Consider the following 144,179-nt stretch of genomic DNA (forward strand, 5'->3'; position numbering starts at 1 on the left):
CCTCCCGGGTCAAATTGACCCAGTCTGTTTTGACTGTTCCTTCTTTCCTTCCTCCCTCCTTTCCTTTCCTCTCTTTCTTCCTTACTTCCTCCTTTCCTTTCATTTCCTTTCCTCCCTCCCTTCTTTCCTCTGTCCTTCTTTCTTTCCATCTCTCCCTCCCTCCTTCCCTCATACCTTCCTTCCTTCCTTCCCTCCTTTCTTAGTCCTTTCCTTCCTTCTTCCTCCCGTCCTTCCTTAACTCGAGGACAGCAGGAGGGTTAAGAGTATTATAGATAGTATAATAGAACTAAAAGTTAATGAACGGGCTACCTACCTTTGTGGCAAATTCTAGGTAATCAAAAAAGTCAGACAGGACTAAGACAGAGAGAAGGTAAAAACAAAAAGGAATAAATAAAAAGCAACATAGAGGGCTGACAAATATTTGGGAAAGTGGCTGCTATACACTGGAGGGAACCATTGACAGGTGCTGCAGGGAGGAGCAGGGTCAGGTGATTGGTTAGGGGTCTGGTCGACAGGTTGGGAATAAAAAGGTGTGTAAAGATGCAGAGGCTAGTTGCAGTGGCTGGAGGGAATGTCTCAGCCTCTGCGTAGGCGACAGTCTCCGATGGTTCAAACACAAATGCCGAGTGAAGTCTGTGTTCTGCTATTCACTGGAGGTGAGGAAGTTAAAAGCATATTAGAAAAGCTCATCCTTGAAGTCTTTCTTCTGGTAAAACTGAGACACACAGTGTGATAACATTCCTGCTGGAGAGTTATTCTCCCCTTAGTGTGAGTTGTTAAAGTAAGTTTTCATGTGCGCTACCTTCTGTGCTTAATTCTGATCCACTAAGCTGGACTCAGTGCTGCCCCCTGTGGCCAAAGAGAAGAAAACATCCATTGGTCATCTATGGGTGGCGAGACTTTTCCGCTTTTTTTTTCTTTGGTTTTATGAGTGAAAGGACTACAGGGACGAGGAATAATGCAAGTCTCACTAACTTTACCGACTTTGATAAGCTTTTAATTTCTACTGGAAGCATCTCAGCTACTACCTTTGAAACATTTTCATATAGGGCTAGTCGACAAGAAACATTGTGAGGCTGAAGGAGAAGAAGAGGAGAGACACCTGGACACAGTCATTGTGTTTGTGTTTGGTTTTTTTTACGACTATGCTATTTTTCTGTACTTTTCCTATAGATTATCTGTCAGTCACTGAGTGTCACAGGCTTTAAAGCTGATGAGGATTGATTTCCTTTAGGTGGTGCTCTTTTTGGAGCCCATCTATCAATTTGTCATCTGTTGATTCATGGGGCCTTAAGGCAAGGCATATTTGTAGCTGTCAAACACACAGAGGTAACAGAAAAAGCTCACAGAAGTAGTAAAGTAAATTTATTTTAAGTATAAAATCACAAGTGTTACACTCCTGTTTTGAACAAAGTGCTTGTCGGATCATTTAACAGCAGCTTAAACACACACATTTCAAATGTCGGTAATGGGATGGTGCAATATATATCTTTTTGAAAAAGGTCAATTGCTGAGATCAGCCAGGTTTGTAGAGTAATGAAATAGAGCAGGGCTTGAAATTCACTGTCGAGCTCTTTTGTCATTCTTCATATAAGTGATTTTGTCACTGTTTTAATGTAAATACCCTGAATGGTTTCAAGGACAGACTGTACAAAAGTGAGCGCTCTTACCTAGATTTTTATGATCCACATAGAGTTCTTGGTGAGAGGTGATGATAAAGTTTGTCCATTCAGAGAAGTTACAAACATTTTTGCGTTAACAGTGGTTGGATGATTTGTTATATGAGCCAGTTATTCTATCAGGCAAACTAAAACCCCTTGATAATCCTTCTTTAATCATTTCTTCCTCTTTTGATTAAAAAAAAACTGCTATTGCTGCTATTTGAAACATTTCTTACTATCCAGCAGTGGAGTTTTCAAAGGGCTACGAGACAGCGGATGGTTAGAATATCAAATGAAAAAGCCTCCTTTAACTAGTTTGCATGTTCAGTCATAATTTCCATGTGTCTGTTTTCTATAACCATTTAGACTCATTAGAGCTGGAGCCTATTCAGCATGCAGTGGGTGAGAGGCAGCGTACTCTGACCAGAGCTGCAATCATTAATTATCAAGAGAATAACTAAATGTAGTGATGATGTCACAGTCATGCAATGGGGGGTTTTTGGAGAGGAGGTGTAGCAGCCAAAGGATAATGTCTTTCTTGACACACCACCAACTCCTCTGCCGGCTAGCGGGAGGCGCTCGTAGCATTTTCCTCTACTTGGATCGAGCTCAAAATGACCAGTGTTTCCACTTAGTGACCTCTTGCAAGCATGTGACTGTCCTCTCTCAGAGTCAAAGGCAGAAATCTCAGGAAGGAAAAGGAAAACAAATAGCAGGTAGGTTACATCGTAGTCTCTCTCTCCTGTGCTTCGCTGTGCTGTCTGCGTAACATGGATGTATAAATAGCTGTAGGACTCTATGTGTAGCCAAACTGACCTTTAGCTGAGTAATCAGCGCAGCCATCCAAGGACTGGGAGACCCCAGTTTGACACCTAATGCAGGGAACTCCTTCACAAAATAGCTTATTGATTAAACTAATTTTAACACTTTTATATCCTAAACTTCATAAACATAAAAACATTATTGTTACGCTTATTTTCACAAGTATTCAAATACAAATACAAATACACATGCCTCAATAAATACAGATATAAATACTTGGCTCTCTGCATATCCTAGCTAGTTTTAGTTGCCTAAACTTTGCACGGTTGCTATAGTTACCTGGAGTTTAATATACAGTTAAGTATCTTCTCAGCTTTTTAAGACAGATCCTGGAGTTTAATACTACTTTACTGTGAGCAGTGATGTAAAAACAACCATGCACACCATTTATTATATGTGATACTTACACGTATTGTGCATGTTTCTAAAGATAATATATATTGTAAGTAGGATCAATTACTCAAATACAAATACAAATAATCTGCCTCAATAAATACAGATATAAATATAAATACTTGGATCCCTGCATATCCTAGCTAGTTTTAATTGCCTAAACTTTGCACAGTTGCTATAGATACCTGGAGTTTAATACTACTTTACTGTGAGCAGTGATGTAGAACAACCATGCAAGTTTGTACATGCAGGGAACTCCTTCACAAAATAGCTTATTGATTAAACTTATTTTAACACTTTTTTTATCCTAAACTTCATAAATATGATTTTTACGCTTATTTCCACAAGTATTCAAATACACATGCCTCAATAAATACAGATATAAATACTTGGCTCTCTGCATATCCTAGCTAGTTTTAGTTGCCTAAACTTTGCACAGTTGCTATAGTTACCTGGAGACATAAAAACATGACTTTTATGCTTATTTCCTCTAGTATTCAAATACAAATACAAATAATCTGCCTCAATAAATACAGATATAAATACATATACTTGGCTCTCTGCAGCTAGTTTTAGTTGCCTAAACTTTGCACCGTTACTATAGTTACCTGGAGTTTAATATACAGTGAGCAGTGATGTAAAAACAACCATGCACACCATTTATTATTTGTGATACTCACAAGTATTGTGCATGTTTCTAAAGATAATATATATATATATATATATATATATATATATACATTAGTAGGATCAATTCATTGTAGGTTTGGTGCTTTGCATGAGATTTAAAAATTCCAGACATTTGTTAAGTTGATCTTACAGTCACATAAAAAAAGACAAACTTTTATATGAATTAGTTGCAGTTTGCACCTGTTTTGAAGTAAATAGACGAGTGCACAAATACATAAAGTGTGCAGAAGAGCAGGATTAAAAATAAAAAAAGAAACTTTCCTACACTTTGTATCTATGCAGTCTCCACGGTTTTACTGTGAGGAGTGGAAAGCAGCGATGCGTAGCGAACATAGTGACAGAAAAAAAATAAAAAGGACAAGAATGACACCTTTGAAAGTGGACTTCAACAGCAATGCACACATCAGCAGCTGTGGGGGAATTGAGACTGTGACCTCACACGTTGCCTACACACAGCATTGGCACCCCTCGAATGATCTATTTGGCGCCTTTGCACCTCTCCTGCTGGTTCGGGTTGCGTTGGAAACCAGGTGGGACTTTGGATTGGCTCCTCCGTCAGACTCAGACTAGCAGGCAGGCAGGCAGGTCGGTAACTGTGCCAAAGAGGAAAAGCTCCACCTGCACACTAGTAAGAGGAGATTATGGAGTTGATCGCATTTCTGTGAAAAATTGAAATAGTGATTTCTTTCCTCCTCTTTGCTCTCAAAAGGTCAGCTTAGCATCATTTCCTCTTAACCCCTTGTTCCACACGACTTAAAAAAATCTATTTGAATGGTTCTTGGAAAAATGTGGAGTAGAGTAGCTAAGGACATTTAGACAGTTTTTTTTTTGTTTTTTTTTTACTTGAGTATAGTTTTACTAAAGCATCTCAATTTTTTCTTTTCTCTGTATCTTTATTTTCACACCTTTATTCCTCCCATTCCCTCCCAAATCTTCTCATTTCTTTCCCTCTTTTTTTCATCTAATTGCCTTTTCCCTCTTACTGCTTTCTTTCCCTCCTTTTACACTTTCTTGCCTTTTCCTCCTTCTTTTTTTTCTTTTCATCATCTTTTCCCCCGCTGCTTGTCATTATTGCTTTCTTTCCCTCCATTTTCCCATTTTCCCTCCTATTCTCCTTCATTACCTCACCCTGTTTTCCTCCTATTGCTTTCTGTTTCTTTCAATGATCTGAAAAATGAACTCAAGTCTTTCTTTCTTTCACCGTTTACTTCCACTTAGGTTATCATATTTACTTAGGGATAAATAAATGTGTGTCTACTTATTCTACAGTGGGGACTAGGGGGCTTTTCAGATTTCATCAAAGACTTCTTCTCTAATAGAAACACAAGGTTGCGTGTTTGCCAGTCGTCAACAGCCGTCAAAACAGCAACAGTCTGTCGTCCCAGATTTTATAAGGGCTTGATTGCAGTTGAAGTCTACAGTCTTGTGTTGCCCTCAATTAGTTTGATCAGTATTTGACATGTGACCTCCTCCAGGTTAAGAGCCTTCTGTCTCCCATCAGTCAGCCCCCCTTTGATGCGTGACCTCCCTTCATCCCTCTGATGTACGTCGCTGGATCCGACACATCACTGCTGTTAGCTGAGACGACCTAATTTGTCACATCGCATAGGCACTGCACTGAGACTAATTCCCTTCCCTCATTTATTTGTGCTATTATTAATATTGCAGACGGTGCACTTTGTGTGAGTCTTAACTCTCTCCCCCCTCGTCAGATTGAGGAATTACAGCGTAGTGCTTTACCCAACACGCAGTCTGGAAAAGAGTGGATCTGTCACTGTGACCCACTTCCACCACACATTACATGCATGTAAATACTCAAACACACCCATTCTTAATGCAGCTGTCCCTCTCGATCTGTCTTCATCTTACAACCACCATTACTTTTTCACACTTTCAAAGAACGTAAGAGCAATATTTTTAAATTAACAATGGATCACATGGTTGCTTTTATATGAAAGGGGTCGCTTGTAGTCATAAATAAAAAAGGTAATATTCATCCAGCTCTGCAGTTTCTATCAGTTCCACAAACCTTTATAGAGACTTTAAGCTCATTATTTGGGATTTTGCAACTTAATTCTTTTGGTTCACTGTTATTAAAATCATGAAACATTAGGCACATGGTGAACCAGACACTGATCTAATGATATTATGAAGATAACAAACACACAGCTATCATAATATATCTGGGATGTGAATTTGCAGAACAAGAAAAAAGGGCAAATAAATAAAAAGGGAAAGGAGATTGAAAAAATAAAATGAAAACAAAAAAGCATTCACTCTCCAAAAGAAATTGAAAAATGCTGCATCCACACACACACACACACACACACAGTAAATTATTATAAATTTACCACAACAACAAAAAAGCTCAGGTCATCAGGCAGTTTGCTGTGGAGAGCAAAAGCTATGCCAATTCAAAATAGACTGAATAACCAACAACCATTCCCTATAAACACTCAGATGAAATAAATCTGTCTCAATGTGTAGGCACGGAAGCAAACAATTAATATAAACCTATTTGTCACAGGCACAAGCTTGCAGTCACACTGTCACACTTTTCTTTATCTCAACCCCACATGCCAATTTTCAAATATACATCCAGGCAAACACACCCTCCTTCCTTGGTGACATTAGTATTCATGCATCTGCAGTCTCTTCTCACAGCTATTTTCAATTATAATTATATTAGAAATATCTCGCTTGACCTCTAAACATGTAGTCCGTAACATGTTTTGCAAGATTATGTAAACATGCATTATGTAAAGATTACATTCCTCCGCCACACACTGGATTATGTCATAACAGCAGATGCTCAATTTACACATGTCCAATATTGTTCTGCTCACTGAGTCGAGGAAACAATATAATTAAGATAAAGTTATTGTGCAGGTATTACAATTCAGTAGCGTGCTCATCTTGGCGGAAAAAAAGATCTTGCAATGTTATTTTAATGAATACAGAAAGAAGAAACTCTCAGCAATTTTCCATCCATTCATGCTTTTTCTGACTCTTATCTGGGACCGGGTCGCAGTGGTATTAGACTGTGTGAGGAAGCCCAGGCATCAGTGCCCTCCGGCTCCTCCTGGGGGATCCCAAGGCCTTCCCAAGCCAGGAGAGATATATAATGCTGGGTCTGCCCCGTGGTTTCCTACCAGTTGCCTAGAAGGAGGCCTCCAGGGGGCGCTCTAACCAGGTGTCTAATCCACCTCAGCTGGCTCCTGTCAAAGTGAAGGAGCAGCAGCGGCTCTTCTCCAGATGTCGGAGCTCCTCATACTCAGCTCAGAGTCTCTCTCAGAAGGAAACTCATTTTGGCTGCTTGTATTTGCCATCTCATTCTTTCAGTCACTACCTAAAGCTTGTGACCAAAGGCGAGGTGGCCATCAGGAGAGACGGGACAATTCTCAGTAGGCCGTCCGGTCAGTATTTAGTCATGCAATGTACTTATATGTTAGTTCCAGGCGGGGAGTTCTGGTCCTCTGAAATGAGGCCAACGCGGAAGTAACTGAGAAGTGCATTCTAGCAAAAGGCCACCAGGGGGCGACCGTTTTGGTGTCAAAAGGACTTCCGTCTCAATACAAGTCAATGGAGAATTCACCAACTTCTCACTTGATTTCTAACCTCAGTAAAGGTTTTCAAAATGTGTTTATGGTATCAATCGCTAGTTTAAAGCCTTCTTCAATGCAGTATGATGTTCATTTGGGACATTTTGGCCTCCCTGATTTTTTATTTGACGATAAAGCAGGGTATGCATTAGGGCGTGGCTACGTCCTGATTGACAGGTTGATTGCCCAATGTCCTCGAGATCTAGCCCTCGCAACCATAGCAACCTCCCCGCTCCGCCCATGGCCCCGCCTCATGCCCATATAAGTAGAATCCGTGTTTTTATTTTTCCCAGCATGCACCTGAAATTTTCAAGATGGCACTGCCCAGATTAGAAACTATTGGCTTCCGAGCAGCAGTCCACAAACCAATGGGTGATGTCACGGATGTTACGTCCATTTCTTTTATACAGTCTATGGTTAGTTCTGTGTAATTCATGGTGTATTTATACCACTTTCTTGCTGTGCATTTCTCAGTCATGGTCACTCTTGTGGTCCAGTTATTTCTTATCACTTCCAATTTTGCAACTTAAATCAACTAACCCAACAGCTGGAGCTGTTCGGTAAGGAAACCAGTTATTGGAAGTTGGGATATAACACCGGAGCCAGGGCTGGTGAAAAAATTCCTGGTCGATTTCAAGGCCTCACACCGCCGCTGCTTGTGACCACATAGTAGGTGAGGGTTGGAATATAGGTTGACTGGTAAATTGAGATTGAGAGCTTCACATTCTGGCTCAGCTCTTTCTTCACCCCAACAGTCTATTACAATGTCTGCATTACTGCTGATGCTGCACCGATCCGCGCTATCAACCTATTGCATCATCTAACCCTCACTCATGAATAAGAGCCTGAGATATTTCAACTCCTTCACTCCCAAGCCAGAGGGAGCAGTCCACCTTTTGCCAGCAGAGCACCATGGCCTCAGATTTGGAGGTGGTGACTCTCATCATGACTGCTTCACATTCAGGTGCCAACAGAACCACATCGAAGTAACAAACAGAATCGGTGACAAGGTACAATCCTGCCGGAGCCCAACATCCATCCACTGAGAATCATTCTAACGTACTGCCAAAAATAGGAACACAGCTCTTATAGCCGTTATATAAGTACTGAACGGCTCATGGCAACAGTTCCTCTACCTCATAATCCCGCAGCACAGGCCACAAGAAGCCCCGATGGACAAAGCACATGTAGACTGAATGTGCGAACTCCCATGACCCCTTAAGTATGCTTGCAAGGGTGAAGAGCTAGTCCACTGTTTGATGGCTGGGACAGAATCCATATTGTTCCTCCTGAATCCGGGGTTTGATAATCAACCGGAGACGCTTTTCCAGCACATACGCTTTAAATTAAACTACATAAATAACATTAATAGCTACATGTTTACTATTCATTTGAAAAAACTGAATAAAACAGTTTTTGGATATACTTATGGGCGTTTCCATGGCGTCATTTGACTGACAACTGAAAGCTGTTGCTAGGCCTTTCACTACTGGGCCTACTGTATAGCGTAAAAGTCGATGTACCATTAGTTAAAGCATTAGCTATTGTAGCTATTTTGAATATGGGAGGGCATTGAACGGTTTGTTTGGATTTATAACTTGTTTTACGACTTAACTTGGGTTGTTACTGTCTCCTATTGAGATGACTATTTTTCCTTTGACTCCTTTTGTCTGGGCTAAAGTTATTCTCCCTTGCATTTAGAACATTTTGTTTATTTAACATTGATATGACTCACAACATGATCTTGTTTACAAGTTCTTTCCCTGACAAACACAAAGGGGTAGGACCAGGGGACTTTTGTTTTCCAGCCATGCACCCAACAGCTGCTCTGCCAGCAAACCTTTTAATATTTTCTGCTTGCATACTGTAGGTCTCAAGGGCCGTCACACTGCAGCAGGTGCCAGAAGCCCGTAAAAGAGAAAACACACTCCAACTCCACCACCACCACCAGCACCACCACCACACATTCAAGCATACTTTCAACAACTGGAGCACACACTCACACTGAAAAATACACACAAAAGTGCAAAGACACGAGCTCACGCTCTGTGATCCCTGCACTGTTGTTCTGTTCCAGCCGCTTTAATTGGGGATTTGAGCCAGGCTCTTGTCTTTCTCACTGTGACGAGCTAAAAATAGCTCTTTGACAAGTGTCAGAAAACCCAGCTTGGCTCAGACTGTGCATTCTCTGTCAGATGGGCTGCTTGGCAGAGAGATTCGTGCTCAGGGGCCGAACACAGAAGGAAACAAAGGCAGTCACCCTGCAGTTTGTAGTGACGTTAAGCTTCTGTTTCATTCACCTGTTGCAAAGGAAGTTTTCACCTTAAGTCGCCGTCCCAATAATTGCATACTGTCTATCACAGTTTTTCACATTTGCTGCAGGTCTCTAAGTAACAGACAGAGATTGAGTGTTGGAGAAAAGCAGATAAGGTAAAACTTAAAAGAGCTAAGCTCTGAAAGACGGTCCTCTCAAAGCCAATGAATCCATAATGCAGGCGAGGAGAAGAATTCAAGTTAATTGAGAGTCATTACCCCCTTTTTGCTTCTGGCTGTGTTACAGCAAGATAATGATATGAGTCACTGTTCACTGTCGCATTTTGTTGAATATGATCTCCAGCAGAAGAGCTCATGTTTGCAATTTGGTCAATGAGAGGAACACCAAATATGTTTCATTGGAGCTGAGTTGCTGAATTTCTTTGATGAGCATCATAAGCAAACAAATACCACACATGTAGATAAAACTTCCATATATCTCCATCACATTCACAAGTTCTTTGGTGGAAATGTTATTTTTATGCTGTAGATCACATCAGGGAAACATAAAGCAACTCAGGAGTGTAAGGTAATGAGTATGCAGCTCTGTGCAGTCTGTGAAGAAAGTCCTAATTTTAACACGGGGTGGCAACTGTCCACAGATTGATGTAAGACGATAAGGGCTGAGAAGCTGAGGGACTTGATGAGTTTTGTCTGATCACAGAGTAGAGAGGGCAAACTGAGTACAGTCAGTTGAATTATCTCAAAGAATTAAGCCATGGACTTTACCCAAAAGGCTTACTCTGCTCTGGGAGGTTACATCCTATTGGCTTGACGTTATTTGTGTTTTGGTATTTGATGCTTTATTAGGTAAGAGCTTTCCCCTGCTTAGCTTTAGGGGAGTGGATTTTTTTTTTTTTTGGAGTTATGCAAAAAAGTTATGCAAAAAAAGTTGCAGGGTCATCAAATGGTAGCTTCATATTGGCCTGTAAGGTTTTATCTGGCCAGACTCAGGCAGAGAAAGCAAATCCAAGAAACAAACAGATGGAGAGACTTCCCTTATTTACCAGACTTAGACTTAGACAAGACAACATTATTATAACAAATAATGCTCAGAAAGAATTGCATGGACAGGAAAAGCAGATATGATTGATATTATACATAAAAACCAACAAAATTTGTATTTTACAGGATGTAAATAAGACATATTTGCCTTACAGTAATTCATTCTCTGCTCATTTGCAGTATAAAGATTATAAGAATAGTACAAAGAATTCATCTATCATGGAAAGAAAGTTGTGTTACCTGGTGATGGTTTATATTCCTAAAAACAACAACAACGTTTTTAAAAATACATTGTCTATATATTTGACTTAAAGCAGTTCTGTATCATATTTCTGAAGGCGTCACAAGTTTGAGGTGTTATATGTTCATCCACATTCACAAACTCTTTTCACTCTAATTTGAAACCGCATCATAGAAACGACAAGTGGCCATGCCTTAATTACCACGGTAACACAACACTCATGTGACTACGCTCCACACAGGGCGAGAAATAGATGTTGAAATTACAAATGCATTTATTCCCCTCACTTTCTAATTTAAGGGACGGGGTCAGTCCTAGTCGTGACTCGAGGGTCGGGACCTTTGGCTGCGCTGTAGCTTTATGATGTGTGTAGAGAGCCAGGAGAGATGAGTGACGCTGATCCCTGATTGGTTAGAAAGACACAGAAAGTGACAGCCCCCACTTGCCTGAGATATCACACACCTGCCAGTCTCTGTCTCTCACAAGTTCAGGGCTCTGAGGGGTGGGGGGATCAACACATTTAAATTATGAGCCCCTCCCATGTATTACACATAGCAGACGAAGTAGGCTTAAATAGGTTATTGAAGGTTAAAAGCCAACATTTATCGCCAATATTTTATTTGAGAGAGGCTGAAATAGCATTAGGACAATACTGTATCATGTTATATACCCAAATGTACTATGTCAGGCACTTAAATACACAACTTTAAAAAAACAAGTTAGGTTAAATAATGTCAAAATGTAATATTAGGTTTTGCAGAAGAACCCTCATCTGATCAATCATGTCTGGCCAAAGTCCAACATTTATTAAAAGGCCAGTATCGGTGTGTCTGATATATCGGTCTAACATGAGTCCTGAGAGTCTAAGTGCACAAGTGTTGGGTTGTGAGTCAGCGCTCCCAGCCAGTATAAGAGCTGTTTGCATGAAGAGCAGGGATGAGACAAAGATTGTGCAGCTCTGGGACTGTCGACAACTCCGCCACTCAGAGGAGAAGCTGCAGCAGCAAAGGGCGAGTCCACACTCTGAAAACAGTCTGATGGTGGAGAGTGAGAAGCTGCAGCTGCTGCAGGTTAGACTCACTTTGACATTTGGTATATTTAACAATCTGCTGTAGCTGCATTTAAAAAATAAATATAATAAATATATCTACTAACTTTTCTCATGAGCGCCCGCTTCTGTTTTTGGCTTTGAGTTGTCTGTGCAGCTGTGGTTAGTCATCTTTGTTGTACTGTAGAAGGTCTCTGGTGTATTTCAAAAGAGGAAATACATAATTTAACTCACATACTTTCCTAGCACCTGTTTATTCAACTTGCAAGGCCAGACACTGGTAGAATAATGTAATTAAGTAATATTTCAGAGTGTAGTGTTTTATATTAGTGGGACTCGGACTTGGACTACAGGTTGATTACTCAGTATTAGCATGAAGGTTGTCATTGTAGCACATTTTGAATATCTAAAACACTTCATTATTATCATGTTTTTTTAAACCTGAATTGTGAAAAGTGAATGTTTAAAAATCACCATACTTATAAACCTATGATTTAAGTATTTCCCTCCTTAAATCCCTACATATGAGAAAAATGTTCCTACTGTAGATCAAATGCATTAATCAGTCTTTCAAACGCTGGCCAGTCCTAACTTCAGATGAGTGATTTCCTTATTCAGAATGCTCTCCATTATTGCAATAATTAGATCCGACTAGCCATCATGTTGTGAAATGTTGGATATAAGTTACCTCATTTTGGAACAAAGTTCTTCTGTAAAAATATCACAGCTATCAATTAAAACACGAGTTATTTTAGAAGTTTTGGGAACAGAATACATATATTTAACTAAACTGAAAAAAAAAGTTGTGCTTTTAGAGTATTCTAAAACACTATAAATAAAGATAAAACAGATGTACCCCTAGAGTAAAGTTATAAATAAAGCCAAGTTTACTGATGTTGCCAGAAATCATAAATTTGTGTTGCAATAATTACAGCATAAAACGCCTTCAGTAAGAATCCCAAGAAAAAAATGTTTGCAGGTTAAAAAAAAGACGAGATCTCAGAAAGAACAAAAGCCCCTATTCCAGGACAAACACACATTGTTTTCACTACACTTACTCTTCAATATTTTACTTCATTGCTTTTTTTTTTTTCTGTATCGCTCTCACCCTGTTGCTAGGCTTGTCTGCAGGCGGCATGCCTAAATCCAGATGCCCGCCCAAGGGGGCAATCGTCTCTCCCACTGAGGCCTCATCTGCCGTGTCTGGGGCAGTGCACATGAGACTGAGCTCTCTAATACTTTTTTTTTAAAAGGGGTGGGGGGCAGATCATATGTGAACACTTCCACTGGCGTTAAGTGCAGTTAATGGTACTTTTCCAGTCTTTGGTAGGATAAAATGTCCCGAGTCAAAAGTGCGATGTATTCTTTGATAATCAGTTAAGTAGGGATTTTGTCTGTGGCACAGAGATGTAGGTCGGTTTTACCAGCTGCTAACATCTGCTTCACACTCAGACTCTGTGTGCACCAAAATGTGCAGTTTTTGTTGTGGTCTTCTGCATATCAAATGACAAATAAAAGAAAAGCAACGTTAAATAAATTATGGGACATATTCATGGTCAGGTTGTTTTTCCGAGCTGTCATCGTGCAACTGAAGACTTTGGGGTTAGATCACTTTGTCTCAGTTTTGGCATCGACTGCTACAAACCTGAATCAACAAATAGGGAAGCGGAAAAGGCTAGAAAAATGTTCTTTTCATTTGAGATCCATTGGTACTCTGGTCACTCCTCTTCAAGAGACAGCTGCTACAAAATGAATCATTTAAAACCCAGAGCAGGACAGCCTGCCTGGGTTTTAAATGAAACTTGTATTTGTGCTGATTTTTAATCCATGTTGTTAAAACACAGTTAACAGTCTTTTTACTAGAAGCTGGGTCTTGACACTAAACAGATAGACTAATGGTATATTTATTTTCCTATTATGTGGTGGATAGGGGTAAATACAAACTTAAGTGGAGTCGTTTAGAGAGGACTAAGTGTTTGGGAATGCTGTCTTTTGTTTGGATGTTGAGTTAAATGTTGCCTTGAAGTCAATGTTTCTTTCATTTTGTTAAGACTTGTTTTTTTCTGTCTCTCTGCTTTGTCTAGGCCACTCTTAAGGGCATGCTATTGACTGAATCACATCAATACAGAGGACTTAACTCAAGTCTGATTCCAACTTGACTGCCACTGGTTATGAGAATCTGTACTCTGAGATTGAAACGGTATGTCTTGACTAAATAAGTCTTTTTAAATAAATCCAATACAAACATAACTGGGAATTAACACTTGTTCTGCAATTGTATTCTGATACATCTGCATAAATTCATCATAACTTATGTCTGTGTCTCTTCTCAGGCTGGGGGTAAGATGTTCGTGGAGTTTGTCGTTCGATGGGGGGCATGGAGCGTCCTTCTCCAGTTTGGATTGGGTGTCTCTGCAGGAGGCTGTCCTCCATCCTGTGTGTGTCGACCTGAAGCTAAAGAAGTGATCTGCACTGCCAAACATTTGAACTCAGTGCCAGAGGGCTTTCCCAATGATGCCAGGCGTTTGGATTTATCCTACAATAAGATTAAGACCGTGGGTCGCCGCCAGTTCTCTGGCCTCCTGCAACTTCAAGAGTTGGACCTTAGTGATAATGTAATCTCCATGATTGAGGTGGAGGCTTTCCAGGGGCTACAGAATCTCAGGACGCTTCGGATTAAGAATAATCGACTCAAGATCATCCCAGTTGGGGTGTTTTCCGGTCTGTCTGGTCTGCGCTTTCTGGATTTGAGCCAGAATGAGATTCTGGTCTTTCTGGACTACACCTTTAAAGAAATGTCGAACCTGCAAATGCTGGAAGCTGGGGAGAATGATTTAGTGTTCATCTCCCAGCGGGCTTTTTTTGGTCTGCAGAATTTACAAGAGCTTAACTTAGACCGCAGCAATCTGACATCCATTCCCACAGAGGCGTTGTCTCAGCTCCAGAGTCTGACACGACTTTGCATGCTTCGTCTCACCATTTCTACCCTTCCCAACAACGCTTTCCGCCGGCTTCACCGTCTACGCACCCTTGTGATTGCAAACTGGCCAGCATTAGACACTATGGCTAGCAACAGCCTGATTGGTCTCAATTTGACCTCGCTTGTTATCAGCAACTGCAACCTAAGCGTGGTTCCTTACTCAGCGCTTCGTCACCTGGTATACCTGCGCTTCCTTGACCTGTCCTACAACCCCATCACTGTTATCCAAGGTAACCTGCTCGGGGACCTTTTAAGACTCCAGGAGTTACACCTAGCAGGGGGGAGCCTGCTACGAATAGAGCCGGGGGCCTTCAGGGGTCTGGCCTACTTTCGTATGCTCAACGTGACATCCAATCAGCTCACTACTTTGGAGGAGAGCGCCTTCCACTCAGTGGGGAACCTTCAGGTGTTGAGGTTGGATGGGAATCCCCTGGCATGTGACTGCCGCCTCCTCTGGGTGGTCCGTCGCCGATTACGCTTGAACTTTGATGGACACCAGCCCACTTGCTCGTCTCCCGATGTGGTAAGACAGCGTGAATTCAGAGACTTCTCGGAGAAGGAGCTCCCGAGGCTGTTCACCTGTCGCCATGCACGGATCATGGACCGCAGGCCGCAGGAAGTGAGAGTAGAGGAGGGCACTACGGTTGTCTTCTCCTGTAAGGCTGACGGGGATCCATTGCCATCCATCACCTGGATCTCATCTCATAAGAATGTGGTTTCTCCAACAGGACGAATCCGAGTCTTGCCCAACGGTACTCTAGAAGTGCGTTTTGCCCAGGTTCAGGACAGTGGCACATATCAATGCCTGGCAGGCAACGCAGCTGGCAATGACAGCCTGACTGTCGGCCTGTACGTCAAGGGGCTTCCTCGCAATCGAACCATCCCCTTCTTCGCAGAGGAGGGCTGGGTTGAGCCTTCAAACGCCCAAGCTGTTAACTCCTCAGCTCAAATGGCCAAGCCGTACCCTTTTGACGCAAAGACACTGATCATTGCTACCACCATGGGTTTCCTGTCTTTCCTCAGCTCGGTGGCCATCTGCTTCGTCTTCATGTTCTTCTGGAGTCAGAGCAAAGGCCAGATCAAGCACACGGCAACCATTGACTTTGTTCCTCGGTCGTCCATGGGTGGAGGAGGAGGGGAAGGAGGTGATGGTGGCAGATTCACCATGAAACTTATTTAAAGCCAAGGAAGAGCTGAAAGGGGTCTACTGCACTATATGGACTCCTCAGTGAGACACCGACAGACAGAAAACTCTATTCAAAAGCTCCTTAAGAGGGCAAATCAGAACCAGTTTGTTGGCTTGTGCTTGTCCTCTTCTAATTTTAGTGCCCAAAGTTAAATTTTCAGCACCCACTTTGCTGTGTTATCGAACTAATGAATATCTCACGATCCTGGAATAGAAAGATACATAACTGTCCCATGATTACTGTGCATTTGATTTAAACAAGTTGTACTTTGAATAAGCAAATGCTCGCTCCCTTTAGCACAGGTCAATTTTTTTTTTTTTTTATGTAGCATGCAATTGTAAAATAGTTTGAGTTTTCACAGTTTTGTTGGGAGTAACACATAAAGACAGTTTTAGTTTTACACATTTATCAAAGGTTTTAGGGTTGTCACAACATATCAGGTGCTTGTATGCAACCCATGTTGTACAAGCGTTCTCAGCTTTATGTCTTCACTTGCCAATACAAGCCAAGTAAACATTTGCTCTTTTGACCCTCGGGTTGCTATTTCTGCTTACCCACAGAGGTTCACCTCAAAGACTGTCAATTCAGCATTGCTTGTAAGACTTCAACATGTGAATAATGTCACCATAAAGCTTTTGATACTTGCAATAAATAATATATGGAATAGACCAGACAAATGATTTCTGATTTTAAGTTGATGCTAACTTTATGTTTGCATTTTGGATATTTCTAGAGTGTTGCAGTGTGTTTCAGGTATGCAGCGTTGGAGACTTGCTTTGTGCTGGGTTACTGCATACTTTAAATGATCACATGACAGTGTAAAAGGACTTATAGCATACCATAATGTATATAGGAATGTACTCTATCCTTTACTATTTCATACTTTAGACACATTTGTCAGGTCCAGATTGAATCACTCTCTTTCTTTTATAACATATTACCTATCATGTAATAACATTAGATGACTCCTTGTTCCATCAGAAGAAGCGATTTCTCCTTTTTATATTCAAGAAAACAACTTTTTTTATTTTTTAACCCACACAACACACTGAAAAACATGTGCCTCAGTAACATTCTCACCATCGACAGAGAGAATGATCACGTGACCATCTTGTAAATATTTAGGTCAAGGACATTTGTGTGCGCTGGGTTTTGTTCTATCATTTTTTTTCTTCTTCTGTGGATTATTGTCACTCAAATACATCTTGTGTTTAAACTGTAGATGCACTACGCACAAACAAATGCTTCATTATGGCTGGAAAAAAGTTGTTCATAAGATATGTTCTTTTTTTTTCATTTTATGTTATTAAATGCCTACATTTGAGCCTGACTTGTACGTGTCGCTTTGAATCGTTTTATGTAAAATATCCTGGAATGATATCAAAAAAAAAAAAAAAAGCCAGATCCAATCATCTTAAAACCAATCTGTCTGTGGATCTTCATCTGAAATGATTCCATTGTTGGGAAATTGGCAAGAGAAGCACACACATCTTCTTGCATAACCAAAGCACTTAATCTCTGTGCTATGAGTCCATTGTGAGGACTTTGCATTTCAATTTGAGACAAAAAGTGGCCTCGTTGCCCTTTTGTAAGAAAACAAAGCTACAGCTGGCAGTTAGCCACACAAATGTACATTTTGGAGTGAAGACGGAGGATTATGTGTGCAGAGGAATATCTTGTTTTCCCTCAGAGCCACATTTTGAAATCTGAATCAATCTCTTTAGACATTTACTGCCATTTCCCCCCCCCCCCATCCCCCGCCCCCTTCCCTCTCTCTCTTTGCACGTCTAACACAGTTAAAAACAGAGTATTGCATTTCAGAGTGATAAGCCAAACTAAACCAATGACTTACCCTCACTTCACCTTAGCACAGTTTAGAGACTTGCAGTGCTCAGAGTGGATTCACAGTGGACAGCAAATCATTTTGTCTCTCTCATGCAGTTGCCCAGAATAACCCAGAAAAAAGAAAAAAAAACGGATAATCACGTGTATGAGCAGAGATTTAAACCCTTTTGGATTACCTCTGCATGTCTCAATCTGTTATATAGGTCTGTCTGGCGGGTGCTATCCTGCTGCCCAGCCTGACCTGTCATATTATCTATTTTAATACAACTATTTGCTCCCATTGGACAGTAAGCCAAAGGGTCAGATTAAAGTGGTGTTTATAAGCCACTCCTCCCCATGACTGGTACGCACACTGCATTATGGTCTTTTCAAATCTCTCTTTCTTTTTAGACTCTTCCTCTGTTTTAACCCTCCTGTTGTCCTCGAGTCAAGGAAGGAAGGAAGGAAGGAAGGAAGGGAGGAAGAAGGAAGGAAAGAAGGGAGGAAAGGAGGATAGAAGGGATGAAGAAGGAAGGAAAGGAGGAAGGAAGGATGGAAAGAAGGAAGGATGAAAGGGAGGAAGAAGGAAGGATGGGAGGATGAAGGAAGGAAAGAAGGGAGGAAAGGAGGAAGGAAGGATGAAAGGGAGGAAAGAAGGGAAGAAAGGAGGAAGGAAGGATGGAAGGGAGGGAGGAAGAAGGAAGGAAAGGAGGAAGGAAGGAAGGAAGGAAGGAAGGATGAAAGGGAGGAAGAAGGAAGGAAAGAAGGGAGGACAGAGGAAAGAAGGATGGAAGGACGGTAGCAGGGAGGAAGGAGAGGATGAAGAAAGAGGGAAGGAAGGGAGGAAAGGAAAGGAAAGGAAGGAAGGACAGAAGGACATAGGAAAGAAGGAAGGAAGGAAGGAAGGAAGGAAGGAAGGAAGAGTCAAAACAGACGGGGTCAATTTGACCCGGGAGGACGACAGGAAGGTTAAAGGAAAGAAAGGATCACTTTTCTTTACAATATGAGACAAATGTAACTGTTGTAGACATTTAGCTGACGCTGTTCTCCAGAATGACATGGGACTAGACATTTATGATATGATCATCTAAATTACAAGGAGCCAACAGCAAGGGCAGAAAATATGAATATTCCCATAGCTGCATACTGTAAGTGTTGGAAAAAGAGTAATAACTAAAGAGCATGATTGCATTTTTCTTCTAGAGCGACTGGACCTCTCAGTCTTTTGAAACAGGTCGAGACAAGTCAATTTAATCTGTATAATACAGTATCACAAATCACATTTCCTTATAGGGGACTTTTCAATCTGTAAAGCACATAAAATCCTCTATCCTTAGACCCCCATTTTGTATAATAAAAAACTCCCAAAAAAAGACAGATGGACATGTGTGCAGAATAGATCAAGACAACAAAATGATAGAAAAACAGAATGACTAAATTATAGATGGACTAATAACACATATATGAAGAATCAAGGAAGGAAGGAAGGAAAGGAGGGAAAGAAGGAAGGAAGGAAGGAAAGAAGGAGGGAAGGAAGGAAGGAAGGAAGGAAAGAAAGAAGGAGGGAAGGAAGGAAGGAAAGGAGTAAAGAGGGAGGGAGGGAGGGATGAGGAAGGGAGGAAAGAAGGAAGGAAGGAAAGAAGGAGGGAAGGAAGGAAGGAAGGAAGGAAGGAAAGGAGTAAGGAGGGAGGGAGGGAGGGAGGGAGGGAGCAAGGAAGGAAGGAAGGAAATGATTAAAGAAGAAGGAAGGAAGGAAGGAAGGAAAGGAAGGGGGAGGGAGGGAGGAAGAAAAGGAGGAAGCAAGCAAGGAAGGATGGAAGGAAATGAGGAAAGAAGTATGGAAGGAACGAAGAAAAAATTAAAGAAAGAGGGAGGAAGGAAGGAAAGGAGGGAGGAAGGAAGGAAGGGAGGAAGGAAGGAAGGGAGGAAGGAAGGAAGGAAGGAAGGAAGGAAGGAAGGAAGGAAGGAAGGAAGGAAGGAATATCAACTGTAATGAAAAGCCATCATGTATCTAGATCTCAATCCATCCTCATTGAATCACCGTTATCATTATTTTCACAATGACATTGAAGTATACACGGTTTGGATTTCTAGTATTTTGGTCTTTGAAATGACTCAATGAACACTGATAGCAGCCTTCAGTGTCTCAATCACAGTTTTATCTTGTTCTGGCTCAGCTGGAGTTTGACCCAGACTGGACGTAGGCGGTCAGTACAGCCCTTCACTGAGGATACGAGCACTGATAAGAGATCCTCGAAAAGGTGAGAGGAGAGTTTTCAAATTGAATTACTGTAACAAATGAAGCCATGGAGCTATATCGTTAACCCTTGTGTCGTCCTCCCGGGTCTGTTCCGTCCTTCCTTTCCTTCCTCCCTTCCTTCTGTCCTTCCTTCCCCCTCCTAACTTTCTCTCTTCCTTCTTTTCTTTCCTCCCTTCCTTCCTTCCTTCCTTCCTCCTTTCCTTTCATCTTCCTCCCTTCCATCCATACTTTCTTCTCCCTCCCTTCCATCCTTCCTTCCTCCTTTCCTTCTTTCTTCCTCCTTCCATTCTTCCTTCCTCCTTTCCTTCCTCCTGGCTTTCATCATTTCTTCTTCTTTACTCGTTTAGATAGAGTTTTGTCAATCTGGTTTTTATGTTGGCAGGTAAGTTTTTTGGGTTTTTTAGGTTTTTTTTTTAGAGGGAACTGTATTTCTACCTTCAAGGACAAAAAAAATAATTTGTGCCTCATAATTTGTGCCCTCCACAACTGGTTCTTGGTAACTAGTGAAGATGACTCAGATGACAAAAATGTATAAATGAACATTAAAGCTTAAGAGCCTCTTCAGTTTACTCTGTTCCCAAAGACGAAGAACGAACATCAATGAAAAGCAATATTAAGCTCTTCGGGGGAAAACTAAGGACTATATATCAAATTCATCCATCCAATCCATCCAGTGGTTTATTATATATTAGAGATAATTCAACAGGGACTCAAGTGTTGGATGGACTGAGTGTATCTAAAATAAGGTTTTGGTTATAGCTCCAGTCTGAAGAGAAGATAACTAAATTAAAAACAAGATGGATTTATTACATATTTCTAGTGTAACCCTGCTGTCCACATACTTACGCTGGTTTCAAAACCTCAAATTAAAGCTGCTTTTTCTTTGTGGGATTCATCACTTGTAGGAAGCACATACCAATTAGTATCAATTATCTCTAAGTGTTTTCTAACCAGATTGCAGTCAGTAATTATCATCTTGTGATGCCTTAGCTTGATTGGGTTTGGATAGAAAGCAGAGTGTGTGATTGGTTACAATTAGAAGTAGTGGCTGCCTTTATCTTCACATGCACACATAAACACATATGCACACACACACACTCCCACATACACAAACACACATGCAAACACACACACACAAACACAAACACATAAACACACATATATACACACACAAACAAACACACACTCCCACATACACAAATATACACATACACAAACACACACACACGCAAACACATACACACACACACACACACACACACACACACACACACACAAACACATATATATACACACACACAAACACATACACACACACACTCCAACACACATATATACACACACAAACAAACAATTTGATTTCTATCTTGAGTTGTTTTTGTCCTGTTTGTATTTTTTGCAGCTATATAATTAACTTATTGTGTCAGTTATGAGATGAGATGTATTATTATATTATATTATATTATTATCTACCTCAACTTTCTTTTCTAGGTTAGCGAGCACAAACAGATCTATTTTGTAAATGTGTTTATCACTATTTTATAATTTAGTTTAGCTTTATTGCTTATCTATCCCACAGACTGGACCTTTAAGAAGTATAACCAAATAAATGACAGGAAATAGGTGTTATCAGTTTTTTTGTCGTGCATGCTCAGAATTTAAAAGAAAATTGGTCTGACACATAAAATAAGCATTTTGTGATAACGGTGCTTGTCATGCTGTTGTGTCATCCATGCAATCCATTGCATCCAGACTTATTTTCTTGACAGCTTCTGGATGGAAAACATAATGATTGAGACTGAATGATTGCTGTGCTATCTCATTTAATGAAGTCATCTCCTTCTCCTGATATAACATTAAAAGGCAAAGCACAACCAGGAAAGAAGGGAGGAAAGGAGGATGGAAGGGAGGAAGAAGGAAGGAGGGAGGAAGGGAGGGAGGGAGGGAGGGAGGGAGGGAGGGAGGAAGGAAGGAAGGAAGGAAGGATGGAGGGAGGGAGCAAGGAAGGAAGGAAATGATTAAGGAGGAAAGGAAGGAAAGGAAGGAGGAGGGAGGAAGGAAGGAAGGAAAGGAGGAAGCAAACAGGGAAGGATGGAAGGAAATGAGGAAAGAAGTATGGAAGGAGGAGGGGGTAAAGAAAGAGGGAATGAGGGGAAGAACGAAGAAAAAATTAAAGAAAGAGGGAGGAACTAAGGAAAGGAGGGAGGGAGGGAGGGAGGAAGGAAGGAAGGAAAGGAAGGGGGAAGAAAGGAAGGGAGGAAATGATTAAGGAGGAAGGAAGGAAGGAAGGAAAGGAGGGGGAGGGAGGGAGGAAGGAAGGAAGGGAGGAAGGAAGGAAGGAAGGAAAGGAGGAAGCAAGCAAGGAAGGATGGAAGGAAATGAGGAAAGAAGTATGGAAGGAGGAGGGGGCAAAGAAAGAGGGAATGAAGGGAAGAACGAAGGAAAAATTAAAGAAAGAGGAAGGAAAGAAGGAAGTATGGAAGGAGGAGGGGGCAAAGAAAGAGGGAAGGAGGGGAAGAATGAAGGAAAAATTAAAGAAAGAGGGAGGAAGGAGGCTTTTCAGACTTATTTTCTTGACAGCTTCTGGATGGAAAACACATGGAATGATTGAAAGACTGAATGATTGCTGCGCTATCTCATTTAATGAAGTCATCTCCTTCTCCTTCTCCTTCTCCTTCTCCTTCTCCTTCTCCTTCTCCTGATATAACATTAAAAGACAAAGCACACACCAGGCGAGTTCCCTAATAAACCTTCTCCCACAGACAGCTAATCAGAGCCGTAAGCTGCTGGAGGAGACGGGAGAGAGAAACCCTGTCGCAGTGATTAAAGAGGCAGAATCATTATCTTTGAGTGGTGAAACTGAGATTGAAAATATTGCTTTTTGCTGCCATCTAGTGGTTGAATATTTGACAACCGATTTACTGCATAATACAAAACAGAACAAAGCAGACAGCGCTGTTAAATGATTAACAGACTTGAAACTATAAACCAGAGGTGTCAAACTCATTTTCATTCAAGGGCCACATACAGACCAATTTGATCTCATGTGGGCCGGATCATTAAAAAGATGGAAGGAAGGAAGGCAGGAAGGAAAGAAGGAAGGAAGGAAATAAGAAGGGAAGGAAGGAAAGACAGGCAAAAGGAAGGAGGGAAGAAAGGTAGGAAAGAGAGATAGTGAAGGACTGACAGACAGAAGGAAGGAAGGAAGAAAGGACAGATGGAAGGAAGGACAGAAGGAAGAATGGAAGGAAGGACAGATGGAAGGAAGGAAGGAAGGACAGATGGAAGGAAGAACAGAAGGAAGAAAGGAAGGAAGAACAGAAGGAAGAAAGGAAGGAAGGACAGAAGGAAGAAAGGGGATAAAGGAATGAAGAAAAGAAAAAAGGAAGGTAGGAAGGAAGAGAAGACATGAAGGACAGATGGAATGAAGGAAAAGAGCACTGGATGGCAAGTGGGCCGGATCGCATCCCTCAGCGGGCCTTATCTGGCCCGCAGGCCGCATGTTTGACACCCCTGCTATAAACCAACAGAGGTCAGGTTTAGTTCAGCTCTATCATCAGCATTTAGGATTAGCACTGATGTGAACTCAGTAATAGTAGCAAGTAGAAACAGAGGAAGACACCGTGCACACAATGCTGTAAAAACATTGCATGTGCTTAAAAACATTAAAAAAATGAAATACTCATCTAACTGACCGTCTACATTCAAATTAGCCTTACAAGTATTTATCCGTCATGATAAAACACTTAGCTGGCTGCCAACCACTGATTTAAGCCCCTGTGTCACACATGTGGTTAGGCATTTTAAGGACAAAAAATGACCCAGAAAACAAGGGGACTTAATCTCTTTTTAAAACCTTTATGCCGTTCATGATTCAGGTTAAATATGTGCAGTGGAATTAGTGAGTTTAATGAGTAAAATGACTCAATTTGAATGCTTTTACAGATGTGACTGAGAGGGGTTTAATCCTTGACTGGGATTCATAGGAGTTGATTTAACCCTCCTGTTGTCCTTGAGTCAAGGAAGGAAGGAAGGGAGGGAGGAAGAAGGAAGGATGGAAGGGAAGAAGGAAGGAAAAGAAGGAAAGGAGGGAGGGAGAATGGAAAAGAGGAAGGGAGGAAGGAAGAAAGGGAGGAAGGACAGAAGGAAGGAAGAAAGGGGTGGAGGAAGGAAAAAAGGAGGGAGAGAGGGAGGAAGGAAGGAAGGACAGAGGAAAGAAGGAAGGGAGGAAGGAAGGAAGGAAGGACAGAAGGAAAGAGGGAAGGGAGGAAGGAGGGAGGGAGGAAGGAAGGACAGAAGGAAGGAAGGAAGGAAGGAAGGAAGGAAGGAAGGAAGGAAGGAAGGAAGGAAGGAAGGAAGGAAGGAAGGAAGGAAGGAACAGTTAAAACAGACAGGGTCAATTTAACCCTGGAGGACGACAGGAAGGTTTTGGGCCTCATTAATAGACAGACTGAGTCTATGTGGAGCTTTGACACATCTCTGCCTACCAAGGGCCCTCCTGACCTGTGTATGTTGTGTTTTCTGAACGTAGGAAACACAGAAATACCTCTCCTCCATTCTCCAGAATTGCCTCATGCTAATTTTGCCCCGCTAGCAGCTTATACTCTTCCCAAATATCACATAGAAACCCCCGATGATGCTTCAGAGTGTGACTAACAGAAACAATTTCCTGAAAATGTAAGCCTCTGTTTAGCTGCTTCCACTAAAACACATTCACCATTTAGAGTGCTTCCATTTTTCACATTTGAGTCAATTAACTTCACAAAGCAGAGCAGAGCCAAACTGCTGATTCATTCCTATTCAGGCACTCAGACGCTATTGACACATATTGATTAGACATTACAGTAGCAGTAGCAGTTGCTGAGGCAATATCATTATTGGCTGTTGGTGTGAACGCTGTGTGCATAAACACAAAATGGACCTATATGCCATACAGGCTCTTATATCATCTTATATTTTCATTGAAATCTGAATTTTGTGTGAACCTGCAAATGCACAATGACACTTAATGGCTTAGAACAAGGGTGTCAAACATGCAGCCCGTGGGCCAGAAGCGGCCCACGGAGAGGTCCAATCCGGCCCAGTTTCCTTCTTCCTCTTTTCCTTCCTTCCTTTCCCTCTTCTTTTCCTTCCATCTGTCCTTCCTTCCTTCCTTCCATCTGTCCTTCCTTCCTTTCATCTGTCCTTCCTTTCTTCCTTCCTTTCATCCGTCTTCCCTTCCTTCCTTCCTTTCATCCTTCCTTCCTGTATTCTTTTCCTTCTCATCCTTCTTTCCTTCCATCTTTTTAATGATCCGGCCCACATGAGATCAAATTGGGCTGTATGTGGCCCTTGAATGAAAATGAGTTTGACACCTCTGGCTTAGAAAGTAATTTTTTTGTCTTACTCCAATAACAGTGTTAAAAAGACAAATATGAAATATTTTCAAAACCCTGGAACCTGAACTTGATTAAGTTGGTTGATCCTGATTGTAATAAATGGGTGTAAAATGAAAGCAGGATGAGTAAAAATAAATAAATGAGTTGGTTATATTCATTTTTTTGAAGGTGAAGTCAGATGCAAATTAAATGAAAATCATATTTCTTCATCAGCAACAGGTATGATGCGTAATCCTGCACCCCTGTTTTGTTTTTTTTGTGAACCAAAAAGTGATATATTTGCAGCCAATCTTTGCAATGCCACTTTTCATTCCCGGGCGCCCCCATGCTGAAAAGGCTACACTCCCCCCTTCGCCTTTTGTTTCCGAGGTGGAGCCTGATACCCCGACTTCTCCAAAGTGAACTGCCGGTGAAGCAGACGGAGAAGATAGGACTGGGATCAGCAGTCGGTGGCACAGATCTTGGGACGCAGTAGCTCGTGGAGGGACGATACAAGCGGCTGCAGGGAAGAAGAAGAAGAAGGATTTTTTGGGTGTTGTGTTTCGCTTCGGCTGATTCATTTTTTTTTACAAAGCGGCCACACACACGACAGATCCTCAAACAAGATGAATTCTTTCATCCTTCTGTCGCTTTTTGCCACGGTTGTCGCCGGAAAGTCACCTCGGCTGAAATTTGTCGTGCACGGTAGGCAGCGCTGTATTTTCTGGGTGTTTTTTGGGCAAATTATTACCTTGTTTTTATCCATCTAAGTATATATATATATGTCAAACGAATGAATGGATGAGTGAATGGCTGGATGGGTGGATGAATGAATGAAGACTTAAGGCATGAGGTGATATAGCCAGTTATTTTCCGGTTCTTTTTGTCTTATCCTCGGCGAAGTCCGTACAAACAATACCAATAAAAATCACATTGACTGAGCTACCTCTGGATTAATCTCTTAACCCCCCCCCCCCCCCCCCCAACAAACCCTCCTCCCTCCACAGAGTAGTAAATTACGCGCTTCACTATTCAAGGCCCGCACACATGCTCTTACAGGATGAGCATCTGGAGGAAAAGTAATTCTTCAATGTGAACAAGACATACTTGAGTTTGGTTTTTTTTTAGCGAACTTAATTGTTTTTTTTTTCTCCATGTCCATGTTGATATGTGTACACAGTCAATCAAAAGGCGCATGGTTTATCATTTGGATCTGATTTGTGCAACTCGTGGCTTTTTCTTTAAGTCTTTCTTTGACATCTTATATGTTGTGGTGTATATCCGTACAGTGCACAATAAGAAATTCGCTCGTTTCTGAAAAAAAAAGCGCCGTCGCTGGATGTCAACCAATTAGGACAGCAAAGCTTTAACTGGTGACCGTCACTCTGTCTGCTCACCTCCAGGCGCACCAAGCAGAATAAAAACCAGAAGCGCTTAAAAAAAAAAAAAAAAATCCCCCCCTTTGCCTTTTAGAGGAACATGGCGCCTGTTCGACCTAAACACGTTACTAGGTTGAACCGTATTAAGACCCGCCTGCCTCTGCCGAAAAACATCATTACAGTGAAATATGGCTCTTTGGAGGTTGACACAGTCTCTGTAGCTCCCGCGTCCTTGCAGAGCTGCAATGCGGGACATGGCAGCTGCTTCACACACTGCAGCAGAGGAATCCGGCACCGGGGAAGAGAGGATATAGCTTTAGGGTAGAAGCCGCAATAAATACACGTATATGTGTGTGTGTGTGTGTGTGTGTGTGTGTGTGTGTGTGTGTGTGTATAAGTCATACGTATATACACAGAAAAGGGGTGAGTGAGAAATGGGAGGGGGGGGGGGGGCAATGAATGGAAAATTCCAAGCCGGTTCGTACTGTAGTTATCTATTCCACTCACGCCTTTTACACCTCACACAGCCCTTTAATGTATTCAGCAATCAATAAAGATGTGGCTGTGTCAAGTTATCTGTATCTGTACCCCCCCTCCCCCATCCCCTCCCAGTAGATGAGCACAGTACAAAACGCACAAGATGACGGCCCCGGACGTGCATGTCATATCAATCATACTTGTTGTTATGCAATTGCAGGGTGCAGGGTTGTCACGCGCGCGCACAAACACAAACACACAGAGAGAGAGAGAGAGAGATACACACACACACACACACACACACACACAAAGGGAGAGAGAGAGAGAGAGAGAGAGAGAGAGAGAGAGAGAGAGAGAGAGAGAGAGCTCGATCAAGTGTGAAAGGTAATCCATCAGAGGCGCAGTTTGAGCCTGAAGTGCAAAGCGTCCACAAGAAGCTGGCGCCGTTTCAGCACCGTGGACAGCGCCGGGGTCCTGACATGTTTAAATATCCTCACTTTGCACGGTTTTTTTCTCTCCAAATGAAGACATATGGCAGGTTCTTTCTCCTTCAAACAACTGTGTGAAGACTATAATTATGGTTTTAGGAGATGTGAGTGTAAAATTAGACTTAAGCAGTAACGTTAAGGCATATGGTTATGTCAGCTTAATGTTATTGTTGAGGCTAGGGACTGCATTAGGCATTTTATTACATTCTACTGGCAGATCATTTAGTTCAAAGCTATTTCAATAAGTGCATTCAACCTCTGTAGAAGAGCTAGATGTCATCAAGGATTGTAAACAAAAAGCTAGAGTATACACTGACAGCTGATTCTACCTTCATCAAGGTTCAGTTTTTCAGTTTTTGTTGAGAGTTTAGAAGATATCATTGAGGTGGATACAACTAAAAAAACGTCTCTGGGTATAATGCAATAAAATTATATATTTAAAAACCAAAAAATATATTAATGAATAATATGATATTAGATCAGAATTAGTCACACACCACCCAAGAAATATATGTACCATATTGTTACCTTAACAAGATGATATGGGTAACATGTTAGCAAATGGTTGTCTATTTATAATCCAGCAGACAAAGAGCAGCATTAACATTTATTTTTCTGGCCAACTGATAGATGTCCAATATTTATTCTCCTTTTAGTTTTGACTTTCACCAGTTACAGAGAAATATAACTGGGTTACAGTGTCCATCAGCTAGAGTGGTGAGACTGAACCAAAACAGTTAAAAAGACCAGTATAAATCACTATGAGAGACACCTTCATAGACTATTTTTGTATTAAAGTATTGATTGGTAAAAATTTAATAATAATAATAATAATAAAACAATAGTAATGATAACATACATTAACATATGTGCAGGTGTGTGTTCAGGAATGAAAATATGACACTGGTCGGTAAAAGTGGGACATTTTGTGCTTCTCCTCACCTCTTCATGGGATTGCATCAGGATTTGGATTATAAGTACCGAATGACGTCTGAGAAAATGAAAGTCTGCATTTGCTTTGCACAATAATATGTTTACACACCTTCTTTTCAATTTGACTGCTCGAGAGACGGAAACCAAAAAGGCAAAAAAAGAGGCAAAGTAGGACACTCACATAACAAAGAGAGAGAGGACCTTGATCACAGACAGAAGGAGAAAGGAAGAGGAGAGGCATGGAGAGAAATGCAAATAAAAGAGAAAGAGAGAGTGAGAGTATGAGTGAAAGAGAGACAACAGCTCATCTCAAGGCTGATTTGAAGTGCACAGGTGCATCCCAAACATCCGAACATTTTGCTAAAGTTCAGCCATCGTTTGAGTTAACCTTCTCTCTCTCTCAGTCCATGGCCTGAACACATCAATACCAAACCCTATTGAACCACGAGCCTCATAGATTTTCTTGTCATGTTCATAATTGGAGACCTTGAGGTCCAACAACAAATCAACTTTGTAGTGAAAGATTCTTAATTAATGAAAATAGCAACGGTCACATAATTAACCAAAAGACTCCATTTGACTTTGCTGTTTTTACTCTGAAACACTTTGTTTGTGGAAGCTATTACCAGAAATAACATCTGTTACCATAGTTACTGCTGTAAAATACAAACATTTTCTAGTGCAATGAAGAATTTGTCACTCTCATTTCAAAATAAGTGAGTTAACCTTCCTGTCGTCCTCCCGGGTCAAATTGACCCAGTCTGTTTTTACTGTTCCTTCTTTCCTCCCTCCTTCTCTCTTTCTTTCCTTCCTCCCTCCTTTCCTTCTTTCTTCCTTCCTTCCTTCCTTCCTTCCTTCCTCCCTCCTTTCCTTCTCTCCTTCCTCCCTCCTTTCCTTCTTTCTCCCTTCCTTCTCTCCTTCCCTCTCTCCCTCCTTTCCTTCCTTCTCTCCTTCCTCCCTCCTTTCCTTCTTTCTCCCTTCCTTCTCTCCTTCCCTCTCTCCCTCCTTTCCTTCCTTCTTCCCTTCCTCCCTCCTTTCCTTCTTCCTCCCTTCATTCTCTCCTTCTTCCTCCTTTCCTTCCTCCCTCCCTCCTTTCTGTCCTCCTTCCTCCCTCCCTCCTTTCCTTTCTTCCTTCCTCCCTCCCTCCCTCCCTCCTTTCCTTCCTTCTTCCTCCCTTCCTTCCTTCCTCCCTCCCTCTTTTCCTTCCTTCTCCCTCCTTTCCTTCCTTGACTCGAGGACAACCTGTATTATTTACATCAGTTTTCACCTGTTAGCAGACTTCTTGTTGTTTCTTACTTTTTCTTGGTACATGATCACTCCATGTAGATCAGTGTATTAATATGAAACCATTGGTAAGAATTTAAATGCATGGATTACCTTATGAGTTTACCTGAGACCAAAAACAGTTAAATTAAAAAACCATTCATCCACATTGGTCTTAGAGGTAAAATAACTTTTAATGGGATGCTCTGCTGGCTGTGCTCTGATTACCATTGAACCCAGTCTTAACCCTTAAACAGGCATGAGTAGAAAATGAGATGTGAACGATTGTTTGTATAAGTTGTCTCTCTAAGGATACGTTGCCCTATTATTATAAAAATGCTCATTATGGTAAACAACTGAATGTTTTATTTGATGAAGTGAAAACTGATTCCCTGGTCATTAACATCACACATACTAGTCTCTAAACTGATTTTTTTATTATCATTTCTATCAAAGTAAAGGCTTAAGCTTCTACCAATCCAGTGTTTCAGCTAATTCTAAAAAAGAAAAGGCACATATGATTGAACAACCACCTTAACCAATTCAAGCCATTGATTGACTTCAAGCACTTCAAAAGGTAGCAGGCCTGTGCCTATCCCCCAAAATACTGAAGCTCAATATTCTGAAGAGCAAAACTTTCGCACGCAATGTCCCATCTGACCAACAAAAAGCACCTGAGGTTAGTAAAATACCAGACATGACTACCAAACAACCTGCCAATATCCTCATTGTACCACTCTGAACTTTTGGCCCAATGGAGACCTTCTTGTGTGCTTTGACTGCTTCCACTGCTGCAAACAAATATTGCCCACAGGTAGTTCCAGCTAGACTCCCAGTACTCCCAGTAAGTTGAAACTGCTGCCTATTCGTTACTATACTTCTACTGCTACACTGTCTGAGGAAACACAAAGAGGGAATTTGATGCTAAAAAGACTGTTGATGTGCCAGCTATCCTCTTGATATGACTAACTCAGACTGCTGAAGCCTCATATAAGCTTCAGATAAACCATTAAATGCATTTTGCAGAAAAATTACTGTGCAGACACACTGTGAATTTTGGCACTTGTATTGAAAGCACAGTTGAATGGTATCTTTTAATAGTCAGCATGAACACGAGGAATGATTACGAGGAAAACCCTTTTCAGTGTTCATATGGACACCAAGAAATATGTTAACCAACCGCCAGAAAAGATCAAGCCTTAGCAACTTTCTGTAGTCGTGTATTCAATTGCTTTTAACCCTCCTGTTTTCCTAGAGTCAAGGAAGGAAGGGAGGAAGAAGGGAAGGAAGGAAGAGAGGAAAGGAAAGATGGAAGGGACGAAAGAAAGGAAGGAAGGACTGAGGGAATAAGGAAGGAAGGAAGGGAGGGAGGGAGGGAGAAAGGAAAAGAGGAAGGGAGGAAGGAAGGAAAGAAGGACAGAGGAAAGCAGGACAGAGGAAAGAACGAAGGGAGGAAGGTAGAGGGGAGGAAAGAAGGAAGGAAAGGAAGGAAGAGAAGGAAGGAAGGAAGGAAGGAAGAAAGGAGGGAAGGAAGGAAAGAAGGAGGGAGGAAGGAAGGACAGAAGGAAGGAAGGAGGGAAGGAAGGTAGGAAGGAGGGAGGAAAGAAGGACAGAAGGAAGGAAGGAGGGAGGAAGGAAAGGAAGGAAGGAAGGAAGGAAGGAAGGAAGGAAGAAAAGGGGATAGAGGAAGGAAATAAGGAAGGGAGGAAAGAAAGAGAGAAGGAGGGAGGGAGGAAGGACAGAAGGAACAGTCAAAACAGATGGGGTCAATGGTTGATTAGGTGCTGATTAGGCATTTTATAGGTGAACACCAGCTACAGTAGTATTTTCTGTCCAACTCTAGTTTTTACTTCCTGTAGACCTCTGTGAGGTTAATTATAGGGCTGTCTGACAGAAAATGAACATATTCTGTGTGGTTGTGAAGCCAGACAGAATCAATAGAAATATACCTGGAAGCTCTAAAAGTCTGCTTGTCAAGTTACAAAAACAAATATTCATATTTATCTGTTGGTGTTCCTCTAAAAGACCACCACACAGAGAATCAATACATGCTCTCACCAAAGCCATCAACCACACTGGCCTTCCACATGGAAAGCTAATGTAGGAACGATAGCCTCATCAATTAGAATCCCTCCAATCAGAGAGGCCGCTGTTGCCATAGAAACTTAGTTGGTTGGCTAGCAACGTGTGTCAGTGATCAGCACCACTTCATCCTGGCTATGCTGTCAGACTGGGTGCCTTTTTTCTATCAGGGACAAGAGGAAAATCACTCATTCAAATCATCACAAATGCCATGAAACCATGACTGTATAACCACCTATTAGTTTTTATATCTATTATTATAAAAACATAATGAGTAAAAAATGCATGATTAGTTTGGATTTCAATTATTTTTTTGGTTTCAAACTGTTCTTTGAAGAATTTCCTGAAATGTTTCTGTACAAAATGAATGCATACGATGACATTTATTATAAAGACAAAGCAATTATCACATGTAGTGTATCGTGTTGTGCATCAGCTGCATCTTTTAAATCTTTGTGGGGATTTTAATCTATTTACAAATGCAGGCACAGTTGCAGTGTAGGTAAGTGTGAGTCTGATTGGATGGGTGATTCAGAGATGCCAAAATGTACCGTTGAGCCTTCTGGAGATGTCCGGAGTGTAATTCAACCAAGCATCTGTGATGGGATTTGCCCACATGATGATTATTTTAGTGATCTTTATTCACCTACCAAATTCCCTTTCCTCACAGCACACCCAAGCCAGGTTTCTGTAAAGGCTCCTTGTGTAATCTAAAACCATACAGAGCAGTAACGTCAGGTCAGATGGAGTGTTTTGGTAAATGAAACCGTCATGCTGCCTCCTTTATTGACGGCAGATTAAATGTAGATTGAAAAAGTAAAGGTTTGGCTCTTTGCCATCACAGCTTCTAGACTTTGATTTGACCACAGCCTGAGAAGCTTAGGCTGGCTAAATCTGGATCATCTTTTTAGATAACTTCCATAACACATCATTTTACTTTTTTTGTTATATTGCGCTTGACCTCTACTTAATGAATCCTTTTTGATTACAGTACTTTGATTTTTTTTTGCTTTTTCTGTTGATTTTTTTTTTTAATGTTTGGAAATTTCTTTTGGAAAATATTGCACTGTATATGTTCTCCCTTCTCCGTCTCATTACTCTCATTCTTAGTTATAAAAGTAAGAAGAATAGATAGTTCCTGTTGTTATTTCCTGTCTTGTTTTTATCCAGTCCAGTTCATTTAAATTAATTCAACTTTATTACCACAGGTCATATTTTCATTGCACATTTTCATTTTAACAATAACAATAAATAATGTACTCTATAGCAAAGCTGTTGTCTGGATCATCTTTTTAGATAACTTCCATAACACATCATTTTACTTTTTTTGTTATTGCGTTTGACCTCTACTTAATGAATCCTTTTTGATTACAGTACTTTGATTTTTTTTGCTTTTTCTGTTGATTTTTTTTATATTTGGATTTTTTTTTGGACTAACCCATAAAAATACTGCACTATATATGTTTTTCCTTCTCCTTCTCATTCCTCTCATTGTCTGAGTTATAAAAGTAAGAAGAATAGATAGTTGCTGTTGTTATTTCCTGTCTTGTTTTTATCCAGTCCAGTTCATTTAAATTAATTCAACTTTATTACCACAGGTCATATTTTCATTGCACAAACATTTTAACAATAACAATAAACAATGTAGCTGTTGTCTGGCAGCTCATCCATCTAATATAATTTGCTCTCACCCGCAGAACCCTCCAGGTTCCACTTCAGCAAGCCGGAGAACTACGTCAGCATGTACCACCAGGAAGGGAGTGACACACTGTACGTGGGCGGCCGGGCAATGGTCTACATATTGACATTCACCAACAAAGGAGTCCGCGACCTGCAGGTACAAGTGTACTCTTGACTTGTAGCTGATGCCTTGAATTACAGAAACATTATATAATATTAGCAGGGAAAGTTGTTGGAGAACTTATATGTGTGTGTAAAAGGAGATTTAGGGGATTGAATTGTTCAAAATGGAGAACCACTCAGCTGCCACGAAGAGTGAAGTAAAGAGTAAATGTAAAAGATCACTCGCCCAACCACCATGTTTAAATTCTGCCAAGTCTTTAAGTCAGTCCACTTCAAAAGCCACTTTGGCAGCCGGCCAGTGTTCGGAGTTAGCTGTTAGTTCTTCTATTGAAGTCAGGCTGGCTGGTAAAATGGACGATAGAGACTTTAAGGTTGAAGCAGTGGGCTGTTGACCAGAATTAAGTCATGTCAAGTCAACTTCACCAGCCAAGAATTGCACATTTTACTCTGAAAGTCAAGTTGCTTTTGTCAGAAGATTGGTGTGCTTGTTGGAGAAAGTGAATGAAATGTCTCGTTGAGGAAGGCAATTCTGGTTTAACTGCACAGCTATCAGCTCTCAGATGTGGATGTGACCACCAAACCTTCTTCTTGATGGGCAAAGCTTCTTGCAGAGAGTCATATCAAAATTCATAGAGGTGTTGGATGCTGAAAATTAGGCTACTTCTCCTTTTCCCCTGTTTCCAGTCTTTATGCGAAGCTACGCTAACGGCCCTTTAATGTTGCATTATGTCATGTCATGAGAGACTTATTTAACTCTCTTAAAGAAAGCAAATACAAATATCCAACTAGACTATAAATCTGAACTTATTGTTGTTGTTTTTTGTCACTTAACCTCCACGTCGTCCTCCCGAGTCAATTTGACCCTGTCTGTTTTGACTGTTCCCTCCCTCCTTCCTTCCTTCCTTCCTTCCTTCCTCTCTCCTTCCTTCCGTCCTTCCTTCCTTCTTTCCTCCCGTCCTTCCTACCTCTCTCCTTCCTCCCTTCCTTCCTTCTTTCTTTCCTTCCTTCCTTTCCTCTCTCCCTTCCTTCTTTCCTCCCTCCCTCCTTCTCTTTTTCTTACCTCCCCCTACCTTCTTCCCTCACTTCTTTCCTCTGTCCTTCTTTCTTTCCTTCCTTTCTTCCTTCCTTCCTTCCTCCCTCCTTTACTTTCCTCCTTTCCTTCCTTCCTCCCTCCCTTCCTTCTTCCTCCCTTCCTTCCTCCTTGACTCGAGGACAACATGAGGGTTAATTTGGAAGCAGTGGCAGCATATCCGAACTATACTGCAATTCATTAAGTCAACCTGCTGCTACTTGGAAAAGAAAATAGAACGACTTGCCCAGATTAAGAGAGTAACATGAAATTAAATGAACAACTTATCTATAATATCTTCCCCCCCCCCCCCCCCCCCACGCTGTTTGCCAGCTGGTTAACATTAAATATAGTTTCCCCTCCTGCTGCGGAGGGCGCCACAGTCAGCCAGAAGGAACAGGGAGACGAGACGGACGGCCTGCCGCTGACCCAGTTCAGCAGCTCATTTGCACTGACGGAAAGTTGGTGTCATGAATGCATTAATTAAGCTACACTTTTCACTGAGCTAATAATGTCAACATAGGCTCAAGATTGCACAGTGTGTGGGCTAAAGTGTCAGAAATGACTAGCCGAACAAATTGAAGAGACTGTAAACTCCCTGTTCCATCCCAAAATGACTATGTCCTGTTTTTTGGAATCATTATTGGTTTAATGTTAGGTCTTCTTCAGTGTGTTAGGCATTGGGGTAACTGACATTTTTTTAGGTTGAGTTGTTTCATGTGCAGGTTAATTTAGTGGAGCCTTACAGCAGAACAATGTATAAAATCCTCAAAAGCAACACAAATGAACAGAAACTATTGGAGCCAGTCACATAGCATTAAAAAGTGAGTGAGTTTCTTTTCTGAGATTCATTAATTGTGGATGAAACATTTATTAAACAGAAATTTCACCGCTGTACTGTAAATAGGATGATTTCTCAAAGCTGTCATCTCCTTTATAAAACTGGTGTCTATGATAAGAGCACACTGTAGAACAGCATACTGGAGTTAGTTATGTGAATCAAATGTACTGAGAGTTTGTACAGATGCCAGAATGCTGCCAGAGTTTTTGGCTGTGTTGTAACGTTGCTCTGGTGGTCACTTCCTCCTCCATACTTTGTTGTGTCTTCTTCCACAGCATGATATTTGGCCTCCTAACAGTCGTTTCTCCAAATTTACAATATTAAAGGCATCACTATAACAATTGAGGAAGGGTAGTATTTAATCCAAGACAGTCCAAGTCATCTGTTGGACTTTGATGATGAAGGATATTTGAATACGGACAAGACAAAATAATGTTTAATGTCATTCACATACAGGTACTTCCCACATGAGAACTATAGGAATCTACTTAAAGTGATGGTTCGGCGTAATTTCGACCTAGCATCATAGGCACCATGAGGTCTATCTAATATAAAATAGTGGAGTTAGAGCCATCATCTGAATGTCTTAGTACAGGCGCTAACGGGACCACCAGTGTATCTGCTAAATGACCCCACTAATAATGCCTGGATTGTTATCAAACTTCTACAGTAGTACAAATAGGGTCTTTACTCATAAATCAATGCATTGAAAAGTTTGTAAGTACACCAGGTGTTTATTAAAATAACACTTCTGATGGCTTTTACTCTGCTGCTACTGCTAAAGCTGTAAACATCGTCGAAATATCGCACGATCACTGAAATACCATGTGGTCTCGTGGTGGTCCTGTTAGCGCCTGGACTAAGCCATTCGGCTGATGACTCTAACTCCACTATTTTATATTAGATAGACCTCATGGTGCATATGACACTAGGTCGAAATTACGCCGAACCATCACTTTAAAATTGGTGAAATTGCCTCTAAGGTTGAGTTAACGCAGTCTTACACTTTGCAGCAGAAGAGAAACAAAGCTGGTTACCTTCTGACTAAAGGTCACAAAGCTCAGTTTTTTTCTCAGCAGGATAAATTCACTCTGCCTCTCTGCACCACTCTTTCTATTGCTCTCTCCACCTACGTGTGTACTGAGAGCCAGAAGTTCATGCCAATCTTGTGGGGGTTGTACAAAGGATTTCTAGGACATGTGAAGTACAGAAGGTAGATTAATGGAAAGCAGGGGTATAACAAAAAGCATATTTCAAAGACAAAATTAAGCCAGGAATGTAGTGAATATCAGAACAGTAGTGATGTGGCTAATGAGATGGAAGTTTTTTCTGTGTGGACTGTGTTTTAGCAGCTGCAGCAGGGTCACAGTTCTCCTGCTGAAAAAGAGCTGTGTGAAAGAACTTGGCACAAACTAAACAGTCCTTCCCTCCCACAGATCCCAGCGGCATCTGATCAGACTGCAATTGATACCTGCAAGGCAAAGGCTGCACCACTCGAGGTAGAAACTCATTCTTATAGTCTGTACCTTCTGCACGGCATTCACTCCTCCATCAGTGTATTATCATCGCTATCACCCTGTGTCTCATCACGACCGCCATCGTCATCATCATCATCACTGTCGACAGTCATACTACAATGAGGTTAGTGCTGCAATATTCGGTTTTAATTCATTTATTTAGATTAGATTCAGTAATCTCTTCCAAAATGATAGGACCAAAGAGACCAAACAGATTAAATAAACACTGTAAAATATATAATGACACAAAACAAATACGATGTGAAAATGCTAATTTATGCAGAGAATATAAAATTACACAGAGGACACACACCTCAAAGCTTTGCAAACAAATAATACACAGATGAGTGAGTTGTTGATAATTGCATTGTTTAACCAGATTCCACAGAGAGAGACTGAGAGATTATCGGGACTGTAATGTAATATTCAAACTGAAATGAGTCTAAGAATATTGGAAAGATTCAACCAATGCTCAAAGACTGATGAATGCTCTAAATAAATACAGGATACAGTTCCCAGATCATATAAAATAAAGAAAAAAGTGAGTCTGACAAAATAATTGCATATCTTGGAGGACACCTGTTGTCCTCAGGTCAAGGAAGGACTTAAGGTGGAAAAGAGGAAGGAAGTAAGGAGAAAAGGAAGGGAGGAAGGAAGGAAGGGAAGGAGTAAGGAGGGAGGGAGGAAGGGAGGAAAGACGGGAGGAAGGAAGGAAAGAAGGAAAGAAAGGAGTAAGGATGAAAAGAGGAAGGAATTTAGGAGAGAAGGAAGGGAGGAAGTAAAGGAGGATGGAAGCAAGGAAGGAAGGAAGGAAGGAAGGAAGCCAGGAAGGAAAGGATTAATGAGGAAAAGAGGAAGGAAGGAAGGAAGGAATGAAAGGATTAATGAGGAAAAGAGGAAGGAAGTAAGGAAGGAAGGAAGGAAGGGAGGGAGGGAGGGAGGGAGGATGGAAAGGAGGAAGGATGGAAGGAGGAGGGAGCAAAGAAAGAGGGGAGGAGGGGAAGAAGGAAGGAAAAATTAAAGGAGGACGACCCAAGTATCATGACCATTTCTACTATTTTACATGATTAAACAATCTCAACATTAATTTTCATGCTGTTCTATAATTACTGGCAATACAGGAAAGATTATTGAAATTAATTCTCAATTAACACTCACCACCAAAATCTGCATTTGCTCTATAGCAAAAAAAAAGATAATTAATTTTAAAGTGGATTTCAATCTACTTAGCCACATTTAGTTCTCAGCTTGACATAATACTATCCTCACTTCCTGCCGTGTTAACACTTACAGTAAGGACAACGTCTATGTATGTGGACCCATCTCTTAAATGTTGCTATTGCTCATGTCTGCAAGTCTCTATGTGAATATCTGCCCAAAAAACCAAGTGCTGTCCACATTTTGCCATCCTGATGAACATAACTGGCAATTTTTCATGTGATGCAAACTGGCCCACAAATACATCATTACAGCACTGGTTCCCAAACTTTCTCTGCTGGGTCGCCCTTTGGTTGATGAGAAAATGGGTTAGGGTTAGGGTTATTTTCAGAGTAAAGGCCCATTTATGCTCAACGTACATACAAAAATGTATCCGTCCTTTTCAAACGATGTTACCTTCACTGCTCACATACTTCCATGCATCCTTTACGTTGGCATGGATGTTAACCAATACATCCACCAGGGGGCAGCACAGAGTCAAAATTTTATGACAACAACAAACTCAAAAACAAACATGGCGACTGTGGAGGAGATATTGATAATGTTCCTCTTGCATAAAAGATAAAAACGATATGTTTAAAGTTTCTAACCAACTCGAACAACCTTTCCTCAAAAAGTTCTCCATTGTTATTTCTTCTTCGTATCTCACTAGAGCTACGTATCGAGTAGTGAGAGCGACACTGCCCCCCCATGGTTGCCGGTGGTACTCCGTTTGGTCCGAAGCACTGACAGAAGGCTCCGTCCCTATCTGTATCCGTATTTAACGTTGAGCATAAATGGGCCTTAATAGGTTTTTTTAAACTGTGTTAGTATTCAATACGTGGGAGCCCAGTCAAAAACTTGTCCATGTCTTGATAGCAGTGTCCAAGCATGACTCATTCATTTAGCCCTGTAGCTGTAGAATAAAACGGTCGGGAATGAATGGGACACATCTGGAGATAGGAAATTTTGGTAGATGATACTAGAAAATAAAACAGGATGTTGTTCTACAGCCGACCCCCATTGGGTTAGAGTATGAGTGCTGACAACCAAAGCTGATCCATTTGTTTTTATAGCATGAGCTGTGAAAACTAGATTTACTGCAGCTGCCTTATACCACAGGCTACACATCGCTGCAGCAGTTACTTTCAGACCTAGAGACTGCATGTTCAAAAATGAAGTTTATTTCCTATTTTAATGATGTGTTGTAAAGCTCTGTAAAGGCAAAATGTCAGCTGGGGTCTGTGGTGGTAACTATGAGCATTTTTATCACCAATATTTCATTGACAAAAACACTCCTTTCTCAGACTGGCTTAGCATTTTACCATCATAGTACTGCCACACATATCTAAGCTAAAACCCACCTCAGCTGTATGTACACATGAAAAAGTGTCATGCAAAGAGGGGACTTTTTCCCAAACAAGCAGAGCTAAATCTTCCAGAGAGTTTGGCAGTGACAGATGGTGGGAAATGAGAATGTCCTGAGTGACACAGTAAATCTTCTGCAATAAAGCCAGCAGCACTGGGAAGGAGGATCAAGGACAGGAGGCAACATCTTTCAGTGACAGACAGGCACTGGGGTTGGTGAACAAAATTACCCCTGGAGTGAAATGTTTGATAGGAGGTTAACCCTCCTGTTGTCTTCGAGTCAAGGAAGGGAGGAAGGAAGGAAAGGGAGGAAAAGAGGGAAGGAAGGAAAGGAGGGAGGAAGGAAGGACACAGGAAATAAGGTAGGAGGGTTTTTTTGAGGGAGAAAGGAAAAGATGAAGGGAGGAAGGAAGGAAAGAAGGACAGAGGAAAGAAGGAAGGAAGGTAGGAGGGAGGGAGGGAGGGAGGAAGGAAAAGATGAAGGGAGGAAAGAAGGAAAGAATGACAGGAAAGAATGACAGGAAAGAGAGGAAGGAAAGAAGGAGGGAGGGAGGAAGGAAGGAAGAAAGAGGGATGGAGGACAAAAAGAAGGAAGAGAGGAAAGAGAGAAGGAAGGACGGAAGGAAGGAAGGAAGGAAGGGAGGAAGGAAGGAAAGAAGGAAGGAAGGACAGAGGAAATAAGGAAGGAAGGAAGGTAGGAGGGAGGAGAGAGGGAGAAAGGAAAAGATGAAAGGAGGAAGGAAGGAACGAAAGAAAGAAGGAAGGATGGAAGGAGGGAGGGAGGAAGGGAGGGAGAAAGGAAAAGATAAAGGGAGGAAGGAAGGAAAAAATGACAGAGGAAATAAGGAAGGGAGGAAGGTAGGGGGAAGGAAGGAAAGAAGAAGGGAGGGAGAAAGGAAAAGATAAAGGGAGGAAGGAAGGAAGGAAGGAAAGAATGACAGAGGAAATAAGGAAGGGAGGAAGGTAGGGGGAAGGAAGGAAAGAAGAAGGGACGGAGGAAGGCAGGACAGAAGGAAGGAAGAAAGGGGGATGGAGGATGAAAAGAAGGAAGGGAGGAAAGAGAGAAGGAGGGATGAAGGAAGGAAGGTAGGAGGGAGGAGGGGAGGGAGAAAGGAAAAGATTAAGGGAGGAAAGAAGGAAAGAAGGACAGAGGAAAGAAGGAAGGAAGGCAGGAGGGAGGAAAGGAGAGAGAAAGGAAAAGTGGGAAGGAAGGAAGGTAGGGGGAAGGAAGGAAAGGAAGAAAAAGTGGGAAGGAAGGAAAGGAGGGGGAAAGAAGGAAGGAAGGACAGAGGAAATAAGGAAGGAAGGAAGGTAGGAGGGAGGAAGAAAGAAAGAAAGAAGGAAAGAAGGAAAGAAGGAAGGAACAGTCAAAACAGACAGGGTCAATTTGACCCGGGAGGACGACAGGAAGGTTAAAATTAGATAGAACTACTGCTTATTTGATTTTGGACTGTAGCTCAGCTTCAGTTGGTCCAGTTTCGAATGCTCAGCTCAACAAGTAACTGCAAATAAAGTCAAGCTTGAGCATAATAAGAACACTGTGTTAACTTTACTTAAAGCCAATCCTAAATCTTACTTAAACCCTTCCAAGTCCTCATCCTAAATGACCCAATTATCAAATCTCCGCTGGGGGGCTGCCAGGTTATTCCTAGAGTTACTGGGCTGGTGTTTTAATGAGTGCTGTTCATTAGCAGCATCAAACACACTGCAGTATAACAGTCTCCTAGTCTCTGTCCAGTCACATTCACATGACTGAAGGAGACATTGTTTGATGTCCATAACAATGCAGAGTTGTCTTTTGTCTCTGTCTTTAAGCCTTTAACCTTCCTGTCGTCCTCCCGGGTCAAATTGACCCCGTCTGTTTTGACTGTTCCTTCCGTCCTTCTTTCTTTTCCTCCCTTCCTTCTTTCCTCCCTCCTTCATTCCCTTCCTTCCCTTCTTTCTTTCTTCCTTTCCTTCCAGCCTTCCTTCCTTTCCTTCCTTATTTCCTTTTCTCCCTTCCTTCCTCCCTCCTTTTCTTCCTTCCTTCCTTCCCTTCCTTCCTCCCTTCCTCGTTCCTTCTTTCCTTTCCTGCCTTCCTTCCTCACTCCCTCCCTCCTTCCTCCCTTCCTTCTTTCCTCTGTCCTTTTTTCCTTCCTTCCTCGTTCCTTTCCTCCCTCCCTTCCTCCTACCTTCCCTCCCTCATTCCCCCTCCTTTCCTTCTTCCTTCCTTCCTTGACTTGAGGACAACAGGAGAGTTAAATGATATTTTTTATTTAATTTTTATGTTTGTATTATTCTTGACAAATTAAAAGTGCAGATCCAAATGCAAAAATGTATTTGCCTGAACCATCAAATAATTGCCAGAAAATTCTTTAAAAAATAAAATTCTTTAAAATAGAGTTTACTGGACCTTCTGACAAGTAAAGATTAATTAAATAACACTTTGCATTTATGAGTTTTGTTTTGTATCATATTTGATACACTGAGAATTTTTAGCAATTTATTTTTCATAGAATCTTTTTTTTTAAACACATGAAAACATATTGATTATAACGTTTTAAAGCACCATTTAAACCTTTTTATGCATGATAATAATATACAATGCATTGAATGAAATAAAATGAAAATGGACAGATTTACAGATAAATGACTTCTATACCTGCAGGAAGTTACCATAAAATATGCTACAAAATATTTAGTAATTCAACATAGCATTGGTTTATCTTTGTACTACATGTATCTGATCTTCAGGTTTTCGGGAATGGAATATGATTTAAAGGTCTCTAAAACTCATGTATCCAATATGATACATTTGATGATACAAGGTTAAACATTTATCTGAAGCTAATATGAAGCTTCAGCCCAAATGAGTCAAATCAAGTAGATATCTTTCAACGTTACAGTCTTTATGTTAATATACTTCCACCACAGCTCAACAGGGGGATACTGTGTGAGGAAACACAAAGAGAGAATTCAATGCTGTAAAGACTGTAAGTGCTGTAGATATCAACTTGATGTGATATGACTAAGTCAGGCTGCTGGAGCCTCATATAAGCTTCAGATAAATCTTTATATGCATTTTTGAACAAAACGATGGTGGATTCTGGCCCCCGTCATTTAGATTAAAAGGCACATTTGAAGGAGATCTTTTAATAGCCAGTTTGAACAGGAAGAATTATTACAGCGAGGAGCTTTCACTGTTCATATGAACACTTCCTGTTTTAAGACAGCCTTAAAGTATTGTGACCCACCCTGTCTTTTAACCTTCCTGTCGTCCTCCCGGGTCAAATTGACCCCGTCTGTTTTGATTGTTCTTTCTTTTCTCCCTTCCTTCCTCCCTCCTTTCCTTCCTTCCCTCCCTCTCTCTCTCCCTCCTCCCTTCCTCCCTCCCTTCCATCCTTCCATCCTTCCTTCCTTCCTTCCTTCCTTCCTTCCTCCCTCCCTTCCATCCTTCCCTCCTCCCTTCCTTCCTTCTTCGTCCCTCCTTTCCTTCCTTCCTTCCTTCCTCCCTCCTTTTCTTCCTTCCTTCCTCCCTTCCTTCCATCCCTCCTTCCATCCATCCTTCCTCCCTCCCTCCCTCCTTTCCTTCCTCCATCCCTTCCTTCCTTCCTTCCTTCCTTCCTCCCTCCCTCCTCCCTTCCTTGACTCGAGGACAACAGGAGGGTTAAACCTAACTCAACTGAATGGCCTTTATAGAAGTGTGGACAGCCTAAAAAGCCTTTGCGGTCATGTCAAAACTTTTTCATATACAAACAGAATTAAAGGAAAGTAACTTGCATAGAATCTTGCATAAAACATATAAAATAAAAATAAGCACAGAGATCTCAGCCAACCTACATGCCGCCTACTCATCCACCCACACACACTTAAACAAGCTGTGGCCCTGGGTTTTTTGGACGTAGCAATGTACTTCCTCTAAGTCCTCTTTTACCTAACATTATCAGATTTTGTCTTCTTTGTTTTTTGCATGAGGCACTTATTATATTTTAAGTTAAAGGTGCACTACAATAAACTTTAATATGAACACTGCAACAACCCAAAACAAGAATTTACCCCTGAATGTTGCACTTAGTGTTAAATTTCAAACTATATTCATAATTATCTTTGGGAACACTTTCTGTACTTAATAAATAAGTGATGCATATAGAGTGTTGCAGTGCTGTACTGCAGGGCTAAGCCTCCTGTGAGCCATCTGCCAAAAATGTTCAGAGCATGGAGCGCTTCCAATTTTTCTTAAATCTCTCTCTGAGCAATTCTCTTTTCGTCTTGTAATCTGTTTTTTTTTTGCTGTACTATTGCTTTGTTTTTCTATCCCTCTGTTCCAACCTCCCTCTCTTCCTCCTGTTTGTTTTTCTCAATCTCTTGGTCGTACTCTTGTTTTCCCTTTTCATTTGTGCTCTTTCTCTGGCGATATGTGAAAAAGCTCTCTGTCTCTTTAGCCTACTTTTCCCCCATGTTGTGCCTCTTGTCTCTTGTGCATTCATAATCTCTCTCCCAATTGGTGAGTTTTTGTTCTTTCCCCCTCTTATGCAGCTGCCTAATTTCTGTTTTCTTGTCTTACTCATGCTCTCTTTCTCTCACAGCTGGAATGTGATAATTTCATCACAGTCATTCAGAAAGTAAATGACACATTCATTATATGTGGGACCAACGCTGGAAGCCCCAGATGCTGGATGCTGGTAAGAGCTTCCTCAGAAAAAATCAGTTGAAAAGTTGTCATATATTCCTCTGCAGCCACGGCAAATGTCACTTTTTTTTATCATGTGCTGCTGTGGCTGCTGCTCCTCGAGACTGAGCAATCTCAACATCAATTGAAATTAGCATTTATTTATTTTCTCACATACTTCCAATGCTCTTTTGATGATGAGAGCTGGATATTATTCATTGACTCGGTAATGAATCAGTGATGCCAAACAGGTAGCAGATAACAAATTCTCTGCTGCTAATAAAAAGATAAGTGGATGTCAGGTATTTGGATAGAAAGATTTATAATGATGTAGTTCAAATGTCTTCTCCCTCTCCTGACAGGTAAATGAGACTGTGCTGACTGATGTTCAGGGAAATGGGCAGATCGCATCAGCCTCTGACATCTCACCCCCCTACCCTTCCCAGAGGTCCATCAGCTTGCCTACAGGTAACAAGAGATAACAAAAACCCTACAAAGAGAAAGCACAGCCAGCGAAGGAGAAACTTACAAAAACATAATCACAGATGCTTCATGATTCAATACCAACGCTATGCAATCGAGGAACTCTAGTTGGACTAATTGAGCAATGTGTTTAAAGACTGATCAGATACCAAAACGCTGCACAGTGGTTTATAAGACTCACAGACAGGATTTTACATCTCTGGAAAGTAATTACATTGGCAGCTATTTACAGTTCAGACGATCCTATTGTAAACTGTCCAAATACAGAGTTCATGTTACAGAGTAATCCACCACGAATGTCCACTTGCTAGCACGAAAATTGGCCAATTCAGTACCATGATGTCACGCTGTGGTAGATTTTCTCTTTCTCACTCAAAATGGATAAAAGGGCTGTGTTTATTTTCAGGACAGGGCTAATGTTTGTCTGAATGTGGCCTTAGACCAGGGGTGTCAAACATGCGGCCCGTGGGCCAGATCCAGCCCGCCAAGGGGTCTTATCCGGCCCACTTTCCTTTTTCCTCCCTTCCTTACATCTTCCCTTCCTTCCTTTCATGTCTTCTTTTTCTTCCTTCCTTCTTTCCTTCCTTCCTTCCATCTTTCATACCTGTCTACTCTTCCTTCTCCTCCTTCTTTCCCTTCCTTTCTTCCTTCTATATGTCCTTCCTCCCTTTCTTCCTTCCATCATTCCTTCCTTCATTCCTTTATTCCTTCCGTCTTTCATTCCTGTCTACTCTTCCTTCTCCTCCATCTTTTCCTTCCTTTCTTCCTTCTATTTGTCCTTCCTTCCCCATCTTTTTAATGATCCGGCCCATGTGAGATTAAATTGGGCAGTATGTGGCCCTTGAATGAAAATGAGTTTGACACCCATGCCTTAGACCCTCAATTCAAATAAGGAAAAAACCCTCCAAAAAAAAAAAAAAAAGGAACCAACACCAACAAACTCCCCTGAGTGCCAAAACACGCAGCCCTCAACCATCTGTCATTGAGCTGTTGCGCAACCGAATGCACTAAACAGATTCAGGAAGTTTTCAGGCTGATGTTTGTGTAGCTGTTGGAGGCTGAAGAGAAGTGATACTTTATGAAAGGGTCTTTATAGCCAGGAAAACGTTTTTTCTGAAAAAAACAAGCAATTTTTACAAACTGGTGATGCCTTCAGGCTTTTCTTTACCTCCATTACTCTTCAGTCTCAAGGTTTACACAACCATATAAATGTAAACTGAAGAGATGGTCACATTTTAAACTGTCTCCTATATCCAATGGTGCATCGTCAGTACCGGTGGCCATCAAGATACTCATTGTGTAATCTCATAAAGAAGCCATGCCCCTGGTATTTCTCCCGAAAATACCCTTAAAGCCAGGGGTGTCAAACTCATTTTCATTCAAGGGCCACATACTGCCCAATTTAATCTCACATGGGCCGGATCATTAAAAACAGAAAGGAAGGAAGGAGGGAAGGAAGAAAGGAAGGAAGGAAGGCAGGAAGGAAGGACAGATCGAAGGAAGGAAGGAAGGAAGGAAGGAAGGAAGGAAGGGAGGGAGGGAGGGAGGAAGGAATGAAAATAAGACAGGAAGGAAGGAAAGAAGGAAGAAAAAGAAGTAAGGAAGGATGGAAGGAACGAAGGAAGGAAGGAAAATAAGACAGGAAGGAAGGAAGGAAGGAAGGAATAAAAAGAAGACATGAAAGAAGGAAAGAAGAAAGTAAGGACAGATGGTAGGCAAGAAGGAAGGAAGAAAAAGAAGACAGAAAGGAAGGAAGGGAAAATGGAAGGAAGGAATAAGGAAAGTGGGCCGCACTGGACCCCTCTGCGGGCCGGATCTGGCCCACGGGCCGCATGTTTGACATCCCTGCCTTAATCTAACAAAATGTTATGTTTTGCAAATGCAGCTGTGTTAGATTCAACTGAAAGGTAAATGTCGGGGGTGTAACTGATCCTATTTCATGAGGTCGCCACAGAGAATTTCCATGTTTCCTTTCTCCTCTCTGCAGGGAACGTCTCTTCTAATTATGTGATTATTTAGCAGCGCCGAGCTAAATGAACTAAATAGAGATGTTCCGAATTAAAACGACCTTTCAGTTTAGTCACAGTGCACAATGAGGGATGGACAAATTGACGATCCGTCTGAATTAAATGCAGATAGATTGTTTGTTGAGACACTCGGGTCAGTGAGAGAAGGGTCTGTGCTGCAGGAATGCTCGTTCAGAAAGAGGATCAATCGTCGAAACAATGAGCTAGCTTGAGTTGAGCAGAATCTGAACAACGATCAGTCCTAATTAAGCTCTAAACGGGGGTTATAAGAATTTGGTGACTGCTCATTGGTTCAGGCAGCTATTCTGCCTTGATGTCTTCTTTGCTCTTGCTCTCCTTTTTCTCTTCTGCTCCCCTGTTTTTTATTCTGTCAGTGGCCTCCCGGGTCTCCTTTTTTTTCTATCTTCACTCTTCGCTTGTGTTTAATGTTTCGCTTTCTGTATTTTCCTGCCCTCCCGCTTCAGTCAATCCCCCCTCTGTGTCACTCCAATCTCTCTTCCTCTCTCTCTGAACCTTGTACCCATCCATCACGCTCACTGCCTGCCTTTTTCTTTTTTTACCCACTGTTCACCCTCTGTTCTCCTCTCCATCTCTTTTCCCTCGCTGTCTCAGATGGGAGTCTGTATTCGGCTATGTCGTCGGTGGGAGGTCAGACTGGCTCGATCCGCCGTACGTTTGGCTCCCAGAAACTCCTGAAGACGGAGAACATTTGGCTGCTGAGTGAGTAGGAGGAGTGTCGTGCAGAAACAGGTTTAAACCAATGAATATGGAGACCATAGGTAGTGGGTAGTGTAAATGATCTACTATCATTCCCATGGGAATAATTCCATGCAGGCAGTCATTGTGTTTATGGCTTCGGTTCATGTTATTAACAGCATTAGCAGCTCCTTGTTGTATTGAGTAGAAAATTGGATACGCACCATAAGAAAGATGATGCAATCAGATGCAATAAGACTTGCTATATTGTTTGACCTAAGACATGTCTTGAAGATAAATTGGAAACAAAGTAAAAATGTCTCATTGTTTAAATTTCATCACATAGATCCACAGTTTGCCGGTGCAGCTATAATACCATCTACGATCAAATACAAGGAGGAGATTTACTTCTTCTTCAGCGAGATCAACAAGACAGCCAGAGTGGACGAGGAGCCTTACAGAGCTCGCATCGGTCGCATCTGCACGGTAAAGAAAATCCAGTGTGGATAAATCCAGTTCTTTGCATGGGTTTAAAGACATGTTTCCAACCTTTTACTACTCCTGCAAGCACTCATCACATTGTATATGCAGTATCCATGAGATGCAAGAGATCCAATCTCTAATTTAGTTTGGGTAATTTTTAGAGGCCTGGACATTTTCATTTTAAAAGGTGAATTGCTAATATGCAGACTAAAAGGGTTAGGGTTAGGTAAATGCTTTGATCTGCTGCTTCAGTGCTCTTAACAGATCCCAGTGATGTCAAAGCAGGTGTTTCTCAGTCAGCTGTCAAAGACAAATCACCTGCTACCCCTTTGTGATTCATGACTTGGATTATCTCTCCAAGGCATTAGTGGAATTTCTTAGTTTGCTGATTATTGTCTCTTATAAATGAGAAAATGATATCCTATTTTTTTGTATTTCTGCATTAAGGGAATACATTAAAGCAAACAGGCTTATACGCTTTCTGACTGAGAGATAGATGAAAAGATTGATGCTCACAAACATGAGACTGATATCAATTTTCTCATCTAAGTCTAAAAAAAAATTGAAATTAGCAGCCTTATTATGATATTGTTGCCAAAGCCCTTTTTTAAAAATGCCGTCTGTTATTTCCAGGTGGATGAAGGAGGCATTAAAGCCCTGCTTGCGGACTCATGGACCACCTTCATGAAGGCTCGGGTGATGTGTGGAGCGGGCAACACTCAGCAGCAGTACAACAACATGAAGCAGGCGGTGGTGCTGACAGCTCAGGACAAGAGAGCTGGGGTCATGTATGGCCTGTTTTCCAATGCATGGTAAGCTGGAATATATCATAAATAGAAATGTCGCTTTAAAGTTATTGTTCTTCAGCATTCTTTGTTTTTAGGATTTCTGAATATAAAATATAAAAGAACAAGGACGCTTTGTTGTGTTGTGTTGTTGTTTCATGTTTCTGTTTGATGCAAAGTAATTTATTAACATAGACTTAACATGATTTATGGGTAATGAGGTCCTTCAGATTTTTATCTCACTTTGCTGCTTTTCCTTTTGAACTGCAGTTGTTCAAAGCAGTCTAATTATGGGTTTAGGGATGATGCAACAATCACAGTATATTAACATTTTGTTTATATGTGTTGGAAAAAATTAATCCCAACACATTTATTGAAATACTTGTACAAGAATTATTATTATTAGTTTAGTGTCAAAAGTAGTTTGGGAACTACAAAACTAATTTTTATATTCTTTGACGATTAATCATAGACTGTATAAAAGAAATGGACGTAACATCCGTGACGTCACCCATTGGTTTGTGGACTGCTGCTCGGAAGCCAATAGTTTCGAATCGAGGCAGCGCCATCTTGAAAATTTCAGGTGCATGCTGGGAAAAATAAAAACACGGATTCTACTTATATGGGCATGAGGCGGAGCCATGGGCAGGGCCATGGACGGAGCGGGGGGAGGTTGCTTTGGTTGCGAGGGCTGGATCTCGAGGACATTGGTCAATCAACCTGTCAATCAGGACGTAGCCACGCCCTAATGCATACCCTGCTTTATCGTCACATATAAAATCAGGGAGGCCAAAATGTCCCAAATGAACATCATACTGCATTGAAGAAGGCTTTAAACTAGCGATTGAGACCATAAACACATTTTGAAAATGTTTACTGAGGTTAGAAATCAAGTGAGAAGTTGGTGAATTCTCCATTGACTTGTATAGAGACGGAAGTCCTTTTGACACCAAAACGGTCGCCCCCTGGTGGCCTTTTGATAGAATGTAGTTCTAAGTTACTTCTGCGTTGGCCTCATTTCAGAGGACCAGAACCTGCCTGCAATTAATGTGTGACTACAGATGATTGGGACTATAACAATTTGTGTGTCGTCACATGTTTTGACAGAATATAGCGTAATAGCGGCGTCACCCAGACAAAACACACCCACTGACTGTGCACATTATATACAACATCAATTTTATCACAAAGCTTTAGATTAGAAGGCTATTGGCATAGGATAATATTAAAACTGTCAGGAGGAATGAGCAAACACTTGTTCTGAGTTTACAATGTGTCAAAAATTCACAGTATCATATTGTTTGTGCTCATTATATTATGCAAATGATATGAATTCATTTTCATGCAGAGTTTTTGTTGTGAATTTCTCTGAAAGATGAAATAACTATGAATAAATTGAGACAATAGCATGGAGCAGTTTGCAACTATAATTTATGCTATGGAAGAGAACAAAGATAATCCAAGGTTCAATATTGATTTCATAGTCACATTTAATATTTACTTTAAAAAAAAAAGGAAAAAAGAAAGAGAGAAATTCAGAAAATCAGCTCTGTCTTCAAGGTTCAGTAAAAACAGAACATGCAAATGCTCCAGTGGAACAAACAGACAAACACAATAAATGAGGGAAAAGTCAAGAATAAAACAGTAACTGACACTCATCCACCCACGAATGAGTACACAACACATATCAGCTGCTGCTTCTGACACACACAGACACACAATACACACACTAACACACACGCACACACACACACAGAGTCAGAGTTTCTTATTTGAATAGAAGCAGAAAGTGTTGCCCGTATTAGTTCCTATTTCATTATAAACCATGACAGAAGTTTTTTTCTGTGAGTATAAGAATCTGAAAGTAAAAGTGAGAAGTTCACAAAGTTTGCAAGTCATGCTCCAACAACATCAGCTGTCTGATTACAAAGAGTACAGAACTGATTGTGATGTTATTGTCTACAGGATGTTGCTAAAGTTACTGCGTTAGTGTCTTATTGTCTAGCAAAAGACTAGAATACTAATTACAACTTGTCCTGAAAAGCATTTTATATGTTTTCAAGTGCACAAGTACATTTATTTATAAGTATTATATTGCATGTATTATATTATGCAGCTGTGAGTTGTAAAGCAGATAAAGCCAGGATGACAGAACATTAATATCCCTGCAGACATTTTCAACTTCTAAGTGAAAAATGTGCAATTCTAAATATAATAAATTAAAATATGGACACAATAACGTAGGGTTAACCCTTGTGTCGTCCTCCCAGGTCAAATTGACCATATCTGTTTTGATTGTTCCTTCTTTCCTTCCTCCCTTCCTCCCTCCCTTCCTTCCTTCCTTCCTCCCTCCTTTCATCATTCTTCCTCCATTCCTTACTCCCTCCTTTTCTTCCTTCCTTTCCTACCTTCTTCCTTCCTTCCTTCCATCCATCCTTCCTTTCCATCCTCCCTCCCTCCTTTCATCCTTCTTCCTCCCTCCCTCTTTTCATCCTTCTTCCTCCCTCCCTTCCTTCCTTCCTTTCCATCCTTCTTCCTCCTCTCCTTCCTTCCTTCTTCCTCCCTCCCATCCTCCCTCCCTCCTCATCCTTCTTCCTCCCTCCCTCCTTTCATCCTTCTTCCTCCCTCCCTTCCTTCCTTCCTTTCCATCCTTCTTCCTCCTCTCCTTCCTTCCTTCTTCCTCCCTCCTTTCCTTCCTTCCTTCCTCCTTCCCTCCCTCCCTCCCTCCCTCCCTCCCTCCCTCCTTTCCTTCCTTGACTCGAGGACAACAGGAGGGTTAAAAATGTTTAAAAAATGAACACCAGTGCCAGTGTCACTCCAAAATAATGGGGGCAGTGGCCCTTAACCTCCGACGGACAGGACGGACCATCTCAAAAAACACAATCCTCTATGGGAGTAATTACTCTTCTCTCTGTCTTTGTTCAGGGGCAGAACTGTTATCTGTGCCTACTCCATCGAAGATATTGACCAGGCCTTCTCCACATCTAAACTAAAGGGCTACAGCAGTCCGTTCATTGGCAGTCGCCCTGGGACGGTAAGAAAACCCAACACGTCTTGTTTGTTCTTTTTGCTCAAACTAATCTTTGAAAAAAGACTACTATGAAATAAATGTGCAATTGCATGAATCAGCCCTTATTTCAGAGGCCAAACAATCGAAGTGCTCTATTTGAAAGATAATAAAAGGAGAAGCAATTTCGAGTTCTTGTGTCCAACAGCGTTTTTTTGTTTATTCAAGTGCTTTTCCTGGTCTGAATTTCTCTTCGCAGTGTGTCCGCAAAAACTCAACGGCAGGAGGTCACAATGACATCAAAAACTTGGGGGTGATCAGATACCACCCAGAAATTGAGGATGTTATCAGGCCTGTCGGCGTAGCTCCCCTCGACCTCCCAACAGATGACCAAATCACACACACTGTGGCGGACATCGTCCTGGCCGTCAACGACGAGCACTACAGCGTCCTGTACCTCGGAACAGGTGTGTGTGTGTTCATATATGATTGTGTGTTGAAGGTTTAGCCGCTAGCTGCAGCGGCTTGTTAAACCACAATTGTCTAATTTTTTATTCATGAACACAAAAAGATGCAGTGTGTGGATGTGGAGGATTATGAGTTGTGTAAAAGGAAACTTTGACTGAGCTGACACTGAGTAACAAAAGTAACGGGTAATGTAACATGTTACTTTTGTTAGCAATATGATTATTTTTACAATGTGTAACTTGCCCAACACTTCTCAAGTCAGATGTTGAACGGTCCATATTAAAGCTACATTTATACATTTTTTTGGTCGTCAGAGGGCAGAGAAAATCCAAAACAAGCTGACAGATGCATAGCCATGACATTATAGCTCCTTACAAAGTTCAAGCTGATGATTTTAAGTGCAATTTATTTTGTCTCCTTTGGTTTGGTTTCCACAAAAAAAAATAGTGTCCTAGAACTTCGGTTGACAAAAACATTTGACCTTTAGCTGCTGGATGCTTTATTATCATCTATAGTGTGTCGGGTTAAGGTTGCTGTTTGAGGTACAATGGATTTATCAGAGCTGCGTTTCGCTGTTAGAAACACTTGTTGAGAACACTGAAACTGAACCAAACAGCAAATATTCCATGAAACCAAAATAATATGAGCTAAATTCAGTTAAACACTCCGTAGAACTGCAAAAATGGTTTTAATTATGGGTTTGCCACTGTGAGCGACCCCTTTCACAATACACGTATTCATCTGATTCTTATTGAAGATAAAGACATATTGATTAATGCTGCTTTAAAAGAGAGCCCGTGTTTACAGCCTGTTGAAAGTAATAGTTATAATTGTTCTATACATTCATCTTGCTCATGTAGGTGGAAATAATAAAGATACTCAAAAATGTCTGGATACACAAAGCCCAAGAAGCAATACAACTCAAGGTTGTAAGTGTTTAAGTGCAACACTAGGGCAAGCAGGATTAAAAAGAAATAATAAAAACGTGCCAGGCATTTAATTAATACTCATAACAGAAGCGCTGAATAGTAGAAAGTGTGGGAAATTGACACAAGGTCAAAATCAGTTCTGCTCAAAATCTATTCAGATGTTTCCGGGGCTTGGCAAGACTGTTTTTTTATTTGATCAAAGCAGCAATGCTGAGGCGCTGCTGTTGCCCATAGCAGTTACTCCAAAAATTGCCTTGCGCCTCGGGGAGATTACTATGGCAACAATCACAAGTCATATGCTCCTGTCAGTGTGAGTGTCTCACCACTCTGTGGTTCATTGCAAGATAAGACAGTGTCATCTTTCCAAACGCAATGTCTGGCTGCTACGGGTGCAGTCGATACAGGCTTGTCAGTCATCGAGCATTTCTGGGTTGGTTCTAATAATAAACGCACAGAAAACAATGTGCTGTTGAAAAAGACATTATGGTGGCCTCTCGCTGTGGGCTTTACTAACTGTGTCAGTATGAAGAGTTAAAGGATGGAGAGCTATGAACAGCCACTGGTCTCTGTGGTGGCCTAAAAAGAAACTAGAGCAGATTGAGTGGCGTTGGTATCCGAGGCCAGAGGAACAGGTTGTAATGGAGATACTCAACAGCAGGCGTGAAAGAATATGTGTTGGCCGCCACTCTTGAAAATTTCTCCTCTTTTAACGTGTGAAAAGAAACATACAAGGCTGGTTTGATCACACTCCTTCTTCCTCCTGTTGAATATTGCATCACGTTCACTTCAGGGCCCCCCGCTATAAATATTCACAGGCTTGTAACAAGTCATGCTCTTCAATCTGCATAATTAATTTCAAACTGTTCTCCACAAATGATGAAGAGAATTTCCTTTCTTGAAATAATCCAATCTCAGACAGACGGTCAGCTCTTTCTGATGGATAGCTGCATTAGAGCAGTCTAAACCAATCAGATGAGTAGAAGTGGCGAGCAAGGCTTCACCTCGGGACTAGTGGCAGTGAAATCGAAGCAGATGCATTGTGGGTAGCCGGGGGACATCAGTCTTCCCCTGGTGAAGGAAATTCCAATAAATACCCTTCGCAAACATGAGCTCACGAATGCAAACTGCGCCGTTAATCTTTGTGGAAGAGAAAGCAATGGTTGATTTTTAGTGTGGTAGTTCAAACCTAATCTATGGAGTGCAGTTTAAATGAACTCTGGGTGCATTAGTCCTGTTTGATCCGCCATTGTCCTGTCATTTGTACTCATTTGTAGAACTTGTACCACCACACACTGTGACTACTTTAGTGCGATCGCTATCAGCGTCCAAGCAAGATGCAGTTTGTTTGTTTATGGTAATAAAATCATTTCACAATCTGTTCCTCCATCCTTCTCTGCAGCCACACTGGGCCTCATTCACAAACAGTTCATACGCACAAGTCTGTTCTTAACCCTCCTGTTTTCGAGTCAAGGAAGGAAGGATGGAACGAAGGAAAGGAAGGAAGGAAAAATGGAAGGAAGGAAAGGAGGAAGGGAGGAAAAGAAAGGAAGGAATTAAAGGAAGGAAGAAAAGGAGGGAGGAAGAAGGAAGGAAAGGAAGGAGGGAGGAAAGGAAAGGAGGGAGGGAGGAAAGAAGGAAAGGAGGGAGGAAAGAAGGAAAGGAGGGAGGAAAGAACAGTCAAAACAGACCGGGTCAATTTGACCCGGGAGGACGACACAAACATGTTTTCAAATTCCTTAAAGATATGCAACCTTTGCTGTCATGGCAACAGTGAACACCACGATTAATTGATATGAGCAAGATTAAGTCGATTAGAGTTTCTAAATGTCGGTTTTGATTATTTTTCGATTACTAAAGTTTATTAGAAGCAAAATTGTTCAAAGAAAATAATAATTGGGCCTAAATATAGAACATTTAAAATTGTAAAATTGCTAATAATACACCATTTATTGACTATATATTATAAATTAATAGATAAGACTCATCATCATAAATGTAATGAAATCATCAATATATTAAAATGATCCTGCTCATATATCAGAATTTCCATATTGGAATATATCGAGATTAATTTCCTCCATCAGATTTTGGCTGATATACGCAGCGTGCTCGGTGTCCTCACAGCGTCACAGGTTAGTAGTGGCATATCAGAGGGTTGCTCTGCTTTCACTACATCACAGCCAGAGATGAGACACGATGTGCACCTCGCTAAGCAGGAGAGATTTATTTAGATCAGTTCCACACATTCACACATTCACACATTTACACATTTATTATGCTGTACAACAGGTAAGCAAGTTGTATACAGGATTAACAATCTGAAACATTCTTCTTTCCTTCCTCCAAACCCCTTCCTTCCTTCTGTCCTTCCTTCCTTCCTCACTCTTTCTTTCCTTCCCCCGTCTTTCCTCCCTCCCTCTTTGTCTCTTTCTTTCCTCCCCATTACCTTCCTTCTTTCCTCTGTCCTTCTTTCCTTCTTCCTCTTTTCCTTTCTCTCTCACTCCCTCCTTCCTTCTTTCCTTTCCTCCCTCCCTCCTTTCCTTTCCTTTCCTCCCTCCCTTCCTTCTTCCTCCCTTTCACCCTCCCTCCTTTCTTTCCTCCCTCCCTCTTTGTCTCTTTCTTTCTTCCCCATTGCCTTACTTCTTTCCCTCCTTCCTTCCTTCCTCCCTCCCTCCTTTCCTTTCCCCCCTTCCTCCCTCCTTTCCCCCCCTCTCTCTCTCTGTTTCTCTTTCTCTCTCTCTCTCTCCTTCCCTTCTTCCTCCCTCCTTCCTTTCCTTCCTTCATCCCTCCCTCCTTTCCTCCCTTCTTTCCTTCATCCCTCCCTCATTTCCTTCTTTCTTCCTCCCTTCCTTCCTTTCCTTGAGGACAACAGGATGCTTAAATAACTAGTTAAAAAGCCATGTATCACCAATTATTATGTTAAATTGTCTTTTTTTTTTAAATGGAGTTTGGTGTTAATAATTCTCTGCTGAATAGTTTATACATGTGACCCTAATTTAAAACTGACATCATAAAACAGGCTGAACAATTCACTCTCTAATAACAATAAATGATTGAGTTTAGGAAAAAGATTCACTTTGAGGAGCCATGGCACTCAGACGGTCTTTAACTAAAAACTATTCTTCTTCTTCCTAATCATAACATTTTGCACTCAGCACTCACTGCTGCTTAAATACAGATATTAGTATTACAAATATAAAGGTGTTGTCTCTTAAATATCCTGCCAGTAATGTCCTTAGAGCTTTTTGCCTCTCTACACATGTTTAAATTAAAGTGAGCTTCTGCTGCTTTTGTTGAAATAGTAAATGTAAAATGTAACTGTAAAAATAGTAGGAAGGGAAAAGGTTGAGTAGACACATACAAGCAGTAGATTTAGTAGATTAGTTCCACGTTTAACAAAAACAATTACAAGCAGCTTTCAGAATGCTTAATTATGTTTTAAAAATCTTCAAAATTAATAAGATATTAATTTCAGCTTTTTGAAAGTAAGTTTTAATCATCGGTAAATAGAAAAAAAAGAAAAAAATATTCCACTTTGAGGTTTTAAAACACACATGAAAAGAGATTTATTAAATTTACCAAACTGCCAATTAGTGATCATTAAACACTTTTCTCACTATTTTTCATACAAAACTTGCTTTCCAGTCAACTCCTGGTTCCCTTATAAAAAAAAATCACTTTGAAACCTTAATGGGGCAGATCTAAAAAGCAACAATTGATTTTTTTTTTTTTAACATTATTATTTTTTGGCTTGGACTGAACAAACTGAACAAACTGAACTAGAGCACAGCCATTATCTGCTAGTATGAGATTAAAGCCTCGGTCTGTAATTTGCAGATATGAATGCACACCCACCACCACCACTAACAGCCTCGTTTCCACACAGATATTTGCATGATGTATTTTTAACCCTCGTTTCCACCCTCCCGGGTCAAATTGATCCTATCTGGTTTGATTGTTCCTTCCTACTTTCCTTCCTCCCTCCCTTCATTCCTTCCTTTCCATCCTTCTTCGTCCCGTCCTTCCTTCCTTTCCATCCTTCTTCCTCCCTTCCTTCCTCCTTTCATCCTTCTTCCTCCCTCCCTTCCTTCCTTCATTTCCATCCTTCTTCCTCCCTCCCTTCCTTCCTTTCCATCTTTCTTCCTCCCTTCTTCCTTCCTTCTTCCTCCCTCCCTTCCTTCCTTCATTTCCATCCTTCTTCCTCCCATACTTTCTTCTTCCTTTCCTTCCTTCTTCCTACCTCCTTTCTCCCTTCAATCCTCCCTCCATCCCCTCCTTCTTCCCTTCCTCCCTCCTTTCCTTCCTTCTTCCTCCCTCCCTTCATTCCTTCCTTTCCATCCTTCTTCCTCCCTTCCTTCTTCCTCCCTCCTTCCTTCCTTCCATCCTTCCTTCCTTCCTCCCTCCCTCCCTCCCCCCTCCCACCTTTCCTTCCTTCTTCCCTTCCTCCCTATTTTCCTTCCTTCCTCCCTCCTTTCCTTCCTTCTTCCTCCCTTCCTTCCTTGACTCGAGGACAACAGGAGGGTTAAACAATATCTATAACAATATTTTTAGTCTGATGTTTAGATAAGAGACCCTCATCACACGCTAATCTCCAGCCTCTTGCCTTCTGTATGCGTCAATGTTTCTACCTATTTTTCTATATTTCAGCACACGTTCTCTTTGCAGCTCACCGATAATAATTGCATGTCGAGTGACTAGACTGTAGGTGCCATGCTCAAGGGCACCTTGTTGGCGGCTGTTATGAAAGCAGAGAACATTACTCACCTAATTTCCTAATTCCTCCACCGGCGAAAGGCACACGTCTTATTTATTCTGGTCACAGTCGTCTGGCAAAGTGATGTATTTGTAGGCCGAAAGAATTCACTTTAAAATGTTGACCCAGAACAAAGTGACAGGGTGGTGCCATGCAGTGTGCAGAGTCCTAATTAGCTAAATAGCCTACTGTGCAGAGGTAGAAGAAGAGTTTAAAACCTGTCTAACTAGTCTCGGTGGGATTTAGAGATACAGAGCTAATGGAACGGTGCAGGATTTGGCAAAAATAAAATATCCTGTCTTTTGATCACAAGCCAGAAAAATAATGCAGCAGAATTTATGCATCTAATAAAGAGCGACTTCAATATCTGTCATCCTGAAAACATGGCATGCAAGGGTATAAAAAACTACTCTCATACTTGTATCACTGAAAACACATTTAGTTCATTTACAATCAAAGTGCTATAAAACCATAGTTAATTGCAAAGTGCTGCATTAATAAATGTACTGGCCTTGTGTTGCTGTGATGCGATGAAATATGATCCAGGGAAGCTGTGTTTGAGTAATATACCCAGGAGTGTTACTGTACGGTTAATCAGATGTCAAAGCAGGGCACAGGAGCTTCTACAGTAATACTATGAGACAGACTATTACATTTGAAAAGATAATCCTCTGTGTCTCCAAGATTGCGAGGTATACAGTAATCTACCAGGTTTGGTTGGATTGTTAAAAGAAGAAGAAGAAGAAGAAGAAATGTTTCCTGTCAAAAGATTGTTGTAGAGGTTTTGGTCACTAGATGTTTTACACAGAAAGAGTCTACCGCTTCACTAATGGCTTTATACTTTTGTACAGAACCAACTGACAAATTTTACCGACTCATTTAACAGTATCTGTTAAAAGTTGCTCTTGAACGCACCATTGCTGATGACTCACAACAATGATTCTTAAAATACAATTTAACAATATGTGCATTATGTATGATATCTTAGTCTAGGTATCGTGATGTGAGACTAGATATCGTCTTAGATTTTGGATATCGTAATATCGTGATATATCATCAGTGTTGTCTTTTCCTGGTTTTAAAGCTGCATTACAGTAAAATATGTAATTTTCTGAACTTAACAGACTGTTATAGCTGTTCTGTTATTTACTTTTTACCCACTTTTTCATTATATCCACATTACTGATGATTATTGTAAGATTTCATAGTGTAAATATTTTGTTAACGCAACAACAGTCATCTCTATAATATTGTTATAATAACGATATGGAGGTATTTGGTCTAAAATATTGTGATATTTGATTTTGTCCATGTCGACCAGCTCTATCTTAGTCTATTATCTTTGGCTTGTAGAGAAAGAAAAGAAAAAGCAGACTAATGTTGCCTTACAGCATCTGCTAAAAGTTGCTCAACAACGATTCTCAAAATAAAATTTAACAATATGTGCAATATGTATGATATCTAAAGGCCCATTTATGCTCAAAAAGTACGTACGAAAATGTATCTGTCCTTTTCAAACGATGTTACCGTCACTGCTCACATACTTCCATGCTTTCTTTACGTTGGCATGGATGTTATCCAGTGCATCCACTAGGGGGCAGCACAGAGTCAAAGGTTTATGACAACAACAAACTCAAAAACAAACATGGCGACTGTGGAGGAGATATTGATAATGTTCCTCTTGCATAAAAGACAAAAACGATATGTTTAAAGTTTCTAACCAACTCACAAAACCTTTCATCAAAAAGTTCCTCCATTGTTATTTCTTCTTCGTGTCTCACTAGAGCTACGTATCGAGTAGTGACAGCAACACTGCCCCCCCATGGTTTCCGGTGGTACTGCTCTGTTTGGCTCGTATCCGCTAGCTTTATGGAAACGTGCAGAAATACGTACGAAATGAATGCAGAGCACAGACAGAAGGCTCTGTCCTTAAATGGGCCTTTAGTCTATTATCTTTGGCTTGTAGAGAAAGAAAAGAAAAAGCAGAGAGTGAAAACTTAAAGAGAAATCACTGATTTACTAAACTGAACTTCAAGTCAGTCCACTCACTTTTACCACCTGCTCAGCTGACTAAAACATCTGCTGAGTAGTTCCTGCTAGACCCGACAATACCGGATAAATTGCTTAATCTACAGTCTGCCACTGAACGCTCCCTGAGACAGAGTGTGAGCATGTTGTGTCAGGGCCCTGAAGAGTCACTTTGGGAAAAAAACCAGCAAAGGAGCTATGAAAGGTTGTAGACCTGTGAGAGCTAGAGGAGAAAGTGGAGCAGTTAGTCTCGGCAGCAGGGGGTTTGCTGGAAATGGAACAAAAGAACAAACAGGCAGTCGTGAAAGATTTCTATGCTGACAGATTGACCACCAGAAGAAGTAAAGCTGCTCGGATCATTTCAGTCATGGGAGGCGATACACAGCAGAAATCTACCCTGAGGGATGGAAGGAATGTCAGAGTTTCAAGTTGACTTTATGTTTGATATCAGAAGCTATTTCTTGTCACACAGAGAGTGACATTCGAGGTGGCAGCGACTTAAAAGGTTAGGGAAGGCGGGGAGGGAAGGGAAGGCAACCAGCTGGGAAAAATAGGAGTTAGGTAAGTGAATGACTGTAATTCAGAGTTAATTTGTAGAGGTTGCCCTTTTAAAAGACAATGGAGAAAAAAAAAGGTGAGTTAGAATTTTTAGCCTGGAAAATGTGTCGAGAGGCGATATTAAGAAGCACTTTGTCCTTTGAAGGAAATGAATGTCACAATAGCTGTTAGTTTGTGTGTGTACGTAGGGATGTAAAAAGGTAAAGGGAAGGTCTTTACTGTAAAAAGGATAAGTATGCTCAGCAAACCCATCTTGGATTAAAAAAAAAAAAAGTCACTCAGCAGCAGCATCATCACCCTTTTTCTTCTCACGATGTCTTGCCGCAACCTTTCATAAAAAAGCTAAAAATAGCTGTAGACGGGATTAAAGAGTCATATGAGAATAAACTGGATAAAATGAGTAAGAATGTTATCTTTGAATACAGAGAAAAAAGGTTTGAAGTTTATGAAAAAGACACAATGCAGATTTCTGAGGACAAAAGAAGTCTAAGTGACAGCAAGAACTCGTGTGCGCCTAATTATGCAAATGAGAAAGTGCTTGACGGTGGGAAGCATTCAGAAAAATGCAGATGTGAGATAAAAAGGTATCACTGTAATCACATTTTCACAGTGGGGGAAGGTATATAACGATCTTAGATGTGACAAAAGACAAAAACAAAGCTGTCAAGTCATTCTTTAGAAAGCAAGGAGTGGAGGCAGTAAAGGATTGCAGCAAAGGGAAGCACAAATAGAAATGGTAGAGGAGTATTTTCGCTGGCTTTCTGCCAATAAAAATGGACCACACTCAGCAACAAAAAAGGTAATACTTAAATAAATAAAATACTGAGCCGAGCAGCGGACTGTAAACATTTATGAGAGTGATGCTTCACTTAGCTGCCTGATATTGTAATAGCCTGTTGTTGTGGAAAACAGTTAGAATAATGACTCAATTTACGAAATCAAGCTCCATGCAAGACAGCAACCTTGACTGTGCAAAAAGTGAACAAAGGTGTATCAAATCCCAGCAGGTGCTCCGTTGTTCATGAAAAGCACATTCTTGAATTCATAATGCAGACTTTTGTTGAACCGAACAGAAGCTATGCTGCAGGTTTTTCGGTTTCACCTCTTGGTAATGATAGAGTTGATGCAATTGACAAACTGTTTAGCTGACTGTGATGATTACTAACTGAGCTGTTTAAATATAATCCACAGTGATTGCAGGAACATTTTGTTTGTCATCAGTGTTGAGAATAATGCAGTACTACTTTTTTGTGCATTTAATTGGGCTTGTTACTTTTGTCTATCTTGAAAATAGAGGACAAAGACACACATACACACACAACAAATACAGTATAATTTTTACCTTACCGTGTCTCTGCGTTGTGAAGTCCACGTCATCGTAGCCAACTCTTTTCCACCAAGCTGGAGCCAGGTTCGGAGCTAGTGCTAGAGCCAGTACTCAGTTGGTGCTAATCCAAGCACCTCTTATACCCCTTTTCCACCGAGCTGGAGCTGGTGCTGGTTCGGAGCCAGAGCCTGACTAAGCACCGGTTCTTTGCTTTTCCACCGCCAAAGCTCCAGCCCCCGAGCCTCAGGACGGGAGCTAGAGCAAGCACCAACTCTTTGCTGGTCTAAAGCTAAAGCAAGAACCGATTACGGCATCGGACTAGGGGCGCAGCTAACGTTTATTAGCCGGCTAGCAGGGCTAACATTTATTAGCTGGCTAGCGGGGCTAACGTTTATTAGCCGGCTAGCGGGGCTGAAGTTTATTAGCAGACTAGCGGGGTTAACATTCATTAGCTGACTAGCGTGGCATTTACAGAGGGTTAAAGATTTGTTGATTAAAAGTACTATCTTTATCATTTTTTTGCCAGAGCTGTCGCCTTCTTCTTATTATTCTTCTTCTTCTTCGTTTCCGGCAGGCTAGATGCCTTGCGCCATGTTGCTGTCTCTCACTGGTGAATCATGGAAGTGCTTCAAAGGCGCGCCCTGGCTACGTTATACAGTGACGTAATCGCGTGGCTCCATGTGACGTAATCGGCCTCCAAATGCGTACTTCGAAGGATGCAGCCCCTGAATTGGGACACAGCTATAGACTTATATACGTATTTATGTCTATGGGTGAGCTCTTGGTGTAGTTCAAACTTTGATTTCCTGGTTTGAGTTGAGGATCTGGAGTGGAGTTTTTACTACTTTGTGGAACTGGATTGAACTGAACTGATTTTGTGTTGTGGGGAAAACAAAACAAAGCCTTTACTGAGTGGGTTGAACTCTGAGATTGTGGGAAATGTACTCTCCCCTGTAACTGATTGGTAAAGTAATTCAGTAATCATAAGTAATTACTCATTTTCAGTAACTCGCCCAATACTGTGTTTCATGTGAATAGACTTTGAGTTGTCAAAGTAGGAAAAGTAATGGTGGAATTAATGACGTTAATGATGGCTTTATTCCATTTCGGTGAGCCAGTTTTAGGCTCTGGGGGTTATGCTTCATCACACACTGAGATGCTTTACTGAAACAATTAATGGAATGATGTGAAGCCATTGTTAATGTTAATATTTACATCTGTGCAAAATGTCAGCAGTGAAAAGAATCCATGAGTAAAGAATTCATGTGAGAACTGAACAATGTTTTTTCTTGCTGTAATCATTCCTCTTGTTCATGCCGGCTATTAAAAGATCCTTCAAATGCGCTTTCAATGGAAGTGATGCGGGCCAAAATCCACAGTGTGTGTAGAAATGCATTTTAAAAGGTTATCCAAAACTGAGTAGTGTGAGTTAGTCATATCAAGTGGATATCTGACATTTACAGTCTTTTTAGCATCAGATTCCCTCTTAGTGTTTCCTGTTGAGCTGTGATGGAAGTATAGTAACAAAAAGACTTTGCTACTAAAAACACTGTAATGATGAAACATAGAAGATGAAGATTTGACTCATTTGCACGACTGAAGCTTCATATTAACCCTTGTGTCGTCCTCCCGGGTCAAATTGACCCCAGCTGTTTTGACTGTTCCTTCCTTCCTTCCTTCCTTCCTTCCTTCCTCCCTCCCTCCCTCCCTCCCTCCGTCCCTCCCTCCTTCTCTTTCTTTCCTCCCTATTACCTTCCTTCTTTCCTCTGTCCTTCTTTACTTTCCTTCCTTCTTCCTCCCTCCCTTCCTCCTTTCCTCCCTTCCATCCTTCCTTCCTCCCTCATTTCCTTCCTTCTTCCTCCCTTCCTTCCTTTCCTTCCTCCCTCCCTCCCTTCCTTCCTTCCTTCCTTCCTTCCTTCCTTCCTTCCTCCTTCTCTTTCTTTCCTCTCTTATTTCCTCTGTCCTTCTTTCCTTTCCTCCCTTCCTTCCTCCCTGCTTTCCTTCCTTCTTCCTTCCTTCCTTCCTTCCTTCCTTGACTTGAGGATAACAGGAGGGTTAACTTCAGATCAACTTTTAAATCCATTGTTGAACAGAAGCAGGATTGTGGATTTAGTCCTCCATCACTTCCATTGTTAGTGCATAATGGTCAGCATGGATCATACAGGAAAACAGAAGTAATCATAATGGCAAGAAAAAGCTTCTTTCTTTTTTTTTCACTTTATTGATTTTTCACATTTTGTATGCACATCTACCGACACACATACACGCCTCATCAGACAATACAGAAATCAAACAAAGCCACACTAGAAAACTAAAAACTAAATGAAGTCCTGTTGGGAGTTGCATTCCTTCTTGTTCATGCGTTGGTTCTCTCAGTTTCGTCCTCTATATCTAATGTTCTTTCAATAGTCTTTGTCGCTGTTCAAGGTCTTGAAAAATGTCCATTTCAGAGAAAAAACTATTTCAATGATCATTTGTTACTTAACTCATGAGTCGTGTGGATTATGTCATGATATTACACCATAAACTGCAAAAAAATGGGCCCTTTGATCCTCCTTTAGTTCAGTTTCTGTGCTTGAATATTACCTGGCCCTTGGTTTTATTCTGTGTGTTTATTTATAATTGAAATATATTCAGGACTTTAAAAAAAAGAATAAAAATGTAATAATGGTCTCTGGAAATATAATTTGGCACAGAGCCCAAGTAAAGCAGGACCTTAAGACTCATAACAATAAACTACAATGCTGCAACATAGTTTTAATTAACCTTCCTGTCCTCGTCCCTCCTCATCTGTTTTTCCTCCCTTCCTCTTTTCCTTTCTCCCTCCTCCCTTCCTTCCTTCCTTCCTTCCTTCCTTCCTTCCTTCCTTCCTTCCTTTCTTTCTTCCTTCCTTGCTCCTTCTTTCCTTTCTCCCTCCCTCATTCCTTTTTTCCTCCCTCCATCCTACCTTCCTTCCTTCCTGCTTTCCTCCGTCCTTCATTCCTTCCTTCCTCCCTTCTATCCTCCCTCCCTCCTCCCTTTCTTCCTTCCATCTGTCCTTCCTCCCTCCCTCCTTCTCTCTTTCTTTCCTTCCTTCCTTCCTTCCTTCCTTTCTTTCTTCCTTCCTTGCTCCTTCTTTCCTTTCTCCCTCCCTCATTCCTTTTTTCCTCCCTCCATCCTACCTTCCTTCCTTCCTGCTTTCCTCCGTCCTTCATTCCTTCCTTCCTCCCTTCTATCCTCCCTCCCTCCTCCCTTTCTTCCTTCCATCTGTCCTTCCTCCCTCCCTCCTTCTCTCTTTCTTTCCTTCCTTCCTTCCTCCCTTCCTTCCTTTCTTCCTTCCTTCCTTCCTTCCTTCCTTCCTTCCTTCCTTCTTTCCTTCTTCCATCCTTCTTTCTTCCTCCTTTCCTTCCTTCTTCCTCCCTCCTTTCCTTCCTTCCTTCCTCCTTTCCTTCCTTCTCCTTTCCTTCCTTCTTCCTCCCTTCCTTCCTTGACTCGAGGACAACAGGAGGGTTAAACCAGCAGAACCTCTCTCTCCTCTTCCTCTCTTGTATTATTGTAGCCACTGTGTGGTTTTTTGGCTCCTTTCATCGAGGTTAAACCTTACTGGTTACACTATTTGTCTTTTCAGAGCAGCTCTTCCTACAAAATGATTGTTCTTCAAAAAAAAACAATAAAACTCCAGTCAGCCTTTTTGCCTTCGGCCCTCGAGCCTGCCTCACGAGTGGAAGCTGTCCAAGTTAAAAGACTTTGGACAGCACAACAGAGGCCACAGTGCGGATAAAACGAGCACCAGGATGCACATATTTTGATCAATTGCAGGGTTTTTGTGTCTTTTTGTTGAATTTGGAAGACTGCAGATCTGTTATATAACGCCTTTTTTTCTCCTTATTTCAACAGAACAAGGAAAAATTATCAAAGTTCTTCACACCAGCGAGGGAGTCTTCCTCGTATCGCAGTACTCTCTGTTCCACAATGAGGGTCCAGTTCTAAACATGGCCATTGACTCCCAAAAGGTATGATGTTTGTTAAACTGTATAGCAGAGGGTGTTTTCTGTTGCATTGTCTGCTGCTTCCACCATAAATAAGTCATGCTGAGAGAGGCTGCGATGTCAGGAAGATTAATGGTAGCTGCATAATGTAACAATAAGGTGACTCGGATCCATCAAGGTGAGGAAAGAGGAGCAGAAGAGAAGAGATTTATACTGTAATTGTAGCATTTGTTTACTGTTAAGAGTTAAATCATTCATTATAGCAGTACCATCAGAGAAAGAAATGCTCCTACAGTTAAATGTGCATCATTTTGCAAGACAATAAATTATGTTGATTTTACAAAAATTGGGATTAGAGAAAAAAGCAAACATGAAATCTCTATAATCGTTGCCAGAATTACAACTTAAAAGATACTTGGCTACTGGCTTTTTAGGCTTAGTTGCCTAATAAGTGAACAAGGAGATTAATACATGAATTAATATGATTATATAATAATGTATTTTATTTAAAGGCGCCTTTCAAAGCACTCAAGGACACCTTACAAGGCACATATAACACAACAACAGTACATCAAACAATATAAATCAGGTAACATTTAGTGCAAAGATAAAGAATAAATATGAATGTGACTATAAAGTGCATAAACAAGAACCAAGATTGGATAAGATAAGTTTAATCCTTCATTTTTATAGAATACCAAATTTAGTCATGTGTTTGTCGTCCACATGATAGAAACTCCTCAGCCTTGGTTTTAGTTAAGCTTTTCATGTATGTTACCATGGCTGAATATCATTATCTTTACATAAACATGGTTAAAAATGTAATATAATTTTGCATTGGCTCAATTATTCAACATGTTGTCATTGACTCAGGCTATTCTGTTTGATCTCCTCCTCCTTAGGGACACCTGTATGTTGCTACAGCGATGGAGGTCCAGCGACTGCCGTTGGCTGACTGTGGTCGCTATGGTGACACGTGCAGGGAGTGCATCCTTTCCCGGGATCCGTACTGCGGCTGGGACAGGGCCAGGAGGAAGTGCATTCCCATCCCGCCTGGATACAACGTCACCACTGGGTATGATTAGATATGACGTCGCTGCCCGAAGAGCTATTGGCTGTTTTTTTTTACATAAGCCAACAAGAGATGAGAGGACACTCATTAGAGGTTTTTAAGAACACAGTCTTAGTATTGACGTCACTGCTGAAGAGCTATTGGCCGTTTTTTACACACAAGCCAACAAGAGATGAGAGGGCACTCATTAGACATTTTAAGAGCACAGTCTTAGTGCTGTCGGAGAGAAAAAGCCTCATGTTCTTACAATCATTGTCCTTCAGATGATGAAACGTGCTTTGACTATGAAGAAAGAGCAGTGCAAAGAAAAACATCACCCAAAGCACCTAAAATCCATGTTGAACTAATGTCTTGTTTCATATATATTTCCATTGTGTTTCAGTTGGTTATTAAAATGATTTCCATTAATGGATCTCATGCACTTCCAATTTTAAGAAAACATGAAAGTCAATCATGTTCAGTAATAAGCCTCTGGCTCCGAGACATTGTTGAATGATTTGTTTCTCTGCATGTTTTAATTTATTAGCAGCAGTAGGTTGATGTGGAGGCACATTTGTGGAATCGTTTCATTCAGCTAATTTGTCCTCTTCATTATTTTTCCAACAGGACACTCATTCAGAATCTGGACCATTCAAACTCCTCAGTTTGCGGGGAAGCTGCTGGTGAGCTCTTATCTGCTCTCTCTCTCTCACTCTCTGTATCTTAATTAAACCAAAATAAAAAGCTTTCTGAGCAGCTACAGTAAAAGGATGATTATCATATAATTGAGCAGAGTCCAAAACATGGGATCCAGTCTCCATCTATATAGAAAAAACATACACATATATATATATACACTTCAAAGCTAAAAAAAAAACAGTTATAACATCAACTAATCATAACAATTACTCCCATCTGAAGGGAAGGATATCTGATTTTAACCCTCCTGTCGTCCTCCCGGGTCTCATCTCTTTTGACTCTTCCTTCCTTCCTTCCTTCCCTCCCTCCCTCCTCACTCCTTTCCTTCCTTCCTTCCTTTCTTCCTTCCTTCCTTCCTCCCTCCCTCCTTACTCCTTTCCTTCCTTCCTTCCCTCCTTACTCCTTTTCTTCCCTCCTTACTCCTTTCCTTCCTTCCTTCCCCCCTTCCTCCTGTCCTCCTGAGGACAACATGAGGGTTAACATTGCATTTATTTCCAGTTGGATAAAGTTACAATTTCAGCCCCACTACTCAGAAAATAATACTTAAAATGACGAGAAGTAATGTGTTTTAATAATTTCATTGATATCTTGCAGCAGATGAATTCCAGTACAGCAATTAGACAAACCACTGTAAAGTTTAATCATCTTTATTTTACAGTTTTTAAAACAAAACAAACATAGCTTCCTCAGTTAATTACCCAACATTCTGCAATTGTACTATTTTATCGAGCTGTAGATAGACATAACATAAATTGTGCGTGACATCTTGTGTTTTTCTCTGCCATTTTTAGTGAAGTAAGGGGGCGGGGGGCGAGGGGGGGGGGGGGTGGATGAGCATGCGGAAATGTATTTTTATTGTGTGATGTCAACATTCAGAGTTGTCAAACCAATTATATTGTAGTCATCGAAAAACACAGACTTAACAGCTCGTTGTGCAGACACTGATGAGCAACAATTAGTTATAAGAAAAGGGCAAAATAATGACAATTTGCAATCAGCAGAAAAAACATTTTTAAATTATGTTTCCACCATGATGTTATGCAGCTAGCGTAAAATCTCATTAGGTGATTTACTTGTCAGTCACACACTGTGGGAAAGACTCGAAGGTTACATTTCTGGATGCAGCAGTCCAATTCATCTAGAACAGAGGGGTCAAACTCATTTTCATTCAAGGGCCACATACAGACCATTTTGATATTGTGTGGGCCGGATCATTAAAAAGATGGCGGGAAGGAAGGAAGGACAGATGGAAGGAAGGAAGGGAGGAAGGAATGACAGATGGAAAAAAGGACAGAAGAAAGAAAGGAAGGAAGGAGAATTGACAGAGGGAAGGAAGGGAGGAAGGACGGAAGGGAGGAAGGACAGAGGGAAGGAAGGGAGGAAGGACAGATGGAAGAAAGGGAGGAAGGACAGATGGAAAGAAGGACAGAAGGAAGAAAGGGAGGAAGGACAGAAGGAACGAAGAAAGGAAAAAAGGAAGGAACAAAGAAAGGAAAAAGGGAAGATAGGAAGGACAGATGGAAGGAAGGAAAAGAACACAGTAAGGAAAGTGGGCCAGATTGCTCCCCTAGACGGGCCGGTTCTGGCCCACGGGCCGCATGTTTGACACCCCTAATCTAGAAAGTTAAAATATATCTCCTCAGTATGACATCGCTTCTTGTAAAGATCATGCTTGGATGAACCTGTAACAAGACCCTGAGGTTAAAATGATATGTGGACCCCCCCCCCCCCCCCCCTCCCCTTCGTTGATACAATGCCCCTCTACAAGACAGGTAATAATGCAAGGTGCTTATCATTTCGGTTGATAACGTGCTTCACTGGTGCATACCATATTCACAAACTAATTTGCAATTAATCAAATAACCTCAAACTAAATGACACATAATGAATATGGAGAGTTTGGATCCCTGCAGGTCGGGAGACATGAGACACTTCCTTTCTGGATCTACAAAACAAGAACAGCAAATAAAACAACAGCAAATATAAAAAAGATCTGGATATAGGTTAAATCTTTATCGTGTACTATTAACAGGCTTGGAAAGGTTACTTTGGAAGTGGAATAGGTTACAGATGACTAGTTATACTATTTAAAATGTAATAAGTAATGTAACTATTTATAATTACTTAATCAAAGTAATGTAACTTATTATAGCTGTTAGGGTAAATGTTCCCTCCATTGGTCCTTCCTTCCTTTTTTCGTTCGTTTGTTCCTTCCTTCCTCCCTTCCTTTCTTTGTTCATTCCTTCCTCCCTTCCTTCTTTCCTCTCTTGTTTTCCTTCTACCTTCCTTCCTTCTTTTCTTTGTTCATTCATTTCTCCCTTCCTTCTTTCCTCCCTTCTTTTCCTTCCTTCCTCCCCTCCTTCCTTACATCTAAGATCAGCTGTTAGGGTAAATGTTCCCATTAAGCACCAGAATCTAAGTCCAGCTGTGTTGTCATGGATACTGACATGATTTATAAGGGAGATCATTTCTTATAAAGCAACATTTATCTCTCATTGTAAAATGTATTCATTAGTTCATGTAGATTTTAGAATATAAAATAAAGATATTTGATGAATGAAGTGAGTTTAATTGGTACTGTGACTCCATTTAAGCTCATGTGTGCTCCAAATAAACCCACATCATGATTTATTTACTAAGAAATATTTTAAAAATATTGATTTCGAAGAATAAAAAACATCAATATATGTATTCAGTAACATGTTAAATATTTAAAAAATTAGGAAAACTAACTAGTTACTCCCCAACACTGATTACAAAGTCCTATTAACAGTCTCTATAATTGCATTTACTTTGTCAACCCTTCACATTTCAAAGGTTTAATTTTGATATAAAACTCTGTCTTTTTGCCCCAACAGCTCTGAAGCTGCGTCGAACTTCCCCCAGGGAGGTGGTGGTGCAGTCCAACACCTCCGTCTTCCTCCCCTGCCCAGTGCGCTCCTTCCACGCCACCTACCGCTGGGAGAAAGACAACTGCATCAAGAACTACCCGTGCCTCTTCTCCGGAGACTTCTGCGTCCTGGGCCCAGTCCTCGACTCACCGCTCAAGGAAGGTGTCTTCCGCTGCATGGCCACCGAGGACGGATTCAAGGTGGAGGTTATCTCCTTCAGGCTGGTGAACGATGGCAGGCTCTTGGCCGCGTCCCTGGCCTCCACCTTGGGGCCGTCGCTCCTGCTAGCTATGGCTGCTCTGTGGCTCCATTAACTGCAGCTAATGCTAATGCTAACCCCTCATCCTTACTGGCTCCCAATGACAAGGAGCGGCTGTTAGGAGGTTAGGTTCGCAAAGCATTGAAGTACATGGTTGGATTGAAAGGTGACAATTCACCTTTTTTTTCGAGATTGATTTTTTTTTTGGTTAAAAACTCCAGAAATTGTCAGAATGAGTGATTCAATTCATTGTTTTTTTAAGCATTAGCCAACACATATGCAGCTGCAGCTTTCTTAATGAGAACAGAACTGGTAAATACATACATTAACATTTAAACTAAAGTGACTAGGAGTAGCTGTCCGTGAATTGACATGTGTTCAAACTAGATTCAACCATGATGAGGTGCTTTGCGAACCTTTCTTCTCTGACTCAAAAAGATATACATATCCTATGAGTTGGGCAAAAAAAAAAAACACCAATACCAGGCCAATTCTTTTTACCATTTATTTACTTATTTTGAAATTGACTTGATTGTGCTTATTTGTGAATATGTAAACCTTTAATACCGCTCTTACATCTTATCCATCTTGTTAAACTTCATCGGTATAGCTCATTAGTACTTAGAAATAAAAAAATGTCTGGTATTGAGATTTAAAAAGCCTTAACACTTCTGGGACATAAACTCCTAAGCACAATTTTGCAGTCGAGGCAGAATACTGCCGACTCGGTTGGACTTGGCGCTATAATTAGTGCGGCTGAGTCTAACATCACTGGGAGGAAGTGTCAGCTTTTTGACAGGAAGTAGGTGGGTGGGCAAGAGCTCATTCTCGAACATCACTGTGTCTCAGCATCTCCTCCTCAGACGAGGCAGTTTCTTGCATCTTTTTATCAGATAGTATCAGACATCATTATTACGCCTTGTTCACAGCTTTTTCTATTGTTTTTTTTTTTTTTTACATGCTGTCCTCTTTCGCCCTCCCCAGAGAATCAGAGCGAAACATTTGCTCTTATAGGAGGTGAAAAAAAATATCGCCCACAACTTCTTTGGAAAAAAGTTACTTAAAGTTAGTGGTATGCATTAAAACCGCCCTCACAATCTTTCAGCAGCAAAATCATGAAATAATTAACTTCCTCTGTATCAAACCACTGTGGAAATTTATAATTCTGGATATTTTTTATTAAGTAATCTACTGTGGAGAGATGGTGGTTGTAAATTATCTGGATTTATTAGTGCAAGTGTCCATCATTTTCTTTGGAAACAGAGCCAATAGAGACAAAGAGGAGCTAATTGTCTACAAATGACTAAATCTAATTTCTATCAACCTGTACAATACATAAAGATGTGAACAAGGTGTTTTACGCAATTTCAGTAAACACATACTTACATTACAGTATCATAAGGGCAGATGGAGCTAAATGGAGCTGCATAGTAGAGTTACATTTCATAGTTTGCTAAGAGAAAAAAAAAAGGCTTGTACTTAGATCTGTGAAGTATGTTCTGTATTTTATTGCTCTGCTGATGCTGATGCTGATTTCTACCATTGCTGCCTATGTATGTGACGAGTTGTCTTGATGGTTTGGGTTGTTATGTCATTGTTAAGAATGTGATAGGTAACCATTGACTGCTTTGCCTCAGTGCAAAAATAGACAAGATAATGGTTATTTGTCAAAATCTTGTATCTTTATGCTGTGAAACAAAAAGGCTTGACAGATTCCGACGAGATGCTTCGCTGATGTGCGAGCAGCAACCACAACCACAACCAGAGGCGAGAGCAGAGTGGCTTTAGGATTTAACAACATCCTGCAGCAATGACCTTTTTAGATTTAACCCTCCTGTTGTCCTCAGGTCAAGAAAGGACAGGGGGAAGGACTGAGGAAGGAAGGAAGGAAGGAAGGAAGGAAGGAAGGAAAGAAAGAAAGAAAGAAAGAAAGAAAGAAAGAAGGAAAGAAGGAAAGGACTATGGAAGGAGGAGGGAGCAAATAAAGAGGGAAAGAGGGGAAGAACGAAGGAAAAAATAAAGAAAAAAGGAAGGAAGGAAGGAAGGAAGTATGGAAGGAGGAGGGAGCAAAGAAAGAGAGAAGATGGGGAATAACGAAGGAAGAAATAAAGAAAAAGGAAAGGAGGAAGGAAGGAAAGAAGGAACGACATGAAGGTTAAACCCTGATAACACAATATTGATGAATACTGAATGTTAAAAAAAGAAACAAAAAAAGTGGTGAATGTAGCTGCAGTTCAAGAGTACTGAAATGCCAAATCCAATGCCGATCCTCATGAATACTGATTAACTGAAGAAGAAAAAAAGCTTGTGTGGTGATGAATTATGCAGCGGATTAGCATGTTCTCCAGAGCTTTGATAATCATCATTCAGTAAAGTTACATAAATCTGGCCGTGCCGAGACTTCCACAGTGGCAAAAAAAAAATGTCATTAATAGCTAATTAGACAATGGAGCTAGCTCGTCATGCACTCTATTAAAGAATTTATTTTACACCGTCAGGGATAGGAAAGCAAGTGAGGAATGTTCTCAGCTGTGAAAAAATCTCAAAGCAAGTGTTTTATATATCTCACTTAGCTTGGTTGTGTGTTGCTGCTTTGGGATCTGCTTGCTTTCTGCATTGCACTGACGCGGGCTACTGACTGTGCCAAAAAAAAAAAGGAAGAAAAATTTTAAAAAAACCTCACAAAAAACAAAGCTATGTTGAGCCACCTCATCTGCCCTGCATTTAAATTGCTTCTTCTTCTATTCATTTGCTCTTTACCTCGCATTATTATTTTGTAATCCAACCCTGAGCATGTAAACAGCATCAGTCTTCCCACAACCCAAACTCACAAAACCCGAAACCGACTGCAGGTCTAACTATGAATATTAAAATCGTCTTTGTGTCTCTATGTCGCCACCAGTGTGGGGGGGGGGGGAATTAACACCAGCCACCAGCCATGCGTTTAATAGAGGCTGTTAACAAAGTGGATGCTGCCAGACATTTTGGCAGGAAGCTAACTTAACATGCAGTACAAAGGCGTGCTCAGAGGCATTTTTCTTGTATAACCTCCTGTATAGCTACAACTGCTGTGTAACTGTTGTGATTTTACTCAGAAAGCTGTGATCACAAGCTGCTTTGAGCTGCGAGTGCCATCCAGTGCTAATAAGGCAAACAAAACTTGCAAACGCCAGTGTGACTATTCGCTTTAATATTGTTACTAATAGCTTCTATACTGTGTCCCAAATCCACACTATGTACTAATAGAGACTGTTTCCTTTTCAGATTGACCTCATTGCTGTGAAAGTAATAACTGTTGAGAAGGGTTAGGGTTAGTAGAGGTAGATGGTGAACAAAGTGTTTCATCCTTAAATGGGAGACCATGACTCACTTGTAGCACCAAATCCTGTGCCCCCATACATAAACCTCCTGAAGTGACCCCCACCCCGCCCCAACCTAAACCCACCCCCCGCCGCCCCCCAAACACACATACTGTAGTCTACCCTTAAGTTGTTTTACTGTGGTTTGTGAATTGTGTTGTTTTCAGTTTGAGCTCACAGTATTGGAGATTGCAAGGCAAGCCTGTTAATGACCCCCAAAGTAGACTATAACACAACTGTTATAATTTACTTCTTTTAGGTTACTTCAAAAATTGCTAAGGCTACTGTACAATAATACAACCACACAAGACTCAGCAGTCAGTCAGATTTTACTTTCAAAGGAAGTGTAAACAGGTTCCCATACACTCACTTGTGCTACCTTGAGTGTTGGTTTCTTTTACCACGATCCTTCCTGCAACATAATCAAAAAAAATGGTGGAGAGTCATTTCAGTCGACCGTATAATTCATATAAATGGAATAGACGACATCTCCCAGTAAATTACAAGATATAGCTCAACAACACTGCAAACCACCTCCAAAAATTACCATAAAATAAACACCTCTCTCAAATAGAGTCAATAAAAACTGAGCATTACCTTCATGAAGGTAAGATTTAAAGCAGGGGTGGGTGCGTTGGTTTTATATCTAGGTGCATCTAATAAACCGGAAAGTGAGAGCAAGAGAATTATGACAATACATGCATTTTGAAAGTAGACAAAATTATAGTCGATGTTGAACTTTAAATCTTTTCCTCCCCCCAAAATATATTTACATGTACTTGTTTGGAAGTCACAATGAACAAAGACGTACGAGCCAAGCCACAGTAAAGGCCCATTTATGCTCAAACAATGTTAACTTCACTGTTCACATACCTCCATGCGTCCATCTGAGCTGTTTGTTATACATATTAAAACACATAATAGGTCAATGTTATAGTGTGAATTTGGGACACACAGGGGTTTTTATTTTTTTGACCCTGTCTCACAGAGTGTTTAACATGGTTACTGAAACGTCGGTGTGCAGAGCTGATTGCATTTCACGCCTTCATGAGGAGCAGCACTGATCCTCAGGCAGGTGGAAACAAGACTCCATCATCATTCAGCACTTTACCCCAATCGCCATCCTCCCCTCCTCCTCGACAGGGCTTTCGCTTTGATATCCGCTCTTTTCTGGCTAAGATTTAAAAAGCATTTACCAACAATTCTGTTATCAAAACCACATCTCCACTTTGCTCAAGTCCTTGCTTTGATATGGATATTCACATGGTTGCTATATATATATGTAGCTATATATATATATATAATCGAAATTGAGTTATCGCTCATGCACTTGCATCGGCTGCCGTCAGCCAGTCTGATAAAGGCTAATCTCCTTCAAAGCAAGCTCTTGATTTGCCTTCAGGAAAATCGTTTTGGCGCATCATGTTGTCTGCTGTTAACGAATCGACATCGAGTGAAGCTGTTTTGTTTGCTCTGGGGTTTTTGAGTGTCAAGTACTGTACATGATGTGTGCCCACAATAACTGTGTCTTGATATATCTAATTTTAAAAAGTAACATGCCAAACTCTATTATTAAAAAAAAGGGAAAAAAAGATATTTATATTGGTGCCATGCCAGTCTAATGCCATCTCATAACATGTATTTTTAAATAACAGATATCTATAGTGCAATAGATATTCATGTAACAAATCCATATTGACATGTGTTTCCCTGAACATGTGCAGTGAAAATTAATAAAATATAAGTATAAAGAAACAATGTATTGTCGTTATTTGTGTTTTAAAGTATTTTTACTGCCTTTACTACACAGGCAGGGATTTTTCTGTAACCTCTCCCCCAAAAATGGACTAAATAAAGAGGAAGTAAGGGGTTCATTGTATCCATATAGCTATCCAAATATGGGATAAACCTATTAAGTATTTACATACTGGGGGAAATGCATGCAGGCTCCAAATGTAAAACAAATTCTCAATCCCAAACAAATTGATAATTAATGGATTTGTTGAATTTTTCAAATAAATGTATAAACTATGTGGCAAAATACCCCTTAGAATGCTTCATTTAACCCTCCTGTTGTCTTCGTGTCAAGGAAGGAAGGGAGGAAGAAGGAAGGAAAGGAGGGAGGGAGGAAGGAAGGAAGGAAAGGAGGAAGGAAGGAATGAATGAGTAAAAGGAAGGAAAGGAGTAAGGAGGGATGGAGGAAAAGAGGAAGGGAGGAAGTAACGAGAGAAGGAAAGGAGTAAGGAGGGAGGGAGGGAGGAAAAGAGGAAGGAAGGAAGTAAAGAGAGAAGGAAGGGTGGAAGGAAAGGAGGAAGGAAGGAAAGGAGTAAGGAGGGAGGGAGGAAAAGAGGAAGGAAGGAAGGATGGAAGGAATTAATGAATGAAGGAAGGAAGGAAGGAAGGAGGGAGCAAAGAAAGAGGGAAGGAGGGGAAGAACGAAGGAAAAATTAAAGAAAGAAGGAACAGTCAAAAGAGACGGGGTCAATTTGACCCGGGAGGACGACAGGAGGGTTAAGGCCTCTGGAAGGTAGTTTTACAATAATTGGTTTAGAGACCGGTATATGTGCTGAGGAGCTGATGAGGAAATGTGTAGTAGTAGATAGTAGTAGATAGTAGTAGATAGTAGTAGATAGTAGTAAATAGTAGTAAATAGTAGTAGATAGTAGTAGATAGTAGTAGATAGTAGTAGATAGTAGTAGATAGTAGTAGATAGGCTTTATTTTGTCACTATACAGAAGTACAGCGAAATTACAGCAATCACCCCGTCCATACATATACAACATTATAGAGGGGGGAGAAAAGGAAAGAAACAAGAGGAGAGAGGAGGACTATGCTCTGTGTGGAGTACAGTGTGGAGACGGAGAATGGCAAAGATGAGGAAGACAGTGTTGGACTGAAGACAGAGGCAGAAAGGGGCAAAAGAAACTCATGGATGAAGCAGGAATTATGACATGAATGAAGGTTTTTAGGTGTTTGCTATATGTTCAGAGGCAAATCAAGCACCAATTAAGGCTTTATTACTTAAGGTATTTGTTTTATAGTGATGAGAGAGAGAGATGAGTGACATTTATTTCACAATATATTTTTTTAGAAGTCTTTTTATTATATTTTCCAATACATACATCAATAGTTGACACATACACAATGTACCCAAATAATCTTGTTGTAGGTTGAGGTAGTATAAGAACGGCTTCTTCAAATGAACCATAGTTAGAAGAAAATAAAGGAAAATACAGAGAGAGAAAGAAAAAGAAAAAGGAAAAAGATGAAAATGACAATAATAATAATGTAAAAGTTTTTTTTAATAGTAACAATACTTTTTAAAAAAAGTAATAAGAAAATAGAATAAGCAGTTAATATAAAATATGATGATTTATAATATTATTTTACAATTTAACATATATTTCACCTAAAAAGAATTACATCTGAGGTTAAGATGGAGATTACAGTGCAATCATAAAATAAATAGTGTATAACAAAGACTATAGAGGTGTGTGTAGATCTTATCTACAGTACCATATGCTGAATATTGTGGATTTCTGCACAGATTAGATCACAAAATGGTTGATGCTCAGTCGGAGCTGCCTGTCAAGACGAAGAGGTTTCACCACCATCTGCTGGCCAATGTTTTTGGTGTATTGGCAAGAAAAACAGCAAAGAACATAAAGACTCTTCACTATTTAAAGTCTACTGACATGAGTCATCAAAGCAGTCTCTAGTGGTTTCTAAAAATCCTGTCTGGTATCAGTTTGATTTTTTTTTTCGCCCCTTGTTGTTGCTGCTACTCTGTTGTAACCTCCTCCTGCTTGATTGGCAGCATTTAATGAGTCAAGAGCCAACAAGCTACTCCACGAATCAGCATCAAGGTAACACAGATGTCAGTAATCAGAGATGATAATGACACTTGCCAGCAGGCTTCGTGATAGAGCTTCAGATAGATTCATGTTTTATACAGCAGCTCCAATATCTATTTATATTTGTGAAGAGTATTTAGTGAGACTGCTGCTTTTGAACTATGAGTACCAAAGTAAATGAGGTTTAAGTAGCTCAGCACATGCATGAATACTGAATAAGCCCATCAAGGAGGACGAATTCACATTGATTTAATTTCTCTTTAATAGTCAAAAGTATGTATATATAATTGGGGTTTTCTTTTTTTGAATTGTATGTTGTATGTTTCTAGTTTTTCCCTGATGGCTACACTGAACACATATTATAAGACACATAAAAGATCTATCTTCAGTATGTTTCTGCATCTCACCTCTGTTTTCACTGCTGAAGTGGACAGAAAGGATGTTGAACATTTAATCCTCCTGTTGTCCTCGAGTCAAGGAATTAACCCTCCTGTTGTTCTGGAAGGAAGGAAGGAAGGGAGGGAGGAAGGAAGAAGGAAGAAGGAAGGAAGGGAGGAAGGAAGGACGGAGGAAAGAGGGAAGGAAGGAAAAAAGGTAGGAGGGAGGGAGGAAGGACGGAGAGAGGGAGGAAAGAAAGAAGGAAGGTAGGAGGGAGGGAGGGAGAAAGGAAAAAAGGAAGGAAGGAAGGAAGGGAGGGAGGAAGGAAGGAAAGTAGGAGGGAGGGAGGAAGGAAAGTAGGAGGGAGGGAGGGAGGGAGAAAGGAATAGAGGAAGGAAGGAAGGAAGGTAGGAGGGAGGGAGGAAGGAAGGAAGGAAGGAAGGAAGGAAGGGAGGAGGGAGGGAGGATAGAAGGAGGGAGTGAGGGAGAAAGGAAAAGAGGAAGGAAGGAAGGAAGGAAGGAAGGAAGGAAGGACAGACATACAGAGGAAAAAAGGAAGGGAGCAAGGAAAGAAGGAACAGTCAAAACAGACGGGGTCAATTTGACCCTTTTAGGATGACACAAGGGTTAAAAGGCCCTGCAATAACGAAACAAGCCATACAATAAGTTCTGAATGAACTCAGTCAGGATATCACTTGATTCATTTCCCATATAAATAAATATTTTAGGCCAGTGGAAAAAAAACACCAACATTCCCAGAAAGGGACAGACCCAATATTATACTTGGCCCTTAAAAAACATGATGTCACACTTCCGTACCAAAAAAAAAAAAAAGCAGAGGAAAACCTCTGACTCAACACAGACTCGGAGCACAACAAGCAGACACAAGAACAGCTGGCAGACAGTGTTCTTCACTCCAGAGCTGAATCAGAGGTAACTCCACGAGCCTGAATGACAAATAAATGGAGTATATTGGAGGAAAAATGTGTGCAGTCACATGAGTCATAACTGGAGATATGACAGTGAAATAAACAGAATGAGTCAGTCTCTACAGCAATGACCATGCAAAAAAAAAAAATCTTATTTTGATCATTTTTGCAGCTACCTGCCCATGATGGTAAATACTGGATACAATTATGTCAAGTTATCATTTTCAGTCTAGTCAAAATTTTAGCTGTGCTTGTCTCACTAGTAGATGGATTTTCATTAGATTTTGTACAGACCTTCATAGTCCCATAGTGGATGACCCCTGACCTTTTCTTTATAGCTATCATGAGGTTTGACATTAAAGATCGTGTAAAGTGAATTTCTTCTAAACACATTAAATAGGCCATAAATGTATTTCTAAAAAAGGTGTAAAAAGCATTTCAACCATTTAGATTTGAATTGTGGAGCTAGGCTTCACAAACTGTGTTTCAAGATTTCTGTGTTCAGGATTTAGCATAAACCCGCCCCTGCTGCCGTAGAGGTATAAATACATTCAGCGCACACTACTACTACTACAGTCTACAGTTAGCTGAGTAAGCCGCCGAGTTAGCCACCGAGCTAGCCGCCTAGCTAGCAGCTGAGAAAGCTCTCAGACGTAGCGTCCATGTTTCTGATAGAGGTGGTGACTTTGATTGACAGGTGACACTTGGTAGGGGGCGGGGCTTTTTACACAACTTTGAAGCCTAATTTTATATATTTGGCGATTTTTTTAATCATTCAAATTTGGCAGGGTGGTTAACAACACACTTTTCTGTGGTATGTCAAACTCAGAACACATATTTATTCTTACTTTACACAGACTTTGATGTTTTTGAGGAAAATGACCCCATAACTTTGTGTTTAATGCCTAAGATAGTGACTATGGTAAACATTATGACTGCAAAAAAATATGCATGTCAACATTATCACACTGTAAGATGTTTGGAGGCAGAAGGAAAAAAAACAAGATCTTTGGCTGGATTTCCAAATTAATCATAATACTTTTTGATAACCCCTCTCTTGCCAAAATGTCCATTTGTGAGTATGAAATATAAACATTGGATGAGCAGATTTCAGTGATATCAGCACATTCCTTAGATTGGTTTTATCTCTAACGCAACCCTCAAGACAAACTTGGCCAAAATCTCTGGTGAAGCTCTGCAAATTGCAAAATCATCAGAGGCCTTTTACAAAACTGAGCTGTTGTTTATTTATTCATGAAAAACCCTTGAGGGCCTTCCGAGGCGAAAGCAGGCTGTTGCACAAAGTCAATCAATTTCTGAACTTTCTACTCAAGAAAAAAGAGGTGCTTTTATCCAAGGCCATGAGTGTGTGTCTCACTCTGCCAGCTCACTGTTTCCCACCAATTCTCTGCCTACTAACTCCATTCTCGTTTTTCAGGCTGAAATTGGGCACAGAAGAATCACAATGAACCATATAAATCCTCCTTTTTCTGAAATTGGTTTTGCACACCCATTCTTCTTCACGGTTATCCAGAGAACACATAGTCAAACAAGGAGTTTTATGCACAGACAAAAATACATCCGGAGGAGAAGTTCTCATGTCAGTCATCTCTGTGGTTGCCGTGGAAACAAACCAAACAGCCAACTCAGGATTTGTTATGTTTCTTGGACAGTTTTTCTCATTTTTTTCCCTCCATATGATACTTCTTACTGCAAGCATCATTCTCAAAAATGTCCTTGTTGAAATGGATTCAGAGTGACAAAAGAAGAAGACTCTGACCGCGACATTACTCAGCTTGAAGTTATTGAGTCTCAGCTGCTGCTACAATAGGCCTGCTGATAACTCCAGCAGCTGAGAAGGACACCTGCAGACTCAATGTGATTTTCACTGCAGAGACCGGCTTCCTGCTGTTAATTCCTGTTTTGTGCTCGAAGTTTGTTTCCACCTAGAATAGTGTTGTTAACTTACTGTACTGTACAACAATGTTTCCCTATTTGAAGGGAAATCCAGGAGTATCGGATGAGGTGAACTTGGCAAACATCTGGCAGGTCTGGAGGCGACGTAAATAAAAAAATAACAGTAGGATTTCTCTTCTTTTCTCATTCTTTACTCAAAAATCTCCTTGCCCTCGGACCAAGTACCGAACTTGGGGGGACAGAGCCTTCTCCATTGCCGCCCCCACCCTCAGAGACTGTACAGACCCCCATACCTTCAAATCACTCCTAAAAACACACATTTTTAAACTGGCTTTTAACCTGTAAACTGTTTTTTATCCTCTTTTCATTTTATGTCTTTTTAACCTTTTACATTGTTTGTTCTTTTGTCTTTTTTACTTGTAAGCGTCTTTGAGCACTTCTAAAAGTGAATTATTATTTATTATTATTATTTATTAAAATGGGAACTTCTCAAATTCATTGCTACATGATGGAGCCTGAATCTGATCTGAAATATGCAAATGGACAATCATGGGCCATTTATGGGCATGCACGAGCAATCTGATATTCACAATGAGGAAGTATAAGTAACATTAGAAACGTTCAGACCTGGCTTTTGACTTTCGGGAAGCATTTTTACCATTTTGACCATATTTAACATAGACATCCAACATCATGACGGTATAAAAATAACATCAAATCACAAAAAGCCTGGCTTTTTTCCTGTTTAAGGTAAGGGGAAACACAAATTAATGGGGAAAATAAACATTGACACAAAATGGATCTAACCCAGCCCATTAGTACAACACCAGTGACCTGACCTGGGTCTGTTGCCCCATCAAACAAAAGCTAAGACACACACAGGCAGAGGAAATAAAAATATGATAGAGAGAAATACAATTACAAGATTTAATTAAAAAAAATCAAGCTTAAGATAAGATATTCCTTGGGGGAAATTTGCAGTATTACAGCAGCAAGTGGACAGTCAGTAAAAAATAGAAGAGCATCAATAAGAAAGAATAAAGGTACGAAAAACAATAATAACAGTAGAAATATATAATAAAATAATAATAATTGTGACATTATTTACATTATAACATTATTGACAGCATTGTCAAGGTTGTATTTATGTTAACATGGACCCCAGGAAGAGTAGCTGTTGCCTGGGTAACAACTAATGGGGATCCAAATAAAATAAAATAAAATAAAAATTATTGACATTATTGACAGCTTGTTTGCTATCCATTCTAATGGGCTGCTGTATATACTGTTAAACTGTTTATATGGTTAAAATAATGTGCTTTATTATTATTATTATTATTATTATTATTATTATTATTATTATTATTATTATTACTATTTCTGAATGTATATAATATAGTTTTGTTGTTATTCTTTCCCTGGTGTTGTTTTTCTGTCAGGGCAACAAAGTCTGACACTGTCACACACACACACACACACACACACACACACACACGCGAATAGGGGTAAGAGTGGACCTGTCAGGCCAACCTGACAAGAGGGGTCTTAAGTTTACACTTATTTTGAAAAAACAAAAATGGAAAATAAAATTTACTTTGGATGTGTTTTACCATATTATTACTGAAAATGTGACTTTTAATCATTTTTAAAGAAATTGCCAAGAGGGGACTTAGATCTCTGAGTGACGTTTACCTATCAAAGAGTGGACCTCCACATACTGCAGTGGAGCTGTCTGTACCCATTCATTCACCTAATGGCCCATTCATTCACCTAATGACCCAAATGAGTCTTTGTTTACAAAAATGATTTTCTGTTTCTTTAAAAAAATAATAATTTAACTTAGTATTATCATTATTCTATTCTCAGTCTCTTCAATAGAAATAATAATGAAAAAGATGGCTCCATTTGAGAATACTTATTGTTTTGCATGGAATTCAAAAGTAACATGGCTGCATGCACTAAAAGCAAGGACTGCAGTATTAGCCACAACATTTTTTACATTTTACACACACACACACACTACACACACACACACACACACACACACACACACACATACACACACACACACTACACACACACACACACACACACACACACACACTACACACACACACACACACACACACACACACACAGACACACAGACACACACACACATACACACACACACACACACACATACACACACAGACTGAAGAGAGAGTGAGAGGGAGCGAGAGAGAGAGAGACGGAGAGAGGGAAAATAATCAAGCTGACAGAGTTGCCACAGGCTACGCTCAGTGTTGACTCACTTCTCACCGAGCGTCCGACACACAGCAGCAGCAAGGTTCAAATGTTGTGTGTTAAAAGTTAAACTGAGGAGCAGGTGTAGAGTCTGACCGCCTTTCTGCTGAGGTAGGTTCAAACATTTATTTCTTTTCTCATGTCAGTTTGTTGATGAACATGGAAAATGTGTTATTTTAATATACAGTATTTCTGGATTATTTGACTGTAACTGGATTATCACACAAACTCATTTCATACCTAAAGTGGAGGATTTGGAAGTTTTTGGATGAAGCTATGATATAAAGCATGGGCTCTATGTAAACAGATATATCTGAATGGCCAAAAATCTGTCACATGCAGTCTATACTAAGAGCCAACACAGGGCTGAGATATGATAACATGAGCTAAGTTATTTATCTTTTATTATTATTTAGTGTTTTGGGCTGAACATTTGAGTTTCATTGAGACATATATTTCTCAAAAGCAGTCTAAGCCACAGACCACACTGGTGTATTGAATGGTTGATGATGAAAACAGTACAAATGCAATAGTGGAAGTGAGTGAACAGTAATGATTACCAAACAGGAGCTGAAAGCTCTGGCAAAAGAAAGTACAATACGTACCTTCATGATGACTGTGGCTGTTACACACTAAATGATATTCTAGCCAACATAACTGTCTGTGGTAAAGCTGTTGTATGTAAGGAAGTTTCAGCACTGTAATCATTTCCCCCCTGCTAAAAAAAAACAAAACATTAAATCAGTAACTTTAAACTTAAACTGTAAGGTCACTTTATTTGTAAACATTACAAATATATTCACATGCAGCTAGAAACCATGATGACACCAAATTAGTCATGGAACATTTCAAGCTTAGAAATAGGAAATTTCCAAGATCCGACCTGACTGGTAGAAATCATTAGCTTTGTCATTGTGTGTGTGTGTGTGTGTGTGTGTGTGTGTGTGTGTGTGTGTGTGTGTGTCTGTGTGTGTGTGTGTGTGTGTGCATGCTGTTACCATAAATGCCTCACTCACATTCCTGCTAGTACTGTATGACTGTAACGATTATTCATCTTGTTTTAACAACTAATTCCTAAAATTAGTCATAAACAACAATTAAACTCCCACTATCGAGCATTGTTGTCTTCATATTGCTCAAGACTATAGATGTAATGAGAAGAAGGTTATTTAACCCTCCTGTTGTCCTCGTGTCAAGAAAAGAAGGGAGGAAAGGTGGAAGAAGGAAGGACTGAGGAATGAAGGAAGAAGGAAAGAAGAAAGGGAGGTAGGAAAGGAGGGAGGAAGGGACGGAGGAAAGGAAAGAAGGAAGGGAGGTAGGAAAGGAAGAAAGGGGCATGGAGGAAGGAAGGGAAGAAAGAGAGAAGGTGGGAGGGAGGAAGGACAGATGGAAGAAAGGAAGGGAGGAGGGAGGGAGGATAGAAGGGAGGAAGGAAGGGAGGAAAGGAAGAAAGGAAGGGAGAAAGAAAGGAAGGAAGGAAGAAGGAAGGAATGAAGGAAAGGAGGGAGGAACGAAGGGAAGAAAGGAAAGAAGGAAGGGAGGGAGGAAAGGAAGGAAGAAAGGAAGGACAGAGGAAAGAAGGAAGGGAAGTAGGAAAGGAGGGAAGGAGGAAGGAAAGGAAGAAAGAGAGAAGGAGGGAGGGAGGAAGGACAGATGGAAGAAAGGAAGGAAGGAAGGAAGGCAGGAAGGAAGGAAGGAAGGAAGGAAAGAAGGAACAGACAAAACAGACGGGGTCAATCTGACCCTGGAGGGCGACACAAAGGTTAAATTGCAGCACAGGCATAACGTTAGGTGGCAGGAAGGTAGGGAGGAAGAAGGAAGGAAGGAAGGAAAGGAGGGAGGAAGGACGGGAGGAAGGGAAAGAAGGAAGGAAGGAAGGAAGGAGGGAGGAAGGGAGGAAAGGAAAGAAGGAAGGAAGGAAGGAAGGAAGGAGGAAAGGGGGGTGGAGGAAGGAAGGAAAGAAAGAGAAGGAGGGAGGGAGGAAGGACAGATGGAAGAAAGGAGGGAAGGTAGGACGGAAGGAAAGAAGGAACAGTCAAAACAGACGGGGTCAGTTTGAAGCGGGAGGACGACAGGAAGGTTAAATTGCAAAACAGACATAACATTAGGTGGCAGGTGGCAGGAAGGAAGGGAGGTAGGAAAGGAAGGAAGGAAGGAGGAAAGGGGGATGGAGGAAGGAAGGAAAGAAAGAAAGAGGAGACATAACGTCAGGTGGCAGGTTTCATTCATTTTGGTCTCATGTATGAAAATATGAACTAATAGCCGGCTTATCTCCTCAGGCTATCAAGCTGCTCAATTATTGACTCCTCTGAAGCTCCGATGGTAAACAAGCTCATTTCAGTGTGTTTGGAGCAGCTGTTGGTGTTAACGCTGCCTGGCTCCATAATATCTGAGCATTTCCTCTTTACCACACTGTCATACTCTACATGTGTTCATAAGCTGAAGCCGCTCAGAGGTTACCAGCTGCAGGTGTTATTGGAAACAGGCAGAGGTTGGAGGCCGATCCTCTTGTGGTTTCTTGAGGATTTGTTTGTATATTGGAGTCACTGGATCTCCGCTGCTGTTTGGCTCCTCTTGGGTCTTTTTACAAACAGTTTTGTTATGCACAGTGTGATTTCTGTTAACCCCTTCCTGCTCCTACACAGTAAAAGGTGGTTGATGGTTATTTTAGCTTTTTTTAACCTCCGCTTTTTAGTTTCTAGAGAAGTCTTTTTGCTGACATTCTCACTTCAGGGGGACTGCTAATGGAAACTTGCCTTCTTGCTACAATTGGGTGCATTTACATTTATTTTTATTATTTTTTAAATATAAATGTTCATTACAAATAAAAGGAACAGAAATAAGAAGAAGAATAAAGACTTCATGCAGCAGATTTATTCTTCATGGAGTCCTCTCAGAGTCAGAGTTATTATAGTTAACTAAAATTAACTAGTAGTGAAAAAATCATTTAGTTAACCGGAATAAAAATAAAAATGTTAACACTCTACTATGAACAATGCAAAACTAAACTCAATTGCAGATAAAATAAGCTTTGTTTTCATTGTTGTTTCTTTTTCTTCCTTTTTACTGCGTCCTGTTCAGTTTGACTTCTTGACATAATGGGTCAAAAAATGTAATTATAATGGGTTTCAATTTGGACATTTTTGTCTCTAATGATCCCACAGGGAGTTTTTGTTTTTTAAATCTGACACTGCACAAAAAATAATAATGCATCAGAATCAGTGTTGTTGCTAATCATTGACATAACCCCAAAATAATTACAACACAAACTGGCTTTTAAAGGGTTAACATCCTGAAAATAAATGAATATTTGATATGTATTATCAGGACTGAATGTATAATATTGCCTCTGTTCAGTCCACCAGTGCAGGACCTTATTCAACCTGACACTGAAGTTCCTCATCACGCCAACATCAAACATGAATGTTCACACGTCAGGAGGCTTGCACAAATATTCTGCAATTGTTGTAGAACAAGTGCAGACACATTTCATCACAGACTAAGCTATGCACTGTTCCAATTTACCTGTCAATATGAAATGTTTACGATACTACTTCAGTATCAGTATTAATCCTCTCTCTTCTGAACATTCACCTAAAGTATCAAACTGACCATGAAAGTCACCATTGAATGAAAAAGGACCAAACTCGTCTCATTATACTGAGTTTGCTGACACACATTGAACCAAAGGAACTCTCAGGTTTAAGATGAGTGACTTGGTTCGTCTGGCATTAGCATTAAAAAAAGAACAAAAAATCAGACCCTTTGTTCCACTCATGCTGGTATTATACATCCATTGATTATTCATCCAATGATTACTCATACATCTGCTGCTGCTGCGGTCCAGAGAACAAGACAATGGCATTCAGGTGGAGTCACATCACACTCACACACAGTTGATTGTTCACTGTCGGACGCCAGAAAGAAAAACATTGAGATTATTGTGAAACAAAGACAGTTTGAACATTGAGACAGACACCTTTAACCTTTATCTATTTTTACTTTGGTGCTTTAAATAAATACTGACTGAACCCTTGTTAATGCCATTAGTTAAACTTCAAGTGACAAACAAAATATTGCCCCTTGTAAAAAAAGATTTAAAAAAACTCTTACCCTACTTAAATGTCTTCATTCAGTTGATGGGTAAAAGGTTTTGACAGCTTTCTCAAGAGGAAGTGCACCACATGTGGTCTTGATTAAAATGGACCGGATGTTCTATTGTAACCACAATTTGTAATTTTTGACATAAAATGTTTTGACTAAAACACAGCAAGATGCATCTTTAAAGGGTCTGTTCAACCAAACTGCAAGATTGTTGAGATATCTTACTCTGGACAATTTTCATCTGAACTACTTTTTAAAAATAAATAAACAATAATAATCACTTTAAAACACATTTGTCCTGTAGTTCATAATTTATTTTTAAAGTTATGGTTTGAGCAGAAAAAAATACATGATTATACATTTAATTTAATTTAGCCACACTGCTCCTCTTTCTAAAAAAAAAAAATACTTAAAGCTGCAAGCAGCGATGAACGAGCCCTCACCACCCCGTGCATGTCGGTTTACAGATACAACAGGGCTTCGTGCTGGTCAGTGCTCGGGCCCTAATAATAGTCACTTTAAGAATCATTTGTCCTGCAGTTTGTAATTTATTTATGGTTTGAGCAGAAAAAATACATGATAAAACAGAGTGGTATGGTCCTTTAAATGGTCCGTAGCAGCGGTGGAGGACATACTAAGATATTTAATTAACCCTCCTGTTGTCCTCGAGCCAAGGGAGGAAAGGAGGAAGGGAGGAAGGAAGGAAAGGAGGAAGGAAGGAAGGAGGGAAGTGAGGAAGGAGGGAGGGAGGAAGAAGGAAGGAAAGGAGGAAGGGAGGAAGGAAGGAAAGGAGGGAAGGAAAGGAGGGAGGAAGGAAGGAAGGAAAGAACGGAAAGAAAGGAGGGAGGAAGGAAGGAAAGAAAGAAGGGAAAGAAAGGAGGGAGGAAGGAAGGAAGGAAGGAAGGAAAGAAGGGAAGGAAAAGGAGGAAGGGAGGAAGGAAAGAAAGGAGAAAGGAGGGAAGTGAGGAAGGAGGGAGGGAGGAAGAAGGAAGGAAAGGAGGAAGAGATGAAGGAAGGAGGGAAGTGAGGAAGGAGGGAGGGAGGAAGAAGGAAGGAAAGGAGGAAGAGATGAAGGAAGGAAAGAAGGGAAAGAAAGGAGGGAGGAAGGAAGGAAGTGAGGAAGGAGGGAGGGAGAAAGAAGGAAGGAAAGGAGGAAGGAAGGAAAGAAGGGAAAGAAAGGAGGGAGGAAGGAAGGAAGGAAAGAAGGGAAGGAAGGAAAAAGAAAAACAACTTGATGTATGATACGAACAACAAATACATAAGTATGTGAGTATTTGTCATTGTAGGAGACGAACATGTTGTCCTTGGAGCCGAGCTGCTGTGTTTGTGCGTAGTGTGTAAACACAAAGCATCATTAGACCAAAGTAAAAAAAACACTCACCAGCGAGTCTGCCGCCAAATGAAATGAATGTGTCACATGGGCAGCGGGCGGACTCACCACTGCCAACACATGTCACTGAATGAGCTGTTTGCCACTGACTATTGACTGTTGGGTAAATATCATACACAGTAGTAGAGCTTTGAGCTGACCGGATGACGCCAATCATAGTATATTAGAGAGATACCATAGTTGAATCAATGATAAGAGCCATGTATCATTTCTATCATTACCTGGTTGCTTGTTCAGCTTCATTCAATTCATTCATTGTTGATTTTCATTGTGCTTCTCTCTCCTCTATCCTTCCTCTCTCTCCTCTCAACCCCAACCGGTCGAGGCAGATGGCCGCCCACTCTGAGTCTGGTTCTGTCTGAGGTTACTTACTGTTACAAGGGAGTTTTTTCTTGCTCATGTGGGAATGTTGGGTCTCTTTAAAGTTAAAACCTATAGAGTTCAGTTTAGAACCTGCTCTATGTGTAAAGTGCCTTGAGATAACTTTGTGGTGATTTGGCGCTATACAAATAAAGATTGATTGATTGATTGATTAAACTACCAATAGTGTTGTGTGACAATGTGCAAAACCATTTCAAATCACTGTTAAACAATGAAGCTGTGGCGTGCCTTGGTAGCGGAGTGGTTAAGTAGTATGCCACATAAAGGCAGCGTCCCTGGTTCGATTCCAGCAAGGGGCCTTTGCTACAGGTCATTCCCCTCTACCTCCCTGTTTCCTGTTTACCTCTATGCCACCCACAAATAAAGACAAAAAAGCCCCAAAATAAGGCATAAAGAACACTTGCTTATGATTAGGGAAACATCATGGTTTGGGTTAAAATGATCATTATTACAAGAAACGCCTTCGTTGTCATGGCAGCAATAACAACCACAGGGTTAAGGTTAGAGAATGATTGTAGTTATGATTTAAAACAAACAGAGATCTCTTGGGGTAAAGTCCACTATTGGATTATCACAACTATATGTTAGTATACGTCATTATTAGGTGACATTATGGGCTATTTTGTCACTGGCCATTGAAAGTCTCCTCATAATGCACTAATAATGGACGAGATGGGGAGAAGCTCCACAGTCTTCATTCTGAGGTCATCAGTCCATCACCACCCAGTAGTGACTGTGCAGGAATATGACTGTGGCAACTAATAAGCAACATCAACAATACTGAGAGGAGTTTAAAAAAATCCATGATAGGTTAGACTGACTGAATGTTGTCTCATCTTGTCAGACTAGTTTTGACAGTCATGGCTGAACTGGAGTATTCAAATGTCCTTGGGTTTTTAAGGGGAAGTTTCACTACTAATGGCATTGCTTCATAGCTACTGGTGCATTCCATTTGCCATAACCAAATACAGTTTTCTGTGTGTTATAGGATCTGGCTTGTTAATGATTTCCATTGAGAGATTTAAGATAGTTCCTTTTGGTACCTAGCTACAAAGATGAGGACTTTAGAACTTGCTGCTACTACAAAATAATAATAATCTGTCACTTTTTGTTGTTTTGTGTGTCACCAATTTAATTTCAGATGAAAGGCTGTGTACCTTTCAATCAGAGAGACTTCTGCTGTCACACTGAAAACATTTCCAGTTATGATTTTTACTCTCTTACTACACGACTGGCTCTGCAAGATAAAAATGTCACTTGGCATCCTGTCAGTGCAAACCTTGTTCAACTGGGTCCAAAAAAACCCTTCCTCTGTTGAAGGTATAGCACAGATACAGGTTGTGTTCTCAGCAGGCATTACGACCAATGTATTGTGCCTAAAATGTCACTGTTGCTAGGAAGTGTCTATAGAAGTCCATACATTTGTGAAAGCTATCTCTCGGTTGCAGATAAACAAATATTTTTCCTCTTCAAACGCTCTTGGACGGAGGGGGGGTTTCCCAGTTGTCTTTCCAACTCATAATATACTACAAATCTGGCAGTGAGCCCGCCTGCATGTGAACAATATTGACAAAGGAAAAAGGCCATATCTTTCACATGTTTACACACTGAGATACATGTGCAGGTAGTTTAGTTTGTATGACCTAGAAATCTTAACCATTTCAAAGGTGTATTGACATTGAAGTGATTGCAACATGCCTTATCTATCATCTCTGAGGCTTTAGAGAATTATAGTCAAGGATGACACAGAGCAGCAGCCTGCAGCATTGTCAGCATATTTGTTCAGATTCCTTTCACAGATAAGTTCACTTACCTTTCCCTGCAGGAAGGTTTTTTACTGGAAACTGCACAAAAATGAGTCAGATCCTAAAACAGAATTTCCTGCCAGCATGGTTAATGTCAAACCAGCTGGAAGTCGTAAACTATTTCTAAACATTTGTAGGTTACTGTAGAAGGTGAAAGGTTTGGTTGACCTCCCACGCCTTGTAAAAAATGAAAGAATTTGACTGAGGCCGCCAGATGCCTAGTAAACAGAGGAAAGTCTACAAGGAATGGATGGACTTCATCTGACTTTATAGTGTTTTCAGAACTTGATGCACTTATCTATGACTGAAAGTTGGCTTTTTGGAAAGATTCTGTTTATACAGACATGATAAAAAAGTCACTATCTATTCTGACTAAAGCACATCAAACTGTTGACGTGATTTGACTAAAGTGCATATTCAGGCTGTCCCAGATCAAAGTTGACAGGTTTTAAAACAGTGGCCCTAGATTCAATAAATCCTTCAAATGAAACAGTCATACATGCTGTTTGACCATGTGCACATCTGCAACAACGCATAGCATTTCATAATCTGGTGCAGAACAACATAATTTGTCTGTGCTTTCCAAAAGTGTTTTATGACAACTGTATGGTTATGGTCTGGTTAGGTTTGGACACAAAAACCACTAGCTTTAACCCTCCTGTTGTCCTCGAGTCAAGGAAGGAAAGGAGGGAAGAAGATGGAAGGAAGGAAGGAAGGAAGATGGAAGGAAGGAAAGGAGGGAGGGATGAAGGAAGAGGGAAAGAAAGGAGGGAGGAAGTAGGCAACGAAGGAAGGAAAGGTGGGAGGAAGGAAGGGTGGAAGACGGAAGGAAAGGAAGGAGGGATGAAGGAAGAAGGAAGGAAAGGAGGGAGGAAGGAGGGAAGCAAGGAAGGAAAGAAAGGAGGAAGGAAGGGAGGAAAGGAAGGAAGGAAGGAAGGAAGGAAGGAAAGGAGGGACGAAGGAAGGGAGGAAAGGAAAGGAAAGAAAGGAAGGGAGGAAGGACGGGAGGAAAGAAAGAGAAGGAGGGAGGGAGGAAGGCTAGGAAGGAGGGAAGGAAAGGAGGGAGGGAGGAAGGAAGGACAGAAGGAAGGAAGAAAGGGGGGTGGAGGAAGGAAAGAGAGAGGAAGGAAAGAAGGAGGGAGGGAGGAAGCATAGGAAGGAAGGAAGAAAGGGAGATGGAGGAAGGAAAGAGAGAGGAATGAAAGAAAGAGAGAAGGAGGGAGGAAGGACAGACGGAAGGAAGGAAGGGAGGAAAGAAGGAACAGTCAAAACAGACGGGGTCAATTTGTCCCAGAAGAACGACACAAAGGTTAATCATCAACATTAATGTATAATCAATATAGTTTCATTCATGTTTTACAGAACAATGGTGAAAATATAGATATGTGACTATTTTGTACAGTTGGAGTGAGCGTAAACAGTGGAAATGACTTTTTCAAATGAGTCATTTTGCCGTGACCATCAACAATGTTTACCAGCGTTAGAAACTTGTAGGAAAAAGTTGATTTTTTCGATTCCCCAAACGTGTGAGTACATAATAACCCCTTAATGCAAAGGCCCTTAACTCAACTTTAGGCCTAACAACAAGTCTGAGACTATACTAAGGCGTACCCCCAAAAACCCTAACCCTTGACACAATTATACAGTATCAATTCCAAAAGCTTTGTTATTGCCAGGTAAAATTACATCATTATTTTACAACCATGCCTTTCATGTGATGAGTGTCATTAAATCAATATTCTCAATGTTGATCTAATCTATTGCCAGGAAGCGCTGTCCACTGTTGACCAGAGTAGATAGCTGAGGAGTGTTTCTAGTTCCTTCAATGAAGCCGCATCACAGCTGTTGTTTTCTCGCCCCAAACAGTGTTTCGATGATAAGGAAGGAAGCTGATGGCCAACTCCGCACACATGCAGTAGTAAACCCATTGTGACATAATGCATTCAGAAGAGACAAGCTTTCATCTGTATTGATCTCAAAGAATCTGCTAAAAAATAGTCATTCAAATGATTGTTGAGCGAGAGAGAGGACTGATTGGCCAAATATCATATTAACACATATTGAGAGAGCAGAAGATGAGACATTTAACCCTCCTGTTGTCCTCAGGTTAAGGAAGTAAGGAGATAAGGAAGGGAGGGAGGAAGGAAGGAAAGGAGGAAGGAGGGACGGAGGGACGGAGGGAGGAAAGGAGGAAGGAAGGGAGGAAAGGAGGAAGGAAGGAAGGAAAGGAGTAAGGAGGGAAGGAGGGAGGAAAGGAGGAATGAAGGTAGGGAGGAAGGAAGGAAGGAAGGAAGGAAAGGAGTAAGGAGGGGGGTGAGGAAGGAAGGAAAGAAGGAAAGAAGCAAGGAAGGATGAAAGGAAGTGAGGAAAGAAGTATAGAAGGAGGGGAAGAACAAAGGAAAAATTAATGAAAGAGGAAGGAAGGAACAGTCAAAAGCGACAGGGTCAATTTGACCCGGGAGGAACGACAGGAGGGTTAACACCACAATCAAAACATCAGAAACATCAGTTAATCTGGTGATAAGCCAGCTCTGCTAGAGCTAATAAAATTATACTTCTTTTCAATCTTAATGTTTAGTATTGTGAACTGATTTTAATTTGGCCTCCATTCCTGTATCAATCCACATCACATATTACAAATTACATTCAATTTATTGATCCAATACTTCACCAGATGACGTAAACCTTGTTATCTGAGCCATCACAGATTAACAGGCCATGCAGTGGATTCAGTATAATGACCTGTTATGGCCTATTCATGTATAGAGAAACAATGTATTTCTCTTATCTGAACATACATAAATGTTTATTCAAGTCACGTCACTTCTGGACTAGATTTACACTGTTTGTCTAGAAGTGGTTATAAAGCTTGACAGCTCCTTCACTTAAGGGCCAAAACTGCACGTAGCTGTGGATGAGCAATATAAATAAAGGTTGAGGAGAGGGTCTGTGTTTACAGCCTTAAAGGAAACTAGGTTTAAGAGGGCAAGTACTGTGCAGTGTATAATGTTGTAAGTGTTGTATATAGTGGATGAACCAGTGAAAATGTTTTTTTAATGGATGAGTCTGTTGTATTGTTCATTGTAGATTTACATCCTCAGTGCAAACAATGAGCATAGTCTGATGTGTAAATTGTTGTGTCTACAAAAGGGAACTTATCCTGCACAGGAAGCTACAATGTCAGTTTCAAAATCACAACTTCATGACTTTATGGGAAATGATGGAAACTGACCACAATTACAAATTAAGATTACCTTTTTCTGGAAACTTTCCTTTGCCACCTCAAGCCTGTATCGTAACTTCTCTGTTGTCTCTTAATACTATTATCAGCATTCAGTGCTTTGCTTATATGACTAGAGAAGTACGAATTTCCTCATTTTGGGAGGAAAAAAAACATTTTACTGGAACCAGTTTATTTCAGAGCAGTGAATTATACTCAGCATATATGATGCAATTTTAAATGGTACACATCTCCCTCCATGTTGCAAACCAAGACTTTCAAGTCGATGCAATGACATCCCAGGTCAAGATTTCTTATCATCCATATGCATGTTCGAGGATCAGGTTCATGTAAAGTTTTTAAATCAGCATTCAAAGTAAAATGATGAAGAGGAGTAGTGTGTACCTTCACCTTCAACCTATTTACTGTCGTGAGAGGCTTTTAACTCAAATATATGTGTTGTTAGATCAGTTGAGCGAAAGCAAGGAAAGAAGTAAACAAAACTAAAGGGTGAAACCAAAGGGATAAGAAGAGAAATAAGAAGAGAAAAGAAGAAAAAATGTGAATACAAAAAGGAATAAAGTAAAGAAAACTATTTGCTGTTGTGTTAAATAAAACCTACATACTGTAGTGTAGTAAAAAGTACAGTATTTCCTTAAGATGCATACTGTAGGAAAAGTATAGTTTCACAAAAAGAAAAAGATCAAGCAAAGAAGATGAGTATGAGATGAGTATTTTTCCATACTGATCTCTCCTGTTCTTGTATTTTCAGGTCACTGCAACAACTGCCATGATGATTATGAAATGGATTAACTTCTGTGCTCTCCTTCTTGGAACACTCACATCCCCAACGCCAAGCCCATCTTCATCTCCCACCACCAACATTGAGAAAGGACCCTGTCACATCTTCAACTCTGGCCGCTCTGCAGACTGTCTGGGAAGGCAGCTCGGCAGTGTCCCATGGCAACAATTTCCATCCACACTAGAAGCCATAGATCTCTCCTACAATAGACTTCAAGCTATCCATGCTGACGACTTCCTCCAGCTCCCTCGGCTTCGCATCCTTCGGCTGCAGTACAATAACATTTCACACATTGACGACGATGCCTTTAAAAACAACACTCTACTGGAGGAGCTTAACATCTTCAATAACTCCCTGCAGGAGATTCCCGCCACAGCGTTGACTCCTCTCTTGAATCTGAAACAGCTCTACATGTCTAATAACTTTTACAAACATGCCACTTTGGCTGACAGCTTCTCCAAATTGGTCAAACTCAAGGTTCTGTCGATGGGTGGCCCTCTGGTGATGGGGCTAAAGAAAGAAGATTTTCAGCCATTGAAGAACATCAGGTTATATGGCTTTGCAATCAAATGCTCCTCCAATCTAAGTTACTATGAACCTGGAAGTTTAGAAGTCATCCAGACACAGCAGATGGGCTTTGATATGGCCATAGATCAACGGCCGAACGCTCTCCTTGACATGCTGCGTGACATCTCCAACAAGATCTTCAGCATCATCCAGTTCCGTAACCTCTTTGAGTTCATGTACTACATGGGAGAGAAGGACATTTTCCAGGGTTTAGGAGATATATCAGCCAATCAGATCGTCTTCCACAGAGGTAAATTCAATGAGAACCTACTGAGGATGGCTTTAACAAACTTACAAGTTTCCTCTGTCAAAAGGTTGAGACTTCAGTACATCGACTTTGCCCGTTCACCCACATTTGTTGATAGTGGAGCAGGTTCCAGCATCACAAATCTAGCACTGGATAAGCTGGATCTTTGGTGGGTATCTTCTTTGGTTTTGATATATCATGTACCAGTATGAAATGATCTTGTAACCAAAAGACTTAGATTCAAATTCAACCAAAACCAATAAACTGTGCAATTTTTAAACTGAAAGGTTAGTTCCCAATGCTGAGTCACGCTCTTGAACTTGTCTTCTCATGCTGCTCTCCCCAGGCTAATGAAGCATTCAGTTAGCATTACATGGTCTAGTTCACAGCTGACCTGTTATGACTTGTAACTTGTCTGTAAAATAACACACAAACTGATGTAACCAAAACATATTTGCAATTTATTTGGAACATAAGAACATAACTTTTTTTTATTTAGCACATTTAATACACAAAGGGAATTTATTGTGTGATTTCTGTGATTTTAATACATGACACTGACAATCTCCATTTCCTGTAGGTACATCAGCAATCCTGATGTGCTACGATTTGACTGGCGCTTTACCTGGTTCAACAAAATTAAACACCTGTCTATTCAGTATGTGTACTTCAACTCTGTGCCTTGTGATGCCTGGGTTGAGATGGAAGGTGTGAAGTTTATGGATATCTCCAACAATCGACTAAAGGATGAGTTCGTGTTCAACCAGCGGTGTGTTTATAAGGGCGCCATGCCAAACCTTCACTCTTTCAACATGAGCTCCAATGAGCTGGCCAGTTTAAAAGATTTGTCATCACTAACAAGGGAGTTCCGGCAGATGCAAGTGTTGGATTTAAGCAACAACAAACTGGGATCCGCTGAAAACAGTCGGGACTGTGTTTGGCAAAAAAATCTCACTCAGCTTATCCTTCACCACAATAAATTCGAAAGTGAAGCCCTTCGTTGTCTGCCCACCACACTGCACTATTTGGACCTATCATACTGTGACCTGGACCAGCTGGACATGACATACTTTAAGAAAGCTACCAGCCTGAAAGAGCTCCTGCTGAGTGGGAATAAAATCAAGTTTATCCCATCAAAGTGGGAGAGTCCATCACTGCAGTCACTGGCTTTGGATGGGAATTCATTTGGACTCATTAGCAAGGAATCATTTCAGGACATGCCTCAACTATCTCGCCTAAAGGCTGGGAATAATCCTTACCATTGCACTTGTGAGCTTTATGTTTTTGTCCAGGACACAATGTCAAAAACAAATGTGAACCTGACAGACTGGCCTTGGAACTACAGGTGTTACCATCCAGAGGCCTTACTGAACACATTCATATCCAAATACTTCCCAGGTCAAGTGGCATGTGATATCAGACTAGTTATTATCATCTGTGTTGCGACTACTACAGCAGTGATCTTGATATTGATGCTGATTTGCTACATTTTTGACCTCCCGTGGTATACTAAAGCCACGTATCAGATAATCAGGGCAAAATACAGAGCTCACAAGGAAAAAGCAGCAGGGGAACCAGGAACTTTTACTTATCATGCCTTCATATCATACAGTCACTCTGATGCAGACTGGGTGAGGGACGACCTCTTGCCCTGTTTGGAGAACAACAGGAATCCCTATCATCTGTGTATTCATGAGAGGGACTTCATGCCAGGGAAGTGGATTATCGATAACATCATTGAGAACATTGAAAGCAGCCGCAAGGTACCACACTGTAGTTTTGTAATATAAGACTTGTAAATGCCAGTTAAGACTTGCAAAACCATCCTGTTTTTGCAAATAAAGTATGTGCGTAAAAACCAATTGTGAAACTTACCAGCTTGTAAGTTGGACCCACAGTTTTTTATGCAACTTCATTTTCAGTCACATGATAGTACTGGCGATGGCAACATCACCTACTAGACCTCCTCACTCAGTTATATTCATAATTGACCAATAAAGTACTCTAACTTACTGTACAAACTGTTCAAGGATTGGGCCTTGGGCCATGGTTAGAGTGTGGTAGAGTATTGGCTTGAACCACTATTGACTTCCCCCTTTGCGCTTCCCCTCTAGGAATTCCCACTGCCATCTTAGTTCAGGTACAATGAAAACGTGCCTTAAAATGTCTTGTGTTTTGTAATATTTATTCTTCAAGGACTGAAGAGACAAATGAACAAACTAACAACTGATTGTTGGGTGTAATATGGCCATTACTGAGCATCTTATGCTGACTAACACACACATGCACCCATATATATAAATATTAGAGCTGTCAAAGTTAATAATGACTTAAAGCACATTTTTTTAATGCTGTTTTTTTTTTACACACACATGTCCTGTAGTTTGGAAATAAGAAAGCGATGCAGCAGTAACGTTTTGGATAACAAGCTGACACAGACATAGAAAGGTGTCTTATGAATAGCAAATTCAGCTTCAAAGCCCTGCCAGGTGTTCTTTCCTCAAGACTGAAGTTATTTGCATTTATTGTCGATTTGAACTGAGTTACCACCGGAGTACATCAAGTCTCAAATACTACTGGCTGGCCAAGCATACAGCTGATACAGAGAGCCCTCCTCCCGCTCCCCAAAGGCAGACCCTCGTCCTCCACAATGTTAACCAGTCTTCATGTTGTAGCAACCAGTTTAGTAATCACTGTTGAAAGCTTGTTGCTTGTAGAGTTGTTCATGTGTCTCTGTTGCAAATTATCTAAAGTGGTCTGCCTTTGGCGAGCGGGACGTCAGCTGTATGCTTGGCCATCAGGTGGTTTGTCATGTTATCCTTTCAGCAGATTTTTGGAGCATGCAGTACAGTATTTCATTGTTCCGGATAGTTTCAATAATGATAAACCTACATTTGCATAAAGCAAGCATATGTGTCCACTCCAATGTTAATAGGAGAATTAATAACTTAGAAATATGTTTTAATTTCCTTTCTTCTTTTGTTTTTGTGTCCCTATCTTTTAGGTAATATTTGTCCTCTCAAGAAACTTTGTCAACAGCGAGTGGTGCAACTATGAGCTGTACTTCGCTCAGCAAAGAGCAATGGGAAAGACCTTTAGTGACATCATCCTCGTGTTGAAAGAGCCCATTGATCCCGGCTCCCTGCCCAGCAAATACTGCAAGCTTAAGAAGATGTTGAGTACCAAGACCTACATCGAGTGGCCACAGCACGCCAACCAGCAGGCATTTTTCTGGGAGCAGCTTAAGAGTGTTCTGGGCAAGCCAACAATAACTCGAGAGAGGATGCACAGTACTAAGAGCAGAACCTCATCTGTGCGAAGCATTTCTTTGATGATGGAAGATCAGAGGCCAGGAGTTTCAATGCCTAATACGGACAAAGAAGCAGAACCCAAAAAAGAGATTATTAAGAGGAATGATGATTTGTCCAATGACAAACAAATCCCAGTGGTGACTTTTTGAACAGCAGGTTAAAAAATGTAGATTGTTTGATTCCTTCTGTATTTTTGTCTGTGGCTTATGACAAACTGGGAGCAAAAGCCAATGCCCCATTATGATGACAGATAATAGAGGTGAGGAAATTTTACGATGCATTGTGTGAGTTCATCTGTTGTTCATCTTAAAAAGAAGCCACTGCAAGCATTTTTTAATTCAAAGACTAAATAATTACATTTTTGAGATGATTGTGAAGTTTATTGTGAACTTTCAACACTGTCACTCAGCTGTCATAAGCGGAGCGGCACAGCTAACGAGAACAGCTGACCAACACACACTGCAGCATGAAACAACGTAAACTCTGAGGTGAAGTAAATAGAGGCTGCTCTGCACTGCTAGAGACATGATAAGCACTCTGCCTTCACTCGCATACAGGCAGTTTCACTCTACTAGGTCTATATAATTTTAAAGTTTCTAAATAAAAAATGTTTTTATTTTTCCCAGCATACACCTGACATTTTCAAGATGGCACTGCCTAGATTCGAAACTATTGGCTTCCGAGCAGCAGTCCACAAACCAATGGGTGACGTCACGGATGTTACGTCCATTTCTTTTATACAGTCTATGGTTGAGATGCATCAAAAATTGTTTCAGAATCGAATCGGAGCGCTCTGAATCAGAATTTAATTGAATCGTGAGGTGCCAAGAGGTTCCCACCCCTAACAGACAATTACACGATCCCTCTCTGCCCATGGCACTGTCTCATGTTATCTCCGAGGGCTGAGCCGATGCCCTCTGCTCCGCTTTCCCTGTAAGTGTATCGGGCCAGGTGCCCCACTGACAGGAGCTGAAAGGCCAAACTCGATGGCTCAGATGAGATCTCCAATGTCGCACTCTGGATAACAAGCGAGGTGCCAGGAAAATGTGGTGACAGCGCCCACATTGTGAAAGGCCCGTGCTCTGTTACATTTTTGGCCCTCGGAGGAATGAGATCATGAAGGTTCGAACTCTGGTATTATAGGGCCGAGTCAAAGGCCACACAGTACCAGTGTTTCATAGGAAAACGTTTTGGGGGGGACTGGGGAACATCTATCTATCTATCTATCTATCTATCTATCCATCCATCCATCCATCCGTCTATCACTCATAGCTAAAATGCAAGCAAATAGTCAAGTATTTCTGTCTCATCACCAACTGCTTTAGAGTTTGGTGGTGAACATTGGGTTTATTAGAGCTTTACTTATTTATTTATTTTTGCTGATAACAGCTCTCAGCACTCTCACTCTCACCAAATCAGTTTTGTTGATAGTAATGAGACTGAACCACTCTGGATAACAACAACATAACAGTTGCTTTAAAACAAAACCTAAGAGGCATAAATTATTTTTTTATATAAGAAAAAAAGACCAATGTAGCTAAATCTTTCACACCAACTTAACTTTAAAAGGTGCAGAATGGAAACTTAAAATATATTTACGAGGCATATCTGCAGACCTTTAACTTGATATGCACAATTGTTAAAAAAAAAAAAAAAAAAAAAAGCTATTAAACACAGGCTCTAAATATCTGAATTTAATGTCTCAAACCTCCCTTGAAGTGCAAGATAAGAGGCCGGCAGTGTAAAGAAACCTTTAATAAAAAGCAGAAATTTTAAAACAGTATCATAAAGCAATAGTGACAAATAGTGACTGTGAATTTGTGGTCTTATATGTTTATGATTTGAAGGAAGCAGCTTACCACTTTTTGCTTACTTTTTTATGTTTTTTACCATGATTATTGTTAATGCATTTGAAATGAGTTGAGCTCATACGGTGAATGTTTTTTTTAAGCATTTTGGATTTTTAATGTTTTTTTTTTTTAATTTTTGACTTCTTTATTTCTTCTTTCACATTCAGTATTACCTCTGTAGCCTACTGCAGTGTTTCTCAACCGGTGGGGCGCGCCCCCGGGCGCGAGCGGGCGCGAGTAGGCAACAGGATGGAGGGAAAAATCATTAAAAACAAATCGCGACATGTTCCCCAGCCTTGCAGACTTTATCACTGATGCAGGCACGTCACACGATTTCACCTCTTTATTTCAGTCAGCGTCTGAGCACCTGTCTGCAATGAGACAACAATTTGCGACGTATTTCAAAGAGGATTATCGCTCTTTCGCGTGGGTTCGAGATCCATTTGTGTGCACAGCAAACGAGCTGTCAATTGACATGCAGGAACAGCTTATTGAGCTGAAGAGTGACAGTAGGCTGAAGGAACGTTTCACCTCCTGCCCTCTTTCGTCATTCTGGGCAGCATTGATGCAGGAATACCCTCAACTCTGTGACGTCGCATTGAAGATTCTCCTCCCTTTCGCGTCGACATATTTGTGTGAGGCAGGCTTCTCGAAAATGACTGCACTCAAAACGAAATACCGGAATCGTGCACAAATTGAGGATGATTTGAGGCTATGTTTATCAGACATTGCACCAAGAATTGAGGATCTTTGCAAGGCAAAGCAGGCTCAGGTCTCACATTAGCATCGCCTACCTCCCGGTTATAACAATAGCCTAGTAATGATAATAGGCCTATGATAATAATAATAATAGTAATACTACTACTAATAATAATGATGATAATAATAACAGCAAAGCATGTAACTATAATTATATAGCTAGCCTGGTAATGATAATAGGGATATCACTACTCATAATAATAATAATAATAATAATGCCTGCAAGCTCACATTAGAAGTCTGGTGCTACTGCCAGTTATAACAATAGCCTAGTAATGATGATAGGCCTACCTGATGATTATAATAATAATAATAATAATTATAATAATAATAATAATAATAATAATAGGCTAATAATAATAATAATAGTGTGGGCCTAAAAATAACAAATCTATTATTTTATCTATCTATCTATCTATCTATCTATGCAAGGTGGTGTAGTGGGGTTGGGGCCGCGAGGGAGGGTGACACCGGGAGGAGGGGGGGCCCCAACTGCAATGAACCAGCTTTGGGGGGGCCCAGCTTGCAAAAGGTTGAGAACCCCTGGCCTACTGTATAGAGCAGGGGTGTTAAACATGCGGCCCACGGGCCAGAACCGGCCCACCGATGGGTCCAATCCGGCCCACTTTCCCTGTTTTCCTTCCTTCCAACCTTCCTTTTTTCCTTTCTTCCTCCCTTTCTTCCTTCTGTCCTTCTTTCCTACCTTCCTTTCTTCCTTTTGTCCTTCCTCCCTTTCATCCACCTGTCCTTCCTTCCTACATTCCTTTCTTCCTTCCTTCCTTCCTTCCTTCTTTCCTTCCTTCCTTCCGTCTGTCCATCCTTCCTTCTGTATGTTCTATACCTTTCTTCCCTCCTTCCTTTTGTCTGTCTTTCTTTCCTTCCCTTCTTATTTCCTTCCTTCCTTCCCTCCATCTTTTTAATCATCCGGCCCACATGAGATGAAATTGGTCTGTATGTGGCCCTTGAATGAAAATGAGTTTGACACCTCTGGTATAGAGTTTACATGAGTGGCCATTTGCTGGGTTTTCAAATGGCCAGTAGATGGCACCCATTAGCATATTTCTTTTCTGGTTGATGTTGTCATTACTGTCCCACAGAGACAGAAAGAGAAAAACAGAGGCATAAAAGGAGCCAAGCCACTTTTTTTAGGGGCTTGTTCCCACAGTAGCTTGTTTTTCCTCAAAAGATAACAAAATATGGTTTTATCTTTTGACTGATACGCTATACAGAAAATATCACACGGTATCGGCTTAATTGGTACCACTTGTAAAATGCTGCACTGTTATTGATTGTATTATTTTGTTACTGAATAAAATGTCACTTTGTTAGTCATGACTGGTGTGATTATGTTGGATTATTCTTTTATTATCTGCAGTTGCAACCACATATTATTGCTTTGGTTAGCCACAGAGAAGCAGAAGTCTCAATAGGTCAAAAATCTCACAGGAATATAACAAAAATAATTTACTGGTTTGAGATAGATTTAGGGTTTCTTTAATAGTGTAGTAAAATTTAGTTTCAAATAATGCCAGTCCATGAAATAGCTGCATTATATCACATAATTTCATACTAAATATGGACTGCCACCAGGATAAATACTTCACTGTAATAAAAACATGGAAAGCATTGTTAGATAGCAAATGCACTTTGGTATTGAGAAAGGAGAAGTTAAAGTTTAAACTGGCAGCATGCAAATATGCATAAAGCCTTCGTGTTGGCCTCCTGAGATAGCGATGTAAATCAACACCAATGATTTGCATTAAGTGAAAAGAAGATTTCCACTTTACTGGCCTGCACTTCACTTGTGTTGCCACTGGTCATTCAAGTGTAATCATTCCCCTAATTGGAAATGATGTAGCAGGAAAGCATTAGTCACACTTGTTAAACATAAGTGAGGCCTGATCAAAATTAACATGAGCAGCTCACGGTGGAAAAACTGTGCTATGAAAAATGAAGGATCAGCTTCTGGTTAAAGTATTTCTCATATTATTTTTCATCACTGGAGAAGAATTTGACTCATAATAATCAAGGCATGTTTAAGTTGGATTATTGCACCAAAATGACAAAATGACTGAATGTATATGTTAAAGCACATTTTGTAATATATTATGGATAATGAATGAAAACACAAGATAAAGACTGGCAACACTATGATGAAATACATTCATATGCAATTATAATATAACAGATTGCTAAGGCAGGACACCTGATCACTTATGACTACATCATCAATCAAGATCACCATAGTTATCCAAACTCCATATTAATGCTAATCAGTGGATGTGGATGTGGTCAATAATTTAGCTTTAAGAGAGTAGATTCACATGTATTTGGAATTAATTATCCAGGTTCAGTATCTGGCAGCCTCAAATTTTAGTCTGATATATATGTTTGTTGATTGAAGTGTTTGTATCCTTTTTTGTGCAGTATAACCAACATGCTTTACACTGTGCCTTCATAGTAAATGCTCAGGATGAGACGGCTGATAATCAGTTTTCCATGCAATCTTGGTGAGTAGTGATGGATTTTAACTGCTGTGTGAGCTGAAGTTAAAAGTGGCTACCATCCATGTAGATATGTCAGTTCTCGACCCTTATTAAACATGCTGCCTTACATGGCCACATTTGCATAGTTGTTAGTTCCAGCTAGGTTTCTCTGATATGGCACAAAGTCACAAAGCGTCTGTGGTTACCTTACAAGGCCAGGCGGCTCCTTTGTGCACGAGGTGATGCTGCTGTCCAGAGGGAGGCGCGTGACCAGGTTGATTTGCACGCAGGCGAGAGGAGCCCATATAACGGATGAGGTGAGAGCTGAAGTCACTTCCTGCAGCACTTGTAAGCTTCAATTGTCAGGTGAGTCGATGCTGTTTCACTGTGTTTTCTTCAGAAAGGTAAAATTTAGGAGTTATTGGAGGCGAAACGTCGAGAAAAAAAACAACTGATAGGAGTTTCTAATTATTTATTCTATGATTTTCACGTGGAATAGTGTCTCTATCTATGCCTCGTGCTTTAGTCTCTGTCTCAGTTAATTAACACCAGTCTTGTATTTGACATTTGCAGATTTTTAATTAGCTCGCTGATCGCGGCGGGAGTAAATGATTAAAGGCAATCATCGAAACTAATTAAGGAGATGTGGCGCCTCGTCAAATCAGGGAAAAAGGGAAAAAAACATTATTTAGGCTGTTATTATCTTGCTCAAACTCTGAAGTTATTCATAGAGTGACACACAGGTGTAGAGCAGCCTGCATTATTGATGAGCTATAGGCCAGAATGATCATAGTCTAAATGACTTAATACGACCGAGCTCTGAAGAGTTAATCACCAGCGTGAAGGCAGCCGGTTGTTTATGTAACGTAATGCAAGCCTCGATCTAAGTCTACTTTATGTACAGACTGCTCTGCAGGGGGTTTGTTCTTTGTCCTTCACTGGTTCAGGGAGTTTGAGGTGAAATGACTCAGCCCCCCCACGTGGCAGCTTCTCAGGTGTCTTATAGTGAAGAACAGCTGTAAGGTTAGATTAAACTGTGTCAACTCTTTCATGCCTGCAATGTATTTTATTTTGCCTCAAGATGAGTTTCAGGCAAACATCAGCAGGTTTGACACAGTTTAGGAACACATACTTGAGTTAAAGGGAGGACAGAGAAAAAGCTGAAGCACATTGATTGATTTCATTAGTGCAAACGAAAAGACATGCAGCGTTTGTTGTTGGTTGTTTGTTGTCAAGGGATTTCTGTTTAGTTCTCCATCTTAAGTTGGCATGATTAAACACCACAATCAACAGACTGATGGTTGTCCTCTCATAGGACAAAACAGAGTTGGAAACATTCATCTTTGAATCATGAACTTTCTGACAAGCACAGGTTCAACATAAATGTACAAATCTTCCCTTTTTTTTTTTTTTTTTTTTTTTTTGCTTTAATTGATGTTTCATTTATTGATAATATTTACGTATTCAGGTCAGGGCTGGGCAATTAATTGAAAAATAATCAAAACTGACATTTAGAAACTCTAACCGACTTAATCTTGCTCATGTCAATTAATCATGGTGTTCACTGTTGCCATGACAGCAAAGGTGGCATATCTTTAAGGAATTTGAAAACTTGTCTCCAGTGATGATTTTAACCCAAACCATGATCTTTACATAGTTCTAATCAAGTAAACTAGACATTAAAACATCATTATTTTCACTACCTAAAGATCCTCATGTATCAGCAATGAAAAATACTAAACTAAAGAAACTGTGAAAATACATAACTGTTCATCAAGGGTGGAGATAATCGTTCATTAATCGTAATCAAGGTTAAAAGTTCAATTAATCGTGATTTAGATTTTTGCCATAATCTTATTCGGGTTATTATTTGAATGTGTCATTATGTGGAAATAATTGTGACACCAAATATGTTTATTGCTGAAAAACAACAGGCAGAAATGACGAGTTGGAATAATATTGAGGCTGAAGACCATGAGCCAAGGTGTGTGTGTGTGTGTGTGTGTGTGTGTGTGTGTGTGTGTGTGTATATAAACTATCAGAAAACAAAATTGGTTTTCAGGTTACTCGGGGGTTGAGGAATGAATAAATGAATGAGAAGCATTTGCCTGATCAAATAGAGTAACAGACATGTATCCTATGATGCTCTCACCTTTCTGCAGACATGAGTTCATGCACCAACAGCCTGACTTTCATGCTTTATTTAATCAGCCTTAAGTGGTCAGAAACATGTACTGTATATTGAATATATTTAATGTTGACTATGGTTGTGTTTTCATGTCACATACAGTAACTCCTCTATTCTGGAGAATAGTTTGAGTCAGTTATGCCTCTCACTCTCACTCTCACTCTCTCTCACTCTCTCTCACTCATATGCACACTCTAATCTTTTTACATCTGGTAGTGTTCAGTATGCAGAGACTGGCCTCCATCCTGCTTCTGCAAATACCTTAAACCTTTCACTGAACCATTACACGCTTACCTGTCCAGACTAGCTCTTAAAAAAAAAAAAAAGTTATATCACTGCAAACCTGATGACTGAATTTATTTATTTTTCCCTTCAATTTCATGTTGGAAATAAAAAAATTAAAAAAAAGAACAGTTTTAACTTTCAGCATTCAGGGACATCTGCAGTCGAATTTGAATCTTCCATTTTAATTGTGACTTTCTTAATTTGTCCTTCCAGGTTTTACGTTTACGACTGAAAAATGAACTCCCAGCTGGAACAGGCTATTGAGGGCCTCATCAAAGTGTTTCACTCCTATTCGTCAAAAGAAGGCGACAAGTACAAGCTGAGCAAAGTAGAGCTGAAGACTCTGCTGGAGACTGAACTCAAAGACCTAATGGCAGTAAGTATCTTGACTGAGGTTATTTGCATTCACAGCAATAAAATGCTACTAATGATACTAGGAAGACTTAAATACCACAATGATTCTACTATTGTATCTGGAAGTAATTCATTCAGCTTCTCTGGAGTCACTATAGACCATTTATACTGTTAACAGATTAAACCTTTTTATATACAAAAAAGACAAATACGATATTTACAATTAAACAGAATTTCTACCAAGCAAACAAAAGACATCTGAGGCAGTTTGCTCTTAGATCAGGAGAAAGCTGGGTATTTCCTACTGTGTACTGTCGGTTGAGAGCAGATACAGTAGTTGTGAAAATTGCAGCCGCTGTCATCACATAGGGGTTATCGTTGCTGATGCAATAAAACACCAAAGCAAGTCAGACAGAAATGAAACCAACACACATTATACTGTTATCATTATGTTTGCACAAACCTGGCGTCCAAATTCAAGGTGCGCTTCCTTTTAAGGCGTCCTGCCTAAAATTACATCCAGAATATGAAACCCTGAGAGTAAAAGCCTAGTTTCAATTCATGTGGTCAGCAACTTATAACCAACTGTATGCCAACAAACATGGTCATGTAATATTCCCAAACTTTGAGTTGACGAAGATCACATTAATGCGATTTTTAATATGATTGTAGTCTAAATGCTTTTGTAATTTTAGTGACCAGCAATGTACCTGAATGTAAAGTAAAAAAAAATCACACTCGGTTGTCAATTATCTATTCAGCTGAAAAAGGCCCATTACTATTATAGTCTGCAGCATTTTGGGAATGGCTATGAGGAGTGTCTTTTTTCACCTGGGAACTTCATTTTTCCGATGCTTGCAAATGTGTGGAGATGCCATTTAAATTAATCTTTATTTATATAGCGCCAAATCACAACAAAATCATCTCAAGGCATTTTACACATAGAACAGGTCTAAACCGTACTCTTCAGATTTAATTGATGATAAATGACCTTTTGTGACCTCATTACCTTTTTGGTTCTATTTTAGTGTGCCAACGACCCGAAGGGGATCGACGAGATTATGTCTGACCTGGATGAAAATGGAGACCAAGAATTAGACTTCCAGGAGTTTGTCGTTCTGGTCGCTGCGCTGACCGTCGCCTGCAATGATTTCTTCGAAGAATTCTGCAAGAAAGGGGGGAAGAAAGCCTGAAAATTGTCTATTTTCCATTAAATCAATGACCCTTTCTTTACAGACTTTATATATTAACAATGTTATGGATGTTTAAATCAACAATCACAGCACTCTGTAATGTTAGGGAAATGACTTATCACTGATGACCAACTTAATATTATTTGTATGTGCTTCAGAAGACTTCCATAAATAAACATGTCCTGTTTTCACATCAGTTATTTTTCCTTTTTATCAGTCGCCCATCTGTAGTTCTACTAAATTAAGGCAGCTACAGGTACCACTTAGTGTCTGTTATGAGTTATTCATGTCATCCTGTTGGTCTTGACGTCATCCTTTCTTCGACAGTGTGCAGCTCTGCTCCTTCTCTTTTGTTCTGCTCTTCACTGAGCAAGGTGCAATAAATGACATCGGTTCTACAGACTATGAGACGTAGCCTGTCCCTTTTATCAGACAGGTTACGGCTGTTCATTTCAAAAGGAGGAATACTGTGAAGTCGCTGTAGTGTAAAGGGTAATTTAGTATTATTAAATAGACATTTATTAAAGGAATACACTGCAGGCAACAGGGGCTTTTATGCAATTATGAGAACATTTGCAAACCATTGAACCAATTTAATTTAATTCTCTGAATTGGTCCTTGTCTTTGTATGAAGTTGTATTACATTAGTCAGGTGCTTAATAACTGCTTAATAAGATTTCATGGTTGAATTGTAATCTGTTTCTTTTTCACTACAACTACATTTTTTTTGTACACATAAGCTGCTAATTTAGTCTGACTACCAAAAAAAAAATCAAAAGGCAGATTTTTTTTTAGTTAAATGAGTGACAAGCTATTTTTAGGGTCTTGAAAATTCCCTTAATGTTTTGTTTTTTTTAATGCTACTCAAAAGTGACACTGAGGACATTGTCATATCACACCAAAAAACATCTATTGCAGTCAAGCCTAATGAAATGCACAGATTGAACAAAACTGCAACACACAAGTGTGTCAGGGTTGCAGAGCTTGGCAGAGATGGCCTCTTAGTTAACACAAGTAGGGTGAAGAAGCATTTAAGGTTAAACGCAGCTCTGAAAAGGACGACACACAATACAGTCTGGAGAAAGTCGATACAGGCCTTTACACAGTCGTGAAGCTTCTTCAATTATGCATCAGCGGCTTGTCTGACAGACATTTATGGTGAAACTCGGCAGAAACACAAGCTCTGGTGTCATGGTACTGCAGCTGCAAGTAGAGACTGTAGATAACACTCTACTTTTCTTGTAAAGCTACTCTATCACCACTATATGGCAGCAGAGGGACACTGAGACTGAAAATGCATTTGGCAGTGCTGAAGGAAGCTCTTCATTATGGGTCAGTGACAAAAAGGGGTTGGCAATTTAAAAATATCTTTTAAAAAAAACTGTTTCATGTCATTTGAAATAACATTTGCAACATTTTTTACACCAAAAGTAAGACTGAATGCTCCTGAAAATAAAAATAACCACAGCAGAATGATAAATATTAACAATTTTATCCACCTACAGTGTATTTAAATGCATTTTAAACATAATTAAGACATTTTGGAATTGATCATCTTGCCAACCCATTTTGACATTTCATTTTAAAATCAAATATGACACCTGTGTAAACACACTACCTTGGGCTCAATATTTCATATGAAAGAGTTATTATGTAAGAGCACGCCAGACTATGTGATGTGGTGTTTTATTAAGAATTTGAGGGTTGGAGCCAATCTCAGTGGTTGCAGGGTTTTTAAGGGTTTTTAATTATTTTGAAAAGGTTTTTACACCACTTAGACATTTTTTCCTTAATCCTCTTATATATTCTCTCTAAATGGATGAAAAGCATACATTTTATACTGGATCCTCAAAAAAAGAATGTGTGCAAATTTTAACCCTTTTAACTTTTACTAAACAACATGGAAAGAAAACAAGTTGCGTCACATCATTGATGCAACTTTCTCCATTGTTCAGATGCAGTCCTAAAAATAACTGGCATAGTTTTCAGGGGAGGTCACACAAACATGCTAAACAGTTTTCCACTTTACAAATCACACAGATCCCAAAATGTGTTGCGTTCTTTAACTCCTCACTAAATGACAAAAAGAAACAGCAGGGAAAAAAAAGTTACATACAAATATGAGCAATGCATACTCAATTGGTATGTGTGGTATAATACTACAAAGTTTGATCTTTAGTTGGGTTTTTTAATGAAATTATGTCAAAATATAGTGTAAATTAGGTTGTAAAATGTATTTACACTGTACCACTTTGGACTGCCTCAGACAAAAGCTGACAATCTTGAGAGAAATGCAGTGAAAGGTGAGTTTCCTGAATCAAAGCTATCTGTATTTTTTCCTTTTTTTTAAAATAATTCAGTATTTTCTTGAGTTTAATAGGGCCCTGAATCCCATTAACAGTCTAATTGTCGTACTATCAGCCATTACTTCCTTCAGTATAAGTAACAGAAATGCCTGACTCCCTAATCAACATATCAATTTATAGTTTAACAAACCTTCTGACTGCGACACAAACAAACACAAATACAAACATGAACTTCTGAAGTGTGGGGTAAAACAATCCCCAAAAAACCACACTCCCACTACCCAAAAGCTCCCCCAAACAGAGCATCTAAAAACATAAAAACTCCTGTTGTGCATCTGCCTGCACTTGAGATGCATATTCAATCATTCAATCAATCAATCAATCAATCAATCAAACAAATGTATTTATTCCTGCAGGGCAATTCAGTTTGCAGCTTCAAGTCACATATTCATGTCTCCTGCATGAGAGTGTATATGTGACTTTACCGTACTCCAACACTGTGTTTGTGATATCGCTAGCAGAGCAGGTTCCTCCGGCTCTACACAAAACATGTGCCACGTTACACAAACATGAAAATATGCCACCATACTTACATACTGTAGTGAAAAAGGATACGCCCTCAAAACTGGCCTAAACATGTTTGTTGGAAACAATGTGAACTCTTATTTCTCACAAGGTGTTGGCCTTCTAAATGTCAGTACAGTACAGTAGAGATTATATCGGATGTCTGTTTAACCTTTTTGCAAAGCCAAGAATTGATGCATATTCCCAATTAGCTTCTCAATTTTTTATGTAAAAAAAAAAAAAAAAAAATCATGTCACAACAGATTTCTGCATTTGTGTTCTTCTCTGTGCTCTTCTTCTTCTCTTCCCAGGTTTAAAGTGGGCAGGGCACATTTGGAGAAAGGCGGTGGTGTGACTCCAATCAGGATTAAGCAGCACTTGGAATCAAATCTAATGATAGTTGTTGGGTTGGTGCTTATGCTACCAGGCCACTGTCAGACAAACGCTATCAAAAGCACTATATCATCTCATATCCCCGATACAGGAATAATGATGATCGTGAATATTTGTTCAGTCTTGTCAGAAAAATACCAAAAAAATCAGATATGTTTAGATTAAAGGGTGATATTTAAATTTTCCACCACCGCCCTAAATCCCATCATTCCTCAACACTGCAACACCCACCGCTTCACAACTTAACTTGAATTTAATAAAGACAAGAGACAATGAGTAAGTTAAATTATTGTATACTGTGGGACATTGAGGTGCCACTCAATTGCCACCCACCACCCACCTCATTGGTTGCCCTAGGCAACCGCCTATGTGGCTTAATCTATAGGCCGCCACAGTCTGGGAGAATTATGGCTCATGTCCTAAGTGTGTCTGACACAACCTGAATTACCTCTAAGGTGCATGAGAAAGGAAAAAAGGTCTGAAATGTCCAGCAAGACTTGTTGTACAACTTTATTGTTGCACAATTGTTGAGGAACCACTTTAACAGTGCAACACCCTCTGCCTCACAACTTAACTTGAATTTAATAAAGAGACAATGAGTAAGATCTAAATATTCACATAAATAGGTAATAATACAACATTTTAAAAACAGACAAAAGAAAGAAGTCCCACTCAATTGCCACCACCAGACCGTTGCATACAGACATCACTAGAGTCAGCCAGAGTTTTGTTGGTCTCACAATCCTATTGGTTTGCATTGGTACAGGTTTAAAGCCACTGAAGTTATTGCTTCATGTCTTATTGCTTCATGTCTTCTGTATTTGGAGCCAGGACCTACTGAATAAGGAGAGCAGGATGTTGACCTCTATGCTCTGAAAACTTCCTCAGATTAAAGTGACTGTTACCTTACAGGGCTGGTGTTAGGTAGTCATGCTAATCTGTGCTAACAAGGCAGCTATTGTACAGTAAGATAAGTAAGATTAAACTCGTCTGACGAGAGCAGCAGGTGAGCTAACTGACAGGCGTCGGATTTGGTAGTATAATTTTTTGAGAGACCAGCTTTGCATTTGAAACCAGTATTTGAAGGAATCTTTACTGGAATTTGTCAGTGAGAATTTCCTCTTTTATACAGCAGCCACTTTCAGTTTGACTCCATGCCAATTACAGATCTAATGCCCAGGAAAAAAAAAACCCTTATCATATAACAAAATAACAAAACATTTGTTGACAGATGATCTGAGCTTCCCGTGCAATTCACTACCACCCCAGTGTCAATAACATATGGAGGCACGGTCATGTAAGGAATCTTATGCAATAATACCATCTGACAATCCTGCACACCTGGTCTGCAGCAGGTCCCTTTCAGAGAAAGTATTCAAAACATGCAAACTGCCTGTCTATATAAGTGAAGTAAGGATGACTGCAAGATTTACTGGATACTTTGTGCCTCTAAAATCCTTAAAATAAGGGAAATACTGAATACTGTCTCTAAATTACTTAAATGAGAGATACTTTCATCTCGCCAGGCCACCAACAAGGGTGATGAAGTCCCAAATAAAGACACAATTTTTCTGCTAAAATTCAAAACTGTTTTAATCATGTCACAACAGATTTCTGGATTTGTGTTATTCTCTGTGCTCTTCTTCTTCTCTTCCCAGGTTTAAAGTGGGCAGGGCACATTTGGAGAAAGGCGGCGTGACTCCAATCAGGATTAAGCAACACTTGGAATCAAATCTAATGATAGTTGTTGGGTTGGTGCTTATGCTACCAGGCCACTGTCAGACAAACCCTATCAAAGCACTAAATCATCTCATATCCCCGATACAGGAATAATGATGATCATGAATATTTGTTCAGTCTTGTCAGAAAATACCAAAAAAATCAGATATGTTTAGATTAAAGTGATAAAACCTGCTGTTGGTGCCCTGGGTGATATTTAAATTTCCACCACCGCCCTAAATCCCATCATTCCTCAACACTGCAACACCCACCACTTCACAACTTAACCTGAATTTAATAAAGAGACAATGAGTAAGTTAAATTATTGTATACTGTGGGACATTGACGTGGCACTTTGAACATGAAGATCTAAATATTGACACATATAGGTAATAATAAAACATTTTAAAAACAGACAAAAAAAAGAAGTCCCACTCAATTGCCACCCACCACCCACCACCCACCTCATTTGGTGCCCTAGGCAACCGCGGCCGCCTATAGGCCGCCACAGCCTGGGGGAATTATGATTCATGTCCTAAGTGTGTCTGACACAACCTGAATTACCTCTAAGGAGCATGAGAAAGAAAAAAGGTCTGAAAAGTCCAGCAAGACTTGTTGTACAACTTCATTGTTGCACAATTGTTGAAGAACCACTTTAACAGCAGCAGAATAGAACATAGAATATAGAATATAGAATATAGAATATAGAATATAGAATAGAATACAATATAGAATAGAATGGAATAGAATAGAATATAGAATAGAATGGAATAGAATATAGAATAGAATGGAATAGAATATAGAATAGAATGGAATAGAATAGAATAGAATAGAATAGAATAGAACAGAATAGAATATAGAATAGAACAGAATAGAATATAGAATAGAATATAGAATAGAATGGAATAGAATATAGAATAGAATGGAATAGAATAGAATAGAATAGAATAGAACAGAATAGAATATAGAATAGAATATAGAATAGAATGGAATAGAATAGAATAGAATATAGAATAGAATAGAATGGAATAGAATATAGAATAGAATGGAATAGAATAGAATATAGAATAGAATGGAATAGAATAGAATAGAATAGAATATAGGATATAGTCATTGTCAGGACAATTAAATTTTGTTGGAGCAGTACTCCAGCTGCCTTGTACATATAAATAAATATAAATATAAAATATAAAAGAAAACAATTAACAATATATATACAATGGGCACAATCAGCAATAATTAAAAACGTGTGCAAAGAAGTCCAAGCCTTAAAGGGGCCAGCAGTGCAATGTATGTGTGTGTGTACAGTAGGTGTGTGTTGATGAGAGAGAGGGGGGGTGGGGGGGTTCAGGATTGTAACAGCTCTGTAGTAAAAGGTGTTTTTTAGTCTTGTAGTGCAGGTGCTCAGTGTCCAGGGTGTGTGCTGCAGCAGCTTTTAGTTTGACTCCATGCCAATTACAGTGAATGCTGTTTAAGTGCGGGACCAAACCCTATATTACATAACAAAAAAACTCAAAGAAAACATTTCTCAAAACTGTGACAGATGCTCTGAGCCTTCCGTGCAATTCACTACCACACCAGTGCCAACAATGGCCGTGTTTGTGTAGTTGAGAAAGGAATCTAATCCAATAATAATATGTACTGATGATCTTGTACACCTGGTGTGCAGCAGGTTCCTTTCAGAGAAAGTGCTCAAAACATGCAAATAGCCTGTCTATATAAGTGAAGTAAGAATAACACCTTTACCTTTAAAATCCTTCAAATAAGTGAATACTGAATACTGTCTCTAACTTAGTTAAATGTATATGGGTCAGGGACAAATAAGGGTTAGCAAGAAGAGTCATTCAAAAATGTATTTAAAAAAGGTTGTTAATATGTACATTTAACCAAGTGCTCCTGAAAATATCAAATGGCGTAACCACAAAAGAATAACAAATGTTAAATATTTTATCCACCTACAGTGTATTTAAGTGCATTTATAAAAAATACTGACTTAATTTTAAAACATCAAATGAAAAGTAGAGTATTCCTTCATTTAAATTGTAATGTGTTGTGTCAATATAGAGCAGGTCATATCCTAAAACAATAGTTTATTCTAAATAATTGTGTGACATAATGATGTAAAATGTGTTAAAAACTATTTTGTTTCATTGCAAAATATACACACATATAGCTCATCAATAATCAATAACAAGCCATGAAAAAAACATATTGACTAAGTAAAATTTCAATCCTGTGATTTTTAGTGTGTAGTCATAAATGGAAAACGGTCGCCTTTGTAATTTGAATGAACCAACCCTTTAAATAGACCAGGTGGACAAAGCCTGTTGTGTATTTGAGAGGAGGGGTATTTAACGTCCATGAAAGCACTATGACTCACTACTGTAATACAACCCACCAACAACCAACAACGGCAAAGTGAACAAGGCAAGACTAAACATGATTGTATTTACAGTGCTTACAAGCCTGCCTCACCTACATTTTTTTTTTTTTTTACATAAAGAGCTTTTCTTCTTAAAGGTCTGGTTCACTGTGCAAAATAAACATCATGCAGTTGTGTTTTACATACCAGGTGACCCAACTGTCTGGAGGGAGGTGCCTTTCTAGGAGGTGCCCACATTTTTTTTTCACAAAGGAGAGAGGAGTCTATATAACTGATGGGTTTATAAGCTGAAGACACTTCAACTTGCAACTTCTGTCCTTAGTGTCAGCGTCCAGGTGAGTCTTTGGTTTTCTATTCTGTTTGGTTCAGTACCTTCAATACTTTAAGCAGATGAGACTAGAAAACATGATTGTAGATTATATGATTATATATTATATGTCAAAATGCTGTACATGCTTGAGCTTTAGCCTGTTCAGTAAAATCTATACAGGTAAGTGTAACAGAATGGAGGCACAGCGTTGTACCTGCAACATAAAGAAAGCTACAAGTTAAAATCTATGTGCAACCGGCCCTGCATGGTGTCTGTCCTTTATCCTCATTGTAGAACCAGATCAAATAATGTCAATGTTAATATTAAGGCTCCTCTGTTGCACATAAACCTATATACACTAGATTATCAAACTAGTGTTACAATTTAATGTTAAACTGTTAAAGCGCAGACGAGCATTCATTAAAAGTGCTAATGATTGAAACAAACGTCAAACACTGCAGTAAGGGTAGGGTAATAGACTCAAATTAAGCTGAACAAAGCCATATTAGTCATAACACAGGGATATGTTAAGTTATTAGAATGAATAATATTTCTTTTCCTCCGGCCACACAAAATATTTACTCTTTTCTTTGCTTTCTGTTGCCATAATAAACTACAATTAAATGCCATTTCATAACTCTCTTCTTCCTAGGTTTTGTTTCCAAGATGTCACAGCCCACCAAACTTGAATTGTGCATGTTCACCCTCATCGATTTGTTCAAGAGCTATTCCTCAAAACAAGGCGACCCAAAAAACCTGAGCAAAGCAGAGGTGAAGGAGATGATGGAGAAAGAATTCCCTGGCTTCCTCTCAGTGAGTCTTCTTTCTTTTTTTAAAAAAGGATAAGACATGCAATACTAATTTCCGAGCCACTCCGTATTTATTACCTGCATTGGATATTGTTATTCAATAACAGCAGAGCAATGGCAACTCATGTATAACTGACCTTTTTTGTCTCATGATGACAAAAAGTTGCAAAAATGTATTTTTAAAAAGTTGCATTGAAGGCTTGCAAAGTGTTATGAAACCAGTTCTCTTTGATTCTAATTTCATCATGCTGCTTCTGTTTTAGTCATGCAAAGACCCAAAAGCAGTCGATGAGTTCATGAAAGGTCTGGATATGGACAACGATGGACAATTGAACTTCTTGGAGTTTGCCACTATGATTGTCACATTGACTGCGATCTGCCAAGAAATGGTAGCGCAATAGACATCCTGGAAGTAGAGCAACAGTGACAACCTGGAAGTCTGCCATCTGAATTCAATCAATTTCAATTTCTTAACACCATTCACACAGTAAACCATCATCGTGTCCATCATGTTATAGATATAATGGTTTTCAATTGTTACTTAGTCACAAAACCTTGAAATGTTGCAAAAAAAAGTAGCACCATTGCAAAATCAATGAGTTATGCTTTTGTACAAAACACTTCATCTTAATAAAGATCTACTGGTTACTCAAATCAAATGTGTGCCTTTTATATACATTGCCTTCAGGTATGTGTATTGAGGATGTGAACCCGCTCTGGTTCATCTGGTTTTTCTTGGTTGTCACCCAGAAGCAGACTGCCCAAGTTTCATCCTTCCATGTAGTATGTGGACTAGATGAAAGTGCCAAAAGTTTCAGGTGTGGGTCAGATCTGGGCCACAGCAGTACCAACAACAAACACAGGCGTGGTAATGTCGTTGAGAAAGTATTTTTTGTTTCCAACCACTGAAATATAATCCAAAATTAATATGAAATGATGATCTTGCACACCTGGCCTGCAGCAGGTTCCTTTCACAGAAAATGCTCAAAACATGCAAACAGTGTTTCTATACAAGTAAAGTAACAATTACCAATCCATTAAACTGACCTGTTGGACAAAGACTGTGTATTTGAGAGGAAAGTATGACCACAACTGTTATACAACACACCATATAACCTTTTATTGTACAATCCCTCACATATGCTTATAAGTGGAATTTATATTTCAGGAAACATTGAGAGTTTTGTCGATGCAAAAGCTGTGTGCAATCATGCTGCACCTATTACAATTCCAAAGGGAAAGACAAGACAAAACATGATTTTATTCATGCTGGTTTATAAGCCTGCCTCACCTACATTTTTTTCATCAAGAACATCAAGAGGGAGTTGTCTGTCTTTCTCAACTATGTGGTCTTTTTTTTAGATATAAGGATAAGATGAGCTGAGAGCAGAACATATGATTATAGATTATGATTATATATATATGATCATATATTATTATATATAGGAGTAAGTGGTACAACTTTTTAAAGAGTACCAAACCAAAAATGTATTTTAAAAAAGCCTTGCAAATAAACTGATTCCCTTTAGTTCAGATTTCTGTTTTAGTAATGCAAGGGCCCAAAAGCACTGGATGAGTTCATAAGTTCTGGATATGGATGATGATGGACAAATGAGCTGCACTGAATTTGCCACCATGATCAGCCAACTGCCATCTGAATTCAATCATTTTTAATAACACCATTTATACGGTAACACTGTCTATAATGTTATAGATAAAATGGTTTTGATTGCTGCTTAGTCACAAAACCTTGAAATGTTGTTAAAAAGTAGCACCATTGCAGAATCAATGAGTTATGCCTTTGTATAAAACACTTCATCTTAATAAAGATTTTATACTGGTTACTCAAGTCTGTTCATTTTGAGAACTCAGCTGGGCTGCTCAGTAATGTCTTAAAGAGCACATTGCACACACTGGAACAGTAAATATGTACTGTAGAACAGACTGAATTTGCCTACTATATGAAGGCAACCATGAGCACCACCAGGTGTCTGTTGTGGGTAATTCAGGTCATTCATTTGTTGACCCTGACGTCATCCTTTCCTCCCAGTTCAACAAAGGGTTAGGGTTAGGGGGTTAGGGTTAGGGTTTTGTGTAGATGAGGTTGTTTTACATAGGTAGATGAATGAGTAATAACTCATGATTTGAGCTTTTCTCCAGAGTGTTTCAATAGCACAGTTCCTCTGAAATAAGGGTTAGGGTTGTATGTTTTAATGTTACCATGTGTTTACATTATTGGGTTATGTTTTTTTATTTCCAATTCTTACTGTTAAATGTCTGTTTTATGTAAAGCGCATTGAGTTGCCATTGTGTATGAAATGCACTATATAAATAAAACTGCCTTGCCTTGCCTTGCCTTGCCTAGAATACATAATGTCTAATGTTTTCAGTTAAAGGCCTAAAATACAAGATGCTAAGATCCAGCTTTCCTGATCCTGCTAAAATACATCAAGAGAAATGCCAAACTTAAGAAGCTTTTTGCAGATATTGCAGATCTTTGCTAATACTTATGAGGAGAAACACTGAGGATATGCACACTTCCCAGCAGGAAGAGCAGTGAAACTGATTACAACACAGTCAGCTTAATGAAATGCAGGGCTTGACTCACGCACAGACCTGTGATGTGAGAGGAGAGGGTCACAGAGCTTGACAGAGGTGGCCTCACAAGTAATGCAAAGAAACATTTGTGGTCAAATTGCTGCCCTGAAAAGAACCATGCACAATGCAGTCTGGAGAAACTCAATACAGGCCCTCACACAGTTGTGATGCATCAGCAGCTTGTCTGAAACTCCTCTGAACTAAAAGCTCTGGCATCGTGATACTGCAGCAGCACCAAGCAGAGACTGTAAAATGCAAAGCAGCAATATGGTTGCTGGTCTAAGATACAGAGAAGGACTGTAGCAACAAAGTAGCAGCGTTATAAACATGCATCAATACTGCCATCAAGTGTTTGCAAGTGACACCTGCAGGTAGACAACTGTAGAGACATTAACACAGGGTCCCATTAAAAGACAGGGTTTTGCATTTAGGTAAAAAAGCAGGAGCCCTTATAATTTCAGCTGATATTATGCTTTTTGTCCATGTCACCAAATACATAATACAATACAATTGCAACACAATGTGTTTTTAATTAACTACAACTACCACCAGTGCAATAGTGCAATATAGAAGGAGGGGAGAATGGGGTTGGTAGTCACACTTTTTACTTTCCTTTGAATTCCTCATAAATCATAAACTGAATAAATTCCCTTTTAATTTGTGGTCAGGTAGGAATAGAGTGGTCTTACTCTCCTTCAGCTGATTCTGTTCAAAAGATATGAGCCGTCAAATATGTCTTGTGCACATGGGGTTGGTGGTAATGTGCTATTTTAATGGGGAAACAATGTATACAGTCTTAAAAAAATATTTAAAATGTTTAGTTTCATTAAAATACAACATCCTAACATATCTCCTGCACCAAGAGAACATAAACAGGAAAAATCATCCTGGTCATTTTGCTATCTTAAAAGAAAGAAAGAACTATATATATGACACTACATAGCCTATATACCAACATGTGACAACCAACCAGCAAAGCTAACAACCACATTTTTGGGTGTAGCTAAGAAAAAAACCTACCTAACTATCGCCCTCTCTTCATACTTTTTAATGGTAATGATTGTTTTATTATAAACTCATTGTGTAAAAGCCTCACCTCAATGTCAAGCAGTTTACTCCAGAAATTACCTCTGAACAGACCCACCGCTCCCCATACGCAGAGTAAGCAGAGCGCGTAGGGCCTCAAGTACCTGGCGGGCCCCCCAAAATTAAGGTTGCTGAAGAAATCATGATAGTTATATTATTACATTAAAGAAATTACATAAATTAGTTATGAACAGGCCCACCGTTGCTTTTCTTAATTGTGTGCCCTATTACTCAAAACACATTAATGAGCTAGTTGGCTGCATGCCGTGTAGCCTAAAGGAGGAATTATCTCTGGTCTTCGGATGATTCTTGAACACTTAAACACCTTGTAACCTGGTCCTTAACTTTACAGTTCAGCTTAACTACAGCACATGTGCGTCTTCACCTTCTCCTGTTTACTTCTCACTCTCTGCCACAGCGCAGCAAAAACACAGAATGTCAAAATAAAAGCGGTATTTTCAAAATAAAAGTTGACAGCCCTCTTAAGCAACACAGACACACAAAGACACCTGAAACATGTACAAAATGACAATAATAGTATAAACAATGATACATTATAACTATCAGCTACATATTATATTGTAATGCTGCTGTTAAGAAAGTTTTTGACATTTTGTTTTATATATTTTGCTTAATATATATATTTTCATAATTATTTGTATATTTCATGTCAATTTTAAAATAAATTGGGGGGGTGGACCTCCCTGACCATTTATGCTTAGGGCCCCCAAAAGCTTAGCAGCAGTAACATCTCACCTAAATTCTGAAATTCTGACTCGCCTCGGCTAGCCTCGATTCGGCTCAGTTCCAGGAACGACCTTTTCCATTACAAAGAAGTACCTACTCAACGTGGGCGGGGTCGTCATAGCACGGCTCCACGAAACTGCCGTGATTTTGTTTTATTCGCGACACAAACACATAAACAATGGAGGACATGGATGCAGTGGTGTACTTGCTGCTGTATGTGGCTTTCTGTCACACACAAAGCAACAAAATTGAGCCGTATCGATGTAACGCTGTTGTCGGTATTTAAAAATGCCGGGTTTGATTCTTGTGTGGGACGGCTCATGACTCTTCCAGCGACAACTCTTCAGCGGCCAGCAGTCTGTTACGTCACATTTTAGTATCGGCTCGGCTCGCTTGGAGTCGAGTCATGCTGGAACTGTGTAGTGGAAAAGCGCCATTTCAGTACCAAAACTTTTTTAACTGCGCCCTCTAGGGCCTGAGATCTGATGAATGTGACAACCAACCCTGTTCTCCCCTACAATATTCCTATACTGGTAGAACTTCTTACAGGCCTAAATTTTTATATCTGCATTTGTCTTGTAAATTCCACATTTATCTTATTTGTTTAGTTACTAAAAATTCCAAGAGGGTCTGGCTGCAGACCTCTCGCGTGAGGCCTCTCCCTGTGCAGGCTCTCGTCTCAGGCCTACCTCCAGCGTGAGGCTGTTTAGGACCGGAAGTGCGCGCAACAAACTTCAAAATAAAACCACCTCCAGCGTGAGGTCGGTTGGGACCGGAAGTGCAACAAACTTCAAAGTAAAATAGTTATCGATTTTGTAAGACAAAACTTTGCGCCTTCGTATTTAATTAATCAATTTTGTAATGTGAAAAGCTATTAGTTTCTTAAATATATGTAACACTTTTGATGTTGTCAATCCTTTATTTGTGGCATTTACCATGATTACACCAGCAACATATTAGTCCTAATGGGGTAAACTCCAAGTGCACAGAAGAAATTTTGAAATAAATCTTTAAGCTGCTGCATCAATTTATAAACTTTTAACCTAAGAAAAAACAAACCTTTAACCTAAGAAAGACATGTATTCAGATGGCACAGGATAAAGACACAACAGATACATGTGGTATCGTTGTGTCTTTATCCTGTGCCTGTGCCTGTCTACCTGGAGTCCCTCTGAAGAGTACTACATGAACACATCAATCTATGTACATTTGTTCAGAGACTTAAAAGGTCATGCATAACATTTATATAAGGTAAATGCCTTATTTTTTTTAAAAATTTCTATTGTATTAAATGATTCGACTTTTGTCTTCAATGACATTAATATCTTAAGACTATTGATGCCAATTAGGTTGTTAACTATGCTTAAATACAAAATTGTATTGGCAGGCTGGGCAGCGGAGGAGGTGGTAGGCTGGGCAGCGGAAGAGATGGTAGGCTGGGCAGCAGAGGAAGTGGCAGGCTGGGCAGCGGAGGAGATGGTAGACTGGGCAGCGGAGGAGGTGGCAGGCTGGGCAGCGGAGGAGATGGTAGACTGGGCAGCGGAGGAGGTGGCAGGCTGGGCAGCGGAGGAGATGGTAGACTGGGCAGCGGAGGAGGTGGCAGGCTGGGCAGCGGAGGAGATGGTAGACTGGGCAGCGGAGGAGGTGGCAGGCTGGGCAGCGGAGGAGATGGTAGACTGGGCAGCGGAGGAGGTGGTAGGCTGGGCAGCGGAGGAGGTGGCAGGTGGGGCACAGGGAACATCTTTTGGAAGAGTGGATGATGGAAGAAGGGGGGGGGTCGGGTGCAGCAAATGTGTCCAAAATTTGACAGGTCTCCAGATGTTTCTCCATGTCGGCTCTTCTTATGATGGTTTTGTCACAAATGGGACAATGGAAATGTGAAGTATTTCTGCAGTTTAAACTGCATTTGCAGATCTTTTGGTCTAGGAGGAAGTCAACAAAAGGTTAAATTTGCTGATGATTAAAAAGATATATGAGCACATGAAAACACAGACACATTCACATACACATACCTTTGAATGTGATGGCATTTTTGACATGTACATCCAGATGTTTCTGGAGCCTTCCTCTTTGGCTGGGTTTATATTTTGGGCAAAGGGGGCAATGAAAAAGCTTGCAACAAACTGTGTAGCGCTCCACTTTATAGCCCTCAATTGATGGAAAAATGGAGTGATGCATCTACATAACACAAAAAAGTGATATTATGTTCAATATTTTATTTCAGTTGGTAAAAATGTATACCGTGTGAAGCAAGTTAAACAGCTTCGGACTGATTGTGATGTTACATAGGCTACTTGTACTTTGCAAAAAGTGTCATATCACGAACACCATGGCACAAACGCGCCTCGTAATAAGTAATACCTGGTTTATGACAGGTAACACTACACAAATGCAAATATCGTAACACCTATAGGATAATCAACCGAGCTACCAATTGATTTATCAACGGTTAGATATAATGCACACGACCAGGAGGAGGGTCAGCAAAACCGTGGAGAAGCGGACTTGCAGATCTGAAAGCTAAATTGCATTCAGCAAAAACTCGTATTTTGTTCAACATTTAGCTATGTCTCAAATTAATTATTTAACGCATTACAAATAAACCTCTTCGCGCCCATTTTTCCATTAATTATATCAGGGTTTAATTATCCACAACAACGTCCTCACCAATTATTCCTTACTGTACTTAACACAGCTCACTAACAAACTTAATTAGGTAGTTACGTGCAAACATAACTCATGCACCTTCATTTTTAAAAGTTTCACTTACTGTCACAACTGTAGCTCGTAAGCGATGTAAAAATGTCGGAGTCTCCTCCTTCTGTTTTTGCTGGCTTTGGTGGTTGGTCAAAATGTCGGACTCTCACCTGGAGGCGTGGACATTTTTTTATTTCCGGGCCTGACGCTGGAGGTAGGCCTGAGACAAGAGCCTGCACAGAGAGAGGCCTCACGCGAGAGGTCTGCAGCCAGACCTCTCGCGTGAGAGTATATTGTGCAATATACATAGTAATCTATACATCTTATCTTCATCATTTGCCTTGCTGAGAATAACTGTTATTGTTATAATATTTGTTGATAATATGTGTTGTCCATGAGCACATGTTGCTATAGGATGCAATTCAGGAATTTCTGACACCATTTCACCAACTTCAAAGATATACATGGACAAGGAAACAAGTCTGAGGGATCAAGACTGCAGCCATGAAATATAAAATACAACCAATCATAAACAAACTTGGGTATTCACTCATAGGTGGCATTGGCATGTGGATTAGGGCCAATTGCATTCCCAGACCTGCAAAGACGTTTCCAAGAATGCACACATGCAGATGACACCATGTTAGGTCAATAAGCAGGAGAAGCTCATCTTTGTGTAGAGGAAAATCATTTCCCAAAGTGTCTATTCAGTCTGGTATAAGGATTATAAGGATTAATAAAATGTTGTATAGTGTTAGGCTATTAAGATAATACTAGCCTGTGTTATGCTAGAAAAGTATGTGTGACAAGTTGTTTGACCACATCAGATGTCAAAAGTGTTTATAGCTGTTCTGAACAACCACACACCCAAAAAGCCTGCTGTAATAGTGAGTGGTGAGAAGAGATAATCGTTTAAATATGGGTTGGCTAAAATTTCATATTAGCTTCAGATAAACTTATAAATACATTTGCATTTACATTGCACAGAAGGATGTTTGTGGATTTAAGGATCTTCTAATGGTCAGTATGAAGAAGAGGAATGATTACAGCAAGAAGAACCCATTTCAATGTTAATTTGGACACCTGCCAGACTTGCAAAAAATGTGAACAAGTCCTTAAATGTTTATGGAAAAGGCAGATGTGAAATTAGTATTACCATAAAGTAGCATATGAAGTATAATATTTATATAACCTTAAGTACAAGTAGCCTACCTCACTTGAGTTTTTTCACTGGCCTGTTATTTAAATAAATGAGATAATAGATAAGACACTTTGACAAAATGGCTCAGTCCAAAAACAAACAAACAAAGTACAAAAAGTCTTCACAATCTTTCTTTTCCTACACCTCCTGTATTTAAGGCAAATAATATTTACAAATTGTCATGAGTTGATCAGTTGTGGTCATATTTTGTCTTCACTAATTATCCAGTCATTTCAGATCCTGTCACCTTCATCAGCTCACTCCTCTCACCTGTGCTTCCTTGCCCATCTCCACACCTGGTTGCACTTGTCCTCCGCCAGATTGTGTAGTGTTTTCATGCCTAACTTTCCAGCGTTACTCTGCCTGTGTCATTCCTGCCCGCCTTGCCTGGTTCCCGGTTTTTGGATTTTTGCCTGCTCCCTTGGATTTGTCTGCCTGATTGTCTGTCTGCCTGGTGTTGACTCTGATTAGATATCTGTGAACTCTGAAATATCTTCCTGTTGTCGTGCTTTTGGGTTCCCTGCCTTCTGAGCCATTACACAAATAAATAAATGGAGATGCCACTAGCATCTAACTAATTATTTCTAATTAAAAACATAATGGCAAAACATCTGGGATACTAAAATGATAAAAGGACATGGGATTAGGTCAGTTACACAGTTAATTGCCCAATTATATTGCAAATAAATCTAATCTCCAATAAAAAAAACAACCCAAAAACAAGAAACGGGTGACGTGCTGTATCTATGGCTGTAATTGGACACAGCATGCAGTACAGAAACTGGCCAGCAGATGGTGACACAGACCTCACAATGGTCACACAGCCAGGCAACATGAGGATGCAGGTGACTTGCCGCTCTCCGAGCTATGAAGTTAAAAGCATGTTTAGCTTGTTTGATGACTAGAAGATAACTTCACAGGTCATTCAAAAGATATTTTCACTATTTATTATTCTTGTTGAAAAACTGGAAACAATCCATGTCTCTTTGGTGGAGCTGTTTGTTCACAGGCAGAGGAGGTTAAATAAAAATGAGTAACTAGCACAGTGATGATAGCGTCCACCATTTCTTATCTTCAAAGTAGAGGTCCGTACTGTCAAGACCTCAGATGTATTAAGAAAACATCAACACAGCTTTTTATTGGACACATTTGCATGTCAGAAATCACCAAATTTGAACTTGATGCAAAAGATTGCTACAGTGATTAAATCGAATGACAAAATCACACTGTTTCAAAAGTGTCATTGCAGACCTGATGGAAAGCTGAAAGCAAGATCAGCTGTTTTACAACTATAATAAGGACTAAAGACACAGTTTTCGCAACTTAATTCAGCATAAAGCAAACACATATTCACCATCTGTATGTTTCATGCTAAACAAAGTAATTTCAACTGTAATCTTCACCAACAAGAGCTGTACTGTATGATGTTATGTGTGTAAAACACTGACTATACTGTAGGCTAATAACATTAGGGATTGAACTGGGCAGGCTTGAAGAATACAAGAGATGGTTTGTTTATTACATATCTGGATACAAATGCAGTGTAGTGGTTCAAGTCAGCACACACAAAAACATGAAAGCTTCTTATTTCTTATTTCAAAATCAGTCAGCATTTGACCAATATGCAAAACTAAATGAAAGCTTTTTATTGCAACTTCTCTCCAAGATGGCCTAAACAACATTTTCTTGAAGTTGGCTTTTTTTTCTCTGATACTGTATGTAGTGATATATGGTTTACATGGATGAAATATGTGCTTTTATTTAATGTTTCAGAAAAATCCGACCAGATAAAAAGGTGACATCTTGGCACACACATATGGGCATTCATACCAGTTTATATTATTCAAAGTATTGATGATTTTATGTATTTAATTAAACATTTTCAATATTTTTTGTGATCCATTACAACTGTTGTTTGATTATGTGTTGTGTCTAAATATGTTGTCTTTTTTCCTACTTTAGAAACCAGAAACATAGAGATGCATGCATTTCTTATACTGCAGTATAGAGGAGACATGAATGTGTTTGACTGCTTGACACTGTTTTCAAAGAGTATGTTTTCATTTCAAATGTTATAAAGAGCAAAAGCTTTTAGGATGTGGACTAAGTGGTGTGCTTGGCAAACATAAATTGAACTTGAATTATGTTTCTGTTGCTGCCAAATCTGAGTAGGACCAAGCTGCTAATGTTAACAGCATTTCAGGATCTGTTCCTGCACGTGCCGGGGAAATACCAAACAATGAATGTGCTAGTTGTGAATGGGGCTTTTATGCAAGCTGTAACACCAAAGGTTGGTATGAAGTACTCTTTCAGTCTGTCCAGTTTTTATGTAAACAATTTTCATGGCAAAGAGAGACAACAAAAGACACCTTGTTGAGACATTGTTGAGGAATTGTGCTTTACTACCTTAACCAGACCTATGTCTGATGTCAGGTATCTTAATGTAATTTGTGTTAGAAATGCTTGGTAATCAATCAATCAATCAATCTTTATTTGTATAGCGCCAAATCACAACAGAGTCATCTCAAGGCACTTTACACATAGAGCAGGTTCTAAACCGAACTCTTCAGGTTTTAACTTTAAAGAGACCCAACATTCCCACATGAGCAACAGTAGCAAGAAAAAAACTCCCTTTTAACAGGAAGAACCCTCAGAACCAGACTCAGAGTGGGAGAACATCTTCCTCGACCGGTTGGGGTAGAGAGGAGAGAGAGGAAGGATAGAAGAAAGAAGCACAATGAAAATCAACAATGAAGCTAGAAGGTCCGGGACTGGAATCTGTCATCCGGACATCTACAGGCCCTGTGAGACCAGAAAGCAACTCCGGGGAAGAAGTTTAGGTTATTGAATGCAATTAATAGAACATGAATGTTAATGGATATAGATGGATGGATAGAGAGAGAGAGAGGGAGGAGGAGAGAGGAGCTCAGTGCATCATGGGAGTCCCCGGGCAGTCTAAGTTGACAGGTCATATGTGTAAGGTGGGGTATGTGATGTACCTTTTCACTCCACAGTGTGTAATTGTCTGTTCCCTCAGCAAAGAGGAAATCCTGCAGTAGCCAGAGGAGCCTCACCAGGCTGGGATAGAAAGGCAGAGTGTCAGAGTCTGTTAGTGTCTGTTAGGGTTTGAGTTGATTTTCTGTTCTTGTTGTGCCACTTCCTGTTTTATTTTGAAGTCCTTGGCTGTGTCTCAATTCCGACCCAACTGCGAGGCTGCATCCTCGAAGTACGCGGCCTTTGCGGCCTTCGAAGGATGCAGCCTTCTGAGGAACCTCCGAAGGCTGCATCAACCGTTGTTAAATGAGACGGTCTAGCCTTCGAGGCATTTCCTGGTTGCGTCACCAGCTGTTCCCGCCCATAAGACGAGAAAGACGCCACGACCGAAAAGACGGTGAAAAAGGTGACAAAATTATAAGAGAGAAGAAAGGAGAAGAATAAAGGAAAGGAGAAGAAAGAAGGAAAACACACAAGAAAGAAAGAAAGAAGAAGAAAGAAGGAAAACACACAAGAGAAAGAATAATAAAATAATAATAATCTGTAAATAGTTATTCCTGATGTAATTTTGTAAATAGTTAAATGTTTCATCACTTGATAATAAAAGAAAAATATTTAATCCCTTGTTCTTCCTGAACAGTAGCACTTTATGCCGTTTGTTAACCCTGTTATAAATTGTACTTAAGTTGTAAATACTAAATGGAATAGACAACGTGTAACAATTGACAATATTTTTTATTTTATAACATTAACATAAAATCACCACTTCTTTTTCGCCTGGTGGGGCTGGACCTTCCCCTCCAGGCCCATCTTTTCCAGTATTGTTCTAAACACAGAGGGAAGCAAGAGAAAAGGTAAACACAGGGATGCTATGTTAACAGACAAAAGGGTTCTAATATAGCAAAACATTATCATAATAATAATAAATAATAATGAAGTATAACATATAATAGTGACAATCCCAAACGCAGCTCTTTATTAAAATCTAAATTTGTTCATCTTAGTCTATATATATATATATATGTGTGTGTGTGTGTATATATGTATATATATACATATAAGTAAATATATATATATATATATATATATATATATATATATATATATATATAAATATATATATATAAGTAAATATATATATATATATATATATATATATATATATAAATATAAAAAAATAAGTCAAGTAATAAAATATAAGTAATTAGTAAAAGTATAAAAGTATAAGTAGTAATAAGTACAAATAATTAAATAAAACAAACCAATACTTACACTTGAATGAAAAGTCTTCACCTGTTGGTGTCGCCATTGTTGTGTTTTCGCGGCACTGAACAGCGCCGCGCAAAGGATCTTGGGATCTGGGAGGCCGCGAAGGATAGTAGCGGTGCATCCTTGAAAAAGAGGGAAAAGAAGGCCGCATTTCAAGGCTGCATTTGAAGGAGTCTTCGAATTGGGACAGCCTTCGCGCGGCATTGTGACGTAATCGGCCTCTAAATGCGTACTTCGAGGATGCAGCCTCGCAATTAGGACCAGATTGGGACACAGCCCTTGTCTTACTGTCAAGTTGCCTGCCTGTGTGATTGCTTCCCAGCCCTAATGTGTTTCACCTGTGTCTAATTGTCTTCCCCCTGCTTGTGTATTTAAGCCGTGTTTCCCTTCCCTTCTGTGCCAGATCGTCTTGTCCCTAGAGTCAGAGTTCCAGTCTTTAATTTCCTAGAGTGTCTTCCTGTGAGTGACCAGTTTTGATTCCCCGACCTTCGAGTTTAGCCTGCCGATTATTGTACCTTTACCTATTGAATTGCCTACCTGGTTTTGACCCCGCCTTCAATAAACGACTCTGAGTTAGCCTGAGCCCATTGGTTCTTTCACTGTGTCCTGATCCGTACCTGATACAGAGACACTCCCTGGACGTATCTCAGGTCTGACAAAGACGATTCCAGCATCATCTCCAACAGACTGGCACATAGAATGGCGAACAGACTTAAAATACTTCAACACAGTATTACACGATATTATTTCTGGATATCTGGACAAAAGATGACAGGTGTTGAAGGTGTGGTTCAGTTTATTTTTCCATCACTGTGTTTATTCTCTGATTATGTATTATTATTATTATTATTATTATTATTACACTTTTTCACCCTTACCACCCTCTGAACTTTATAAATTCAGAGTATTTCTCTTACTAGAGCCCCATGCAGACTGGTTTGACATGTTGGAGAAATCCAAAGCTTATGGTTTCTACAGAATACAATGATTGTATAGTCTCTGTTTGGGTTAATAGATTAGAAAATGGTTAATAAACCACAGAATTATCTAGAAATATGGATCATGTAAAAACAGTGTGAGCTAAAGTAGGTTTATATAGATTAGATTAGTAGCTTTATTGTCATTATATTGAGGGTCAGACAACAATGTAACGAAATTTAGATAGCACTCCCTATGAGCCATAACACCATTTAAGACAATTAAAAAAACAATTTAGACATAAATACAACATTAACAATCTATAAGAGCAACAAAGTGCAATATGCAATATAAAAGGTGCAAACAGTAGCAATTCTCATTCTAACAGTAGGCCACAATCAGTGTGTGCGGGATGAGGGGACCAGGCAGTGTTCATTAAACAACTTGGGGGAAGAAGCTGTTTTTCAGTCTTGTAGTGCTGCATCCAGTACATAGAATCTATAAACCATTATGCACAACATGAAATTGAAATTCTACAAAAAATTACATTAATATTAAGTAAAAATGGCAATTATGTGGCATTGTTTAGCTCAGTGGGTAGAGCACCTGCCCATGTGCTGAGGCTACAGTCCTTGCTGCAGGCGACCCTGGTTCGAATCCCACGCTGAGCGGTCCTATCCTGTGTGTCATTGCCCCCCTCTCTGCCTCCCATTTCCTGTCTCTCTCTACTAACCTGTACATTAAAGGCAAAAAGCCCCCAAAAATATAAAAAAAAAATGGCAATTATCATAACGTCCATGCAACGTACCCATTAGCTCTCATCCTACTTGGCTGACTTTAAAACACTGATTAGGAGAGGGAAAAAAAACAAACTTTGAAATTTGTGTGGTAAGATGTCTTTGTACATAGTATTCAGATGACTTAGTCAAACATTACGCAGCGGTGCCATGTGTTGACTGCCGGGTGATGTGTTGACTGCACGGAAACAGACAGGAAATGTGCTGTAGATCAAATTAAAGTCACAGTGTGAGCCAGAGAGAGATTCAATATCCTGATGTTTGGAGTGACAGTTGGCGAAAAGTGTTTACACATACAAGTGTGCGCTATCCAACATCATAATGTCATAAAATCACATTTAAGGAGTTGTATGTGAAACCAACCATGTGGCTTCTTGTACCGATGTAAACATTACTTACACACCAACACACCAAATACACATTAAACATAGGTCAAAAGTCAAAGTGTCTTTATTGTCATTATATTGTGAACAATACAACAAAATTAACCCTCCTGTTGTCAACGAAGGAGGGAAGGAAGGAAGGGAGGACGGAAGGGAGGGAAGGAAGGAAGGGAGGAAAGGAAAGAGGGAAGGGAGGTAGGAAAGGAAGGAAGGACAGAGGAAGGAAGGAAGGAAGAGGGAGGAAGGAAGGGAAGGAAGGATGGACGAAGGAATGGAGGAAAGGAAAGAAGCAAGGAAGGAAGGAAGGGGGATGGAGGAAGGAAGGAAAGAAAGAGAGAAGGAAGTAAGGGAGGAAAGATGGCTTTTGCTCTGCGGCTACTGCTAAAGTTGTAAACATCGTCGAAATATCGCACAATCACACACAGATCTCTAGATGTGCTGTGTGGGATATTTCAGGTAAGCCATCAGGTAAGTGGTATTTTAATAAACTCCTGGTGTACTTACAAACTTTACAATACATCGATTTATGAGTAAAGACCCTATTCGTACTACTGTATAAGTTTGATAACAATCCAGGCATTATTAGTGGGGTCATTTACCAGAAACACTGGTGGTCCTGTTAGCTCCTGCCATTTGCCATTTGGCTGATGGCTCTAACTCCACTATTTTATATTAGATAGACCTCATGGTGCATTTGATGCTAGGTCGAAATTACGCCGAACCATTGCTTTAACTAAGTTGCATCTGTCAAACACATTCGCACTCAGGTGAATCAACCATACTGACGATTTGAAAATGCCCATAAGAGTTGTTTAGTCTGTCAAATTGGTTGATTTGGAAGGCACCAACAAGCAGTGTATCCTTTCAATTTGCGATTTTTATGGACCCAGACAGAGATGGCACCTGGACGGGCTTTCATTTTCGATTGCCATCTTTATTTGGGTCAAGAAGATGCTGCATGTGCAAAGGTCGGCTGGCAAATGTGAGAAACAAACACTGTTAGCTTTACAAAACGTTATAGATTGAATAAAATCCTCTGTAAAGATATGAGTTCAAAGAAAGACAATTTATCTTAATGAAAAACTGATCTAATTGGATAATGACATTTTTGGAGTGGCAGTTTCACTCTCCTAGTGATGTATTTGTGGACAAGTGCCTCTTTATGTTCATTCCATATGATGTTTGCTTACAGGTTTGCATAAAGCTCATGTGGGAGGCCAGAGTGTCCACATGTGTACTGATTTAGTTAGCCATTAACAGGCGGATCGTTTTGTATTACCTTTCTTTATTTGTATGAACTGAAGTAAAACCTTCTGTAATTTTACTGCTTCAACCTCCAGTCTTTGTTTCCCTGTTCCCTCCCCTCCTTCCTGCCCGCTGGAGCTACTCAGTGTTTACTGGGGAGAAACCATCAGCACACTGGATCAACACCAGGCTGGAACATGCTGTAAACTTTTATATGGGACCAATTTTTCCCCCAAGAAGGGTTTTTTTATGTGTGTGTCCAAAACTTTGACCTAACCTGAAGCAAACATGCATAAATTGATTTTCCATTTTAAAAAAAGAGCCCCAAACTCAAAAAACAGTGGGATTGAACAGACCCAAAAAAAGAGAGGTAAGAGCAGCAATACAGGTAATTCTTCCTGCATTTCACATGATATTATGTAAACATAGTTGATTGCAAGTCTACTCAGGTGACAACACAACTCAGACCAAGTTACACTGAATATAATTTCAACCCAGATGGCCTCACAATCCTTTGTTTGGAGCTCAGTTATTAGGAAGGCCATTGGTTCAACGTGCGTTATATGTACCACAATTAACTGTAACCAAATCTGTCAACCTCATGGTGTTGCCAAAGGAAAAGTGAGAAGGTGGCACAACATGGGTTAGGGTCACCAAAGGCACTAAGATTCATCTTTTTGGGAACCATGAAAGTCATGGAAATCCATTTGATAGGTGTTAAGATATTTCAGTCTGGACCAAAGTGGTGGACCAGCAAACAGGCCAACATTGCCAAGCTGCTAGGATGGCTGGATGATTCAAAGAAGCAAACATTGGCTGTTTGCTCATAGTACATGGATGTGAACAGTCTCTAATTTTGAATGCAAGTTTAACCCAAACATCTAATCTCAATCTCCTTACCAAGAGGTTTTGTACTGCTTTATTTGGATCTCAGTTATTGGGAAGGCCTATGTATTCCAGTCTGCCATTGGTTCACCATGGGTATATGTACCACAATAAACTGTAACCAAATACGTCAACCTCATGGTGTTGCCAAAGGAAAAGTGAGAAGGTGGCACAAGATGGGTTAGGGTCAGCAAAGGAACTAAGATTCATCTTTTGGGAACCATAAAAGTAAGTCATGGAAATCTATTTGATAGGTGTTAAGATATTTCAGTCTGGATCAAAGTGGTGGACCAGCAAACAGGCCAACATTGCCAAGCTGCTAGGATGGCTAAAAACACATTGGTTATGGTTGGTGAAAGAACAACAGTTTGTAATTTTTGAATGCAATTTTAACCCAAACATCTATCTCAACCTCTTTACCAAGAGGTTTTGTGCTGCTGAAAGGAATTATAGTAACAACAGTCAAAGTAATCAGGTCAGATAATTTGAGAAGATTTAATGCAATGACAGTGAAATCTGAATGCAAAAACTTTCTGAAATGGAAAAAATGTTATTATATGGATTATCTTTTGCCCAATAACCTCAAAAACAAGTAGAAACTGTGACGCCTGGAGTCTGGTCTTTGTTATCAGACGATACTTAAAGTTTACTGCTTGGAGTGAAAGAGAGTTATCAGTGCATCCCTGTTGTTTGCATAGTTTCTCCAGTGAAAGATGGACCTGGACAAGCAGCGATAGGACTCAGGTCAATGTTTACCTCTCACCTTTCTTATCAAAATGGGAGTTTGCCCTCCGCCCAGACAGAAAAAGCCCCTCGCCTCTCCCCTCAGTGTTGCCTCTCTTCTGTTCACAGCAAATTCAGCTGTTGGGAAACAGATGATACAACAAAGAGAGAGCTGTGAGAGCTGAAACCACAGACACACAAAACGCAGATGACGTTATATTTAAATCCACAAACTAAAGGGCGGAAGAATGTGTATAATGAACTTGATAAACTAAGCACTGTGTTGTCGACTATTAACCTTTTTCAGAGAGGTTAACCCTAATCCTGGATGTAATCTAACATTGACTACATACCTTTTTATCTTCTTTTTTGACCTCAGAGTTCAACTTCCGTCCTGCTCCGCCTGTTTTCCTCCTCTCTTTACTTGCAGGTGTAGTCATTCAAAAGGAAAAGTCCACCTTAAAATACTGTCAACAACTGCCAATGGTTATATACGATGTGTAGGTTTTGAGAGCATACCACCTTTTGGGAAGTTGTCGCCATGACCGCTAGCTGATCTCCCCCTATAGGTAGAATAAGAATAGAATAGAATAGAATAGATCTTTATTGTCATTGTCACCAGGTACAACGAAATTAAAAGTGCTCTCCAGTCAGTGCATCATATATAAAAATAAAATAATAATAAATAAAATAAAATAAAATAAAATAAAATAAATATATATCTAGACACATTCACCCCTCCACACATACATCAACACACGGACATTACAAGAACATTCATCAACATACAATCATTTTTGTTATTGCACATTAGCTCCCGCTTTTGTTGAGAGTAGTTATTGCTGTTGGGTAGAAACTGTGTTTGAGTCTGTTTGTCCTTGTTTTCATGAGTCTGTATCGTTTTCCAGATGGCAGCAGTTCAAACAGTGAGTGTCCGGGGTGTGAAGTGTCTTTTATAATATTTTGGGCTCTTTTCTGGCAACGGGAGTGGTGGAGGTCTTCCAGTGTGGAGAGAGGGCAGCCGATGATCTTCTGGGCGGTGGTGATGACCCTCTGGAGTGATTTCCTCTGAGCTGCTGTACTGCTGGTGTACCAGATGCAAATGCAGTATGTCAGGATGCTCTCTATGGAGGCTCGGTAGAAGGACACCAGCAGTCTCTGTGTGATGTTCTCCTTCCTGAGGATCCTGAGGAAGTACAGTCTCTGCTGGGCCTTTTTCAGCAGCTCAGAGGTGTTCACACTCCAGGTCAGGTTCTCCTCAATGTGGACACCTAGGTACCGGAAGTTGGCTACCCTCTCTACACAATCCCCACTGATGATGAGCGGAGGAATCTCAGTCTTTTTTCTTCTATAGTCGATTACCAGCTCTTTGGTCTTGGAGATGTTCAGGATGAGGTTATTATCTCTGCACCATGACGACAGCCGCACCACCTCGTCCCTGTATACAGACTCGTCCCCCCCCGAGATGGGCCCCACCACTGTAGTGTCGTCAGCAAACTTCACTACGGTGTTGTTGTGATGGGCGGGGGTGCAGTCGTGTGTGTACAGGGAATAGAGCAGGGGACTCAGCACACAGCCCTGGGGGGAGCCGGTACTGAGGCTTAGGGCCGTGGATGTATGATGGCCCACCCTGACTCTCTGTCTGCGGTCAGAGAGGAAGCTGCTGATCCATGTGCAGGTGTCATCTGGAATCCCCAGGTCCCCCAGCTTGACCACCAGTTTGTGAGGGAGGATGGTGTTGAAGGCAGAGCTGTAATCCACGAATAGCATCCGCACGTAGCTCCCCTGCCGCTCCAGGTGGGCTAGCGCAGCGTGGAGTGCTGTGGCCACTGCGTCCTCTGTGGATCGGTTCGCTCTGTAGGCAAACTGGTGGGGGTCAAGGGTGCGGGGCAGGGCTGCTGTGATGTGACTACGGACCAGCTTTTCAAAGCACTTCATCACCACTGGGGTGAGTGCGACTGGTCTGTAGTCGTTGAGGCTGGAGATGTGAGTCTTCTTGGGCAAGGGGACTATGGTGGAGGACTTCAGGCAGGATGGGACAGTGGACTGTGCTAGGGATTGGTTGAAGATCTTCGTGAAGACTCCAGCCAGCTGGTCTGCACAGTCCCTCAGCACCCGTCCCGGGACACCGTCCGGACCTGTTGCTTTCCTTGGGTTGATAGACCGCAAGGTGCGCCTCACCTGATGTTCCTCCAGGGTGAGGGTGGTGCTGCTGTGGGCCTGGTGTGCGTTGGCCCTATCAGGTGCAGTGACCTCAAAGCGGGCAAAGAAAATGTTCAGCTCCTCTGCCAGCGCAAGATCACCCACCGCAGTTCCCGGGCTGGTCCGGTAGTTGGTCAGGTGCTGGATACCCTGCCACACCTCCCGGCTGTTGTTGCTGTCCAGGTGGTCCTCAATCCTCCTCCTATAGTCCGCCTTAGCCTCTCTGATGCCTCTCTTCAGGTTGGCTCGAGCTGTGCTGTAGAGTTCGCTGTCACCAGACCTGAAGGCGGTGTTTCTTTGCTTCAGCAGCTGCTGCACCTCCCGGTTCATCCAGGGTTTCCGGTTAGGGTAGATGCGAATCTGTTTGTCCACAGTGATAGTGTCTATGCAGTTTTTAATGTAACATAGTACATTAAAAACATTTCAAACAGGTCAGAGGTCACTGGGCACAATCAGCTCCCCCACCACACAGCCAGGCAGTCACATCTCCTCAATGCTATCTATCCTTCGTCATGTCTCACTTTCTGTATCACAGAAGTTTCTTTTCTGTCCCTAATGACTGAATGACCAACGCACACAGGAAGAATAAAGACACAAGGACAGAAAGTGTGAAATGTGCTATAAAAACACACACATAAATCAAAGAGAATTCAAAATTCTTGCATTTGCCTATTTCAATTTTAATCTCAATGACCCCAGGACCTTCATTACATGCACAAAAGTATTGGGTTACACCTGCAGGAGCTTTTATGATATCCATAAATCCAAATCTAAACACATTAATGTGGAGATGGTCCCCCTTTGCAGCTATAGCACTGTCCAATCTTCTGGGAAGTCTTTCTGCAAGATTTTGGAGTGTGTTAGTTGCCCATTCATCCAGAAGAGCATTTCTGAGTTCAGGCACTGATGTTGGACGAGAAGGCCTGGCTCACCATCTCCGTTCTAATACATTTTTAGTTATCATACATACAGCAGTGGGGTCTGTGTAAACCCAGAAAATGAGAACATAATGCAGATTTCAATAAAACAAAAGGGTTAAAAATGATACACATTTTATTGACGTCACTCCTCTTCCCTTTAAATAGCCTTTGAACTCGGTTAAGATTTTGTAACTCTGTCCTCAGCGATGCCATGTCATCCCTTACCGACCACACTAATCATTTGTACGTCAGCGATGTATGACTCTTTATTTGTGTGCATGTATATGTGTGTGCGTGGCGCGTGACAAACTCAGGGAATGCCTCTCACAACAGTCAGGACAAAGGTAGCCGTCGCACTGCAGACAGAGAGTCGGCAGGAAGAGCGAACACACAGATAAATTACGTACACTAATGGCTCATGAAACTGTCATACCGAGTCCAGACAATGCACACAGCAATGTGCAACCACAGAAGAAGAAGACACAGAGACACTGGGAAAGGCTATACTTAAAGTGCCGGATGTGGAACGTCACTCAGGATTGCTCAACAAGACGGACGGCTTGTACAGTCTGTCCTGGCAGCAAGGTTCAACTTTGTGTGTTATAAAATAACCGGAGGCTGTTTTTTTTTAAGAAGGATTAACCCTTTTTGGAATTTCAAACAGTTTATTTGAAGCAACACAGTGCGTGAAGATACGTACCTTCATTATACAGTATGTAGCCCTTTTCTAACCAACAAGGCTGCAGTCGGCTGCTCTGAATGTAAAATCTCCCTGGAGTGGCCAGATGTCGAGTACCTGACTCAAGGGTGTCATATCCTGTAGAAAAAAACATTAACGTCATGTGTAATGTCAGTGATGTCATAATATGTTATTAAAGTGACACTTGGAAGCCTAGAAATCTGATCAACAACAAAATGTGTGCTTGTGCTGTGTGTGTGTGTGTATTTGCGCTCTTTCTCCTACTCCTTTTCCCCTGAGAACCTCATAATCACCCACAGATTGTGTGTGTGTGTGTGTGTGTGTGTGTGTGTGTGTGTGTGTGTGTGTGAGTGAGTGTGTGTCTGTGTTTGTGCAATGGAAAGTAAGAGAAAGTTTGAATCTAAATAACATGTCGTAAATATCCGTGTGTGTGTGTGCGTTGGCTGGTTTAGATGTTTACTTGGCATAAACAAGATGAGTATAAACAGTTTTTATCTCTTAACGTATTTAACGATTAGCAGTAGACTGACCTTATGTTCTGACACTGCATTACTAGGCTTTGACAGTATCCATCCCAACCACAGACATTTCCAGAGAAACACCTTCTTGATTCTCACCAGTCTGCGTTAGGGATTTGCCAGGAAAACTATGTTGCACAACTGAAAATGTCATATTTAGATTTATAAGGAAATAATTAGTTATCCCCAACATACCAGTGGAGGTTTACTGTATTTGTCATGCAGCGCTGAGGCTCAGAGGAAAATTTTGTACATTTGATCTATATCGATGATTATAATAACCAATGCAACTTATTTATGTTGGTGGTGATATAAAAAAGTACCAACATTAAAATCAAAACTTAAAAAATTGACCCTGTCTGTTATGACTGTTCCTTCTTTCCTCTCTTCCTTCTTTCTGTCTGTCCTTCCTCCCTCTATCTCTCTTTCTTTCCTCCCTTCCTTCTTTCCTTCCTCCATCCCCCTTTCTTCCTTCCTTCAGTCCTTCCTCCCTTCCTTCTTTCCTCTATCCTTCTTTCCTTCCTTCTTCCCTTCCTCTTTTCCTTTCTCCCTCCCTCCCTACCTTCATTCCTCCGTCCTTCATTCCTTCCCTTCCTTCTTTCTTTCCCTCCTTCCTTCCTCCCTCCTTTCCTTCCTTCTTCCTCCTCCTTCCTTGACTCGAGGACAACAGGAGGGTTAAATTTGTGCCAGTAGCCATCAGGCCAATCCTCATATAACTGACTTTTTACTCCTGCATGGACTCTGGTGCACTTGTACATGAGTTTATATATATATTTATTCCTAACCCACCCCCAAGGATGAATAAAGGTTATCTTATATTACCATATCTTATCTTATGACAATGTAGCTGTAAAGCCCTAACCAACCTAAACCAACTATTTTTGTCAATGGGAATACAACTGTTCTCATTATAGGTAGGCTATTACTTAATGGTATGATGACCTAATAACAATACTATGTGAACATGGCTTTTGAAATTGTAGAAGCAATCACATCACTCGTCACATATCGGATTTAATTTTTAATGGGGACGTTTCCTTTCCTTGAAGTTTTCCTAGAGTAGGCTAAAGGCCCATTTATGCTCAACGTACGTATGAAAATGTATCCGTCCTTTTAAAACGATGTTACCGTCACTGCTCATACACTTCCATGCGTCCTTTACGTTGGCATGGATGTTAACCAATATGTCCACCAGGGGGCAGCACAGAGTCAAAGGTTTATGACAACAACAAACTCAAAAACAAACATGGCGACTGTGGAGGAGATATTGATAATATTCCTCTTGCATAAAAGACAAAAATTATATGTTTAAAGTTTCTAACCAACTCGCACAACCTTTCCTCAAAAAGTTCCTCCATTGTTATTTCTTCTTCGTGTCTCACTAGAGCTACGTATCGAGTAGTGACAGCAACACTGCCCCCCATGGTTTACGGTGGTACTGCTCCGTTTGGTCCGTAGCTCTAAGCTTTATGGAAACCTGCAGAAATACGGATGAAATGAACGCAGAGCACGGACAAAAGGCTCCGTCTGTATCCAGATCCGTATTTAACGTTGAGCATAAATGGGCCTTAAGTGATAGCCACAGTGTCAAAACACACACACACACACACACACACACACACACCCCTCAGTTCTCCCCTTCTGTATGTTATGGTGACTTTTACTTTCCTCCTGGGTAATGTAGCCTAGAGGAGGCTAAGCTTTCCCTGAATTTACTACTGGCTATTATGTACAGATGTCCCACACGGCATACTGGTAAAATTAAAATAATGAAAAATATTAAAGTATAATCTGTAATTTACCAATATATCATTTAAGAGTGAGAAACAGAATGATTATAAGCTGTTATCAAGAGCTGTTACATCCTCCTCTAAATTTATTGCATGCTGAACAAAGTTAAATGAGGACAAGTAGTCAAATCTGACAGGAAGTAGTAGATTTTTTCTTTTTCACAATTTAAATCTATGGGAAAAAGTATTTTGGCGTCAGGTGACATTGTTTTACACAGTTTGGCCCCTTAAATAAAATGTGCTTCAAAGTGCATAGCTGTTTCTCGGTGGCCTGATCAACTTGATGACATGACCGCTCCTCCAAAGTGAAGCCAAAACATCTCAATCACCCCCTGGTGGCTAGTTGCAGTACAGGTCCAAATCTTCTCCCACTCCATGTTACATGAGCCAAAGTCGAAAATCTGTCAGTTTCTGTCAGTTTAGGTATTTCTTAACACACTGATGTTGAACGTATGAACAGACAGTCAGTGGTTAGAAGGCCTGTTTTATGAGTCAAATTCAAATCAAACAATTGCTAATAGCTCATATCATTCAGAAGAAATTGAAATATCTGAGAGCATGACAGGTGAAATAGAAAATACATGGGCTTTACCAAATTGGGAGTCTTCCTGCAGCAACTTCTACTGTAGGTCCACCCAATGTGGCATGACTGACATTAAAAGCTATTGTATGAGGAAAACCATCCACTTTTTTTTTTTTAAAGTATATTTTTTTGGGCTTTTTTGCCTTTAATGTACAGGACAGTGGAGATAGACAGGAAACAGGAGGTAGAGAGAGGGGGAATGACACGCAGGATAAGACCGCTTGGCTCGGAATTCGAACCGGGATCACTTGCAACGAGGACTATAGCCTCAACACATGGGGCGGGTGCTCTACCCGCTGAGCTATGCTCAACACCCCATCCACTTTTTTTTATTAGTATAGCTTAAAGTAACAACTCATAACAGCATGCTTTGATTTCAAAATGCATGACTGCCACAAAAAATGCATAAAGGTTGGCAAGTCTGGTTAAAGTGGCTCTGTCCTAAAATGACTAAATCTGCCTATTAGCACCTCTAAAGCTCACTACCAAACACATTATATCTGATTGAAATGAGGACAAAATGTGTTGAGTTATTTCTCGGGGGACAGAAACTTCAATAGAAACTCTTTATTTATTTATTTATTTTTTCATTTACATGACCCCAAAATCCCCCCATGAGTAAGCGCTTGGCGAAAGCAGCAAGGAAAAATGCCAAATTCATTAGTATGAAACCCCGTGAAAGTGATGTGTCTAATTCTAAGGAACCCGAGTGGGTGTTTGGTTGGTGACTGTACCTTTCCTTACGTAAAAAGAAAAGAAAAATCCAGTTTCCTCCTGTAAGTGAACATTTTTTAGCCTCGACTTAGGGAGGACAAACAGTTTCCAGCAGCACCTCCCTGATTCCCACACTGCAATGCACTCCTACTGGGAACCACCCTGTATACCAATCGGCTGAGCAGCTCCTCTTGGGTCAAGTGTCCATTGACTTTTTTGATGTGAGCTTAATCAAACCAAATGTAACTTTAAAGACCATGTAAAGCGAATTCAGACATTTTCTTCTAAACACTTTAAATGGGTCATAAATGTATTTCTAAAAAAGGTGTAAAAAGCATTTCAACCATTTAGATTTGAGTTGTGGAGCTAGGCTTCACAAACTGTGTTTCAAGATTTCTGTGTTCAGGATTTAGTGGTGCTTAGCATAAACCCGCCCCTGCTGCTGTAGAGGTATAAATACATGCGCACACTACTACTACTACAGTCTACAGTTAGCTAGTTAGCTGAGTTAGCTGCCGAGCTAGCAGCCGAGTTATCCGCCGAGCTAGCAGCCGAGCAGGAGCGTAACTATGTTCCCCGGGTCCTATGTTCCCCGATCGCGGCCAACTCGGTTGCTAGCTCAGCGGCTAACTCCGCTGTTAGCTCGGCGGCTAACTCGGCTGTTAGCTCGGCTGCTAATTTAGCTGCTAGCTCGGCGGCTAACTCGACGGCTAATTCGGCTGCTAGCTCTGGCGGCTAACTCAGCTAACTGGCTAACTGTAGACGGGATCATCCCTATGTTCCCCGGTCACATACAAAGCGGGGAACATAGGACCCGGGGAACATAGGGATTATCCCCAGCCAAGCTAGCCGCCAACTAGCAGCTAAGCTAGCAGCAGAAAGCTCTCAGATGTAGCGTCCATGTTTCTGGTAGAGGTGGTGACTTTGATTGACAGGTGACACTTGGTAGGGGGCGGGGTTTCAGCGAACTCGGTGGCCACGCCCACAGCGTTTGGTAGCAGAGAAAGAGGCTGAGTTTTGCAAAACTTTGAAGCCTAATTTCATATATTTTGCGATTTTTTTAATCATTCAAATTTGGCAGGGTGGTTAACAACACACTTTACTGTGGTATGTCAAACTCAGAACACATATTTATTCTTAATTTATACAGACTTTAAGTGAGGGCCTGTGCAGATGTTACATTTAGACCTGGAGATGATGAATATTTACATCATTCATGAATTATTCACATTAACAAAAGGAATCAATAAAGATCAAAACTGGATGAAATATCCTGAAAACGGTGACACATCTGAATACAACAACAACAACTCGATCATGGGTTAGGGTTAAGGCTGCCATTGTGTTATTTGAACTGTTTTTCAACAATTACAATTTATTGATGCAATAAAACAGATTCTGAATTTCTTGTGTATACTACTAAAAATCCTTGAAATCAGATTAGAGACCCAGTGCAAATATACTTAATAAGCAAAAAAATAATAATTTAATTTCATATCAACTATCAATAAATATAAGCATTCTTCTATACACACACAACAGAATTACATGCACGGCCTGTAAAGATGATTGAGCAGAAATTAGTTATGAGGCTCATGTGTCTTATTTACAGCTATTGTTCAAACCAGCAATTTGAGACTTTAAAAGAAAGATTTTTAAGTTTATCTCTTTGAAATGTCAATATAAACACATTGTTAAAGGAATGTAAAATTGTTCAGTTTGAGTTGGTTTTGCTGAACCCGACGGAGTGTCACATGTTCAGTCATCACTGTGACCGGTCAGTGCAACTCTCTTTTAGGGCAAAGTGAGGACACCAATACCCCTGGGGGTGAAGTGTGTGTGTGTGTGTGTGTGTGTGATTTTTTGGGGGGTTACTTTAAGACTGATGGCGGCTGTCAGCCCTCTCCAGCCCTCTCAACCCTGTGGCAGAAGTCCGCACACACTCTTTGTATGTGTATGTGTGTATTATCAGGAGTGGAGGGGCATCTTAATGAATGACCTTTGACTCCAAGGAAGGGGATCCGGGCAGAGGAAGTTGAGAGGAGAGGTGAAGAGGGGAGACAGAGGGTAAGGGGACGCCCGGCGCCACATTATGCTTCTTGTCAATCAAACGGACACCCACAGCTGCCCCACCCATGGGTAAAATATCATATCATCCTTTGAAAGTGAGTATTAATCACTGTCTGCAGGTCCCCAGTGA

The 144,179-nt window shown here is 40.3% G+C and overlaps 3 protein-coding genes across 3 annotated transcripts; all 3 read left to right on the top strand.

The window, feature by feature from the left end:
• The first annotated feature begins 11,679 nt into the window (after nucleotides 1–11,679).
• lingo4b (leucine rich repeat and Ig domain containing 4b) lies at nucleotides 11,680–15,982 on the top strand. Its single transcript, XM_053326951.1, has 3 exons — nucleotides 11,680–11,797; nucleotides 13,860–13,975; nucleotides 14,109–15,982. Exon 3 carries the CDS (start codon nucleotides 14,121–14,123, stop codon nucleotides 15,933–15,935), a length of 1,815 nt encoding a protein of 604 aa, XP_053182926.1. The 5' UTR covers nucleotides 11,680–11,797; nucleotides 13,860–13,975; nucleotides 14,109–14,120; the 3' UTR covers nucleotides 15,936–15,982.
• A 10,027-nt stretch (nucleotides 15,983–26,009) lies between these two features.
• si:ch211-113g11.6 (uncharacterized protein LOC559008 homolog) lies at nucleotides 26,010–70,915 on the top strand. The gene is made up of 14 exons (XM_053326952.1): nucleotides 26,010–26,088; nucleotides 33,703–33,842; nucleotides 37,155–37,217; nucleotides 44,366–44,461; nucleotides 44,811–44,916; nucleotides 47,571–47,678; nucleotides 48,001–48,140; nucleotides 48,771–48,949; nucleotides 51,848–51,956; nucleotides 52,189–52,396; nucleotides 65,869–65,984; nucleotides 66,863–67,035; nucleotides 67,639–67,694; nucleotides 70,569–70,915. Exons 1-14 carry the CDS (start codon nucleotides 26,010–26,012, stop codon nucleotides 70,913–70,915), a joined length of 1,920 nt encoding a protein of 639 aa, XP_053182927.1.
• Nucleotides 70,916–95,276: 24,361 nt separating this feature from the next.
• tlr18 (toll-like receptor 18) lies at nucleotides 95,277–108,664 on the top strand. Its single transcript, XM_053327658.1, has 5 exons — nucleotides 95,277–96,268; nucleotides 96,680–97,862; nucleotides 99,104–99,547; nucleotides 107,214–107,354; nucleotides 108,361–108,664. The coding sequence occupies exons 1-5, from the start codon at nucleotides 95,277–95,279 to the stop codon at nucleotides 108,523–108,525; spliced, it is 2,925 nt and encodes a 974-aa protein (XP_053183633.1). The 3' UTR covers nucleotides 108,526–108,664.
• Nucleotides 108,665–144,179: the final 35,515 nt, after the last annotated feature.

This window comes from Scomber japonicus, chromosome 10 (genome assembly GCF_027409825.1).
Source record: "Scomber japonicus isolate fScoJap1 chromosome 10, fScoJap1.pri, whole genome shotgun sequence".
Classification (NCBI taxonomy): Eukaryota; Metazoa; Chordata; class Actinopteri; order Scombriformes; family Scombridae; genus Scomber; species Scomber japonicus.

What these genes read in the sequence shown, in the direction of transcription:
- lingo4b (XM_053326951.1), top strand. Translation starts at nt 14,121, where the DNA reads ATGTTCGTGGAGTTTGTCGTTCGATGGGGGGCATGGAGCGTCCTTCTC.
- si:ch211-113g11.6 (XM_053326952.1), top strand. Translation starts at nt 26,010, where the DNA reads ATGAATTCTTTCATCCTTCTGTCGCTTTTTGCCACGGTTGTCGCCGGA. An exon ending in AAGGAGTCCGCGACCTGCAG is followed by an intron (nt 33,843 to 37,154) that starts GTACAAGTGTAC and finishes TCCCTCCCACAG; the next exon opens with ATCCCAGCGGCATCTGATCA. An exon ending in GGAGAACATTTGGCTGCTGA is followed by an intron (nt 47,679 to 48,000) that starts GTGAGTAGGAGG and finishes TTCATCACATAG; the next exon opens with ATCCACAGTTTGCCGGTGCA.
- tlr18 (XM_053327658.1), top strand. Translation starts at nt 95,277, where the DNA reads ATGATTATGAAATGGATTAACTTCTGTGCTCTCCTTCTTGGAACACTC. An exon ending in CTGGATAAGCTGGATCTTTG is followed by an intron (nt 96,269 to 96,679) that starts GTGGGTATCTTC and finishes CATTTCCTGTAG; the next exon opens with GTACATCAGCAATCCTGATG. An exon ending in ACATTGAAAGCAGCCGCAAG is followed by an intron (nt 97,863 to 99,103) that starts GTACCACACTGT and finishes CCTATCTTTTAG; the next exon opens with GTAATATTTGTCCTCTCAAG.